Here is a 142,738-nt window from a genome sequence, read left to right as displayed (position 1 = left end):
CTCTCCACCAACCCAGGGGTCAGTTCGACAACCGTCCGGTGGCGGTGAAGAGGATCCTCCCGGAGTGCTTCAGTTTCGCCGACCGCGAGGTGGAGCTTCTGAGGGAGTCGGACGAGCATCCCAACGTCATCCGCTACTTCTGCACGGAGAAGGACCGGCAGTTCCAGTACATCGCCATCGAGCTGTGTGCCGCCTCGCTGCAGGAGGTACTGGACTGGACTGACCTTTTATTCAGTGTAGTTATGGTTTAGCCACTAAATGGGTATAATTAACCCATTTTGGGCGGGAACCCCTTTTGGTGTTTTAAGCGTTGCGTTATAATTTAGCTATTGAAAAATAGCAGATCCTGTCTGCTATTTTTTTTTAATCGTGAAAATGTGGCGCACATTTGGAATATATATTTTTTTCAGAACCAACGTTTTTAACTCAAATCTTTGCTTCTGGGGGGTCCCTCGAACAACATATTTTCAGATGGGTGTCGGAGGCCAATTGCATATCATTTTTGGGGTCCTTGACATGAAATATTGAGCATCACTAATATGGGGCCTTGTGTCTTTTTGCGTGGAACTAGCCCCTCCTGTGCCCAGCTTTCCGTGTTTGTTGTAAACACAAACATTGAAGACAGAAAAGTGAAGACGCAAATTGTGATTGGACGGAATGACATTTGTGATAATTTGATTGGCTGAGCACGGAATGTGATGTATGATGATAAGAGCGTATTCTTTCCCCAGTATGTGGAGAAGAAGGATTTTGTCCGTCACGGACTAGAGCCCGTGATGCTGCTTCAACAGGCCATGTCGGGACTAGCTCACCTGCACTCTCTAAACATTGGTAACTATTACTGACTACTGTACAATGTCACAGAATGTCATTATCGCTTATTGTTCTTAGATTAGATGCCACCCAGCGTAGGTGTTAATTAGCTTCCATCCTCCAGTCCACAGAGACCTGAAGCCCCACAACATCCTGGTGTCCATGCCCAACGCCCACGGCCGCGTGCGGGCCATGATCTCTGACTTCGGCCTGTGTAAGAAGCTGGCCGTGGGCCGCCACAGCTTCAGCAGGAGGTCCGGGGTGCCGGGCACTGAGGGCTGGATCGCACCCGAGGTCCTCAGCGAAGACTGCAAAGACAACCCAGTGAGTCTGTCGTACTGGATGACCCAGAGCGAGCACCATGAACCGTTGGTGCTTCTCCCTCTGCATAGAACCGACCTGGCTCGCATCACAATGCAGTTGGACAGTGCCTGAACACATACATTGATACATTATTTTACATTGATAACTGAATTTCCCCATTGTAGTATTGGCAGTAACATTCACAATGTCTAACTAGTGCTGGAAGTTGCTATTATGGCCAGCTAGGGCAGTCCTACATCGCCTTGCATAGCATTAGTATCACTGCGTGGATATTAGTCTCGTCCCTCTCAGCATTAGAATTTATTTTGCAATGTCCTGCCCCATATTTGCAATTCTGCATACTTGCATACCTGGTTGGTTATGGCCTGGTTCCAGATGAATCTGGTTGGCTAGGCACCATTTCGGCCGTGAAGTCCTCCCTCGCAAAGGCAGATGAAGGCTGGCTATGTGAGGCTAGGTCCGACTCCTACATGCAGTGGTTTTATGCTATGCATGCCATACGTGGAGTTGTGAATAAATTACTTCTGGGTTTCTGACAACAGCACTAGATCATGACCTTCCATTGTTGTTCTTCTCTGTGTGTAGACCTGCACCGTGGACATCTTCTCAGCGGGTTGTGTGTTCTATTACGTGGTGTCCCAGGGGGAACACCCCTTTGGCAAGGCATTACAAAGACAAGCCAACATTCTACTGGGGACATACAGTCTGGACAAGCTCCTGCCTGACAAACACGGTGAGACAGACAGACAGATGGAGGCTGCCTGCAATTTGTAATTGATTCGTTTGAGTCATTGATTTGTTGATTGATTGATCCCTAAGGGGATACACAGGAGTCTAGCATCGTGTCCTCCTACTCGTACTGGAAATGTATGGAAGAGGCTTTGTGAAGTTACTTGTATTGTGTAAACATAAATGAACGTCGACAGCAAGACTATTTAAAACAGGAAGGATTGTAAATTGAAAATGAAAGACCACTCTGTAATAAGGTTGACACAGCATACTGTACAGTAAGTGGGGTCTAGGGGCCCTCAGGGGACTTCCAAGGGGTCTTCAGCTAAATGAGTAACCACCTAAACACGTTTATTTTTCAGTTATTCGAAAATAACTGATCTACAGCCATCCCGATGCGGTGTGAACTTATCGATCTGCTATTTAAAAAAAAAGAAAATGTTGAAAGATCTTAACAAATCTATAAAAAAAGATCCCATATGAGGGTCCCCCAAATGCATATCAGTTTGGGGGTCCTTAATCGAGAACCACTGACTGCCATAGTAGATCTTTTAGTGATCCCCTCATGTGTGTTTGACCCGTGTTGTGTCGACTCCCCTCCAGACGACATCGTGGCCAGAGATCTGATAGAACAGATGCTGAGCATGGAGCCTCAGCGTAGGCCTTCGGCAGATAGCGTCCTCAAACACCCTTTCTTCTGGAGTCTGGAGAGAGAGCTGCACTTCTTCCAGGTCATTTTATTTACATTTAAATTATTTGTCATATCTGTACTGTGCCATTTCTGTTTACATAGCCAAAATTATTAAAGCCAAATATGTTTGGGTTAGGGTGTCCAATGCCATAAATACACAATTAAATCATCGACCACAATTTGTACGTGAATTAATTGTCAACTAAAATGGCATGATCGTGACGGCACCAACAGTAGTAGTCAGGTCCACAAGCTCGGAAGCTTTTGAGCTTGTGGATCTGTTACTTTAGCTTTTTTAAATTTTAATCGTGAAAAGTAACAGTTTTGACATGAGATTTCCAACCGAAAGAGACAAAATCTGACTTTGTGTGATTATATGGTTCAAATGATTTCATAACCACACACTAGATGGCGCCTGGCAGCTGACTGACTGTGGATTTTGATGCAAATTTTAGTTTTAGTCATAGTCTTGAATAGTTTTCATTTAGTTTTAGTCACACGCTGCTACGCTTTGTGAGTTTGTAGATCTGCTATTTTCAGCATGCAAGCAAGTGTAAAATGACTTATACTGGATCTCATGTCCTCCCTTCCTAACATTTTAGTCTAGTTTTTATTTGTTGACGAAATTGTCAATATTTTTAGTCTTAGTTTTAATCATAGCATAGTTTTCATTTAGTTTCCATTTATTTCTCGTCAGTGTAAGTTTTAGTCGACAAAATCAACACTGACGTCATCAATATTTTTTGTTTTTTTTAACTCAGGACGTGAGTGATCGGATCGAAAAGGAGCCGCTGGACGGACCAATCGTGAGACAGCTGGAAAGAGGGGGGCGGGCCGTTGTCAAGGGCGACTGGAGAGAGCATATCACAGTGCCTCTACAGACTGGTATGAGACATAACTAACCTATCACAGTGCCTCTACAGACTGGTATGAGGCATAACTAACCTATCACAGTGCCTCTACAGACTGGTATGAGACATAACTAACCTATCACAGTGCCTCTACAGACTGGTATGAGACATAACTAACCTATCACAGTGCCTCTACAGACTGGTATGAGACATAACTAACCTATCACAGTGCCTCTACAGACTGGTATGAGACATAACTAACCTATCACAGTGCCTCTACAGACTGGTATGAGGCATAACTAACCTATCACAGTGCCTCTACAGACTGGTATGAGACATAACTAACCTATCACAGTGCCTCTACAGACTGGTATGAGACATAACTAACCTATCACAGTGCCTCTACAGACTGGTATGAGACATAGCTAACCTATCACAGTGCCTCTACAGACTGGTATGAGACATAACTAACCTATCACAGTGCCTCTACAGACTGGTATGAGACATAGCTAACCTATCACAGTGCCTCTACAGACTGGTATGAGACATAACTAACCTATCACAGTGCCTCTACAGACTGGTATGAGACATAGCTAACCTATCACAGTGCCTCTAAAGACTGGTATGAGACATAACTAACCTAACCACAACTTGCTGCTGTTTTTACAGAGCTGTCTGTCTACAATTTTCAATTTAGGCATTTAGCAGACATTGTTAATCCAGAGTGATTTACATTTAAGCAAGAACAAAAGCATGACAATACATCACATACATAAAAAGTAGCTTTAAGCTAAGAACGTAACAGTGGGATATCTATATAATGAAACTATACATATAAACAATATATATATATATATATATATATATATATATACATATTTATACTATAACGTGCTATGACTACATAACATGCAATTCTAGTGCTTTCTACGACATAACATGCTATACGTCTGTATGAAATGTTATCTAAGTCTACATAAAGTGCTATGTAAGGTGCTAGGGCAAGTGCTATGGGCCATGATGGGAGTCTGAAGAGGGGTTTTTTTTCACACTATGGCGGAAGATTGGGAGTGAGGCTGCAGTTCTGATTGTAATGGGAAGTGCATTCCATAGTTTTGGAGCCAGCAGGGAGAAGAGTTTCCGTTGATACTTAAAAGAAGGCAGTCTACAATGTCAATTCATCTATGACATCATCAGTAGCTATGTCAGATTATATGGACTGACATCAATATTGTGATGTTTGTTATTGTGACATCGAACAACAGTTCTCCATATTTGAGCATTTTGAGACAGACAGACAGACATATTAACACTCTATATAAAGTTGTATTTGGCTTATATTCAGTGTTCACCTGTGGATTTGTAGATTTATTAATTAGACTTCAGCTTCAATCTTTTGTTAACCCATTCTGGACGAAAACCCCTTTTGGTGTTATCCATTATGATATAATTTAGCTATTGAAAAATAGCAGATCTAGAAGCTCATAGCACGCTACAAGCTTGTAGATCTGCTATTTTCTTTTTAAATTGTGAATATGTGATACAAATCTTATCATATATATATTATTTCACAGAGTTTTTAACTGAAATATTTGCTCCTGGGGTTGTCCCTGAAACAGATCTTTTCAGATGGGTGTCTGCAAACAAATGCAGATAATTCTGGGGGTCCTTGACATGAAAAAGGCTGAGCACCACTAAAATAGAAACATAGGTTTTTCAGAAAACTGTCAGCTTTTTTTTTAAATTGGCCTCAGTTCTAAATGGGTTAAAGCAAAAAAAAATAACATTATACAAGGAACAGCAATGTCCGTGTTCACCTATGTGTTGTTAATGAGCACCAGTATGACTATGAGTACCAGTAGGGGCACTGTTGTGCCAGATACAGAGAGAGTGATAGTGTTGCACTGTTGCCTGCTAATGAGAGAGAGAGAGACAGAGAGGGGGGAGTTGCACCATTCTGTTCACACTGGTGTGATTTTTATGTTATGGTTAAAGCTCTATATTCTGATAGTAATCAATGCTATACAGTAGAGTGTTTGCTCAGTAACGGGGTCTTCCTTCTCTCCAGCTGTTTAGTAAACAGCAAAAATGTTGAAGTATCCTGCATGAGTCATCTCGCCTGATTCCATAAACTTGATAGCCAGACCTGAATTTGTGTTTTCTAAAAAGAGATGCAGATACTAAACGAACACTATAGCAATAGTTCCTTTATTATGATATAGATTGCTATTTAACCCTTATTTTCACACAGAATGTTTAGGTGAAACAATGTCACTGATGGAAGAGAGTTCACTTTAAATCCTTTCGTAGAAAAGGAGGTAGGCTTGCGAACCCTGCACTTTGCTCTCAGACACGGGCTGCACATTTGTGTCGCTGACATGGAACCAGGATCCTTTATGTGCGTCTGTCTCCCCATGCGTTGCCGTCGCTCCGTTGGGTGATGGTTTAGGCCGTTGAGGTCGGACTTTGACGCTGGCCGTGTAATGACCCGCTTTCATCGTTCCTCTGTGGTCCACAACACCGTAGAGGCTGTACAAAACTCTACGGGCCCGTTCTGGGACGTTGTTGCATTTGGCAGCACAGAAAGGCGCTAGGTCAAGTGTCTGGGGGAACTCGACATGTTTGTTCACCTTGCAGAAACTGGAACTGACCTGCTGAGATCTCTTCAGGTGTAACGTAAGCACCGGGGGAGGGGCGGAGATGAGAATCTGCTTGGAGGATTCTGTGTACACCTTCTTCTCCTTGGACCCGTCAGAGGTTCTGTTTTTGTCCGTGTGACGCTTGGTGCACGTGGGGCACAGCAGGCGGTTCGTCTGGGTGAGGTTCTCCACTTCGGTGAAGCGAAACAGACAGGCCTGCACCGAGCTCTCCTGTTTCTCCGGAGTGGTTCTCGTAGCCAGTGTCTTGAAGGCCAGCGCTGGGTCCTGGTTCACGACGGTGCACTGCTCAATGGATCCGGCCGGCACGTCTCTCTCTGAGTCTTCATCCAGGGACAGTTTGTCCATTTCATCCGACAGTCGCACTAGGCCCTCATCTGTCTCTGGTATAGCTCCGTCTTGGTCCTCTGATAAGACCGCATACCTATTTTCCGAAGTAATCTTCTCTTCATTCTTTCGCTTTGGTCGCAGCTTTCTGTATTTCTTCTGCTTGTACTTGCTAACAGCACCAGTGGAAGTGTAACTGTCTCCGTCGGTGGTTAAAGCAGGGCTTTTCTGTAGTGTTTTCTTGGACACCTCGTCTGCAACGGGAAGGGAAAGATCAAGAAACGTCTCTGTGATCATCGTCGCCGTGTTGCATTCTCGACACATTATGGTACTGATCATCTCCCCGCCAAACACGTCATCAACAACGTTTCTAGGACATCCATTTTTCAAATACACTTTAAGCAATTTCGTGTTCCCTGTTTTTTTCAACGCCTCCAATATCCCAGAGCGTAATCTTTTATTCTCCTCGGCTCTCATCCCGTCCAGTAGGTAGCGCAGCAACTCTTGGCTGTCCTGTTGCTGGGAGCCTTTGAACTTGTCGGCCCTTTTACAAACCTCTGTGAACAGTCCCTGAGGAGTCACGACATTCCTCCGGCTTTCCTGGATCTCTTTGAGTAGCTGACACATCGACCGAGTCAGGGATCCGGGCTGATCCAACTGGACCTCTATGGGCTCCAGATCCGAGGACGCACCAGGTGTAATGTGGATCTTGGTCTTCTCTACTGTCACCTTCCTGAGAATTTGCCTCAGCATCAGCGTTTGGGAGAGGTTCTGAATAACCGCGTTAAAAAAACACGTGTTCCCAAGATTGCAGAGTCCCTTCACAGAAACCACACTGCTGCTGGTGTCGGCTGGGCCAGACCTCTGCAGTTGCACGTTAAGTTTCTTCTTTCCGTTAAATGGTAATCCAAAGGAATTGTCTTTCTTCGCATTGCTAGTTGCCCCCACCTTAACACTTTTATCGTTGTGGGGTGACGAGGCTTGTGCTTTTATATTGGTCACTAACTGAGCTAAACGGCCAGTCTCCGTGTACGGCGTGCGTGTATTGCAGATGTAACACCACACAGTGCTCCAGTCGTCCATTCTGACCACCAGGCAGTGTAGACCTGGCCGGGGTGTTTCGGAATGTGCGACCGCATGCTCGTTCTTCGAGTTCTGCCAACATCCCCGATGTCCACATTGTAAACACATCCATATTGTTGCCGTTTTTTCTCCGTCCTCGTTACAGTCCTGACAAGGGTTGTCATTACAATTCACAGAGAATTCCCAGCTAATCTTATCGTTGGTCCCCTTATTGACGTGGCTACACAAGGGATTAATGCTCTTACTCTCCTTACAACCTCCTGTTGTCATGTTTTGAGTGTGGAGCCTAAATTCTCACAAGATGACAGCTTGGTTTTCTCCGTGTAGATGAGCTGCTCTCCACTCCGGCCATATTCAAATATAAAGCTCTGCAATTAACAGACTGCATGTTTAAACAAATGTCTCTCTTGCTATGATGTCTGCAACGCATTAGATATGCTGACTCTCTGACATCACACCCAACACAAGGTGCTGACATAGCAACAGTTTGTCAACAGTAGGGCTGGTCAATTAGCTGAAAATGCATCAGACACAAACAAATCAGGCAGCTCCATATATGGGCACAAAAGTGGGCTAGCCCATGTGAGCGTATCCTGATGACATCATGGATCTCCATTTATGGTCATGAAAGGGACAATGACGGACGGATACAGACCTCTCCATATATGGACATATCAGTCCGATCGGTGGTACGCCCAGAACTCTAGTACTCTATAATAGAGAGTGACATTTTGTCAGGATTCCCGTGGGTCCCGCGGGAATCCCGTGGGATGGGATTAACATTTTTATTAATCCCAGGGACGGAACGGGACGGGAATGAAAGTCAACAGGAGCGTGCAGGAGCGGGAATGACATCTATCTAGAATCATAATGATCATTTTCAGCTAGTCGTGGCGCCACCCAAAAGAACAGAAGCACCCATATTTGTAGTCATCTTTCAGTGAGACAACGCTCTTTTGACTTGCGTTAGCACAATGCGGTATTTAAAAAAAAATGAAAAAAAGCGGGATGGGAGTGGGAGTCATCTCGAGTGGGAGCGGGATGGGATCAGGAGTCATTCTACAGGAGTGGGACAGGACAGGATTTTTTTTTTACCCTGGTCCAGGATTGGGACAGGACAGGATTTTTTCTGTGGGAGTGGGACAGGACAGGAGTGGAAATCCACTCCCGTGTCAGTCTCTACTCTATAACAATCACTTTTTTCATTAGTGGAAATGTATACAAATATTAAGTAATTTTTGATAATTAGTGTGGTGTTATCCCCTCACCCCTGACATAAAAAACATGGACTCTATCACCATATTCCAAAATCACCTCAAAACCCACCTGTTTAGGCAGGCTTTGTACTGTTTTTAACCTGTACGGCGACCTTGAGTGCTCTGAAAGGCACCCTATAAATAAAATGTATTATTTATTATTAATGAAGTGACGGCAGCTTGTGATTAACGCATTGGGTGTTACTTTTCTCATTGGCAGACCTGCGCAAATTCCGTTCCTACAAGGGAGGCTCCGTCAGAGATCTTCTCCGTGCCATGAGAAACAAGGTAACGGAGTGCTCCCACTCACTGGACATGACAATTTATCCTGATCCTGTTGATCCAAGTCTCCGTGTACATCGATGACACGTATCCTGATGTTGGTCAGACTAACAATCTGTTTCCCTGTCTGTCGCCCAACAGAAGCATCATTACAGGGAGCTACCTGCCGAAGTCCAGGAGACATTGGGTTCCATCCCAGATGACTTTGTCTGCTATTTCACCTCCCGCTTCCCACACCTGCTGACGCACACCTACCTGGCCATGCGCACCTGCGCGCACGAGAGACCCTTCCTGCCTTACTACCCGAGCGCAGACCAGCTCGCAAGGACAAAAGCCCCGTTGTGCTCGCACCCCGTGCCGCAAAGACAAGAGGAGCCGCAGGCCAGCTCGCCAACGCAACCGGAGGAACCGCCATCTCTTCAACCACTGTCCACCACAGAACACACACAGCCAGTGCCGGTCTCAGACACAATGCCCACACATCCAGTGCCGACCGCGTTATCGGAAGAACCGGCTTCAGTTCATACAGAACTGCCAACTGAACCGGTATCGCCCACAGAGACTAGAGAGGAGCCTGCGTTGGTTCACACAGCACTGACAACTGAACCGGCATCGCCCACAGAGACTAGAGAGGAGCCTGCGTTGGTTCATACAGCACTGACAACTGAACCGGTATCGACTACCGAGGAGCCTGCAACAGTTCATACAGCACTGCCAACTGAACCGGGATCGCCCACAGAGTCAGACCTGCCCGATCAGACGGCGGATCTCTGCCTCCCTGCAGATTCGGCGGACCTCGCCCGCCCTGCACGATCGCCCGCGACAACTCGTCCTCCTCCAGAGACGATAAATTACATTCTCTCTGAAACACACACACTGCCCGATCCTCCTACACTAGGCTGTGATCCTGTGTGAACTGGACCACCGTCGATGCAGCACAGGTACGACTTGTTGCCTTAACGAACGGACGGACAGACACCCATTGGAGCCCTGCTGTTTGTGTGTCCTGTGCTGGTGAGGACCAGGCCTGCAGTGCCTGGGATCCACCTCTAAGGGCACGGAAAGCAGAGGTATCTCCGAATCAAGTGCCTTTCTCCTGTACCTGCGTCAAAAATGGCTCCCACTAGAACCATCCTTGAAGAAGGCTGTTTCTTTTTCACCCAGGACTTCTAGGACAAAAGTGTGGAAGTGAAAGAGAGAATCTCTCTGTTTTATAATTATTGTCTTGTTCTCCAAAATACCTGGCTTGTATTGTGGAGGATATCTGTGATGATGATGATGATGATCATTTTGGTTATATTTACTTTTTTTTAAGAGCTGTATATTTTTGTATAGATTGATTCAGATTTGTATTGTGGATAATCAGTTGTGATGTGGCCACTGTGCCTTTTTCAATGACACTGTGCTGTGAAAGTGTGAACATGATCATGCTAAATGTGCTTGCTGTCCATTGATGCTGCTAATAGACTGATTCTCCTGCTTAGCTTTTGTCAAACAGACATTATTGTTGCTGATGTCCTCAGCATGTGGGCTTTATTCCAAAGGTCTTTCTCCAGGGTGTCATTATTGTTAGAATGATATTAAAGCTCACATAAATTCATGTTATTATTATTATTATTATTAAAGACTATTCTTGTACATTTTATATTAGATTTGCTTCCGTCATGTGCTTCCAAGTTGGGTTTACCCATACACCAGGTTTAGAATGACCATACGGAGGGAATACTTCATAAACCGAGTTCAGTTCATTCAACTTGTGACTGTGACAGCTCTCATGTTGAATACAAGAACAATGCTCTGCATCCCTTTTCGACAAATTACTGTACTCAATTTGAACAACACTTTAATTGAATTGCTATTATTAATACTAATTACTTACAAAACCAAGTGCAGTTTATTAAACTCGGCTGTGACAACTCTCATGTATAATACAGGAACAACAACTGGATTGCGCAAGTGCATTACTACAATAAGATGGACTGGCTGCTGAGGCACACAGAGCGAGTATCGGGTGAATGCTCTACAGTAGGTACAATCAGTTATATGTTCTGCAGAGCCACAACAACCTGAACAACGGTAATGATCAGGAATAAAGAGGCTTCCACCGAGACGTAGGAGTGGCCCGGACAGGAGTCAACCCACAGAGCCTAGTCCTTCCACGTGCCAGAATGGTACCTCCCAGTCCCAGCAGACGCCCCCCCGGGAACTCAGATTATGGCAGAGTAGTTCAGGAGGAACGGATTGTGTGGCCCTGGTTTCGAGGGTAGCTACTGGGACTTAAGCCGGGACTTGATCACCCCGGCTGGGTCACCTGAGTGAGGGGTATGATGTTGGGAGACTCGAAACCCCGATGACCTTGGGATATACATATACATCACTGAGGATACGTCCCATGTGCATCCATGAGATGTATTTTATTTATTGTTTTAATCTATAATAGACATTTCTATATTAGTCTAGGACCTAGCTAAGATATGTATGCACTTCATTTAGGAGAGAATATCGCATCTGAGGTGCTCAAAATATTAAGAATCCGTGCCCGAGCCAGCAACCCTCTGGGTCATCATAGTGGCCAAATCCAATATGGCCGCAAGTCCGTCACCTGAAAAAGGTTTTGTCTAGAACTTTTGAACCAGATGAGCTATGGATGCAAACTTTGTGTCTAAATCATGTTCTTTGACAATTATAAACATTTTGGAATGGTTATCTTTATGACTGGGTGTGTTTGAACCTCTATTTAGCTTACGAATACTGTATGGCCTATGTAAAAATGTTATGTAACATGAGGGTTTCATCCAGATTTGAGTGTAAATGTAACTGCCGGGATACTAGTTAATTGAGCTTCTATCATTTCCTAAGTTGAAGTTAATTTGTCATTTACTTTTCTTATTTTGTTCTTCTTATTTTGAAGTCTCCTGTATTTCGATTCACTTTTATTTTGAAGTGCCCTGTTACCGCACCGGCACACACCTAAAACCGCTCGCTTCACGCACGCCCCATTCATTCACACTCAGTCAGACAGTCTTTTGAGCTAATTTAGAACTTCCTGTCTGAGAGCTAGCTAATTTAAGACATCCGGTTGCCTTCAGAATAAAATAAGGTTATTTAATTAATAATTATTACATTACATTATTAGTATTATTATTACATTACAGTTATTGTAAAGACACACATTATGTTTCTGTGTACAAATAAGTAATTAAATAACATCAAAAAGTTATCTAAATGGATAAATGCTATTCACTGGAGTGAATATTCTATTATATTCTAAAAACGACTTATAAATCCTAAAGCCTTGTTTATACTTCACTGTGCAACGGTCCTATGCTGGACAATAGCAGATATGCAAACTCACAGCACATCTCATTCAAGACACTGAACTTGCAGATCTGCCATTTTTGAACACACTATAAAGTTAACCATTTATCATGCTGCTCTACGTGGCACTGCATTCTGTGACATTAAACCAAATGGCATTTTCCACTCTATGACACTACTGTTCTACATTTTTGTCTAATAAAATAGGCTATTAATTTAATCAATCAAACTGCATTAACTAACAGAGATACTACTAACCAAGCTATCCATGTCAACATGCTCTATAGGAGTCTCAATAACAGGTATAAGTAACGTTTAATGTTTAGTAATGTTTAATGTAGCAGAAGAGGCCATTCATTGAACAGAGTTTTGCACAATTTTAACATCCCAGATCGATTGAAATATGAATCTACTGTGCTGTGCTACACCATGATATATTAAGAGTACAATAACATTCCATTGTGAATAAAAACCTATTAACCACAGTGTAATGCTAAAGGTTTCATCACAGGGCTGTCTGCTTCATGTAATATCATTAAAAGTGTTGTTGGTGACAGTTATATGAGTTGGAAGCATTAAGACCCATTTTAACCCTCAATGGCTTCCTTTCTGACAAATAACGTTATTGTAAAAAAAAAAGAAGATTCACGCGTTCATATGTAGCTATTTTGCATTAGAAGCGGATGGGACCAAGGGACCCGGATGTAACGTAAGAGGACTACAATTTATGACTACAATAGATTCGCGGTTAAATCTCGCGGGCGTGGCCTCACACCGGAAGGAAGTGCCGCCGCCCTCAAATACGGAAGAGACGCGTGGAGGTAGGTTTGGTCAGTGTTTGTTTGGAACGTGCCACGTCACCATCGCGGGTCCGTCTTCGGAGCAAGTAAGTGATTAAATGTTATTTAATACTTAACGCTGTTGTTGTTTGTGTGTTCAAACGTCTATCACTTGAAGTTACTTGTTATGATGTTTATATATGATGTTTGTACGAAACTGTAAAACAGTGTTTCAGTAGCCGAATGGTTAGTGTCGAAGGTTTATAAACAACTATGCCCGGCCTCAATGTTTACTAACCGTCGACAGTACCCACTCGACTACCGAAACACGGCTTTAAAGAGTAGTATTTACATATCTAAACACAACAAGTAACTTCAAAAGTGATAACATGTTTGAGCCACGGACCACCATTTCACATTAATAGACTCTCACAATGGTGGTCAGTGGCTCAAATGGGTCTGAGAGACTAGATGGCCTCAAATGGTGGTCCGTGGCTCAAACGCTGAATAAATAATCGACTAGAGGTGAAAATAGTATTGTTTGGTAGGTAAAAGGACAAACGTTCTGTGAAAATTGGCACGAAGCAACAAACATTCTTTGAAATTGGTGGGAAACGATCCCGGGCACTCATGTTAACAAAGCTCAGTCACTAACCACTATGCTACAATCAGCATTATATAATCAAAGGATCAAAAGTAGCAATCTTCTACATTCTCTAATTGTGTAGTTTTTTTGGAAATTAAGCAGATGCTTAACAACAATTGAACTATTGAGAGTGTAAAGATCTACTATTGGGGTCAATTTGGTTACCTAAATTAAATTGCTCTGTATTGTGACAGTAATCATTGCTATAGTGTGTGTTCAGTAACAGTGTTAAATAGCTCTATAGTGTGACAGTAATCATTGCTATAGTGTGTGTTCAGTAACAGTGTTAAATAGCTCTATATTGTGACAGTAATCATTGCTATAGTGTGTGTGTTCAGTAACAGTGTTAAATAGCTCTATATTGTGACAGTAATCATTGCTATAGTGTGTGTGTTCAGTAACAGTGTTAAATAGCTCTATATTGTGACAGTAATCATTGCTATAGTGTGTGTTCAGTAACAGTGTTAAATAGCTCTATAGTGTGACAGTAATCATTGCTATAGTGTGTGTTCAGTAACTTGCAACACAGCAGCCAAGTATATGCAGAACACATATACACGCATTTGACATAACACAAACAACAAGACAATTTACATACATAAAGACATGAAGAAAAGAGCAATATCCACCGCTTAGATTATCCTGTGGCTACTACAACTCCTGATTAAACCCTTTTCTATTTATTAAAGAGCTGGAGAGACAGGAATATTCCTGTTACTGAACACACACTATAGCAATTATTACTGTCACAATAACTTTGTACTTTTGCTACTGATGTTTGTGTGCAACATTTGAGCTGGTGTCAAGTCACCTTAATTCAAGTGATAGATTATATACAGGGGCATGCCATATGGTCTACCTGCACAGCCTTTGTGATTACTGGTAGATCACGATGTACCTTTTGGGCACCCCTGCAATACAGGATTCCTGTCCAGAATTGTTTTTTATTAAATATAGAGGGTTTAAGTGTAGGGTTTGTCATGTTGGTGTTCTCTATAACTTTTCGTCCTGGGCATGACGTTAAACTGTCCAGTGTAACTCCAAGTTACATGGGGTGGGTATGGTTTGAGAGTTTGTGATGCTCAGTTCTTTTTTTGCGTCTCGGTTCCTCAGGTGGAAGCTGCATAGTTGGGTTTTTGATGGGTTGGGTTTCAAGTGGCTGGTCGTTTGTTTAGATATTGAAAAGGAGGGGGGCGAGCGCGCTACCTTGTGGGAGGCCGTTCTTTTCGGCTTTCCATTTACTCCTCTGGTCATTTAACTGAACATAGAAGCGCCTGTTGTTGAGGAGGCTTTTCCTGACCATTGTGCGGTGTTGGACAGTGTCGTAGGCAGCAGAGAGATCTCTGAATGCTGCTCCAGTTATTTGTTTCCCCTCAAACCCATCCTCAATGTGTTGGGTGAGGTTGAGCTCTGTCCAGCACAGGAGCGGCTGGGACGGAAACCAGCTTGGTCTTTAGTCAGCTTGGTATCTATGAGTGGCAACAAGGCGTTGGAGTAGCAGCTTCTCATATAGCCTTGTAGGTGATGCAGAGGGAAATGGGTCGGTAGCTCTTTGTGGATAATGGGTCTATGCCAGGTTTAGGGATTGCAACCACGTTGGCCTTTTCCCAGACAGAAGGGATGGTTTTCTGTGCTATGCATGTGTTCAGCATCCCCACAAGCCAGGTCTTTGCGTTGGGTCCCAGGTGCTGTAACATTTCTGCCAGTAGGTCATCAATCCCTGCTGCTTTTCCGGGTTTCAACTTTCCCATTGCAGTTTCAAGTTCTTCTAGGTCGAAGGGTTTGGTTTGAGGGCTGGCTGATTGTGGTTGGTCTGATACCACTGTGCGATGGTATTCTCCTGTGGGTCGGTGGCGGTCTTGGTCACAACTGGTGGCCAACAGTTGTAACCAACACCGCCACCGACCCACATAGAATACCATCGCACAGTGGTATCAGACCAACCACAATCAGCCAGCCCTCAAACCAAACCCTTCGACTTAGAAGAACGTGAAACTGCAATGGGAAAGTTGAAACCCGGAAAAGCAGCAGGGATTGATGGCATACTGGCAGAAATGATACAGCACCTGGGACCTATCGCAAGGACCTGGCTTGTGGGGATGCTGAACACATGCATAGCACAGAAAACCATCCCTTCTGTTTGGAAAAAGGCTGGAGTAGTTGCAATCCCTAAACCTGGCAAAGACCCATTATCCCCGAAGAGCTACCGACCCATTTCCCTCCTCTGCATCACCTACAAGCTCTATGAGAGGCACTACAATTTCTGAACAGACTATATTTACATCAATATGTCTGGGTCCCCACCTACTCACTCAGGGTTGACGTGTCACACCTGCAGTGATGGGAGGGGCACCAAAATGTGGTATTTTGATTGTTTAATGGGGGCACTCCCTTAGTATAAAAGTGTATGTTTTGTGTACACATGACCTGATGAAGATCAAATGGATCGAAACGCTGTCAGTATTTCAACAAAGAACGTCTTTCTTATACCTGTGGTGTGCGGGCTCCATCCAATACCTACACCAGTTGTGATGCAACAGAGTTTGCTGTGACCGTTGTGAATTATGGGTGGTGTGGTTTTTGCCAAGACGGTGGATTGTGGCCCATGCCTTCCTGCTGTTATTTGACATGTTGGTGTTCTCTATATCTTTTCGTCCTGGGCATGACGTTAAACTGTTCCGTTCGAGAGGACCAGCGACCCTCGAATGTAAACGGCCACGAAAGGAAATTATGTGTGTGTGAGGTGTTCTCTATAGGTTGGGTTTCAGGTGGTTGTATTGTAGTAGCTTGACATTTCTTGGAGGGCACTTTCAAGGACAGACTCAATCTTCTGGAAGTCTGCTTGTTGGGTCGTAATGCAGAGGTTGTCGGCGTAGATGAAACGCTGGCATTAGGCATTGGGTAGTGGCTGGTCGTTTGTGTAGATATTGAAAAGGAGGGGGGCGAGCACGCTACCTTGTTGGAGGCCGTTCTTTTGGGCTTTCCATTTACTCCTCTGGTCATTTAACTGGACATAGAAGCGCCTGTTGTTGAGGAGGCTTTTCCTGACCATTGTGCGGTGTTGGACAGTGTCGTAGGCAGCAGAGAGATCTCTGAATGCTGCTCCAGTTATTTGTTTCCCCTCAAACCCATCCTCAATGTGTTGGGTGAGGTTGAGCTCTGTCCAGCACAGGAGCGGCTGGGACGGAAACCAGCTTGGTCTTTAGTCAGCTTGGTATCTATGAGTGGCAACAAGGCGTTGGAGTAGCAGCTTCTCATATAGCCTTGTAGGTGATGCAGAGGGAAATGGGTCGGTAGCTCTTTGTGGATAATGGGTCTTTGCCAGGTTTAGGGATTGCAACCACTTTGGCCTTTTCCCAGACAGAAGGGATGGTTTTCTGTGCTATGCATGTGTTCAGCATCCCCACAAGCCAGGTCTTTGCGTTGGGTCCCAGGTGCTGTAACATTTCTGCCAGTAGGTCATCAATCCCTGCTGCTTTTCCGGGTTTCAACTTTCCCATTGCAGTTTCAAGTTCTTCTAGGTCGAAGGGTTTGGTTTGAGGGCTGGCTGATTGTGGTTGGTCTGATACCACTGTGCGATGGTATTCTCCTGTGGGTCGGTGGCGGTCTTGGTCACAACTGGTGGCCAACAGTTGTAACCAACACCGCCACCGACCCACATAGAATACCATCGCACAGTGGTATCAGACCAACCACAATCAGCCAGCCCTCAAACCAAACCCTTCGACTTAGAAGAACGTGAAACTGCAATGGGAAAGTTGAAACCCGGAAAAGCAGCAGGGATTGATGGCATACTGGCAGAAATGATACAGCACCTGGGACCTATCGCAAGGACCTGGCTTGTGGGGATGCTGAACACATGCATAGCACAGAAAACCATCCCTTCTGTTTGGAAAAAGGCTGGAGTAGTTGCAATCCCTAAACCTGGCAAAGACCCATTATCCCCGAAGAGCTACCGACCCATTTCCCTCCTCTGCATCACCTACAAGCTCTATGAGAGGCACTACAATTTCTGAACAGACTATATTTACATCAATATGTCTGGGTCCCCACCTACTCACTCAGGGTTGACGTGTCACACCTGCAGTGATGGGAGGGGCACCAAAATGTGGTATTTTGATTGTTTAATGGGGGCACTCCCTTAGTATAAAAGTGTATGTTTTGTGTACACATGACCTGATGAAGATCAAATGGATCGAAACGCTGTCAGTATTTCAACAAAGAACGTCTTTCTTATACCTGTGGTGTGCGGGCTCCATCCAATACCTACACCAGTTGTGATGCAACAGAGTTTGCTGTGACCGTTGTGAATTATGGGTGGTGTGGTTTTTGCCAAGACGGTGGATTGTGGCCCATGCCTTCCTGCTGTTATTTGACATGTTGGTGTTCTCTATATCTTTTCGTCCTGGGCATGACGTTAAACTGTTCCGTTCGAGAGGACCAGCGACCCTCGAATGTAAACGGCCACGAAAGGAAATTATGTGTGTGTGAGGTGTTCTCTATAGGTTGGGTTTCAGGTGGTTGTATTGTAGTAGCTTGACATTTCTTGGAGGGCACTTTCAAGGACAGACTCAATCTTCTGGAAGTCTGCTTGTTGGGTCGTAATGCAGAGGTTGTCGGCGTAGATGAAACGCTGGCATTAGGCATTGGGTAGTGGCTGGTCGTTTGTGTAGATATTGAAAAGGAGGGGGGCGAGCACGCTACCTTGTTGGAGGCCGTTCTTTTGGGCTTTCCATTTACTCCTCTGGTCATTTAACTGGACATAGAAGCGCCTGTTGTTGAGGAGGCTTTTCCTGACCATTGTGCGGTGTTGGACAGTGTCGTAGGCAGCAGAGAGATCTCTGAATGCTGCTCCAGTTATTTGTTTCCCCTCAAACCCATCCTCAATGTGTTGGGTGAGGTTGAGCTCTGTCCAGCACAGGAGCGGCTGGGACGGAAACCAGCTTGGTCTTTAGTCAGCTTAGTATCTATGAGTGGCAACAAGGCGTTGGAGTAGCAGCTTCTCATATAGCCTTGTAGGTGATGCAGAGGGAAATGGGTCGGTAGCTCTTTGTGGATAATGGGTCTTTGCCAGGTTTAGGGATTGCAACCACTTTGGCCTTTTCCCAGACAGAAGGGATGGTTTTCTGTGCTATGCATGTGTTCAGCATGCCCACAAGCCAGGTCTTTGCGTTGGGTCCCAGGTGCTGTAACATTTCTGCCAGTAGGTCATCAATCCCTGCTGCTTTTCCGGGTTTCAACTTTCCCATTGCAGTTTCAAGTTCTTCTAGGTCGAAGGGTTTGGTTTGAGGGCTGGCTGATTGTGGTTGGTCTGATACCACTGTGCGATGGTATTCTCCTGTGGGTCGGTGGCGGTCTTGGTCACAACTGGTGGCCAACAGTTGTAACCAACACCGCCACCGACCCACATAGAATACCATCGCACAGTGGTATCAGACCAACCACAATCAGCCAGCCCTCAAACCAAACCCTTCGACTTAGAAGAACGTGAAACTGCAATGGGAAAGTTGAAACCCGGAAAAGCAGCAGGGATTGATGGCATACTTGCAGAAATGATACAGCACCTGGGACCTATCGCAAGGACCTGGCTTGTGGGGATGCTGAACACATGCATAGCACAGAAAACCATCCCTTCTGTTTGGAAAAAGGCTGGAGTAGTTGCAATCCCTAAACCTGGCAAAGACCCATTATCCCCGAAGAGCTACCGACCCATTTCCCTCCTCTGCATCACGTCTTTCTTATACCTGTGGTGTGCGGGCTCCATCCAATACCTACACCAGTTGTGATGCAACAGAGTTTGCTGTGACCGTTGTGAATTATGGGTGGTGTGGTCTTTGCCAAGACGGTGGATTGTGGCCCATGCCTTCCTGCTGTTATTTGTCATTATGGTGTTCTCTATATCTTTTCGTCCTGGGCATGACGTTAAACTGTTCCGTTCGAGAGGACCGGCGACCCTCGAATGTAAACGGCCACGAAAGGAAACTGTGTGTGTGAGGTGTTCTCTATCATTTCATTCCAGACTTCACTGTCTATCTCCTGTGTTTTCCATTCATCTTGAGCGTTACACAGTCGTCTGATGTGCGGGGGGAGGTGCCGGCTAGCGCATAAAGGCACGGACGGGACAGGTGTTGTCTTGACCCATCCCGTGATGATGCGACAGGTGTCATTTAGGGCTGTGTCGACCAATTTGGTGTGACGTGATCGCCTCCAGCTTGAGCAGGCATACTCTGCTGTAGAGAAAGACAGGGCCATGGCAGTTGCACGGATTGTTTGTGGGTCTGCGCCCCACTTGGGAGTTCACTAGTTTTCACAGGATGTTATTGTGGGTGTTGACCGTGGCTTTTGTGTTCTCCAGGTGTTTTTTTGAAGAAGAGTGTCCTGTCCAGTGTAACTCCAAGATACATGGGGTGGGTATGGTTGGAGAGTTTGTGACCATCCCAAGTGACGCTCAGTTCTTTTCTCGCGTCTCGGTTCCTCAGGTGGAAGCTGCACAGTTGGGTTTGTGTGTCTTTCTTTTTCTGTCTTTCTTTCTTAGGACGGAGATCAAGGTAGACGCCATAGGAAGGCTCAACACTAGCCGATGCCCCTAGAGATCCATCCCAAAGCTTCCCTCAGGGAGCACAGCAAGCCAGCTAGCCAGCAAGCCTGCCCAGTCAGCCAACGCAGCCAGTCAGCTCCGCCAGTCAGCCAGTGTAGAAAGTCAGGCTGCCAAGCCAGAGCATATCAGCCCTTGCAGTCAGCCATTGCAGCCATACCAGCCTTGCTCAGTCAGCTCAGCCAGGCCTCTCTTGAGGCCTGGCTCTCTGTCTGCCTGGCCCGGTCTGCCCTGCCCTGCCTTGCAGCAACAGAACCAGCCTTTCTGGAAAGCCAGCCAGCTCAGAATGCGAGCTGAGCAAGCCAGTGCAGCAGCAAGCCCAGACTAGGTTACCGCAGCCTTACTGTGCAGCCACAGCCACTCAGTCTAGACCAGCAGGAGCTGGCCAGGCTCCAACCCTTGCAGCGCAGCCTTAGGCCGGACAGTCCCCCTGCCTGCACTTTGTTGCCTTCCTGGCCTGTCTGCCTGCCTAGGCGCCTCGGTCTTCCTGTCTGTCTGCCTTGGCCTGCCAGTCTGAAACTGGTTTAGACTAACTGCGTGCTTGCCAGCTGCGCTGGCTTGCTGAGCTCGTATTCTGAGCTGGCTGGCTTGCCAGCAAGGCTGGTTCTGTTGCTGCAAGGCAGGGCGGGGCAGACCGGGCCAGGCAGACAGAGAGCCAGGCCTCGAGAGAGGCCTGGCTGAGCTGACTGAGCAAGGCTGGTATGGCTACAATGGTTGACTGCAAGGGCTGATGTGCGCTGGCTTGGCAGCCTGACTTTCTACACTGGCTGACTGGCGGAGCTGGCTGGCTGCGTTGGCTGACTGGGCGGGCTTGCTGGCTAGCTGGCTTGCTGGACTCCCTGAGGGAAGCTTTGGGATGGATCTCTAGGGGCATCGGCTTGTGTTGAGCCTTCCAACGGCGTCTACCTTGATCTTCGTCCTAAGAAAGAAAGACAGAAAAAGAAACACACACACAAACTCAACTATGCAGCTTCCACATGAGGAAGGCAGGCAGGCACGCAGGCAGGCACAAGCTGCCTGCGTGCTTGCTTCGCCCTCCAGTTGCTGCTCCAGTTATTTGTTTTCCCTCAAACCCATCCTCAATGTGTTGGGTGAGGTTGAGCTCTGTCCAGCACAGGACGGGACGGAAACCAGCTTGGTCTTTAGTCAGCTTGGTGTCTATGAGTGGTATGAGGCGTTGGAGTAGCAGCCTCTCTTGTAGGTGATGCAGAGGAGGGAAATGGGTCGGTAGCTCTTTGAGGATGATGGGTCTTTGCCAGGTTTGGGGATTGCAACCACTTTGGCTTTTCTCCAGACAGAAGGGATGGTTTTCTGTGCCATGCATGTGTTCAGCATCCCCACGAGCCAGGTCTTTGCGTTAGGTTCCAGGTGCTGTATAAGTTCTGCCAGTATGTCATCAATCCCTGCTGCTTTTCCGGGTTTCAACTTTCCCATTGCAGTTTTGAGTTCTTCTAGGTCGAAGGGTTTGGTTTGAGGGCTGGCTGATTGTGGTTGGTCTGATACCACTGTGCGATGGTATTCTCCTGTGGGTCGTGGCGGTGTTGGTTACAACTGTTGGCCACCAGTTGTGATGCAACAGAGTTCGCTGTGACCGTTGTGAATTATGGGTGGCTCCCTGAGGTCCTTGATCGCCATTGGGTCCAACAGTGGTCATTGAAGCGTGCACACACATGCACACATGCACCTACACACACAGGGGCACATGCGTATGCACACCTGGACCTTTAAATGAACAACAACACAAAAACTAAGGCACTGGTGTCGGACTTCTGGTTTACCGGAACGGGGTTCAACTCCCTGCAGTGCCCTGCTCAATGTGTTGTATTTCATTCATTGGTCCATGGTCTCAGGTCATTGAGCGGCGCGCTATAGTGTGCGATTCTTCATCATTGTTGAGGATTTTTTAAAGGTGAAAATCAAGGAAAAGCAAAAGGCTATAGTCCATGGTCACGGACCGCATACTGGTCAAGGTAATTTATACTGGTGAAGATCATTTACTAGTCTTCTAAAGGTCATTTATACTGGTGAAGATCATTTACTAGTCTTCTAAAGGTCATTTATACTGGTCAAGGTCATTTACTAGTCTCATGAAGGTAATTTATACTGGTCAGTCATATACTGGTCACGGTCATTTATACTGGTCAAGGTCATTTGTACTTGTCAAGGTCATTTATACTGGTCAAGGTCATTTACTAGTCTTATTGAAGGTCATTTATACTGCTCAAGGTTATTGATCAATATCAATGACCTTGATACACTCACTCAGAGTGCAAAACATACTCTATCCCCATGGCTTTGGCCTGGTGCCATACCGTTATTAATTATTGCCTACAATGTCAATTGTGAAATTACTTTACCGTTGCAATGCAAAATTTACATTTCAACGAATGGACCTCGTAAAACAAAACAAAAACCAAGGCACTGGTTGTGGTACTTCTGGTTTACCGGAATGGGGTTCAACTCCCTGCAGTGCTCTGCTCAATTTGTTGTATTTACATGGTTCATTTTTATTTTCTGCTCATTGTGTTGCCTTTTCATAGATGATAACCCCCAGGTTCTTTAATGTGTTTGCACTCCCTACAGTTAGGTTACCAAGTCTATTTATTTATTATTTCTGTTCACTAGAACTAGAACCAATTACCAAAGTAGGCTTTCTAATGACACAACTCGCCTTTGTTTTTATGTGTAGCAAAAACTTTCTTTCTTTTTATTTACGCCAAAGAGTAGAGGTTGGTCTGCATTCATGCGAGCGGGGAAGTTTAGAGTAACATAGCTCTAAATGAAACGCATTAGAGCTATGGACCAGAGCTAGTAGTCATAGCACTTCATGGTATATGCATAGTTGTCTCCACCAGGCCGAAGGCATGTGGGGAGAGTATGTTTTGCACTCCGTCCGTCCGCGTGTCCGTCCGTCCGTCCGTGTGTCCGTCCGTGTGTCCGTGAGCAGCTAATCTCAGCCACCGTTAACCCGGTCGATGCCACATTTTGCACACACACTCCCTGGATGCCAACGATGAACCTCTGCCCCCAACTTTCCAGAAGGGCCTGTTATAGCGCCACCAAGAGGCCGCTTTGTGCAAAACAAGTTTTTGCACAGTACACCTACAGATTTTGTCCAAACATCACGCAAATTGGTACACAGTCTCTCCAGAGCCATTCAACGAAACCGGTCTTTCAGATTTCTCAGACTCCATCCTCATTGGTTAAGATTGGCTTCCAAAGTTCACAGGAGTGCTCAGTTTCAAACAAAATGCTGCAAATCATGAACACATTGCATGATTTCCGTGAAATTGTGCACCCACATTCCCACTAGGCCAAGGACGAAATGCCACATGAACAATTTCAACTCAGCCTCAAGGTGGCGCTATAACTGGCCGAAAAGTGCTTTTACCTCTAACTGCACGGATCTGTGGATAACTTTGTATGCCAACTCCCTAGAGGCCAAGGAAAAACCTTTGCCTGGAAATTCTTCACATCTGCTCATCCTGGTGGAGACCTGTGCCCAGAAGGGCACTTTTTCTAGTTATTTATGTTATTATTTAGCCTTATTGTCCTAGAATATTCTGTAGATACTTGGCTAATTGGGTTATTGGTTTGGGCACAGACGGGCACGCCTCCCAGGCCTAGGGGTTAATTATGGACAGCCTGTGGGGGGAATTCATGCACCTTGTGGATACATGGTTTTTACCAGTAACATGGAAGATGTTTGTACCATGCACTTTATTTGAATTAAACGCAAAGCAAAATGAATGTACCAAGTGGACAATGAAGTTCTTCCTAACTTCCTAAACCCAAAGAATGGGTGCATCAGTGGGTTTGTTATGGAAAAGGTTGAAAGCTGACAAACTAGCACTTACAGGCCTAGACATTTAATTACATACAACTTCACTGACACAACTGTGCTGCCGTTTATTTGTTTATTAGGACTGCAATTTGTTCAAGGAACAAGAATAAAAATAACTAAGGCCTGGGCCGTGGCTCAGCGGTCCAGGCACCTTGGCTGGTAATCCAGTCTGGCAGTGTGCCGGGGGTTCGACTCCAGATCCCGATGGCCATTACTGCATGTCTTCCCCCCGTCTCTCTCCCCATTTCCTGTCAGCCTACTGTCTGTCCCTCCATAAAAAAATATAAAATAAAGGTGAAAGCCACAAAAATAAACAAATTTGATAACCAACTCTTTATTCACCATTTGATGCGATTTAGCCTCTCAGACTCAAGACAGAATATTTTGTTGACGGATAGGATTTTGTCCACAATTCCATGCAGAGGCAAAGTGCTTACAACTGTTGTACACTGGTAATTGGTAATATGTGACGTGTCGTGCAGTCATAGGCAGAATAGATATGATACGATAACACTTATTCCACACTGCAGAACATTTAAACAAACATGTGAGAAATAAAAATCACACCTGTGTGAAGTGAAGGTTGCTCTTTGATGTTGTGGACAACATCCTGCATAACTAAATTAAGGACATGTGTGCGGTGCAGTGTTAATAGACAGACACTAGGTGTGTGTGTGTGTGTGTGTGTGTGTGTGTGTGTGTGTGTGTGTGTGTGTGTGTGTGTGTGTGTGTGTGTGTGTGTGTGTGTGTGTGTGTGTGTGTGTGTGTGTAGGAAATAATGCAAATCAAGTATTTCGGATTTTATTTGTTACCATGCAGATTTAATATTTTCATATAGGCTATAAACAGAAGTTTACTTGAAATTAATGCAAGTTATATCATACGATTTAACATAATTTCTGCAATTGTATGGTTGGTGAATCGAAATGTATGTTTTTATTTTTTGGGGAGTCACAGCCTTTAAAGGTTTAGAACCACTGTGTATAGCCTACTGGTAGCCTAATCAAACTTAACTGAGTCTACACATTTACACCAGAACTTCAATTCAATGTACAGTGTAAGCTAAATATTCACTGAATCATTACTGAGTATGTTAATTACTTACTGACAGACCCAACAGACAAAACAAACCAAGGACTCAGAGACCGTTTCATTTTTTGTACCAATGTTGTTACTCAAAGGCAAAGGAAAACTGTGCTGTTGAAGGTAGCATGTAGCTCTGTGAGTTAACTCAGCGACGTAGAGTCTGTGGGGGCCACGGGGCCATGGCCCCCATGAAGAATCCTAGGGCCCCTTTCGGCCCCCATGAAGATTTTCGTGGACATTTTACATTTACATTACATATTTTCTGGGAATTCCGAACATTTTGGACCTCTCCGCCGGCAATCTGAGAATCCCATCGTCAAATATTCGGGAAAACAGCGCCTCCCCTGTTGTTCCTCAGGCAACAGTCTGTCTTGAGAGACACCGGCCGTCCAAGAGGTGTTAAAAAGTGCTAATCGGGTTTCTTTTGTAGTTGTTCTTGAGGCGTGACATAATAACACTGATCAAGAATTCACCAAAGAGACCTAACCACAGACTAGTGAGACTACACACTGACTCGAGAAAAGACCCATATACCAGCGAAACCAGTACCAGCGAAAACAACTTATTTTTTTCCGCGCTGCGGCGGGGGGGGGGGGGGGGGGGGGCACGGGCCCCCTTGAGGATTGATCAAACTCTCCGGCTCTGAGTTAACTCATCGCTTACATGATCTGGAGGTTGTGAGTTCAAAACCCACTCAAGTCTTTATTTTCAAGACTGATTTCTAAAAGAACAACTTAAAAACTAAAAAAGCAGCATGGATTGAGTGGTACCAATGCCACAGTGTACTAGTCAAACGGGACACCACAGGATAACTTGACGGATCAAACAACGTGTTTTAAATAAAAAATTAAATAAACCATCGATGTGTGATTATTTGATGTGTCATAATCTGCCATTGACACTATATATCTAAAACTATGAAACATTTCAAAGATTCCTTTTCAGGCAAACATGTCCACCGTAAGATGAACCTAAGTAGGCTAGAATGGGGTTGCTAGGTGTAAGTATGTAGGACTAGTAGCATGCCAAAGTTTGTGCTATTGCCATAGAGAATGCATTGTGTTGCGGAGGATGAGAGGAATGCTCTCATCCTCCGCAACACCCATTCTCATACACCGGCACCGCTATACACCACGAGGATATGAGTTATAGCCCATATCATATGGCATACTATACTGTAGCACGCTGTTTTTCATCATTTTTGAGGATTTGAAAAAAATGAAAAAATGAAGAAAAAATACAATGGGTTATAGCCCATCGTTTTTTGATTATTATTTTTTTTAATCCTTGTTTTTCATCATTTTGGACCATGGGCTATAGAGCACCGAAGTCCTGACGTAACTCGCTCATCCCGACCATTCCCCTGGTTCGCGGAAGTAATTTCTCTATGGAGAATAACATGGGGTGATCTTAATATCGTCTACTATAAGCGTTGTGGTCAAAAAATAAACAAGCTGTCTCGGCGTTATTGTCAGGGAGGTGTCTCTGTATCGTTTGCAACAGTCAGTCACTCATATATGATACAGTCTGCTTCTAGCGAAAATCTAACTAATTCAGTAGCAGTAACATTAGCGTTTTCTCTCAGTCAGTTGATTCTTCATATCCATATGAGTGAAGCGGCCGGGGTGACATGTTTATTTTTCAAACACAGTTGTTATATGAGGCGATCTAAAATCGCCTCAATGGGGATTTCAATGCAACTAAACAAATACATGAACCTGGGGACTGACGCCCTCTACTGAAAGTGATGTCAGACTTCGGTGCTCTTTAGCCCATATCGTACGGCATACTATAGCACGCCGTTTTTCATCATTTTTGAGGATTTGAAAAAAAAAAAAAATGAAAAAAACGATGGGTTATAGCCCATAGTTTTTTTTATTTTGTTTTTAATCCTCGTTTTTCATCATTTTGGACCATATCGTACGGCATACTATAGCACGCCGTTTTTCATCATTTTTGCTATTGAGCCCCATTGTAAATTTGAAAGCACTATATTTCTAAAACTATGAAACATTTCAAAGATTCCTTTTCAGGCAAACATGTCCACCGTAAGATGAACCTAAGTAGGCTAGAATGGGGTTGCTAGGTGTAAGTATGTAGGACTAGTAGCATGCCAACGTTTGTGCTATTGCCATGGAGAACGCACTGGGCGTTTAAGTTAAATAACTCATAAACTACAAACCATAAAAATAAAGTTCCAGCATGTGTCTCCACAGTAAGCTGAATAATAAAAAGTGTGAATGGAGTTTCTAGGTGAAAGTGACTTTTGACGTGCCTATAGAGCTGCCATTGAGCCCCATGTTAAATGTCTCAAATTTGAAAGCACTATATTTCTAAAACTATGAAACATTTCAAAGATTCCTTTTCAGGCAAACATGTCGACCGTAAGATGAACCTAAGTAGGCTAGAATGGGGTTGCTAGGTGTAAGTATGTAGGACTAGTAGCATGCCAAAGTTTGTGCTATTGCCATAGACTAGAGAATGCATTGTGTTGCGGAGGATGAGAGGAATGCTCTCATCCTCCGCAACACCCATTCTCATACACCGCTATACACCACGAGGATATGAGCTATAGCCTATATCGTACGGCATACTATACTGTAGCACGCTGTTTTTCATCATTTTTGAGGATTTGAAAAAAATGAAAAAATGAAAAAAACGATGGGTTATAGCCCATCGTTTTTTTCATTTCTTTTTTTTTTTTTTTTTAATCCTCGTTTTTCATCATTTTGGACCATGGGCCATAGCCCATATCGTACGGCATACTATAGCACGCCGTTTTTCATCATTTTTGAGGATTTGAAAAAAAATAAAAAAACGATGGGTTATAGCCCATAGTTTTTTTAATTTTCTTTTTATCCTCGTTTTTCATCATTTTGGACCATATCGTACGGCATACTATAGCACGCCGTTTTTCATCATTTTTGCTATTGAGCCCCATTGTAAATTTGAAAGCACTATATTTCTAAAACTATGAAACATTTCAAAGATTCCTTTTCAGGCAAACATGTCCACCGTAAGATGAACCTAAGTAGGCTAGAATGGGGTTGCTAGGTGTAAGTATGTAGGACTAGTAGCATGCCAAAGTTTGTGCTATTGCCATAGAGAATGCATTGTGTTGCGGAGGATGAGAAGAATGCTCTCATCCTCCGCAACACCCATTCTCATACACCGCTATACACCACGAGGATATGAGCTATAGCCCATATCGTACGGCATACTATACTGTAGCACGCTGTTTTTCATCATTTTTGAGGTTTTGAAAAAAATGAAAAAAAAAAAAAAACGAATTTTTGATTATTTGTTTTAATCCTCGTTTTTCATCATTTTGGACCATGGGCCATAGCCCATATCGTACGGCATACTATAGCACGCCGTTTTTCATCATTTTTGAGGATTTGAAAATAAATAAATAAACGATGGGTTATAGCCCATAGTTTTTTGAATTTCTTTTTTATCTTCGTTTTTCATCATTTTGGACCATATCGTACGCCGTACGGCATACTATAGCACGCCGTTTTTCATCATTTTTGCTATTGAGCCCCATTGTAAATTTGAAAGCACTATATTTCTAAAACTATGAAACATTTCAAAGATTCCTTTTCAGGCAAACATGTCCACCGTAAGATGAACCTAAGTAGGCTAGAATGGGGTTGCTAGGTGTAAGTATGTAGGACTAGTAGCATGCCAACGTTTGTGCTATTGCCATAGAGAACGCATTTAAGGGCGTTTAAGTTAAATAACTCATAAACTACAAACCATAAAAATAAAAATAAAGTTCCAGCATGTGTCTCCACAGTAAGCTGAATATTAAAAAGTGTGAATGGAGTTTCTAGGTGAAAGTGACTTTTGACGTGCCTATAGAGCTGCCATTGAGCCCATGTTAAATGTCTCAAATTTGAAAGCACTATATTTCTAAAACTATGAAACATTTCAAAGATTCCTTTTCAGGCAAACATGTCGACCGTAAGATGAACCTAAGTAGGCTAGAATGGGGTTGCTAGGTGTAAGTATGTAGGACTAGCATGCCAAAGTTTGTGCTATTGCCATAGAGAATGCATTGGGCGTTTAAGCTAAATAACTCATAAACTACAAACCATAAAAAACAAAACAAAAAAGTTCCAGCATGTGTCTCCACAGTAAGCTGAATAATAAAAAGGGTGAATGGAGTGTCTAGGTGAAAGTGACTTTTGACGTGCCTATAGAGCTGCCATTGAGCCCCATGTTAAATGTCTCAAATTTGAAAGCACTATATTTCTAAAACTATGAAACATTTCAAAGATTCCTTTTCAGACAAACATGTCCACCGTAAGATGAACCTAAGTAGGCTAGAATGGGGTTGCTAGGTGTAAGTATGTAGGACTAGTAGCATGCCAAAGTTTGTGCTATTGCCATAGAGAATGCATTGGTTAAACTAGAAAGCAGTTCCTGTAGAAACTGCGTGGGCTCGCGTAAAATGCATTGTATAAAGTTTGAAACTCGGGGACCGGAGTAATAGTGTTACCATTGGTGGTCTAAATCCATAATCAAAATTTCGGGACCGTAGCATATTGTAAACAAAAGTAGAAAATGCATTAAAGCTGAAGTAAAAGTTAAAAAAAGTATGAAAATTTGTAAAAACTATAGTTTAATCATAAATAACTGCATAAAGTGGAATAAAGTATGTGGAAGTTGTAGAAGTGTTTTTAAAAGTTTTCCTTTAAATTTAAAAATTTAATTTAATTTTAAATTTAATTTTTTTAAGTTTTATTTATTTTTAACTTTTTTAATTTCTTTCAATTTTTTAATTTTTTTCAAAAAAAATTTAATTGAAAAATAAATAAAAAATAAACGTGCGTGCGCTTGCGAGAGCTGTGTAAAGGCCAGCCAATAGGAAGACAGGGTGTGTGTGTGCGTGTGTGTGTGTGCGTGCGTGCGTGCTCTTGCGAGAGCTGTGTAAAGGCCAGCCAATTGCACAAATAGCAGACCTACAAGCTCACAAGGTATCGCAGAGCAACTCATTGAGATCTTGTAACTTTAATTTCAGCCCTGATTAAGCCCTTATATGTCTCAGCTGTGGAAGTGTAAAAGACTGCCAGCACTGGGAGATTTCATTGATCCTGAATGGGGGGAAACTATGCCCGAACAAATTGCTCTATCGCAAAAAGTAAAAGTCGAATGCAAATATCTTTTTCGCTGTGAGTGGCCTGAGATATTGAGGTACACCATGTGCGATTGTGGTGTTGGTACGATCGAAAATGTGGTTATAAGAGCGAGTTAAGAATTGTCATCGCGATCATTTCCTCGTAAGAATTATACAATGGAGGTCAATGAGCAGCTTGACTGTATTTGTGTCACTTAAAAGGCTGTAGTTCACATTTTGTATGTCTCTGTGCTTTGGTGGTCACATTGTGTGAAAGAGGACATTTGTGGCTACAAAATGACCAAAGAACATGTGTGTAAAATGAATGTTTTGGCCAGGACGACAATTTGTTTGGTAAATTTTCAAGGAAAGATTTTCTGTTTCTACACTCTAGTCAAAGAAGCCCCGCACTCTAAATTGGCACTAATTAGGCGAAACGGCCTGCGATTGAACTGCAATTTCGGAAAAGCCGTTTAACGTATTCGAATACGGTTTGAACCACGAAAAGGTACAGAGTCGTGTGAGCTTTCTAAAGTTTAAATCACGTTTCTACGACAAAGTATGCCAGAGTAATGAGTAGTGAGGTTGATTTAGAGATAAATCCCATACATTGTCGATGGGAGGAAAAAACTATAAATAAAGTTAAATATTTTAAAAAGTATAAACTTTTTCAAAACAACTTTTTCACCAATGAAAGTTCAAAGATAGATGAACATTATAAAGTTTGAATTAAGTTTCAAAGTGAAAGTATGACGGAGTAATAAGAGCTCAAAAAAGTTAACTGTGAAAAATGGGACCTTTCTTCCATCGACTCTCATTATGAAGAATGTAAAAAAAAGTTAAAAAGTATAAAAAGTATAAAACTTTGTAAAAATTCTAATTGAAGCAATAATAACTGCAAAGAGCTGAACAGTTAGAATTTTGAACCAAATTTCTAGCATAAAGAAGGGCGGAAATTGGAATAAAGAAGAAGCGGAATAATAAATATAAACTGGCAATAACTAGTGTGTGCTCACAATAGCCCACAATAACTCTGAAAGTACAAAGCATTTCAAAGTAAAAAGTTCCAGCGTGTGTGCCCACAATAAGCTGAATTATAAAATGTATGAATGGATAGGTGAAGTGACCTTTTGACGTGCCATAGAGCTGCCATTGAGCCCCATTATAAATATCTCAAATTTGAAAGCACTAAAACTATGAAACATTTCAAAGATTCCTTTTCAGGCAAACATGTCCACGGCATTATCCCATAGAGAATCCTATCAAATACATTGAAATGTTTTGGATCTGGCAAAGGTTAATGGCCTTTTTTCTGAATTTACACCTGAGCACTTTGGCAGCGGTGGGCTGGAAGGCATGGTGACGTAAGGTTATGAGATTGGTTGATATTTATTTGTGAGCTAGATTATATAGCTCGCACATATATTGATACATAGCCAATGCAAATTAAGTGTGTGACTCCCCGTATATGATTGGCTATTCCTGCCACCACGAGGTGTCCTCTGTTCCATGGGTGTCCCCCCTTACGTCCTCAGAACACCTTCATATTAAGCTTCATAAACACAACCACCCATATCTTCAGATCTTTACCTGGCTGCAGAGATGTTCGCTCCCGCGCCCCTGACCGTGAAGCAGAATGCCACACAACTGCAGTTTCTGATCGCCAATCAGACCGCCATTATAAATGCTGATATATATTTTTTTTTTCATGCAATAAATAAATAATAGCAATAGCCCAGGATTTCATGAGCATAAGAGAAGAGAAGAAAGTCATAAGAAGTATAAAAAAGAGAGAAGAATAAACTAAAGTGAATGGTGAGATAAGGACTCTATGGTGTTGTAGTCAATGGCCTTTAATGGCATCTAATGACTCCTTTCATTGTCAATGGCAAATATTTAGATGTGTGGGGACAAAAGCTGTATATAGTATAGGGCAGCCATGTCAAACATACGGTGAGATGATTTAATCTCCCCACCTGTAGAGCATAAAAAAGTAAGTATCTAGCACATTCCTGTCAAAAGTTATGATTTTTTTAAAGAAATATCCCAGTTCTGAGCTGCCCTCCCAAACTAGTCTTATTGCTGTCAGCTGTGCTCAATTGAATGGACTGTTAAGGAGACGCATGTCCCCCCCTAGTCTGATTGGCTGAGCTTTGCATAATGTTTGTGCCACATAAGCCTATATACGTGTATATAGATTAGAAGGAACAGTCATACGGGAGATAGAGGGGGTGAGAGAGTTTACTATATGTGAGCAAGCCCCCATAATGGCTGGCCAACATTGAAGCCGTCGGCCCTACTGGTCAAAGCTGGAACTGCATGTTGGCCCATGCATTTGGCTTTAGTAAACCCTGTGCATCTGGGGTTTAACATTGAGCACTCCTTAGACATGACTTCCACATATCTGCATTGAAGAATAACAAGTGGAATGAGGACATTCCCTGTGATAATGACGTCATCGTATATCTATAAATGCACCAAGTATCTGTACGTGTACGTACGTAATCCACGTAACTCGGAAACCGTTCCACACCACCACAAGGAGTGCAGTGTCTGGTGTCCAGTCTGTCGGATCGCCAGTTGTCCGGAACCAGCACTAAAGCCTCTGCCCAGGCTCCGGACAGGGCTCAAATCCAGAACACCCCTAGATCTCCATATATGGAGCTAGCCTGTTCTGATCATAATGATGCACAACCAATAGCCAATATTGATCACACCTGATCATCCCCCAACGGGAACTGATCAACTCTAGATCTCCATATATGGAGCTTGCCTGATCTGACATCACAAACAAAATGCTTGACGGTGAGAGGTTGGTGTAGTTGTAGGTCACTGAGAGCATGTTCCAACAATCCTGACCCTAATTCTTACTTTGATTCTGTACATTTCTTCCAATGTCTTTGTCTTTTGTTTCTTTCTTTTTTTATTTCTTTTGTTTTTCTTTGATGTTGAAACCATTAGTCCACTATTGTTGATAATTTTAGTCCTTTCTCCAGCATCTGGGACGGAGTTTCCTACCTGAACACGTTGAAACTTTTATTCCTTTGCTCAGGAAGAACGCTTCCTGATTGGTTTCACGACCCAAGAAGTTCTTCAGCATCTCTTTGGCATCCTTAGAAGCACCAGGCTTCAGGATGCAGTTCCTGTAGTCCAAACCCACCTTAGGGTTCATGATTCCTTCCTCTTTGAAACGACTGAACATGTCCATAGACAACACCTTACTCCACAGGTCGCGATAGAACATGTTACATTGGCTGAATAGATGTTGGAAATAGATAGACAATATGATAGGGCCTTGAAAAGCAGGGAAACCCAGAATGTCCTTGCTGAGCCTCCTGCATTCATTAGCCGGGTCCAAAATAGTCTGAGCGTGAAGAGCCTGGTATAATCTATGTTGGACTATCTTCTCCAGGTAGAAAATTCCAGTGTTTGCGAGACGAGACTTAAGGAGTTTGTCCAGCAGGTCATCAGGAATCGCAGCTCCTGTCTTGTAGTGTTTAGATATTCTCTGGAGTGTTTCCTTCTCCCAAACCCAGTTCTCCAACATCATGGCCGGAGCCTCAATAAAATCTGTTTCCACCTCGTGTGCATTGAATGCAGCGTAGTCAACCTGAGCACAGAGGTAGTGCACCATGTGACCAAACTCATGGAAGTATGTCACGACATCGTCGTGCGTTAGGAGCAAGGGGGCGTCGGCCGTGGGTTTGCTGAAATTGAACAATATAGCACCAATAGCCATCTGTCTGCTCCCATCAGACCACAGACAGCCTGGCTGCAGCACAAAGAATTGTGCATTGCGGCTGTAATTTACCATGAACAGGTCAAGGTAGAACTGTCCGATTGTCTGCCCAGAGGAGAGGTCGGTAACACAGTACAGAGTGACATCCGGATGCCACACGGAGGCGCCGTGCACCGGGCTGAATGACAGACCCAGCAGGTCCTGGCAGATGTCCAGCAGACCCTGGGCCACAACCTCCAATGGAAAATACTCCTTCAACTGGCTGTGATCCACTCCATACTGCTTCATCACCTGTGCCTTGTAGTATGGCAGGTCCCATTCATACAGCTTCCCATCGTATGGCAGAGATCTCTGCTGACACTCATCCTCCTTTAGTTGGAGGAGGTTCATTCTCTCTTTGTCTGCAAGTGGTTTGAGCTTGTGGGCCAGCTCCTCCAGGAAGATGGAGAGCTTATTGGCAGACTTTTCCATGTGTTTACTCAGGTCAGAGTCAATGTGGGTTATGAAACCCCTTAAACCGTCCTTCAACAACGTCATGCTATATTGGTTGTATGCTTTCCCAAGTTTCTTGCGTGTTTCAGGGACAAAGCATTTATCCATAAAATACAGATATTTGTCACATTTGATCTTTAGCTTGTCCCCATCTGCTTCCAGGTAGCTCAGGTCGTCCTCAGGAACACCTCCCAGTTCATCCCTGCTGAAGGTCAAACTAGGGCACTTGACCTGGTCCTGGATTTGCACATGTAAGGAATCTTGTGTCACTTCGATACTTTTCCCAGCCAGCAGTCTCTCCATGTATCTCTTATCTTCCACGGCAGGATTGACATCCACCTTCAACCCCAGAGCTAAAATCCTCTGGTAGACGTCATTTCTACTTCTCACAACCTCGACAAACTTACCAGGTACCAGGCCAGGCAGCTTCTCAATTGCATGGAACAAGGCGTGCGCGTGCCCTACCTCCTCACTGGGAGACACATAATGATAGAGGAAGGAGGCTATGTTCCACTGGACCATGTGCTCAGCTTCAAGGTCAGCCAGGGCCTTCAGGGTGTTGTTGACGGTGACACTGTCCAGGTCCAGGGAACCCACGGCATCAAACACCTTATTGGATTTGGTAATGAGCTCGTCAAACATCTGCTGGATCTGTTCAGGGCTCAGATCCCAGCGCAGGAGGTTGTCGGTGGAAGCCCAAGAAGGGCTGCTGAAATACACCTCTCCTGTAGCTCCCATGTTCGTGGAAATCAATCACAACACTTTTGGTCTGGAGTAGACTGTAAAGTGAAAGGATCTCCCTGCACAACTGGCTTTATATGTGCCTCTGTGACATCACTCATATGCCATGTCATAGGGCTCAAATCCAGAACACCCCTAGATCTCCATATATGGAGCTAGCCTGTTCTGATCATAACGATGCACAATCTTGTCCTTTTTTAGCCAATATTGATCACACCTGATCATCCCCTAACGGGAACTGATCAACTCTAGATCTCCATATATGGAGCTTGCCTGATCTGACATCACAAACAAAATGCTTGACGGTGAGAGGTTGGTGTAGTTGTAGGTCACTGAGAGCATGTTCCAACAATCCTGACCCTAATTCTTACTTTGATTCTGTACATTTCTTTCAATGTCATTGTCTTTTGTTTCTTTCTTTGTTTCTTTTTTTCTTTCTTTTGTTTTTCTTTGATGTTGAAACCATTAGTCCACTATTGTTGATAATTTTAGTCCTTTCTCCAGCATCTGGGACGGAGTTTCCTACCTGAACACGTTGAAACTTTTATTCCTTTGCTCAGGAGGAACGCTTCCTGATTGGTTTCACGACCCGAGAAGTTCTTCAGCATCTCTTTGGCATCCTTAGAAGCACCAGGCTTCAGGATGCAGTTCCTGTAGTCAAAACCCACCTTAGGGTTCATGATTCCTTCCTCTTTGAAACGACTGAACATGTCCATAGACAACACCTCACTCCACAGGTAGCGATAGAACATGGGACATTGGCTGGATTCTTTTTTTTTATCCTCGTTTTTCATCATTTTGGACCATGGGCTATAGCCCATATCATACGGCATACTATAGCACGCCGTTTTTCATCATTTTTGAGGATTTGAAAAAAATGAAAAAATGAAAAAAACGATGGGTTATATCCCATGTTTTTTTAATTTTTGATTAAAAAAAATAAACTTGTTTTTCATAATTTTGGACCATGGGCTATAGCCCATATCGTACTGCATACTATAGCACGCCGTTTTTCATCATTTTTGAGGATTTGAAAAAAATGAAAAAATGATGGGTTATAGCACATGTTTTTTTAATTTTTGATATTTTTTTTTAATCCTCGTTTTTCATCATTTTTGAACATGGGCTATAGCCCCTAACGTACGGCATACTATAGCACGCCGTTTTTCATCATTTTTGAGGATTTGAAAAAAATTCTAAATTTCAAAAAACATGGGTTATAGCCCATCGTTTTTTGAAATTTGGATTTTTTTTTAAACCTCGTTTTTCATCATTTTTGAACATGGGCTATAGCCCCTACCGTACGGCATACTATAGCACGCCGTTTTTCATCATTTTTGAGGATTTGAAAAAAATTCAAAATTTCAAAAAACATGGGTTATAGCCCATCGTTTTTTGAATTTTTGGAGAAAAAAAAATAACCTCGTTTTTCATCATTTTTGAACATGGGCTATAGCCCCTACCGTACGGCATACTATAGCAGGCCGTTTTTCATCATTTTTGAGGATTTGAAAAAAAATCAAAATTTCAAAAAACATGGGTTATAGCCCATCGTTTTTTGAATTTTTGAAAAAAAGAATTAACCTCGTTTTTCATCATTTTTGAACATGGGCTATAGCCCTTACCGTATGGCATACTATAGCACGCCGTTTTTCATCATTTTTGAGGATTTTAAAAAAATGGAAAAAAAAACAAAAAACATGGGTTATAGCCCATCGTTTTTTGAAATTTTGAAAAAAAATGTTACCCTCGTTTTTCATCATTTTCGACCATGGGCTATAGCCCCTACCGTATGGCATACTATAGCACGCAGTGTTTCATCATTTTTGAGGATTTGAAAAAAAATGAAAAAAAAAAAACATGGGTTATAGCCCATCATTTTTTGAAATTTTGGAAAAAAAAAGTTAACCTTGTTTTTCATCATTTTCGACCATGGGCTATAGCCCCTACCGTATGGCATACTATAGCACGCCGCTTTTCATCATTTTTGAGGATTTGAAAAAAAAAACAAAAAAAAAACATGGGTTATAGCCCATCGTTTTTTGAAATTTTGAAAAAAAATGTTAACCTCGTTTTTCATCATTTTCGACCATGGGCTATAGCCCCTACCGTATGGCATACTATAGCACGCCGTTTTTCATCATTTTTGAGGATTTGAAAAAAATGAAGAAAAAAACAAAAACATGGGTTATAGCCCATCGTTTTTTGAAATTTTGAAAAAAAATGTTAACCTCGTTTTTCATCATTTTCGACCATGGGCTATAGCCCCTACCATATGGCATACTATAGCACGCCGTTTTTCATCATTTTTGAGGATTTGAAAAAAATTCAAAATTTCAAAAAACATGGGTTATAGCCCATCGTTTTTTTAATTTTTGGAGAAAAAAAAAAAACCTCGTTTTTCATCATTTTTGAACATGGGCTATAGCCCCTACCGTACGGCATACTATAGCACGCCGTTTTTCATCATTTTTGAGGATTTAAAAAAAATGAAAAAAAAACAAAAACATGGGTTATAGCCCATCGTTTTTTGAAATTTTGAAAAAAAATGTTACCCTCGTTTTTCATCATTTTCGACCATGGGCTATAGCCCCTACCGTATGGCATACTATAGCACGCAGTTTTTCATCATTTTAGAGGATTTGAAAAAACAAAACACAAAATAAATGTTAACCTCGTTTTTCATCATTTCCGACCATGGGCTATAGCCCCTACCGTATGGCATACTATAGCACGCCGTTTTTCATCATTTTTGAGGATTTGAAAAAAATGAAGAAAAAAACAAAAACATGGGTTATAGCCCATCGTTTTTTGAAATTTTGAAAAAAAATGTTACCCTCGTTTTTCATCATTTTCGACCATGGGCTATAGCCCCTACCGTATGGCATACTATAGCACGCAGTTTTTCATCATTTTTGAGGATTTGAAAAAACAAAACAAAAAAAAAATGTTAACCTCGTTTTTCATCATTTTCGACCATGGGCTATAGCCCCTACCGTATGGCATACTATAGCACGCCGTTTTTCATCATTTTTGAGGATTTGAAAAAAATGAAAAAATGAAAATGAAAAACATGGGTTATAGCCCATCGTTTTTTGAAATTTTGAAAAAAAATGTTAACCTCGTTTTTCATCATTTTCGACCATGGGCTATAGCCCCTACCATATGGCATACTATAGCACGCCGTTTTTCATCATTTTTAAGGATTTGAAAAAATTTCAAAATTTCAAAAAACATGGGTTATAGCCCATCGTTTTTTGAATTTTTGGAGAAAAAAAAATAACCTCGTTTTTCATCATTTTTGAACATGGGCTATAGCCCCTACCGTACGGCATACTATAGCACGCCGTTTTTCATCATTTTTGAGGATTTGAAAAAAAATCTAAATTTCAAAAAACATGGGTTATAGCCCATCGTTTTTTGAATTTTTGAAAAAAGAATTAACCTCGTTTTTCATCATTTTTGAACATGGGCTATAGCCCCTACCGTATGGAATACTATAGCACGCCGTTTTTCATCATTTTTGAGGATTTTAAAAAAATGAAAAAAAAAAAAAAAAACATGGGTTATAGCCCATGGTTTTTTGAAATTTTGAAAAAAAATGTTACCCTCGTTTTTCATCATTTTCGACCATGGGCTATAGCCCCTACCGTATGGCATACTATAGCACACAGTTTTTCATCATTTTTGAGGATTTGAAAAAACAAAACAAAAAACAAATGTTAACCTCGTTTTTCATCATTTTCGACCATGGGCTATAGCCCCTACCGTATGGCATACTATAGCACGCAGTTTTTCATCATTTTTGAGGATTTGGAAAAAAAAAGAAAAAAAAAATGTTAACCTCGTTTTTCATCATTTTCGACCATGGGCTATAGCCCCTACCGTATGGCATACTATAGCACGCAGTTTTTCATCATTTTTGAGGATTTGAAAAAACAAAACAAAAAACATATGTTAACCTCGTTTTTCATCATTTTCGACCATGGGCTATAGCCCCTACCGTATGGCATACTATGGCACGCAGTTTTTCATCATTTTTGAGGATTTGAAAAAAAAAAAAAAAAAAAATGTTAACCTCGTTTTTCATCATTTTCGACCATGGGCGATAGCCCCTACCGTATGGCATACTATAGCACGCCGTTTTTCATCATTTTTGAGGATTTGAAAAAAATGAAAAAAAAAAAAAAAACATGGGTTATAGCCCATCGTTTTTTGAAATTTTGAAAAAAAAAATTACCCTCGTTTTTCATCATTTTCGACCATGGGCTATAGCCCCTACCGTATGGCATACTATAGCACGCAGTTTTTCATCATTTTAGAGGATTTGAAAAAACAAAACAAAAAATAAATGTTAACCTCGTTTTTCATCATTTTCGACCATGGGCTATAGCCCCTACCGTATGGCATACTATAGCACGCCGTTTTTCATCATTTTTGAGGATTTGAAAAAAATGAAAAAAAGAAAAAAACATGGGTTATAGCCCATCGTTTTTTGAATTTTTGATTTGTTTTTTTAACCTCGTTTTTCATCATTTTTGAACATGGGCTATAGCCCCTACCGTATGGCATACTATAGCACGCCGTTTTTCATCATTTTTGAGGATTTGAAAAAAATGAAGAAAAAAACAAAAACATGGGTTATAGCCCATCGTTTTTTGAAATTTTGAAAAAAAATGTTACCCTCGTTTTTCATCATTTTCGACCATGGGCTATAGCCCCTACCGTATGGCATACTATAGCACGCAGTTTTTCATCATTTTTGAGGATTTGAAAAAACAAAACAAAACAAAAATGTTAAGATGAGATCTCTTCATAAAGTGCCAAGTGCTCATGAATAATGTCACATTCATTCTTATTTTTAATTATGAGATGTATTTTCCTCTTCCAGTGATGTTCATGTTTTAAGACTCATTTTCTCTTTCTTAATATTCATCTCAATAAAAGGCTCTTTTAAGAGCCAACCACATTTCTTTATAAGACTATCTTCACTTTGTCTACATCTACACCATGGACACATGTGCTGTGAGAATCAGTTTATGACTACATAATAGTAAAATAATATAAATGAGGCCCTTGTTCAAATATAATAGTGTCGTTATTTTGTAAGTTACATGCAGTTTGCCTATGTTCTAAGGCCAGGGCATTTCTCCCCGAAAGTTTCTCTCAATTTCTTGAGTCACTGTTTGATTTGCTGATGTGATTTATTTGGTTCAAACTTGACACCAATTGACAATGAATAGTGGATATGATATAGTTAAAAATCATATTAATTCATTCAAACCTTTTATTCTCCAGAGACATTGAGGTTTCCCATATTCCCTCATTTGCAGTGTCGTCGAGATACAGTTAAACATAATACATTTCCAAGCATTAAACAAAAAAAAGGAAAAAAATATATAAACAGTAACCACTCAACTACTACATAATTACAACTAGACTAAATGGGGAAGTTATATAATGGACATTTCTTAAGGGTTAAGGGTGTACACATACGTATTTGGTAACAGCAATTGTATATACATTATTGTATCAGTCTCTTGGATTGACAAAAAATAATAATAGGGGTAATTATTAACAGCATGATAGAGGAGTTGACTATACTAGCAATATTACTGTAAACTATCCGAAGGTGATGTGACAACAAAGAACGAGGACTCAGGAGGGGCATGTTACATAGTCTACTACTGTACATAGGCTACGCAATATCATATTTATTACATTAAAATAGAGTTAAAATAGAGTCACCCAATGGGTGATGAACCACAGGGGGAGGAGTGTGTGTGTGTGTGTGAGAGAGAGAGAGAGAGAGAGAGAGAGAGAGAGAGAGAGAGAGAGAGAGAGAGAGAGAGAGAAAGAGAGAGAGAGCAGGGCGGGGGTTAGTAACGCCCACGCAGCTCGATACACTTTACACATGAGGGGCAAGAAGAAGCAACATGTAAAACTTTATTAAGGAGTTAAAAAGAAGAAAAATAATGCCAATGAATAAAACCAATAAACAAAAAAAAACAGCAATTATATGATTATAGAGTTGAATAGCAATTACTGTAAAAACAAATGGGTGATGTGACCACGGGGGAGGAGTATGTGTGTGTGTGTGTGTGTGTGGGGGGGGGGTGCAACGCCCACGCAGCTCTCTCTGTGCCTGTCCTCCCTTACGTCCTCAGAACACACATAAAAAGGCAAGGCTCTGAGCTTTCTACTCACTCACATTTCTAACTGCAACTACAGCTGAACTCAAAAAATGTCAGGCCGAGGAAAAGGAGGCAAGGGACTTGGAAAGGGAGGCGCCAAGCGTCATCGCAAGGTGCTTCGTGATAACATCCAGGGAATCACCAAGCCCGCTATCCGCCGTCTGGCTCGCCGTGGCGGTGTGAAGCGTATCTCCGGTCTGATCTACGAGGAGACCCGCGGTGTCCTCAAGGTGTTCCTGGAGAACGTGATCCGTGACGCCGTCACCTACACCGAGCACGCCAAGAGAAAGACCGTGACCGCCATGGATGTTGTCTATGCTCTGAAGAGACAGGGACGCACTCTGTACGGATTCGGAGGTTAATAATGCTGACTTGATCTACCAACAACCCAAAGGCTCTTTTAAGAGCCACCCACACCTTCTTTAAAGAGTATTACCTAATTTTATACTTTATTGAGCTACCGTTAACTTGGTAGTGTATTTATTACTGTTCAATCATGTGGTAGTGCTGGATCCAGTGGTGAGACACTTTGTTGTGTTTGGAACAAGATTGAAAGTTGAAACTGACACATCCTCTGGCCTTTAATGACTGGTTTTGCGTGCTGTTACACACACACACACACACACACACACACACACACACACACACACACACACACACACACACACCCCACCCCCCAATTGCCCCTGGAGAGGTAACGAATACAATAGTGCAATAGGAAGCATAATAGCAGATCTACAAGCTGACAGTGCAACACATTGAAGCAGATATAGGCTTACATGGCATTAAGAGCAGACAGGGTGGAGTAGTACAGAGTCAACTCAGTTCAACCTTCCAAATATAGAGGTTAAGAATACAGTAGCCTGAATGTAATAGTTGGAGCCACAAACTGGCAATCAAATGTTCAAGTTTATTTGTAAACATCATTGCATAACTATGAATTTGGATGTTTCTTATAATTCCAGACAAGGGCCGCATTTTTAAAACAGACATTGAACTAAAAACAATTAATTATCCCTTCATTATCAATGCATGGCGTTTTTAAAACAAACATTATAGGTAGGGATAAAAACAACTATCAAAACAAGTTTCTATTACTTCTGGTAAAGCTTGTACTCTCTGGATGAATGACATTTTGTGCCAATAAAGAACATAATTAATGTAGTAGTTAATCCGGTTCCTGGTTTCAGCAGGCCGGTTTCTGTCAGGTGGGACCTGAGGCCTGGACATGACACCCACTCAGTGTTATCATTATCTTACTTTGCAATATTCAGAATACAGTGTTTCCCTTTATAGTTTAATGTAAAGTTAGCTTAAGTTGTGGCAAATTAATGTGCAGATATAGATATACCTTTATAATGGGGAAATGTGGGTGTCATAGCAGCAAAACACATTATGATAAAAAGGGGCTTTAAATGATACATTTACCACACATATTAATAATGTATAAAGGGGCTAGTATATTTAGCCCCTTACAAGCACACGAGCGGGAAAACATAATACAGAAAACAAAGTCTCTTTGTGGCAGGATCAGCCAATTATATGCTAGGAGTCCCACGCTTCATTTGCATTGGCTCTGTATAAATAGTGGTACGAGAGCGTCCTCTTACACATTCTTCACTGCAACTGAACTATTCTATTGAATACAAGCACGATCATCGTCATACGATGCCTGAAGTAGCAAAGCCAGCGCCCAAGAAGGGCTCCAAGAAGGGAGCCGTCACCAAGACCGCCACGAAGGGCGGCAAGAAGCGCAGAAAGGGCAGGAAGGAGAGCTACGCCATCTACATTTACAAGGTCCTGAAGCAGGTCCACCCTGACACCGGTGTCTCTTCCAAGGCCATGGGCATCATGAACTCCTTCGTCAACGACATCTTTGAGCGCATCGCCGGTGAAGCCTCCAAACTGGCTAACTACAACAAGCGCCGCACCATCTCATCCAGGGAGATTCAGACCGCCGTCCGCCTGCTGCTCCCCGGTGAGCTGGCCAAGCACGCCGTGTCTGAAGGCACCAAGGCTGTGACCAAGTACACCAGCTCCAAGTAAACTGTTCTGTCTGCTCTAAACACAACGGTCCTTTTAAGGACCACCCATATTTTCCAAGAAGAGTTTAACCAAATATGTATATAATGAACATGGCCGTTTCAATGCATGAATACATTGTGGTTACACGCTGAAAGAAAATTACTAGATATCATTAAATAATTACACGAGCATAAGGAGCACAAATGTACATTAGACATTATGTAGAATAGACGGGGAAATAATGCATTAAATACAATTTAACTACATTTCACTTTTTTTCCATTCTAACTGAAGCAATTCACCAATAAGTGCTTCATTTATGAGATGTATCTCATCAATTATTGTGGCTACATGCTGAAATAATAGATATGGAAGCATTACACTAATGACATTTGGAGCATAATGTACATTTTTAGACATTTAGGACCCAATGTAGATAGAGCGGGAAAATAAAACTACCACGAAGCAGCGTGGATTCATTTCACTTTTTCCCATGCCAACTGGAGAAATTAAGCAATAACCCGCTGTGCCGTTATGATTGCAGACATGTGGACAGACTGGATAAATAGAAAGTTAAGCTATAAAAGTGGGCATTTAGAATATTGGAAATGGCTCTTATGCAGAAACAGTGGGTGGCTCTTAAAAGAGCCTTTGTGGGGGTTTGTTAAGTCGACTTATTTCTTGGCGGCTTTCTCGGTCTTCTTGGGGAGCAGAACAGCCTGGATGTTGGGCAGCACACCGCCCTGAGCGATGGTCACTCCACCCAGCAGTTTGTTGAGCTCCTCGTCGTTGCGGACGGCCAGCTGGAGGTGACGGGGGATGATACGACTCTTCTTGTTGTCGCGGGCAGCATTTCCAGCCAACTCCAGGATCTCAGCGGTCAGATACTCGAGGACAGCCGCCAGATAGACCGGGGCGCCGGCACCGACTCTCTGGGCATAGTTGCCTTTACGCAGCAGCCTGTGAACACGACCCACGGGGAACTGGAGCCCGGCACGGGATGAGCGGGTCTTGGCCTTCTGCCTGACCTTTCCTCCAGTTTTTCCTCGTCCACTCATTTTGTAGTAGTTTTATTTCTAGAATAATAAGCACTCGAAGAAATATGCTGGAGTAGTGGCGTACGAGACCTTTTATATATTCAACGTAGTACATTCTGTGTGTGCGGCTGTGCGCCCCACCAATCATAGAGACGGATGAGAGCGCGGGCTGAGTGTGTATGATTTTCCCACCAATCACTGCTAGTGGTGTGAATCGTGTGAACGGTTCCTCCCAGTCTAAACTCTGACTCTTCCCAAAGACGGAGGTTCTTGACCACACGTCTCTCAGAGCAAGTGGGATAAAATATTATCCATGCAATATGACACTGAATGTAGTGTAGGCTAAATTTACATAAAGTATGTACATACAATTGGCGTTTAATTATGCTAATAAGATAGTCAGTTTAGGGCGGCAGCCGGCAGTCAGTCAGCTTTAGGTGGGGTGGGGTCTGCTTGGTTCTTGCCATTTTTTCTCTCTTTAAACAATTTGTATTGTTGCAAAAAGGGAGCAAACTGCTGCATTCAAGTGCAAGGCACATTTTAGTTCATCATCATCATCATCATCACTTCTGTGTGTCAAAAGCACACAAGTGTCCAAAGTTTGACCACATTAATATGTTGTGAGTGTTAATTATGTATTAAGACAAGATATGTCTTTTTATTTTGTCACAAGTAGAATTTTTTAATTATTTGTGCCGTGTCATACAAGATAGAGCAATGCATTTTTTTCCCCGATATGCAGTGGAAACTACCATTTCATAGTATTTATTAGCTATTAAAGCAGCAACGTTTTGTAAAAGTTCCCCTCCAATCGGTGCCAGTGATGCATGGTACCTCCCCAAACAAGGAGGTTCCTGACCACTGACTAATCAGAGGACGACGGCGTCTCCGAGGCGCTAATAAAAGGCAGCCGTTTGCTCTGAGAAAAATATTCTACTACTCAGAGCTTTGATAGAAGAAGCTATGGCAAGAACTAAGCAGACAGCTCGTAAGTCCACTGGCGGCAAAGCGCCCAGGAAACAGCTCGCCACCAAGGCAGCTCGTAAGAGCGCGCCGGCAACCGGTGGAGTGAAGAAGCCTCACCGTTACCGTCCCGGTACAGTGGCTCTGAGGGAGATCCGTCGTTACCAGAAATCTACCGAGCTGCTGATCCGCAAGCTGCCGTTCCAGCGCCTGGTGAGGGAGATCGCACAGGACTTCAAGACCGACCTGCGCTTCCAGAGCTCCGCCGTCATGGCACTCCAGGAGTCTGCTGAAGCTTATCTGGTCGGTCTGTTTGAAGACACCAACCTGTGCGCCATTCACGCCAAGAGGGTGACCATCATGCCCAAAGACATCCAGCTGGCCCGTCGTATCCGCGGTGAACGTGCTTAGACTAATCTCTTACTGTCACAACCCCAAAACGGCTCTTTTAAGAGCCACCAAATGTTTACTTTGAAGATAAATTGTTCCTTTGATATATTATAACCTAGACTGGCGTCATGCACTTTCAACTAACGTGACAATAAGCCAAAAACTACTGAAATGTATTTCGTAAGACTATTTTATCGGCTACAATAGCTAATGCTGTTTCCCAGCCATGTAGGGACAGTGCTTGCATAATATGTTATTTGCTTAACTTTTCCCCCCCACTTTTCTTCTCAGAAGAGTATTTAATTTATGGACGTAGTCTGGTCTTTAATCAGAAAAAAACCCTAATATGCATCTTCTCTAACTAAAATAAACCCAGGACTAAATGTGATCAACATGCAGACATTCAGCTCCACCCTGTGGGGGAGGGGAGGCATAATTGTTTCATTGTATTGAACTCAACACGATACCAAAACCAGCAGCTATTCATAGTCCTGGAATGAGACTCTTCTGTACAAAGCAAGTGTATAGTGTTGGTGTAAATCTAATCTACATGTTCAGTGTTGGCTTCTCAAAGTGGAGGTGGGGCTTGAGCACATTTCTAGTATTTGGGGGTCCAAATTTATTTTAATTGGTATGTGTTTAATGTATTGTCACATGTGCACAGTCAAATCCTCAGTGTTACTGTTACTGTGGAAAAGCAATATACAAAGTGAGTTTAACATTGTTTAATGTTGTTTAATGCAATCCGATATGACTTTTCTGTTCGGATGCATGGGTTGTCACGGCCAGAAAGTAGTTTTTTTGCCACTCAGTACGCGCATATCCTCTATACTATACGTCTATGTTTTTGTCCCAGTGTTTTTCATTTTTCATTACTCTCTTTTTTTATCTAAATAACACAATGAGGAGGGCATGCTATTATGAAAGGCAAAGCCATTTTATTTCAACAAGACGATTCCATGTGCTTCTTTGGGAAATGACAGTAGGGAAGAATGAAGAAAATATGCCTATATATTTGTATTTCATACAGAGTGCAAAGATGAGTTAATCATAACATGATGTTTTGCAGCATGACACATTGCACCATGTATAGGCCTGGCAGGCCTACATGAGAAGTGTGTTGGGTACATTGTGTCTCCATAATCAAATAAGTAGATCTAAATACTGCAATAACAATGTATAAGGCACACAATCACCTGCTCCCGAGCTGTATCCAAGAGCTGTTCTGGCCTAGAGAGAGCCGCTACAACCTAAGAGGCACTTCCATATTCAAACAAACAAATGCTAGAATAAACATCAAAGAGAGGTGCATATCGGTCAGAGGGGTCAAGCTGTGGAATGGATTGGATGACAAACTAAAAAACTGTAGTACAATAAAAACAATGGTATAGATCAAAAATAGTAGATACATATAGAACATTGATGTGATGTTTTGTTTTCTCGTTTTGTGTTTTGTTTTTGTTCTTTTTTGTCTTGTTCCTGTTAACTGTCTGTCTGTATGTTATGTTTGTTTTTTTGGGGGGGTTTTTTCCCCTTCTGTTTGCTTTGTTGTATTATTTCACCTATGAAAGCCATTTATTTGATAGAAGGCTAGGCACTATATATAAGCTAAGGCTTCAGCCTACACCTTTTTGGTCTGTTTCTGTTGCAAAAAAAAAAGCAGGCACTGTATTGATTTGTTATAATGACCAAAATAAATAAACTCTACTATAAGCTCCACTAAATATACAGATACAGTTGATTAAGATTTAAACAATTAAAAATTATTTTTTTGTCCAAAATTTGCCACGTTTTCCAACAGCTGGCTTTCTATCATTGGAGGTTGAGATCAACTCCACCACCATGCTTCCTTGAACTGGAGTGTGTTTACTGTTGTCAGAAAACATTATATTTATAGCAAAACTGAAGGCAAAACAAAAGTATAGTTTATGATATCGTGTCGCCAAGAATGTCTACTAAATTGATTGTGAGTATTGTTGTTAATGCAACATAGTTTACAATATTTTAGAATAAAAATGACAGAGGCAACACTGTGCTTTGACTATAGACAGGTGATGTTTTGAGGACGGTTATTACTAAAAAGGAGTGAACTGCTTTCATCTTAGATATATTCGTGACAGAAAGGCACATGTGTGTTAACTGGTCAGCTCTTTGTCTCATTAAATAATATACACAGTAGTTTGTTATAACTTGTTTTAATCGAGGAGAAAACACAAGTGGCACAAGAGAGAAGAGGGCCTGTGTGTGTTGACTCTAAAGGGTTCTCATGTGGTGTTTAAAGGAGAATTCCATGCTAGAAGGCTTTCTTACCTTTCTTTGTAGTTGTTACGTCCCCATCAAAGAGGTCCAGGTGTTATTTTGTGCAAATGCTCCTTATTGGCTATTTCCCCTACCATAAGCCCTAAATGAATTGCATTGAATTGAATGGGAATTGAATGGGGCTATGGGGTGTTGTGCTAATTCGCTTATTTCCATCGCTCAAAATTATAATTGTTTTGTATATATCCTCTCTCAGCAGGAAACCGGTGGATTGTGCAGTCCGGGTAGGGAATGAGGCACTACCCCAGGTGAAGGAGTTCAAGTATCTCGGGGTCTTGTTCACGAGTGAGGGGAGAACGGAGAAGGAGATCAGCCGGAGAATCGGAGCGGCAGGGGCGGTATTGCAGTCGCTGTACCGCACTGTTGTGACGAAAAGAGAGTTGAGCCAGAAGGCAAAGCTCTCTGTCTACCGAGCAATCTTCGTTCCTACTCTCATCTATGGTCATGAAGTGTGGGTCATGACCGAAAGAATAAGGTCACGAATACAAGCGGCTGAAATGAGTTTTCTTCGACGGGTGGCTGGCATCTCCCTTAGAGATAGGGTGAGAAGTTCAGTCACACGAGAGAGACTCGGAGTAGAACCGCTGCTCCTTCGCCTGGAAAGGAGCCAGCTGAGGTGGTTTGGGCATCTGGTTAGGATGCCACTCGGGCGCCTCCCTAGGGAGGTCCTCGACGCATGTCCCACTGGGAGGAGACCCCGGGGCAGACCAAGGCGCAGTTGGAGGAAATACATCGACTCTCTGGCCTTGGAACGTCTCGGAATCCCCCAGGAGGAAGTCACTAATGTTGCTCGGGAGAGGGAAGTCTGGAGCTCTCTGGTGGAGCTGTTGCCCCCGCGACCCGACTACGGATAAGCGGTTGAAGATGGATGGATGGATGGATGGATATCCTCTCTTCATAATGTAAATAATAACCCAAGGGGCACACTTTACTACTTATTTCGATGGAAATAGGCGAATTAGCACAACACCCCATAGCCCCATTCAATTCCCATTCAATTCAATGCAATTAATTGAGGGCTTATGGTAGGGGAAATAGCCAATAAGGAGTTTTTGCACAAAAAAAACACCTGGACCTCTTTGGTGGGGACGTAACGACTACAAAGAAAGGTAAGAAATGTAAGAAAGCCTTCTAGCATGGAATTCTCCTTTAAGTCCAGCCCCTTCAGAGCTTTCAGCATCAGTCTGTGAGAGTTTACTTGAGAGAAGGAAGAGCAACCTACTATCCGAGACAATAATGGCAGTCGCACCCGCACCAGCACCGTCACCGGCCAAGGCCGCCAAGAAGAAGGCAGCAGCCCGACCCAAGAAGACCGGCCCCAGCGTCGCTGACCTGGTCGTCAAGGCCGTGTCCGCCTCCAAGGAGCGGAGCGGTGTATCTCTCGCTGCGGTCAAGAAGGCTCTGGCTGCCGGCGGCTACGATGTGGAGAAGAACAAGGCCCGCGTTAAGATCGCTGTCAAGAGCCTGGTCGCTAAAGGCACCCTGGTCCAGCTCAAAGGTAACGGTGCGTCTGGCTCTTTCAAGATGAACAAGGCAGAAGCGGTGAAGGAAAGAAACCCGCTGCTAAGAAAGCAGTCAAAGCAAAGAAGCCTGCTGCAGCCAAGAAACCTGCAGCGGCTAAGAAGCCCAAGAAGGTGGTAGCAAAGAAGCCCGCAGCCGCAAAGAAATCGCCCAAGGAAGCCAAGAAGCCTGCCGCCAAGAAAGTAGTGGCCAAAAGCCCCAAGAAGGCTACCAAGAGCCCCAAAAAAGTGGTTAAGAAGCCTGCAGCAGCCAAGAAAGCTCCAGCCAAGAAGGTTGCCAAACCCAAGGCAGCAAAGAAGGCCGCTCCCAAAAAGAAGTAAATAGCATCATATTTAAACCCACAAAAGGCTCTTTTAAGAGCCAACCACATTATTTTATAAGAGTATCCTATCTTTACTTTATTTAGAAATTACGTAATTGTCACTGGAATGATAATCAGTTTGCCTTTATATTACAGGCATAAGAGCACACCCTTGCTAAAATATAATTATTGCATAGTGATTTGTTGCTAAAACAATTCTGCTGCTGCCCTATCTATGCTGATGTTCTCATCAAAAAAGATCCCCTGGCTTTTTGCTATTGCCTTTGGCCAGTGGTTCTGTTCAATGTTTTGTTCTAAATGTAAAACACGGTAACCTAGTAACCCGTCAACCTTTACATCATCAGAATTATCTCATTGTGCAATAAATAAATAAAAAGTGGATCTATGCCTAGATTATATTAAGGATAAATGAGATAAATAATTCAGATTATACAAGGAAATGAGTGGAATCAGAAATTTGGCAACGATTGGAGTCCGATTGGACTCTTGCTAAAGTCATAGCGTACTGCACTTGGGCTGCTATAATAGCTAAGTAATAAATACTATGGACTGAACAAAGAAAATACTTTGCTGTATGTGTATGATAATGGCACAAATAAATAAGCATTTCTACTTGTGACAAAATAGCACATGACACAGGCATGTATGTACAGTTCAAATTAAATCAAACTGTATTTATAGTGGTAAAATTTGGGATCTTAATGAAATAATTAACATCAAATTCACATTTTATTGTCACAGCATATTCATGTGGTTAAACGTCCAATATTTGTCGGTGCATTGCTGGCTGCACAGAAGTGTTGATTGTGGTGCATTGTGCAACTAAAATGTGCATTGATATATAGGCACTGGAATGCAATGTGACACTAGTTAGTTGGTTAGTTAGTTGCGAGAGTGAGGTCTAGCCAACTCGAATCCCGGCTCCTCCTGTCTACACATAGAAGTGTCCTTGGGCAAGACACTGAACCCCAAATTGCTCCTGATGTGCTGGTTGGTACCTTGCATGGCCTCCGCCGCAATCGGTGTATGAATGTGTGAATGTAATGCACAATCTATGTATAGCACCTTGGATAAAGGCGCTACTCAGGGTTTTTTTTTTTTAATTAGCTAAAATTTAGACTAATAAGTAAGGCTGCATGATATATCGAACATGTACCTTCATCAGAGTGGAGAATATAAGTATAAATCAAGTTGAGCAAAGCCACTCTTCTCTGCCAATCTCTCTAACAGACACAGTTAACGATCGCTTGTTAAGTGCCTGCCAGACAGACAATCAGATGAAATGAAGGCAGGTGTAGAGTGTAGAGTAGACTAGTGAACTGAACATGTTCTCTTTATATCAAGTACTTCATACCAGCCCCTTATGAAACTACTTCTCCCCAAATCCAGATGGATTTAATTTTCCATCCTGAATGGCAGTAACTAGCATACAATGAGAACTGAGAAGATCTCCACAAAGGTTTACTCATCAAAACTGATTATAAAACTCTAACCATCAAAGCATGCACTCAACATATAATGGTTATGTGACCATGGCATGTGCATAATATAAAATCTTATATGTTTTATCTGATATTGATTAATATGGTGGGTGGGTTCAATTAATCAATTATTAATCGGCAGAGCTGTCGACTATTGTCACCATGAATGGATGTGGCCAGACCCATCTTCTCTTTCTGTCATAGTGACATTGTCCTGCATCAGATCATGTCCAAATCAGGTTCTCCAATCTCCAGTAGCCTCTTCAGTTTTTTGAAGATTTTTTGAGTTACGGAGCTATGTGTGTGGCTGGCTGGGTCTGAGCACTGTGTGTGTGGCTTGCTGGCTGGGTCTGAGCACTATGTGTGTGGCTGGCTGGCTGGCTGGGTCTGAGCACTGTGTGTGTGGCTTGCTGGCTGGCTGGGTCTGAGCACTGTGTGTGTGGCTTGCTGGCTGGCTGGGTCTGAGCACTATGTGTGTGGCTGGCTGGCTGGGTCTGAGCACTGTGTGTGTGGCTGGCTGGCTGGCTGGGTCTGAGCACTATGTGTGTGGCTGGCTGGCTGGGTCTGAGCACTGTGTGTGTGGCTTGCTGGGTCTGAGCACTAAGTGTGTGGCTGGCTGGCTGGGTCTGAGCACTATGTGTGTGGCTGGCTGGCTGGGTCTGAGCACTATGTGTGTGGCTTGCTGGCTGGCTGGGTCTGCATGCATAGATAGATAGATAGATATTATAGCAGTGACTGACTGAGACATCGAGCATGTGTCCGCAACTGGTTGTGGCCCCCATCAAGTGACCTTTTGACCAAGTTGAGTTTGACACCCCTGCCTATATAAATGCACCATTTACTATTTACCACACTTCTGAGCGAGATATCCACGCTTTGGGGCGAGATATCCACACTTTGAGGGCGAGCCCTCCATGGCTTTGGGGCGACCGTACTTCACTTTTCGAAATTCCGGGGCGACTGTCCTTCACTTTTCGCGGGGGCGAGTTAAAAAGGGGCGACCGGTCCGTACCTCCTGCCAATTTTCTCTCTCCGAAGTTAAGGTCACGTTCATACCAGAGAGCTTTGCTGCGATTAAAACGAATCCTGCTGCGCATTGTCAGAAAGTGCTCTTCGTTTGGCAGGTGTGAAGGCTCATTCGAATCCTAATGCGCAGCAAATAACCGCATTTTACTCCGCCCAAAAACGTGGGTTTCGCTTCGCTTCGAATCGCACTTGACTACGATTCGGTGCAGGTGTGAATGCAATCCGCAGTAAATAAAGGAAATGAAGCAAACATAATGTGGCGGGTGAGGAGCTGAACACAGTTGGAGACGGAGAAGGCATATTTTACGCAGCGCAAAGATGTCCCGTTACTGTGGATAGACGTGGTCGAATAAGGAGACTGAAGCCCTGATTGATTGATTGATTGATTGAAATATTTATTAACAGTTTGTAGAATTTACAGTACATTTTAAGCACAAACTCAATACAAAGACTGTCAACTGTGAGTGGACGACCCAATTAAGCATTACACTTGTTTACAACAGGGTCCACATTGTTCAATTCATCAAAACATTTAAAGACATACAAACATTTAGAGACATTTCTATGTAGCTAAAGAACAGAACAGGAATTCATCATATGGGAAGCAAAAAAGGGAAAAGATACAATATACAGTGAGGGAAAATGGGGGGGGGGGATCGAAATGAGGACGTGTACATTAATCAATTGCTTAAGAAAACACATAAAAACACTGCAGTGTATTATAGCCTACATAATATTCTGTCTGTCTGTCTGTGCGTGCCGTAAACATGGAGTGCTGTCACTGTGTGGGACTGGGGAGTTATATCAGTGCGCTCATGCAGCGCTGTGCCTCCATGCCCAAAAGAACAGTGTGTGGCGGCTGCTAGAGAGAGAGAGGGGGGGGGGGGGGGGGGGGGGGAGGGTCCCAGACGGCACGACACATGCACGTTATGAGTGTAATTTTATCACCATAGATTTCACTGTGTAGGCTATAGTTTATGAATGGAACACATTGATAAAGGTCCCCCCTGCTGCGTTTCCAATTGCTGCGAATGACAGTTTGAAGGCAAACCGCAGCCATTTAAATATGCAAGAATCCCAAATCCCCGCCCATACGGATTTGAGTCTACCGAAGTATTAGGTGAGAATCTGACCTAAGATAGGAGTTGTAGTAAAAAGGGCGCAAACTGCTGCTTTTAAGCTCATTGGCTCTGAGCGGTCTCTGGTCAGGAGAACCTCCTTCTTTGGCTAGTACAGTACTACTACTGATTGGTTGGAATCCCTTACACACTCAGCCCGCGCTCTCATCCGTTTCTATGATTGGTGGGGCGCACACCCGCACATACAGAAAGTAGGCCTACTATTCTCTGTGTTGTTGATATGAAAGGTCTCGCGCGCCTCTCCTCAAACACATTTCTTCGTGATTCAACTCCAGAACTAAACGTACATCAAAATGAGCGGCAGAGGCAAGACCATAGCGTGACAATTTTTAAGATTTGGAAGACTCGGTGCAAAATGTCAATGGACAACGTGGTAATTGACGCAAACACTGTTTTTAAACATATTAAAACCGAACTTAAAAGGAAAAAACAATGGACCTGAAGAGACTGCACACGCACCTAAACTGGCCCACCTTGGCACTGTAGTAATTCTAGAACAGCCCAGACAAATAGTAATATCCTGATGTGACTCCCGGTTGCGTCTACATGTTTTATACTTTTAAATGTTCATGCTGAGTGTGTGGCTCTGGGGGTCTTGTTGCATGCCAGCGGATAGACACACATGGCACCAAAGCATGGTGCTATTTGTTGGCGGGTGGCGAGACCCTCAGAACAGCACATGCAGGTGCAGGCATTTGGGCGTTAGGGGGTGCTGCGGATAGTACACATGGCACCAAAGCATGGTGCTGTTCGCTCGCGCTCTCTGGCGCCTAGCAGCCTAGGTGTCTGTGCTTTTTGATGTATGTATTATGTATTATGATGTATGTATTTGATGTGATGTATTTATATGATGACAAGCAGCATAATTATTTTCTGTATGGATCTCTAAACGTTGATATATGAAATGTGATGACTTGTCATTTTGTGGAAATTTAATAAAATACAAGCGGAGGAAAGGCCAGGGCGAAGGCTAAGACCCGCTCATCCCGTGCCGGGCTCCAGTTCCCCGTGGGTCGTGTCCACAGGTTGCTGCGTAAAGGCAACTATGCCCAGAGAGTTGGCGCCGTAGCTCCAGTGTACCTCGCCGCGGTGCTCGAGTATCTGACCGCTGAGATCCTGGAGTTGGCTGGAAACGCTTAACCTGACGCTGCCAGATGGGGGCGGTATTGGGTAACCATGTTCCCCAACACAGCACTCATCTGGGATCTCTCAGGGAGTTGAGCTGACACAAATCCGTACCGAACCAATCAGCGTGAGCTAAGGGCGGGATATGTGCGAAACCGGATGTGAAGCTATATAGACACGTCAATATGATTGGTTGTGTTTGCACGCCCACACAGTGATAGACAGACGGTCCCATCCAATCATCTACCAAGTATCTTGAAAAAAGGAACAGCCCCGTCATCGAATTTGCTTCCGCGATCCCAGATCCAAATAAGCTGTGAAAAAAAATTGTGTAGCAAGCTTCTTGGATCTGGCAGCGTCAGGTTAGGAAACGCTGCCCGTGACAACAAGAAGACTCGTATCATCCCCCGTCACCTCCAGCTGGCCGTCCGCAACGACGAGGAGCTCAATAAACTCCTGGGTGGAGTGACCATCGCTCAGGGCGGTGTGCTGCCCAACATCCAGGCTGTTCTGCTGCCCAAGAAGACTGAGAAAGCCGCCAAGAAATAAATCTGTTTCCAAGTTACAAACCCCCAAAAGGCTCTTTTAAGAGCCACCCACAATTTCTATATAAAGAGTCACTTATATGTATATAAGCAATACTTTCGTGATCTAAAGCAATTTTCCTCTAGGCCTAGTTTTCAAATCTTTAGCCTAATCTAATCACAGGCTTTGGGATTACAAAGTAGACATGCTCTCACACAGTCTAGTTGCTCAGTCAGTCATTGCGTTGATTTATTTTACATTATATGTAAATTTATATTACATTATACATTTAATGCTGCCTTACTTCCAAGTAATGAGGACTCGAGGCATTTGTCTTATGTTCACAAATTGCTCGTTATGTTTTATGTTGCACGAATCCCCATTATCGTGGTTGGTTTTATGCGCTCTGGATACGGTTTGATTATGCTGTTGGGATTCATGCTATTATGGTAGGTAGGCTATATAATATGTTGTTTAAGCAACGGCTGATTTCTGTATAAAGTGATTTAATAAACCCAGACAGCCCTGAGCGGCTTTCTTCGTCGTAAAATGGTAAGATTACCGGTATTCTTCTATATTCAACTATATTCATTTGACGTATGCAGAGTACTGCAGAATCATTGATTTCGGCTGGATGGTGTTGAATAATGTTTCCAAGTAAGTAATTATTGTTTTTTCCTTAACATATCATTAATTGACATGACAACTAGATTAAATAAAGGAACATTCTTTAAATGAAGTTGTGGGGGGCTCTTAAAAGAGCCTTTGTGGGGTTAACAGACTGTGTTGTTTACTTCTTCTTAGCGGCAGCCTTCTTGGGTTTCGCCGCCTTGGGCTTCGCTACCTTCTTAGCTGGGGCTTTCTTAACGGCAGCGGGCTTCTTCACCTTCTTGGGACTCTTGGTCACCTTTTTCGGGCTCTTCTTGGCTGCTGGTTTCTTTGCAGCGACAGGCTTCTTTGCCTTCTTGGGAGATTTCTTAGCGGCTGTAGGCTTCTTGGCTACTGCCTTCTTCGGGGACTTCTTTGCCGCGGCGGGTTTTTTGGCTGCCGGCTTCTTGGCTTTGACTGCTTTCTTGACGGGTTTCTTTGCCTTCGGTGCTTCCTTGTTCATCTTGAAAGAGCCAGACGCGCCGGCACCTTTGGTCTGAACCAGAGTGCCTTTAGCGACCAGGCTCTTGACGGCGACCTTGACGCGGGCCTTGTTCTTCTCGACATCGTAGCCGCCGGCAGCCAGAGCTTTCTTGACCGCAGCCAGGGAGACACCTTTCCGTTCCTTGGAGGCGGACACGGCCTTGACGACCAACTCGGCGACGCTGGGACCGGTCTTCTTGGGTCGGGGTGCTGCCTTCTTCTTGGCGGCTTTAGCCGGGGCGGCTGCGGGAGCTGGAGCTACTTCTGCCATTCTGTAGAGGTTCGAGTTTCAGATGCACCGAACTAAACTCTGAGTAGAGAATGTTGTAAGAGGAGGAGGGGGTGTAACTTAAAGGATATGTGAGAACGATGTAGACTCAACCCACTAGGTTAGTACTCTGTGCTGCAGAATACTGGCACAGTTGTGTTTTCTCTACAACTAAAACTAAATAAAATACATACAACTACATTGATTAAAGTCATACAAAAAACTCGAGCAGATGGCAGACGAGTTCAGCGTCATAATCAAACCATGTGGAGCGTTGAGGAGTGCCGTGTTTTGTTTAGGGACGTTTAAAACCTCACTTGTACACCCTTACATGTACAGTTGTTTGTCAACTTTCCTCTGTCATTTGTCTTTTAAAATAGTTTTAACATAAGATACCCTGTTCCATATTTGCTGCAGAGCAAGCAGAGATGTCTGGGTTTGGAATGAAAGTAAAACTAGTCGTTTGTGGTGAAGATTTTTGTTTTTAATTTACAACTTTCCAGTGTCTGCAAACACAGCTCTTGGCCCTGGCATGGAGACTTATCAGAGGGCACTTTATCTCACTCTGCTAAGCTCTTGCTTTGTGATGAGAAATCTGACATGTTTCAGTTAATTTCACATGACTCAAATGTATCATTTTAATAAACATGACATACCTCAATTAAATGGAAAATAGATGAAACACCACACATTTGCAACTTTTATAGCGTATAGCACAGTTATACCCTGTATGTGTTTATTGTTTATAGGGATCCCCATTAGCTTTTGCCTTGACAAAAGCTAGTCTTCCTACATTAACATTTAACAAAGGCAATACTTACAATTGTTTGCAAACACTAACTTAAAATAAAACATAGTACAATAAAATACTAAATAAGAAATAAAAAACATAGGAGAAATAAATAAAAAAACATAGCAAAAACCACTTTCAACAAATTATACATTTGAATTATTATTTCCCCAGGGTTACTGCAGTATGGTTTACATAGGTGTTCTTTTAACTTGATTTTAAAGATGAATTTTGTATTTGTATTGGTTATACACTTTGGATGTGCATTCCAACCTATTACTGCTCTATAGATAATAGAAGATTTAAGAATATTTGTTCTTGGTTTAAGTGCCACCAAAACACCTGAACTGGCTTGTCTAGTCATATGGTTATGTTCGTCTCTTACATGTGCTACCTTTTCAAAGAAATACTGTGGTTTTTTGTCCATTAATACATTTCTGAAAAACGTAAGAATACGTGAATGTAATCTATTCTCAACAGTAAGCCATGATAGATTTCTGTGCATTTCTGCAATGTGTGTCCTGTTGGAACACTGGAGAGCTGATCTGGCAGCTTTGTTTTGAGCTATTTGTAATTTATGTATGTCTGTTTTTGTAGCCGATGACCAAATGACTGGGCAATACTCAAGATGTGACAAATCTAGAGCTTGCATTACTGCTTTCCTAGTGTTTAGTGTTATGTAGCTAGAACATTTCCTGGTTACGGCAATACTTTTCCCCATTTTAGTTACTATATTGTCAATTTGTTTAGTCCAATTAAGTTTAGGATCTAGTACCACTCCAAGTAGTTTAGCCTCTGTTACCTGTTCTACTGGCTTCCCGGCAAGTGACAGGCTCAGTTGAGGATCACCCTCTAGCTTATGTCTAGATCCAAACACCATGCACTTGGTGTTAGCAATGTTCAATACTAATTTATTCTCATCAACCCACATCATATACATATACATGTGTGTGTGTGTGTGTGTGTGTGTGTGTGTGTGTGTGTGTGTGTGTGTGTGTGTGTGTGTGTGTGTGTGTGTGTGTGTGTGTGTGTGTGTGTGTATGTATATGTATATATATATATATATATATATATATATATATATATATATATATATATATATATAATTTATTATTATTACATACACAATATGTTCTATTTTTTGAGTGTCTGTGGCTGGCTGCCTGGCTGGCTGCCTGGGTCTGAGCACGGAAATAACATGGTTGTTATTCACCACCTGTGAGCAACCTAACACACACACATAGTAACTGTATATGATGTGCCAGTACAGTACAGAACGGGGACACACGGTAACTGTCATTTCTCAACCATTTTGTACCCGGCCACCTGTTCCTGTGGGTCTGGATGTTCTGGGACCCCCGGGAACCCCCACAGGCTAAAGGCCTATTCATAGTCTGGATTTTCGGTGGTAAGGTGACCACCGCTCCGGTGGTGAGCTGACCACCGGAGCTGAAATAACGTTGAGCGGTGGTGAGTAAAAACAGAGAGAAGGGCTGGAGCGGTGGCGGTGGTTTGCTCTTCACCGCGGCTCGTCATGTTGTAGTTCGGTGGTCACCCCACCACCGTAAAACCAGACTATGTATGAGCCTTTACTCTCTAATTTCTCTACTGTTTCAGAAGTGGGGCGGCTCACCAGAACCGGGCCGGTTACCGGAACCCTAGCCGTGGTCCGGTGTGTCTGGAACTTCCGGGGACCCCCACATGGAGTTGCACCACTCACTTCACACAGGTGTGATTTATTTCCCCTCAAGAAACATTGTGCCAGTATATGTATGTGTATACAATCATGTAAAATTTAGTGTGGAATAGATCTATTAATTCGAATTGAAATATAGATTTACCCTAAATGCTTATCATATATCCCTAGTCCCTAGTGAGACAATAGACCAGGCAGACCGGAGAACATTATGCAGACAGTGAGACACTATTATAGGCAGGACAATAGATCATGCATGTTTGAGTAACAAAGCTTGAATGTTCTGCATCTCTACAAATATGTAATAAATACAAGTGTGTGCCAAATAACACTACAACTCAAGTAAATCAAGTCACATTAACACTGAAACCCAAATAGATCACATTTCCATAAACTATACAGGGCTTAAAGCCCAAAAAAATCCCAAGACTGAAAAATGTTTTTTACAAATCTGCACTGATGCCATTGAATGACCCCTATGACATCCTCAGGACTGAAATCAGTGCTCAGGACTGAAAACTTTAAGCCCTGAATATATTAGCCCATGCACACACACACAGAAGTTTAAACTGACTGATGAGGCATGAGTTCTAGCTATATGTAGCGCTTAATGTACATTAACTGGAAACGCTGACACCTAAATACTGGTACGATAGAGCACATTGAAACCATGTACTAGCCTATACATTACACTCGCAAGTAAACAGACGAAACAGAAGCCAAGAGGAAATCTCATAACATTTTATATACCGGTATACACACGATTAGGTTATGATTGCTTTGCTCTGGATTAAGAGCACAAATTGCATCACTTATAATCTTAGACATTAGGCTACAGAATTAAAAAGCAACTTTTCCATAATGTTCAAATGCATGGCTGTTTAACACATTTGTAATCATTCATTTGTGGATAAACGCTTTCTTGAAAAGATGGGTGGTCCTTAAAAGGACCGTTGTGTTTAGAGCAGACAGAACAGTTTACTTGGAGCTGGTGTACTTGGTCACAGCCTTGGTGCCTTCAGACACGGCGTGCTTGGCCAGCTCACCGGGGAGCAGCAGGCGGACGGCGGTCTGAATCTCCCTGGATGAGATGGTGGAGCGCTTGTTGTAGTGAGCCAGTTTGGAGGCTTCACCGGCGATGCGCTCAAAGATGTCGTTGACGAAGGAGTTCATGATGCCCATGGCCTTGGAAGAGACACCGGTGTCAGGGTGAACCTGCTTCAGGACCTTGTAAATGTAGATGGCGTAGCTCTCCTTCCTGGACTTTCTGCGCTTCTTGCCGCCCTTTGCTGCGGTCTTGGTGACGGCTTTCTTGGAGCCCTTCTTGGGCGCTGGTTTCGCTACTTCAGGCATTATTCTTTCTCAGTGTGATGAAGAAAATAAGTGTTCTGTTCATGGCGTTGCACCAGTATTTATAGCAAGGCAAAGCAAATGAAGTATGCGACTCCCAGCATATGATTGGCATCTGCTGCCACTGCTCATGTGACCCACAGAGGGAGGTGTCTCACACTGTCTTTGTTTCTGCATAATGTTCTCCCGCCTGCCTGATTTATTGCCCCGCTATAGACTAGTTTAGGGATATTATTATGATAATAAGCATTTTAATTAATAGCGCTCGCCGCTATTTAAAACCAGTTGGAAGACACTTTATATAGTCTACTTACTGCAGTCATAGTGTATTTGCTATACTAACCCAAGATGATATTTCTATGACCCATGTCCCTGACCAGTCTGTACACCTCAAATCAATCAAATGTCATCATGTTCGTGATTCAAGATGGGGTGAGTGGGTCGCTGATTTCAAGTTAAGCACAAACTCTAAGTCATTTTATACAGTCATATATGGATTCCTGGTTTTCACCCAGGCGGCCCGGGTTCGACTCCGAGTCCCGGTATGAGAACTCAATTTATCCCAAACCATAGCCCCAAATTGAATCAATTGATTTGATGGCAAGTGGGTGTGAATTTAATTTGCATTAAGCTTTTACAGTCCAAAACACAACCATTTATAAGCATCGTAGTTCTCTAATTCGACTAGACGATATATTAAATGTTGTGCCAATGGACACTGGTTTCTCTATCTTAATCTTAATTATAAAGTGACAAAGCGTGTTATAACAAGGGCAGGAGCCTATCTCCTGTTTCTGTAGCGTGAGGCAGCTTGATGTACATGTACACCCCCTGGACTTGACGATAGTATGTCGCAGGGACTTACCCCCAATCCAAACCTTGATGCTGAGTGTCAAGCAGGGAGGCACTGGGTCTTTGGTATGACCCGGCCCGGGGATTGAACCCCGACCTCCCAGTCTCAGGGCGGACACTCTAACCACAAGGCCACTGAGCTGGCTTTTGGCAGCATGGCCTACTCCAAATCTGCCATCCACCGGGGACTGGATTTCAGACATGTCTTGGCCGTTTAGGACACGCTATACAGACTTTCAATGGAGGACTATGATACAGTTCATTGTTTCTCAACCTATGTACCGCGGCACTTTACTGTACCGTTTGATCTGTCCAGGTGTGCCACGAAAGTAACACTAGCCCTCCCCCGAAAGCGATAGCTAGGCGTCCTATTGTTGCGTCGTTGTTGTTGTCACACGTCTTATTAGACGTGCGATAACAACATGACGACGGAACAATAGACTCTAACGACCATTGGCCATAGAAATGTTAATCGCCTGGCAACTTTACTGTATAAATGGGGCACAGACATGGCATTCACATTGTACAGCTACTACAAGATGGAACCAGCAGCAAAAAAGAGATGCATCCAGAAGACGCTACATTTCGTTCCCTCCAGAAAGACACCACCAGAACCCGACAGCACAGACAGCGCCGCCGTGTCACCTGCATCTGATGACGGCACAGCAAGCGGTCCCTCGCCGCCGGGGGAAACAACAACGGCGACTACTACCAACGCAATGCCTACAAAAAAAGCCCCTGCCAGACTGTACCGTGACGATGACATGAAGTTTGGCTTCACGTTTACTGGGGATACAACGTACCCGATTCCGCTGTGTATAGTTTGTGGATTCAAGCTTGCAAACAGCGGCATGGTTCCGAGTAAACTGAAGCGTCACCTTGATACCAATCATGATGAACTCGCTACAAAGGACAAACACTTTTTCGTGAGTTTGAAAGAAAAAAAGGAGAAAGACACAACGAAGCAGGCAAGTCTCTTGATACGCAGTACCACTAAGACTTCTGAAAAAGGTCTGGAATTAAGCTACCAAATCGCAGAGATGTTGGCACAGTTAAAAATGCCACATTCATTGGCAGAAACAGTAATAGCCAGATCATTCAAACTCGCGGGGGGTGTGGGCTTGGTGCCACCAGATCTAGCAAAGGAATTAGCAAAGGTGCCGCTCTCAGATAGCACAATTGGCCGACGCATTGAAGAAATGTCTGCAGACATCGAGAGTGTTGTCATACACAAAATTATGGTAAATTTGCACTGCAAGTGGATGAATCAACAGATATAAGTGGACATGCACAGCTGTTGGCAAACGTGAGATTCATTGATTGTGACGCGGATGGTGACTTCATCAGAGATAATTACCTGTTTTGCAAACAACTACCTGGAAATAACAGGAGAGGAAGTTTTCCGGGTGAATATTTGGAGAAATGGAATTTAAGCTGGGAAGACTGTGTCAGTGTGTGCACTGATGGAGCAGCAGCTATGACCGGGCGATACAAGGGATTTGTTAGCCGAGTGAAAGAGATGAATCCTGACATCATGGCTACACACTGTTTTTTACGCAGCGAGGCGCTGGTTGCAAAGACTTTACCAAAAGACCTGAAAAGCAGGCTGTTCGCCACACTGTGCGAGGAAATGGAGGCGGAACATCAAACTCTGCTGTTGCACACCGAGGTTCGATGGCTTTCCAGAGGAAAAGTTTTGTTGCGTGTATATGAACTGAGGGAGGAATTAAAGTGCTTTCTGTCCGCTGAGCAATCCAAATATGCCGAACTGTTTGCAAATGAGTACTGGTGTGCAAGACTAGCATACATGGCGGATATTTTTAAGATTTTTTTTTTGCGGCTTACGCCTTTTATTGATTTTTGAAGGGACAGACAGTAGGCTGACAGGAAACGGGAGAGAGATGGGGGGATGACATGCAGTAAAGGCCGTGTCGGGTCCGGGAGTCGAACCCGCGGCACACTGCGACTGGATTACCAGTCCGGTGCCCAGACCGTTACGCTACGGCCTGGGCCCATGGCGGATATTTTTATCCATCTGAATGAACTGAACAGGAAAATGCAAGGGCGAAATGAGAACATTCTTACAAGCACGGCAAAACTGAACACATTTCGGAACTGTGGGCAAGGGCAAGCTAGAAATGTTTCCTTGCGGCAACGCTGGATACAAAAACAATCGTGAATTGTGTGGGGTCATTTCTGAGCATCTGGAAACTCTCAAGGACAAATTTGCAATGTATTTCCCACCTAAGACTGGGTCCGTGACCCATTGAACGCGGAAAACGTGAACAGCCCAATGCTGTTTACATGTAACTACATTGTAGTTACATGTAAAGAGATTGCATTCAGACGTCTAAATTACCTTCTAAAACTGGGGTGAAAATATTCTAAAATGATTTAGATTAGATGTTGAAACAACCAACGTTAAGGTGCAAATGTAGTCTATAGACATTGAAACGACGTTTATAGACAAAAAATTATTAGAATACAAAAATGCTCAGTGGGTAACCACTGTCAGTCCATGAATCATGGTTCATATGCAAATATTGACTACTTGAATGGAATAAACTCTGTAAAGTGCATGTGGTTGGCTCTTAAAAGAGCCTTTGGGTTGTTTGTAGATCAAGTCAGCGTTATTAACCTCCGAATCCGTACAGAGTGCGTCCCTGTCTCTTCAGAGCATAGACAACATCCATGGCGGTCACGGTCTTTCTCTTGGCGTGCTCGGTGTAGGTGACGGCGTCACGGATCACGTTCTCCAGGAATACCTTGAGGACACCGCGGGTCTCCTCGTAGATCAGACCGGAGATACGCTTCACTCCGCCACGGCGAGCCAGACGGCGGATAGCGGGCTTGGTGATTCCCTGGATGTTATCACGAAGCACCTTGCGATGACGCTTAGCGCCTCCTTTTCCAAGTCCCTTTCCTCCTTTTCCTCGGCCTGACATTTTGAGTTCAGCTGTAGTTGCAGTTAGAAAACTGAGTGAACTGAGAGCTCAGAGCTTTGCCTTTTTATGTGTGTTCTGAGGACGTAAGGGGGGACAGGCAGACTGCTCTGCAGTGCACTGGGCGGTGCCAAAGCTGCAGACCCCCATTCACACAATAGCAGACATGTTCTGCTGTCTTTGTTCTCACCAACGGTCTGAAATCTGCATGGATTAATTAGCACATTGAGCCTTTACTTTAAAGGACAACTTTATTTTTTTTAACCAAGGTTCAAGTTTTAGGTTGTTATTAGAGAAAGTAAAAGATGAGTGTTCTTTTTTTTTTGTATGTGCTGCTTCCTTTCGTTTTAGGGATTTTAGCTGTTTTTGACAGGGGGCGGGGGCATTCGAGCATGGGGCTAAATATGTAATTTTTTACAAAATATTATGGCTAATATTATTTACTATAGTCATATAGACCTCGGGAAATTGCATCTGGCCACAGAAGATCACAGGATCTACTGAATATGAAGGTAGCCTACTGGGGGGAAGCCACATGTCATAGGCTCAATATGTCAGTTTGACACATTGAGTAGATCCTGTGATCTTTTGTGGCCAGATGCAATTTCTTGGGGTCTAGTAGAACTATAGTAAATAATAAAAAATAAATCGCTATAAAATGTCTTCCCGCCCCCCCCCCCTGACAAAAACTGCTAAAATCCCTAAAACGAAAGGAAGCAGCAAATGAAAAATAATTAACTCATCTTCTAATAACCTAAAACATGAACCTTGGTTGAAAAAAACTAAAGTTGTCCTTTAATCATAGGTACTTTCAACCACATATAATGTAATCATGTCAACAGCAGTCCCGGGGATCTCTTTTATTCTATAGTCCTATTGCACATTTCTATTTATGTATGGGTGCTGGTATTCAGACAATAGGCCTGTCCTACGTACTACAAAATGTAGTCATTAGTGCATATGCTTGCTATTAAAACACAACGGTCATATGACCACAACTTGAAAAAAAAGAGGCAAATATTAGCCCATTTAGGACTGAAATGTCATGTTGCTATACCGGTATATACTGTTGTAAATGGCAACAAGAAGAGAACCCCAAATGGGGTTCCCACCCTAAATGGAAATTACAGAGCCTGCCACCTAAACCAGTTTGTCCAGATGAACTTATTCAGACATGTATGTGATATGTGGTAAAATGGATAGAATGTGCCATTACACAAGTAGATTACTAAATTCTTTATTGTATCAAAACCTAATGTCATGCTAAATCCAGTTAGTTTAACACAAAATATTGTAAACCTGTTGAAATGTAAGGTGTCCTATTCTATAATCTCATAACACTTCAATACAGAGCAGTGTAGGGCCGGTTTAGTTCAGTAGTGCCTATGCAATTAAGTATTGCAGCTTAACGTCAACTGTAATGGACCTGCTGTTGCTGGTCAGTTACAGTGGACTGGAGATAACTGCAAGGCTTGAGAACTAGAGGAGTCTTGTAAATATCAGTGTAATTAAATCGTGGTTCTTTAGGCCACAAAACAAACATCTTAATTTAAGGGATGCTTCATTGGAAGTGACTCTTATGTGGAAACAGTGGGTGGCTCTTAAAAGAGCCTTTGTGGAGTTTGTTCAGTCGAAATGAAGCGGATCTATTTCTTGGAGGCTTTCTCGGTCTTCTTGGGCAGCAGAACAGCCTGGATGTTGGGCAGCACACCGCCCTGAGCGATGGTCACTCCACCCAGCAGTTTGTTGAGCTCCTCGTCGTTGCGGACGGCCAGCTGGAGGTGACGGGGAATGATACGAGTCTTCTTGTTGTCACGGGCAGCGTTTCCAGCCAACTCCAGGATCTCAGCGGTCAGATACTCGAGCACCGCAGCGAGATACACTGGAGCTCCGGCGCCAACTCTCTGGCCATAGTTGCCTTTACGCAGGAGCCTGTGGACACGACCCACGGGGAACTGGAGCCCGGCACGGGATGAGCGGGTCTTAGCCTTCGCCCTGGCCTTTCCTCCGGTCTTTCCTCTGCCGCTCATTTTAATGTAGGTTTAGTTAAATCTCAAAAGAATGTGCTGGAAGAGAGGCGCGCTAGACTTTTTATACCTTCAACAAACCTTGCTGTCTATGTGCGGCTGTGCGCCCCACCAATCAAACAAACGGATGAAGAGCGCGGGCTGAGTGTGTATGAGCTCCCCTCCAATCAGACCTAGTGGCTGAACGGCTCCTCCCAAAGAAGGAGGTTCCTGACCAGAGACAGTGCCTCAGAGAGCAGTTTGCGCCCTTGTATCTTAGTTCAGCAGACACAATTTGAAGCTGAACATTCAATTCCTGGGATTTTATTTTTGTATAGGATTAGTTTATTCCAATTTCCATGTAACATGTAACAATAATAATGCATGTAACTGAAATTAAAATTAGCCGACGGTGTGATCAACATACATGCACAAGATTTAAATCACCTCGCCCAACTGCACTTTAATACGAATACAGATTATAATATATACAATTAAAATAAGATAAAGGAGCTATGATTTTAACAAATACTCCCACCTTTGATTAAAAGTCCAGGCAATACCTAGAAATAGAAAACACGCATGAGGATTCATATAAAGATGAACAGTGATTTGCTTGTAGAGTTTGTAACAAAAGCTTTAACCGTGATTATGATCTGAAAACACACATGAGGATTCATACAGGCCAAAAGTCCCTTTCTTGTACAGTTTGTAACAAAAGCTATGAGGGAAACATCATTTGAAGATGCACATGGCAAGCTTGCGCATAGATTGATGCAATGAAAAATGAATAACCTTGCTATCAAGTCTGGGAATTGACATAAACCTATGTGTTTTCTTTGTACAGAATGTGTCTGTTGATCGTCTGTGTCATGGAACGTTCAAGCCTGATGGTCCCTCATTGTATTTGTATGTTTTTTTCCTTCTTCTTCTTCCACCAAATATTGCTATCTGGCTTAACTATGTGCAGTTGGTTTTCGTGAAATGTGGCAGTACGGTAGACTAGAGGGCTATGCCAAACGGTGAATATGTGAAGCCCACAACCATTGACCAAAGGGTGGTGCTATAGCACTCAATTGAAAATGCAAACTTTGAACAAGCATAACTAATAACCTTCAGCAATGAAAGATCAATACAGATATGCATCTCATACTGTTCTGTTTCTTGTCTGTTTGCTTACATTTTTATCACACAAATTGTGTAGCCCATTGTTTCACCCAGTGTCAATACTGTTATCCTGGGTGCAATAGTCCCTCTGCCAACCTGGGGAGAGCAAAGGACTGACCTCATGCTTCCTCCAGTGCATGAGTGTTCAAGCCGCTTATTTTCACTTGACGGAAGAGTTTCCCCAGTTGGACGTAGCTTGTGGATACCAACCAGTTCCTTTCCCCTCCATCAGGTGCCCCGGCTGGTCACGGGGAGGCATAACAGCACTACTGCATGTTTTTTTGTCAGTGTAACTACCCTAGGGTAGCCTGGCACGGGATGACCTTTTACTCAGAGCCTGGTAGTCGATGGTCACTGAGGGGGTGCTTGGTTTTCAGGTGACCGGATTAAGGTTGGTGAGGAATCCGTTAAAACGACCAGATTGAGATTGGTGAGGTGTCTGTTAAAATGACCGGATTAAGGTTGATGAGGGTTCTGTTAAAACAACCGGATTAAGGTTGATGAGGGTTCCATTAAAACTACCGGATTAAGGTTGGTGAGGGGTGCGCTTCGTTAGGTTATGGTTAGGTTAGGGTTTGACGCGGTTGTCGTTCGGACCAATGGTATGTTGGAAAGCATGAAGCCATATAACACCGCCCTACCCTACTAGTAGTAACCAACGGTGTAAAACAAGTATCCCATCAGCGCCCATCGAAACCGAGGCTCTGCGTAAAAGGTATAGTCCCAGCCTGGCACAGCAGCCATGCTAATCTCTAGGGCGGGTGCCGCTGGGAATGGACCCCGGCGGTGGATCCTGTCGGTTCACCGATCTGAGCGCTGTTGCTATGCATTTCAGATACAATTCACTCATGTCACATGAGTGAATTGTCACGTAAATACCCCCCCACAATTAAAAATAGTGTAACATTGTTAATGTAATGCAGTGGTTTTCAATAATTTTCACATCAATAAAGGTCCATCATTTATTTGGCATTTGAGCCACGCAGACCACCATTTGATGACATTTAGATTCTGTTGTCGTGGATAAGATGATATTCTGTCCACAATTATATATGTTGTAGGTCTATTGATATATATATTTTCTTTGTTTTCCTCTTTTTCTTTACCAAGACAACAGGCGAATGCTGAACAGAATAATAATTCTACATTCTGTAGCGTTTATGTTTGACGTCCCTATATAGAACACTGAGGTAGGTAAGTCTTTCAGTCCCTTCATGATGCTCAGTGCCATCATAGGTAGGCCTATAGGTTTGTTTCTCTGCCCACATCCTTGGTTTTTCTACAGGCGTGGTCTTGCAGATCTCCTCTTTATTCCTTTCTTAGCCATTCTCACATGTCCCAGGAATGCATGGGTGGACCTATAAGGAGAAGTTCCCAGCTCCATTTATTTTCTAAGGAATATTTTAATATATAAATATGAACGTTTTTCACCAATTTTACCGAATTTTATTTAATTGTAGCATGTGCACTACGACTATATACAGCACATTAACATTAGGCCTAAACTTAATCTCGGAAGACAGTGATTTAATATTTGGGATTTTATTTTGTACCTATCATTGGTAATGTAATAGCTAATTATGCAAATTGCTCAACATGCAACTTTTAGCAACCAAGCTGGATTGTATCAATGAATTAGGCCTATAGATAACATTTCAATGGGCTTATAACTCTATGGCTTCAACGCTGTCTCGTTTGTGAGCGCCTGTGCGTCTCTATGGCAACAGTCTGGCCTGACGCGAGCCAGTCCTGATTTTGATTAGTCAGCCTGAGCTTGAAATCAGTGTTGCCAAGTCTGCTTATTATAAGCGAACTTATTTTTATAATATTTTGCTGATTTCTGAACACTGAACACTAACTGAACACTAACCAAGTACAAACTTCACAGCGGGACGCTGCTCATGCATAGACTGTGCTCATGTTGTGGAGTGGCTTATTTTGTGCTTGTTTTCTTTCGTGGACCTGGTCGCTTACTTCTGTCGCATAAACCCAAACCTGGCAACACTGACCCAGCAGCTCATTCATCTGCTTTCGATGAGTCAGCCTGAGCTGAGCTGAAACTGCGCCTGCGCGACGCTCTGAGGAGGAGAATAGAATAAATAAACACACACAAATCCAAGAAGTTCCACAACAACGCGTGATAGAAAGGTACAGTTACATTATCGGTTATTAGCAGTTGCTATCAGTTAATATTAGTGTGGTTTTCAACATATCTTTTTCCATATCTAGAACCATTATTTATTCTGCACGGACCACCATATGACATTTAGGCTCGCAGACCCAAAACTAGAATATTTAGTTGTCGTTGAATAAGATTTTGTCCACAATTCCATGATTCTGTATTGAATGATGGTACCATTATATTAGGAGTGATAACCGGCAAACGTTGATCAAAAGTTGTAACAATTATTCTACCTTTTATATTATGTAGACTGCTTGCAAATTAAAATATTATATATATATATATATATATATATATATATATATATATATATATAAGGAAGAAATTTGTCTTGGACCCCAAGGACCCGCTCTGCAGCAACAAAGACAACAAAGGCACATAGTTACCCGTACAACATTAAAAAAACACACACCAACATACCTAGTGCAAAAAAACAAAGAAGAACATCACCTCATCACCTTCGACCCCTACCCTGTCTGCCCTCTGCAAGGACACTGTTTAGGAGTGTGATTGACAGAGGGACAAAGGAATGCTTGTACCTATTGTATTTGCACGCATGGACCTCGTATCTCCTACCTGATGGCATTAGCCGATACTCAGGGTATAGAACATGGGAGGGGTCAAACACAATTTTCTTAACCTGTCCAATGGTGGCCTGCTCAAAGATGACCTGGGGGGTGATCGGAGGTGTAGACTTACCCATGATCTTCCCTGACATTTTGGCTAATCTAAGGATCTCAGATTTGTATTTTACAGTTAGGTTTCCAAACCAACTGGTGATACCATACATTTTAGAATTGACTCTATACTAGCTAATACACCGTGGCATGCCCCCGGGGTGGGGTAATGCAGCCTCTCTTGACTTCACCACTTTTCAAACCATCTTATAATTGGTCCTCACTAATGTTCATGATAAAATACCACAATGTTTGTACTCGATCTATATCTCATTGTTTTTGACCTCCTTACATGATTTCCTGTTTTTGAGGGGCGCCAGCCCCTCCTATAAACAGGTTTAATTTTTGTCTTTAGTTCAATGTTTGTTTTGTAAACGCCATTGACAATGCAGGGAAAATGTACGTCATAATGTGGCACATTAAGTCATATTGTCTCTTTATTGTTAATGGCGTTTAATGTTTCTGTTTGCACCGTTTGTTTTACATCACCATCACCTAATCAACATGAATTAGAATTGAATATATTAGCACCCCTCACTTCACACAGGTTTGATGTTTTTATATAGAAGTGTATATTTGTACGTTTCTAAATGTTCTGATGAATTGAAGATTTTTTAAAAATATATTGTATTATCGCGAGAACGATGGCTTCCATTATCACATTGAAACTTTTCAGCAATGGAAAGCCTGCAATTTCTATTGGCTTGGATTCCCCTTTTGTTGATGACTGGTGGACGGGTTTCTGAAATACCCACAGCCCTCCTAGGAGACACGGACAGAGTAGGAAAATAATGTGGTATTTTATCATGAACATTTGTGGGGAGACAAACACCCGTCTAAAATAAAAAAAAACAAAAAACACATCTTTTCAAATCTCACAGGATTTGGAGCAGAGCAGCAGAAGATTTGGCACCACCGACAGTACCAGAGAGGCCTCACGTTGCCTCTTTGGACCTGCAGCTGGTCCAGGTTGAAGCTATAAGGCCCAGCAACGACATGCAGCAACAGCAGTCAGCGTGATCACGGTCTCCTCCTCGCTATCCAGACGGAGACATCTCGGTACAACCGACGGCGCGCGCTGAGAAGTGTAAGTGTCGCGACGACGTGATGTATCACCACCACAGCCAGCAACAGGGTCCGCCACAGCCACGCTACTACAGCTCCAGCCAACTAGGCCACCAGCAGCAACAAGGGATGATGGAATGGTCAAACAACGCTCCACACCCAAGCCCTTCCTCTGCGGTCACCCAGCGGCCACAGAGCAGCCACTCTGCGATGGGTGACCAGGCCTGGGTGCAAGGCCTCGTCTGTGGCCCAGCCTCCCCTCAGACCAGGGGCTCCATGGGTGACCAGGCCTGGGTCTGTGGCCCAGCCTCCCCTCAGACCAGGGGCTCCCATGGTTGTGGTGGTAGGGGTGCGGATGATAAGCAAGGTTTATACACCCCGGAAAGTGCAGAGAACATCTTGGCCGGCCTGGGGTTATCCAACGAAGATCTCCAGTTTCTGAGCCAGTTTCCCGAAGATCGGTTGAACGCTGAAAGTTTACCCTTCATCATTCGGCTTTTGCAGGCAAATAAATCAAATAAAGGCCGGAACGGAGCGGCCTCCTCCTCTTCATATTATCCGAGTGCTTCTTCGTCTTCAGGCGCCGTCCACAACATACCGCTGTCTCCTGGCCGCTCCTTGCCAAGTACGGGACGTTCACGAACCCCAGAAGTGCCCGCTGGCTTCCACGGCTTTCCGCAGACTGCAGGGAAATGCATCGACTACGGCCACGCTAGTCGAGCCACCGATGAGCCTGCAGCGAAATGCATCGACTACGGCCACGCTAGTCGAGCCACCGATGAGCCTGCAGCGAAATGCATCGACTACGGCCACGCTAGTCGAGCCACCGATAAATATGGCGATAGGGAGAGCATGCCTGAAAGGCGACATGCTCGTCTGCAACACTTCGGACCGAACGAGCGCGCCGCAGAAGACCCGGATCGCTGCAGGTCAGGCTTCGAGGTTCACGAGTCGTCGCATTCTGCAAGAGAACCTCCCCCACGGATCTACGGATCTCGTCATCCAGGTAGGTCTGTCACAATTACACGTTTAAGCTGACAATTCATTGTCACACGAATAAAATAATTGCGATTAACGATTCAATGTGTTTTGGAATGTGTTGGAATGTGTTTTGGAACATGCATTGGATGCATTGGAATGTGTTGGAATGTGTTTTGCATTGGAATGTGTTGGAATGTGTTTTGGAACATGCATTGGATGCATTAATATGAATAGAAATTACATTTATGTTAGGCTTCGTAATAAAAAAAGTGCACAGGGCAGATATGATAAATAACTAAAAAATACCAAGACATTACTGCAATTTTTATAAATGTTTATTTTTTAAATATAACATAGCTGATCTACAAGCTTACAACGCGTCTGCTTTTTTTTTTTTTTGTCTGAACATTTCTCAACATGGACACGATAACGACAATTATGACAAAAGTAATTGCGATTGTCTCAAATAATAATTATTTATCTTGTACAATGGTCGACGACCCTACCTCCAGGCCGAGAGCACGGTGGGGACGGCCCCGAACCCAGCCCTTCGTCCGGGACGTGGGGCGACTCCTCGCCGTCGACACACAGGCGGCGTCCCGTCTTGGAATCACGCGGGACTGCTGAGAGGTCGCCCTGCCCTCCCTCCACGGCGTGTGATCCGTCAGCCCAGGTCAGTGCCAACGTGTGACACCCTCACACCTGCTCCAGTGTTAATTTCGTCGACTAAAACTATGACGAAAAATGTTCGTCGACTTTACCTTTTTTCACTGACAAACTAAATGGAAACTAAATGGAAACTAAGATATTATAATGACTAATAAACTCCCCTCTTCTGTTAAGCCTAGAACTTGGGGTCATGTGATCAATGGCATCACAAAGGTGTTCTCTGCAGGTCAAAGAGTCACAGAAACACTACTTTAGTTTAATATGCTTTCTTTCTTTGTCTCCAGGATTGGATTGAGCATCATGAGCCAATCAGTGAGCATCATGGCCAAAGCGTGAGATACACTGACTCCTGGCATGACCCACGCAACAAGTGAGCCATTTAACCCATTCTGACCTGAGATCAGATTCATACGAGGTTTCCACTGGACACACACTGGTCTGATTAACCCATTCTGACCTGAGATCAGATTCTAAAAATGTCAGTTGATCTTCGATTTTTCAAAAATAGCAGACCTACAAGCTCGTAGCGCGCCACTCGGTGGCGCGCTATGAGCTTGTAGATCTGCTATTTTTCAATAGCTAAAGCATAACACGATGCTAACACCAAAATGGTTTCCCGTTCAGAACACCACGTCTTGCAGAAGCCATACATTGCCCTCTGATCGATCTGTCTGTCTGTCTGTCTGTCTGTCTGTCTGGTCTGGTCTGGTCTGGTCTGGTCTGGTCTGGTCTGGTCTGGTCTGGTCTGGTCTGGTCTGGTCTGGTCTGGTCTGGTCTGGTCTGGTCTGGTCTGGTCTGGTCTGGTCTGGTCTGGTCTGGTCTGGTCTGGTCTGGTCTGGTCTGGTCTGGTCTGGTCTGGTCTGGTCTGGTCTGGTCTGGTCTGGTCTGGTCTGGTCTGGTCTGGTCTGGTCTGGTCTGGTCTGGTCTGGTCTGGTCTGGTCTGGTCTGGTCTGGTCTGGTCTGGTCTGGTCTGGTCTGGTCTGGTCTGGTCTGGTCTGGTCTGGTCTGGTCTGGTCTGGTCTGGTCTGGTCTGGTCTGGTCTGGTCTGGTCTGGTCTGGTCTGGTCTGGTCTGGTCTGGTCTGGTCTGGTCTGGTCTGGTCTGGTCTGGTCTGGTCTGGTCTGGTCTGGTCTGGTCTGGTCTGGTCTGGTCTGGTCTGGTCTGGTCTGGTCTGGTCTGGTCTGGTCTGGTCTGGTCTGGTCTGGTCTGGTCTGGTCTGGTCTGGTCTGGTCTGGTCTGGTCTGGTCTGGTCTGGTCTGGTCTGGTCTGGTCTGGTCTGGTCTGGTCTGGTCTGGTCTGGTCTGGTCTGGTCTGGTCTGGTCTGGTCTGGTCTGGTCTGGTCTGGTCTGGTCTGGTCTGGTCTGGTCTGGTCTGGTCTGGTCTGGTCTGGTCTGGTCTGGTCTGGTCTGGTCTGGTCTGGTCTGGTCTGGTCTGGTCTGGTCTGGTCTGGTCTGGTCTGGTCTGGTCTGGTCTGGTCTGGTCTGGTCTGGTCTGGTCTGGTCTGGTCTGGTCTGGTCTGGTCTGGTCTGGTCTGGTCTGGTCTGGTCTGGTCTGGTCTGGTCTGGTCTGGTCTGGTCTGGTCTGGTCTGGTCTGGTCTGGTCTGGTCTGGTCTGGTCTGGTCTGGTCTGTGTGACAACTAATCATTTTCTGTCATGTTCTAATCATGACAGCTCTCCTGGAGTGGCCACCACCAAGAGGGAAACGTCCCCGGTCCAAGATTGCGGCCAAAAAAATGCCCGTTACGCCCAGGAGCGTCCTGGCTCCACGTCCCACTCCCGTTCCTGGTCTCCAGTGCCCCCTAGTCCCCCGTCTGGCAAACATTCCTGGTCTCCAGCGCCCCCTAGTCCCCCGTCTGGCAAACGTTCCTGGTCTCCAGCGCCCCCTAGTCCTCCGCCTGGCAAACGCAGGAAGGCGGTTGCCTTCTCGTCTCCGTCTGACGGCCACCCAGAGCGGAGCAGAGAACGCTCCCCGGTCCGGGGTCTCGATGACCGCCGCCGCCACACCGCCGCCAAGAAGGAGCGCTCCGACCGGACCCCCCGTCACTCCTACCACCACCAAGGTAAATGACCCCCCGTCACTCCTACCACCACCAAGGTAAATGACCCCCCGTCACTCCTACCACCACCAAGGTAAATGACCCCCCGTCACTCCTACCACCACCAAGGTAAATGACCCCCCGTCACTCCTACCACCACCAAGGTAAATGACCCCCCGTCACTCCTACCACCACCAAGGTAAATGACCCCCCGTCACTCCTGTCACCACCAAGGTAAATGACCCCCCGTCACTCCTACCACCACCAAGGTAAATGACCCCCCGTCACTCCTACCACCACCAAGGTAAATGACCCCCCGTCACTCCTACCACCACCAAGGTAAATGACCCCCCGTCACTCCTACCACCACCAAGGTAAATGACCCCCCGTCACTCCTACCACCACCAAGGTAAATGACCCCCCGTCACTCCTACCACCACCAAGGTAAATGACCCCCCGTCACTCCTACCACCACCAAGGTAAATGACCCCCTGTCACTCCTACCACCACCAAGGTAAATGACCCCCCCGTCACTCCTGTCACCACCAAGGTAAATGACCCCCCGTCACTCCTGTCACCACCAAGGTAAATGACCCCCCGTCACTCCTACCATCACCAAGGTAAATGACCCCCCGTCACTCCTACCACCACCAAGGTAAATGACCCCCTGTCACTCCTACCACCACCAAGGTAAATGACCCCCCGTCACTCCTGTCACCACCAAGGTAAATGACCCCCCCGTCACTCCTACCACCACCAAGGTAAATGACCCCCCGTCACTCCTACCACCACCAAGGTAAATGACCCCCCGTCACTCCTACCACCACCAAGGTAAATGACCCCCCGTCACTCCTGTCACCACCAAGGTAAATGACCCCCCCATCACTCCTGTCACCACCAAGGTAAATGACCCCCCCATCACTCCTGTCACCACCAAGGTAAATGACCCCCCCATCACTCCTGTCACCACCAAGGTAAATGACCCCCCCATCACTCCTGTCACCACCAAGGTAAATGACCCCCCCATCACTCCTGTCACCACCAAGGTAAATTACCTGAGGATCATTTAGACTAGAAGTGAGACACAAATCTAGCTTTTTTTCCTTTTTTTTTCCATTACACCGCAACTGGAGTGTTATGAGGGCGTACAAAAAAGTTTATTGATTAAAATATAATAAAAGAAAGGAATTGTATTCAGTAATTCCATGAATTCCGTGTTTAACCCATTTTGGGCGGGAACCCCTTTTGGTGATTTAAGCATTATGTTATGCTGCGGTGCGACAGCTTGGCTGACAACACTGCAGAGCTCAAGAACCTGGATAGATAGGAATCTGTGGAGGGCAGTGATCCAGGAATACCGAGTTGGTGTTGGCTAGACCTCACTCTCGCAGCAACTAACTACTAACTAATGCTTTAGCTATTGCAAAATAGAAGATTACACACCGCAGTGTGTACAAAAAAAAGTCCATTTATGGGCATTCCCAGACATGGTGTTTCAGTGAGTGCTTCTCGCTTTTTAGTCCGAGGTCACTTATCGCCCTCTTATACTGGTAACCCTTTCATGCCCGTATATGGAGATCCCTGATGTCACTGATATAAGACTGATGTCACAGGCCGGCCTCCGTGTTCCATGGCAACGTTTAACCGCACTACAAGTACTCTGACAGCCAGTACCGCAAATCACTCGACGTCGATCGTTTATAAGAGAGTAACCATGGTGAGATTCTTGAGTCCCGGCATCAGGAACTTCGTCAGCACACAGCTGCAGAGAAGGGAGATGGGCGATCTGGGCTCGGGCGCGGGGAAGGGCGGAGGAGGCGGCGGCTCCATCAGAGACGCGGGCGGGGCCTTCGGGAAGAGACAGGCGGCCCAGGAGGAGATGTACTTCAAGCGCAAGGAGCAGGAGAAGCTGGCCGCGCTGCGGACGCACCACCATGAGGAGATCGCCCAACACAAGGCGGAGATCGAACGTCTGCAGCGCGAGATCGAGCGCCACGAGGGGAAGATCAAGAAACTGAAGCATGATGACTGAGACCAATAAAAAACACACGTGACAAGGGAGGGCACAACGCATAAAGGCCGAACCACACCCATGGGTCGAGACGCAACAACGGTTTTAGTGTTCGTCCCAGCGGTGTGGTAATAAGTGACCAGATGTGACTGAGAGCCTGCCATCGCGCAAATTCCATCTTTTCACCAGAGGAGAAAAACGGAACAACCAATATTATATATCAATTTGAAGCTATGATTCCCTGCTTTCATATGACATGAAAAAAACGGAAATTAAAAAAAAAAGATCCAGGGAGGAAAAAAAGAGTCTGGGGCCGAGTTCACTTAAATTTGGCATACAGTAACGCAAACGTCACTGTCTCTGCTGATTTATGATCGTCTGCACCTTTGTTAATGATTGATGCACACACACACACACACACACACACACACACTCCTCTCTCTGTCGCTCTAATTAATTAGTCTTATGTAGTGCAGCTGTGTCTAGTTTTGGCGGATCCTGCCTATGCCATAGAAAGCATAGGTGTCTTCTAAATCGTAAAAGTTTTCTGAAAAAGTTATGTTTCCATGTCAGTGGTGCTCAACCTTTTTCATGTAAAGGACCCCCAGAATTATATGTATTTGGCTGCGGACCCCCATCTGAAAATATGTTGTTCCAGAGCCCCCCCCCCCCCCTTCCCAGAAGAAAGGATTTGAGTTAAAAATGTTTGCACTGAAAGAATATATACACAAAGATTTGCACCACATTTTCACAAAAAAAAAGATCTACAATCTCGTAGCACGGCACTCTTAAAGTTGTACTGCTCGATTCCAAAGGTGTAAATTGCAGACTTGAAAAGAAAAAAGGAATCCAAGGCACTCCGTCTTTGGTGAAAAAGGTTCATATAATGTATTGTTTGATGAGGAAGGGGACCTCCGCGTTTTGACCAAAAGGTCTTCGTCAGGGTCTATAGATCTACCATCTTGGCTAATTAGTCACCCTTTTTTTCTAAAAGAAAAACAGTTTTCTGGAAAAACCCTATGTTTCTGTCAGTGGTGCTCAACCTTTTTCATGTCAAGGATGGTCGGACCCCCTGAATTATTAGGCCGTGGATCCCCATCTGAAAATATGTTGTTCCAGGGGAAGCAAAGATTTGAGTTAAAAACGTTTGCACTGAAAGAATATATTCAAAGATTAAAGATTATTTTCATAATCTTTAAAAAAATCTACAAGCTCATAGCACGTCACTTGGTGCCGCGCTATGAGCTTGTAGATATGCTATTTTTCAATAGCTAAGCATACTGCTTAAAACACAAAGGGGTTCCCGCCCAGAATGGATTAAATACAGCCAGGTGGTGGGTGTGATTGTCATTAAATAATTATTATTTCATTGGCATATAAATTATTGTCTCCACCAGGCCGAAGGCATGGGGAGAGAGTATGTTTTGCAGTCCGTCCGTCCGTCCGTCCACATGTCCGTCTGTGAACAGCTAATCTCCAAAACAATTCCAATAACGGCCTGTTATAGCGCCACCAGGAGGCCACTTTGTGCAAAACAAGTTTTTTGGACAGTACACCTACAGATTTTGTCCAAACAACACGCAAATGTGTACACAGTCTCTCTAGAGCTATTCAACGAAACGGGTCTTTCAGATTTCTGTTATAGAGGGCAAGTATAATTTGTGCGATGGCAGGCTCTCAGTCATATCTGGTCACTTATTATCACACCGCCAGGGTTCCATTTTAAATGTGCCATATAAATCAAGTGGATTGGAGTGGATCATCATATTCAAACATGTGATCCTGGATTCCTGGTAAACCACATCGCCCCGGGGTGTTCCTCTCTATGTAAATACATCCTGTATGTTTTACCTAGGGGTGCACTGTAAATCATCCAGTCAGTATACATACAGTAGCCAGCCTTTGGGCAGAGACTTATGGCACCAACTGTACAGTATATATAGACGAATCCATGAGTGCTTTGAGCACTTGGAAAAGCACTATAAAAATGCAATTCATCTGTCAGCGCTGCTAGTCTCACATTGCCCGTCGGGGCACACTGCACACGATATGCACATTCTCAGTGCAAAAAAACTCCTAGTCCCGAATGAGATTAATTTAAGTCCCAAATACATGTTTTATAGAGCGCCAAAGCCCTGACATCACTCGCTCATCCCCTGGTTCTGCCTGGTTCACGGAAGTAATTTTGTTTCATATAAGCATTGTGGTCCAAAAATAAACTAGCTCTCTGCGTTATTTTCAGAGAGGTTTCTCTGTATCGTTTGTGACAGTCAGTCACTCATATATGATACAGTCTGTTTCTTGTGAAAATGTAACTAATTCAGTAGCAGTGACAATAGCGTTATCTCTCAGTCAGTTGATTCTTCATATCCATATGAGTGAAGCGGCCGGGATGACATGTTTATTTCATCAGCTCTTATATGAGTCGATCTAAAATCCCCTTATGGAGATTACAATGCAAATAAAAATTGCATGAGCCCGTGCATTTGCGCCCTCTACCGATATTGACGTCAGACTTCGGTGCTCTATAAGCAATGTAGGCAACGTTGTTTGGTTGTGTCGAGGCCTTTGATGTCGCCTTTCTTTAATTATCCCCCCCCCCCCCCCCCCCCCCCTGCAATCTGCAGCTGCAGGGAGTTCTTCTCATGATGGTTCCAAACGTCGCCGCGACGACTCTGCCGGACGTGACGAGTCTGCCCGACGCAGACCACCGCCGTCAGCCACGTCTCCTGTGAGGACCGACCTCAGGAGAACGACTGAACCAGGGAGCTCCGACGCTGATGAAACAGTGGGTCTGATTAGGCTGTTATTTGAAGTTACAAAATATCGTTTATTTTAACCCATTCTGGGTCGGGTACCCCTTTTTGGTGTTTTAAGCATTATGTTATACTTTAGCTGTTGAAAATGCCTTTTTTTTATCGTGAAAATGAGGCTAAAATCTTTGAATATATATATTCTTTCAGAGCGAACGTTTTTAACTCAAATATCAAAGGGGTTCCCGACCTGAGTGGGTTAAATGCCATTGGCGCCATATGTGTCTGAGCAAATTGGTATTTGTGTCCTAACACAAACATTAAATAAACAATAAACTTGCACTGCACCATCTAGGCCTTTTGAGTAAAATGATCATGGCATCATTATACGCTACTTAATAATAATAATAATAATAATAAAACTTTATTTGTATAGCACCTTTCATGACATGAAATGCAGCTCAAAGTGCTTTACAGAGCAATGGAGAGAAAAAAAGAAAAGCAAGTCAACGACATTAAAAAACAAGCAGTAATGCAATTCAGTGAGGACACGAATAACAAAAAATAAAAGATCAATTAAAAGCAATGTTGTAGAAGTGGGTCTTGAGCTGTGCTTTAAAAATGTCTACAGAGGCTGCCTTAGTTTCTGAATACTTGCTTTTCTGTAGCTTGACCACAAGTGGGCAGTGTAGAGTGGTGTACAATAAGCTCTAAATGGAGTGATCTAACCCATTTGGACCTGAGGACGATTCTACAAATGTCTTCTAAATCTTGACAGTTTTCAGAAAAACCCCATGTTTGTCAATTCTCAAACATTTTCATGTATATGTATTTGGCCGCCGACCCCCATCTGAAAATATGTTGTTCCAGGGACCTCACCAGAAGCAAAGATTTGAGTTAAAAAACGTTTGCTCTGAAAGAATATTCAAAGATTTTCATTTTCCCCCCCAAAAATAGCAGACCTACAAGTGCCGCGCCATGAGCTTGTAGATCTGCTATTTTTCAATAGCTAAAGTATAACACAATGCTTAAAACACCAAAAGGGGTTCCCGCCCAGAATGGTTAAATGCTTCTGAACACAAAGTGAACTTACGTGCGAGGGTGTTCGCCTGTGCATACATCCCACGGTACTGTCTACCATCTGACATCATCAATGTCCAAGATATTTGACTTCGCCACAGACACCAAGAGTGTTAAAAGATAGTTTAAAATCAGGACATTTTTTACTTTTGTCCTCTTTTGTTCTACAGATAAGAACAACACTCTTACTGGCATTATATCATTTTCAGTGTCATATACTCATATGTGGAGCAGCTGCTGCTGTAGTCCAGCGCTACTTGGGCTCAGCAGTATGACTAGATCATCTGCATACATCAAATGATTGACAAGGTCAATAGTTACCCAGCATACAACCAGTGCTACAAGCATTCAACTGTGGTGTCATATCAGATCATCCATATATAAATTAAAAAGATTAGGCAACAAAAAATTGGCAGCAAAAAATATGTGGTGCAAATACAGTTACAATTGTAGTGTTTTGCCAATTATTTTGAATTGTGTTGCCACTTGGCAATAACCTCACTCGTCTCTCGAGGTTGAGGGATCCACTGTATTTATTGTCATGTCACTTATTGGTGTTGGTGAATCACCTGCCCATGCAGTCGTCATCAGTCACATGATGTGACGACTGGGTTAAAAGGGAGTTGTCACATATACTGCCGATTATCACCTGATGAAGGCCGTTCACGGCCGAGACGTTGTGTCTTATTTATGGTGTATTGAATAAAAAGCAAACACCTTGGAGCAAACCTGTGTGCGGACTCTCCTCTCTTCACTGTACTTACCTTAGTCCAGCACCAGATAGGAACTGGATGTGCGCTAGCCACCTACCTTTTATCCACTGTATTTGCTCTTATACGGTCGAAAAGAGCCATTAAACGTCTCTTATTTTTCAGTCTGGCAAAGGTCCGCCGGCCAAGAAAATGAAGAAAGCATCCACCACCACCCAGAGCCACCCGCCCCGGACTGGCTCCACCACCCAGAGCCACCCGCCCCGGACTGGCTCGGCGGCTTGTCTGCTGTACCTGACAGGCATCCCCGCAGCGGCCACGGAGCAGGACGTGAAAGCGCGGGTCAGGGACTTCGGGAAGTACGACAGCGTGGTTCTGTTGTCCGGCAGCAAGGCGGACCCGCGGCAGAAGGTATAGCGCTACTCGCTCTCCTCGGTGCTGGAAGCTGTGTCATCACTCCAGAATGGCCGGAGGCACTGGCCGCTGGTTATTACCCCCCCTAGGTGTCAGTGTGCAACAGTGACTGTCTTCCCCCCCTATGTGTCAGTGTGTAACAGTGATTGTCTTCCCCCTTAGGTGTCAGTGTGTAACAGTGATTGTCTTCCCCCCCTAGGTGTCAGTGTGTATGTGTAACAGTGATTGTCCCCCCCCCCCAGGTGTCGGTGTGTAACAGTGATTGTCTTTCCCCCCTAGGTGTCATTGTGTAACAGTGATTGTCTTCCCCCCTAAGTGTCGGTGTGTAACAGTGATTGTCTCCCCCACCTAGGTGTCAGTGTGTAACAGTGATTGTCTTCCCCCCCTAGGTGTCAGTGTGTAACAGTGATTGTCCTACCCCCATAGGCGTCGGTGTGTAACAGTGACTGTCTTCCCCCCATAGGTGTCAGTGTGTAACAGTGACTGTCTTCCCCCCATAGGCGTCAGTGTGCAACAGTGACTGTCTTCCCCCCATAGGCATCAGTGTGTAACAGTGATTGTCTTCCCCCCCAGGCGTCGGTGTGTATGGAGAGGGAAGAGGATGCTCTGGTTCTGGCCCGGTGTAGCAGCCTCTCCATCGGAGGCCGGCCCGTCACTGCCACTGTAGCAAAGGTTTTTATGCATTATAAATTATTAATTTTAATTTAGTTATGTATGAGGGATAATAATATATAATATAATAATATAATATAATAATAATGTATGACGTGTACGGATGTTCTGTATTAGGGATAATGTATGACGAGTACAGATTAGTTCTGTATGAGGGATAATGTATGACGTGTACAGATGTTCTGTATGAGGGATAATGTATGACGTGTACGGATGTTCTGTATGAGGGATAATGTATGACGTGTACGGATGCATGACTTAAACAACTACCGCCGCGTCATACACTATCCCGCTTATTACATGGCATACATTTATAAATTGACCCAGACATAACAAAACAAGGTATTTCCCTGCTTACAGTAATGTTTTGAAAGTAGTGATGTACCGATACTGTATCGGGAAAAGTATCGGATCGGCCCTTATTTGTCATATTTGTACGTGTGCAAAATGGTCTTCTTTTTATGTATAGCCTCGTTTCCTTTCTTCTAGACACCAGAAGCCGACCATTCAACAACAGTCAGTAACGGTAACGGGTGAGTTAGACCTTCTTTTACGAGCCAGCTGTACATGCTGTACTCTCTCACTACACCCTTCTCTAACTAAATGCTAAATGGTGCATTTATGCTAGTGATGCACCGAATATTCGGAAAATGGCAAAAAAGTCATTTTCGGCCTATTCGGTTTCGGCCCGAATAGGCAATTAATGCATTCAAAAGAGCTGAATAAATGTTTTATGGACCCATAATAGTGATTAATATTTAAGTTAAGTTTTGCCATAACCGTTTATTTTGCCATAAATCAGGTAGCTTTAAGGTACGGCCATGACAGCAATGGTAGGAAAAAAGATATAATAATAATCATATTCGGTTTCGGCCAACTGTTTCCTATATTCGGTATTCGGTTTCGGCCAATAATTTCCCTTTCGGTGCATCCCTAATTTATATAGCGCTTTTATCCAAATTGCTTCCACATTGTGCATTACATTCACACACACACAAGCACACATATGCGTGCACGTGCACACACACACAGACACACACACACACACACACCCCATGTGGAAGGACCTGATCTCTGGGGGGGAGCCCGGGATCGAACTGGGAACGTCCACGGTCCACTACCGCTGATCCACTGCCGCCCGCATCGTGTGTGTGTGTGTGTGTGTGTGTGTGTGTGTGTGTGTGTGTGTGTGTGTGTGTGTGTGTGTGTGTGTGTGTGTGTGTGTGTGTGTGTGTGTGTGTGTGTGTGTGTGTGTGTGTGTGTGTGTGTGTGTGTGTGTGTGTGTGTCTGTGTCTGTGTCTGTGTGTGTGTGTGTGTGTGTGTGTGTGTGTGTGTGCGCGTGTACAGGACGTCGTCGTCGACACAGGAAGCGGCCGCCACTGTTCTGATCAGCGGGCTGCCGCAGTGCGGCTGCACTGAGAGTGATGTCATCAAACTGTTTGGAGCTCCTCCCACTGACATCATCCTGGCTAGGAAGCTAGGAAAGGTGAAGGTCACGCACACGCACACTCACACACACACACACAAATCGTTAGGAATCTGTGTGAAGGTGTCACACATGCATTGCAGGGAAGGCATGTAAGACCTGGAACACATCTGTGTCACCTTATCTTTAAACCACTTTAACCATTATGTTTAAACACATCAGGAGCAATTAGGGGTTCAGAGTCCAGGACACTTCGACACCAACTCTGGGGGAGCCCACAGGGATCGAACTGGCAACCTTGCGGTTACCATCCGGCCACTCTACCCTGGGCCCTGAACCACCGCCGCCACATATCTGGGGGGTCCTTGACATGAAGAAGTTTGAGAACCACTGACATGATAGACCCGTTTTTCCCCCACAAAACTGTCAGGATTTAGAAGACATGTGTAGCATCGCGTCCACAGGTCTTAGCAGTGTAAATCCATATGACCGGTGGTTGTTTGTCCGTCAGGCGCTGGTGGTGATGCCAGACGTGGAGATGGCGATGAAGATCAGTCGCTCTGGAGTGAAGACAAAGATCAACGACTCTGAAGTGAAGATCAGGGTCATAGAGAGGGCCGTCAGTCTCAACACACCAGTACGTACAATTCTAGAACCCTATAGGCTGCAACCCTGGCTATATATATAGCTCGATACCCGAAAAAACCCCATAACAAGCGTATTGAGTACCCGTTATCAATACACTTTGTGTTTATCAAGCCTGCTATCTATCGAGCCCATGACGTTATGTTTAAAGAAAAATCAAGACAAGAGGTGATCAAGAAATAAATGTAATCATCCATGCTGGCACAAACATGTTGGTCTAGAAGTGTATTGATACCTGCCAACCAGCACTGTCTGGGTAAACACAATTAGATTACGCTTTTAAAATGACAGTACACATATTAACCAGTTATCAGTTTCTTCAATATTATTGTCCAAAAGTAAAAAGTTCAATTGCCTGCCTGTCTGTTAGAAAAGTACTCGATTTCAGGCCCTCGATAAGCCTGATCGATAAGGTGCTCGTTATCAATACAAATGAACGAGGTCCATCCCTAGTGATGAAGTTAAATTTGAGAACAGCTGTGTTCCGCTAGCTAGCAGATAACAGCTGTGTTCCGCTAGCTAGCAGATAAGAGCTGTGTTCCGCTAGCTAGCAGATAAGAGCTGTGTTCCGCTAGCTAGCAGATAAGAGCTGTGTTCTGCTAGCTAGCAGATAAGAGCTGTGTTCTGCTAGCTAGCAGATAAGAGCTGTGTTCCGCTAGCTAGCAGATAAGAGCTGTGTTCTGCTAGCTAGCAGATAAGAGCTGTGTTCTGCTAGCTATAGCAGATAAGAGCTGTGTTCTGCCTATTCATGGTCCAAGTTCAAGTCATAAGGTGAAAGGGTGGTAACCTCATAGGCTGACCACCATTTTGGTGGTCACCTTATCACCTAAAGCTGGACTATGATGAATATCTCTTCAGAATAAGAGTACCCTGGCCTGTACCCGCCCCTCTAGACCAGAAAGCACGCTGGCTGGGCCAGGCTACCCGCCCCTTTAGACCAGAAAGCATTAGCATCTCCTCAGTAATATATGCCCAACGCTGATTATAACAGTCCTGGTTTCCTTCAATGTTGAAATATTAACAAATTAACTAAATATTAATAATCTATCTGCCCCGCAGGTGGCGCTGTACAGACTTCTGAATGAAAACGTAAGTCTTTTTTTGTCTTCAGTGTTGATTTTGACAGCAATGTTTGATTTGGTTTCAGTCGTAGTCTTTTGAATTCCATTCCATTTAGTTGTAGTCATCTTTTTAATGCTTGAGTGTTGGTCTAGTTTTAGTTGGTTTAGTCGACTGAAATGTATTTTGGCGGTGCCTTGATGGAGTCGTAATGGCTTATTGTGCACTTGGTTGCATGCTGAAAATAACCGATCTACAAGCTCACAACCTCACGAACCTTTGCATACGCCTGTAAGGTCATCGACCACAAGTCCACAACACTCTCCTAACCCTATTATGCCAGAATAGTGACGCTGGGGTCCATGTGGTTAACACCCCGAATGCCCAGGGTTATTTAATCCATTAAATCAGAGCGCCCAGCGATTTATAGCAGCGGAGCACTTTTACCGACGGACCGATGTACAGCCAAAACACTCTAGAGGTGATCGACAACAACGGGAGGACCGCTGTTGCTTAGAATTAGACGTTATGATTTAGATCAAGAGTTATTAACGTTTTAAGATTTTCTGTCTCGTCGGCTAAACGGGGGCAACATTTTCGATGACGTCCCACTGTTGCGCAACATTGAATGTTGCCCAACAGACGCTTCCAGGCTGTGGAGTGATTTTTTTATATCAATAATCTCTGTCCTTTTGATCAATCTTCGTCCTGGGCGCATGGTGGTGAACTTCGTTGATGGTGAACTTCGTCCTGTGCGTTCAGGGTGTTAACTGACGAGGTGGATGTGTGTTTATAGTGACCCCGGGGTCCTTGTGGTTAACTGACGAGGTGGATGTTTGTTCTCGCATACAGCAGGCGCACTGGAACCGCCTGCTGGTTGTCCACAACGTTCCCGACACGCCCACCGCGGCCTCGGACGTCCGCCAGCTGGTGGAGAGATTCGGGAAGGTCCTCGACACCCTGGTCCTCAACCACAACACGGTGAGAAGGAGGAACACCTCGCAGTTGCACACGTTAGAGCTAGTGTTTCACCCTGGTCCTCACCTCAACCACCACATCATGGTGAGAAGAAAAACCTTGCGGTTGTACACGTTTAGAGCTAGTGTTTCACCCTGGTCCTCACCTCAACCACAACACGGTGAGAAGAAACACCTTGCGGTTGTACACGTTTAGAGCTAGTGTTTCACCCTGGTCCTCAACTCAACCATAATATCAAACTCAACTCAAACATCCAACTCAAACACCAGCCGAAACTGAATACTAGTAATCAGGATACATCACTGAGGATACGTCCCAGTGTGTGTGTGTGTGTGTGTGTGTGTGTGTGTGTGTGTGTGTGTGTGTGTGTGTGTGTGTGTGTGTGTGTGTGTGTGTGTGTGTGTGTGTGTGTGTGTGTGTGTGTGTGTGTGTGTGTGTGTGTGTGTGTGTGTGTGTGTGTGTGTGTGTGTGTGTGTGTGTGTGTGTGTGTGTTTCTGGCCTACCGATCAGTGCAGAGAAAACATGATCAGGAGGATCAGCGCCAGCTATTGGCCGTGGAATAAACCTTTGTTTTGACCAGAAATGCCATCTGGGACAAGGAATTAGAGATAAAAGCCATTTAAAGAATAATAATAAACTTTATTTGTATAGCACCTTTCATACATAAATGCAGCTCAAAGTGCTTCACAGGGCAGGACACTAAAATACAATAAATAAAAACAAATAAAAACACCACATGCAGCAATCAGTCAGGGCAGGGTAGGAACGTGCATAGTAAAACTCAACTAAAAGCAAGAGTGAAAAGGTGAGTCTTGAGTTGAGATTAAAAAATGTCTACAGAGGGTGCGTGTCTGAGCTTGAATGGAAGTTTATTCCAGGCTGTTGGGCCGTAGAAGCAAAAAGCTGCCTCACCATATTTTTTTGTGCACATTCTTTTAGGCACTTCAAGTAGGCCAGCATTGGAGGACCTGAGGGGGCGGTTAGGGACATATCTAGGTAGGCAGTCACGGAGGTACGGAGGTGCGAGACCATTGAGAGCTTTATAGACAAGTAAAATAATTTTAAAATCAATCCTAAAAACAACTGGAAGCCAGTGCAGTGATGCCAAAACTGGAGTAATATGTTCTCTCATCTTAGTTCTAGTTAAAAAACTCTAGCTGCTGCATTTTGGACAAGTTGTAATCTGTCAGTCGTTTTCTTAGAAGAAGCGGATAGAGTGGGTGCTGGTGAACGAGAAATTCAAGATGGCGTGCTCCAGTCATGTCGACAACTCCAGCTAGCAACCCAGTGCTAAATAATGAGTGTAGAATCTAGACTCGGCCGATCAAAAGCTCAATAAAAGACCAATTCACGTAGATCGCCGTGATTTTATCAAGGTTAATCAAAAATACGTACATTTTCGAGTCAAGTAAAGTAATCCCTCCCTCGTTCCGTGTGCTGTCAGATCATCTGTGAGATGGCGATACGACTCGAGCATCAATTCTACAGCTTCCGGTGTGTCCTTCAGGGAAATCCGCTGCACTTCACGTCAAACGAAGACCCCGCGCTCAAGAGCCAGGTGTACGGGCCTCTCTGGCCGGCCGTCTCCCGGAACACATTCAAGGTGAGGTCAAACCCCGGTTCTGGTATGCATCTAGGCCAGTGGTTCTTCTTCTCAAATGTGGGTACGTGTCGTGTACCCCTAGGTTGTTACGCAGAGGTACTACATTGGGGCACATGACAGAAAGTGGAAAAAGGCAAAACTGGACACTGTTTAAAGTTAAATGTGCTCCTAATTGCAAGGCTTTAACTTGTATTCTTATTCTTTTTAACTCATATATTCTTCGATATGTTCCTTAAATGGTGCGTTATCGTTGTTTCATAGCATCGGCTGGATGTGTCCAGAATGGCTACGTTTTAGGATTCAAATACGAAAGTAGCAAAAATAGCAGATCTACTGTTGCGTGCTGAGCTTGTTTGCTACTACGCTCAAGCTAACTACCATACAGTATGTGGCCACACGGGGGCAGTCGAAAACAAATGTGACGTGTCCTTGTTTTTTTCCTGTTCCCCAGAAGGAGGAGTCACCCGGCGACAACGCCACGGACGGTGACGGCGCGTCGCTCACCGCCCGCCAAGTGGACTTCATCCTCGGGAAGTCGGTCTATCTGGAGGCGCTCCGCGAACTCCGCCAGGGCAAGGTCTTCGGCTTCCGATGTAAACTCTGCGACATCCCCATCGCGCAGCGCGGAGGCGTTCTGTCCACGTTTGTGGAGACCCACCTGAATGGGATGAGGCACAAGATGCTGGCACTCTGGCCACATGATGGCGACGGCGGGTGCGAGGCGGCGGTCAATAACGTCGCCGCCAGCCGGCAAGAAGAAGAACAAGTGCAATACGTCGAAGAGCTCAGCATCGGCGTGAGCCACAGGCGTTTCTACTGTCACCTCTGTAAGTGCTACACCAAGACCAACGGCAACAATGGCAGAGACAAACACCTGAAGTCGAGGGAACATGTTTTACTGCTGGACAACCAGTCGGTATTGGTCAGTAAGGCGGCCGTTAGCCAGCAAGAGGAAGACTCAAAATATGTTGAAGAGGTTAATAAAGGCGTTAACCACAGACGCTACTACTGTCACCTCTGCGAGTGCTACATGAACGACCCCAACGCTAGAGACCAACACCTGAAGGGGAAAACACACGCCGAAAGCACACGCCGCCGTCGGTGGGAGAAAGACCGGGGGGGGATTTGGGTTGGACATAGTATTGTTAAAGAGCGTCAGTCCATCCATTCGTCTTCAACCGCTTATCCGGAGTCGAGTCGCGGGGGCAACGGTTCCAGCAGAGATGGTGAGGTCAGAGAGCGAAAGGGTAAAGACTGGTACGATGTTAGGGTTGGGGAGGATCTTTCCGAAGCCGCTCCCACGCGAGTCTGCGACCCGGAAGCGGTCGCGAAGGCCTGCGCGATGAAAGCGTCCCTCTCCAAACGAAGCCAAGAGAGCGGCAAACCCGCCGTTGACGCGTCGCGGGACGACGCGGACAAGATCAAAGCGGCAGTTCAACGCTGGAAGAAAATGCAGGGTTCGCTCAATGTTGATAGTTTTAGTAGATAACGGTGGCGTATGTGTGTTTGACTAGGGATTGACTGGCCTGCTGAATTATACTACAATGACCACAATGCTTTGGTGCACTGCCCCACCTTGTGAGCCGGGGGGAGGCTGCGTGAGGGTGTGATCTACATTCTCACAAACATACCAGCACGGTGCGACCTTGGGCGTGTTTCAAAGATGTAGGCTAGTTGATATTTGGGCTTGCATCCAAGTTCCAGCTGTTTTAGTTGTTGTTTAAACAAGTGGTTCTCAACCACTTTCATGTCAAGGACCCCCAAATGAATGTTCCACGGAACCCCATCCGAAATTATAATTTGTGCCAAATATATTATGTGCTATTAAATGTTTAAAAAATAATCCACATTGTGCACTTTATTTCCCTCCGAGATATTTTGGGGGAAGTAGCCGATCTACAAGCTCACAACGCGCCGCAAGCTTGTAGATCGGCAATTTTCAGCATGCAACCAAGTGTAAAATGACTTGTACTGGATCTCTTGTACACTAGTCCCTTCCTAGCCTGAGCTAACGCTAGACATTTCTGGCTTAGATGGGAGGGTTGCGGCTCAGAAAAACGCGCACCCTGATTGGATCTCATCGATCTGTCCGTCACCCCCGGCCCCTCCTCTCCCCCCTAGTGCAGCGCTACGTCACATAATTTGGAGCGACCCCCACCCGGAAGGGTTGACTCCCACTTTTAGACCAGAGCGGCCAATGCGTTCCTCCAGGCTTTCAATTTTTGCACCAACAAAGTGAAAGCCTGGTACCGAGGCTAGTCCCTTCCTAACATTTTTGTCTAGTTTTTATTTGTTGTCAATATATTTAGTCTTAGTTTTAGTCATCATATCTCAGTTTTTATTTAGTTTCCATTTAGTTTTCCTCAGTGAAAAAATGTAGTCTTAGTTTTAGTCGACGAAATCAACACTGATGTCTATGCTGTCCACCAGCAGCCACCAGCGTCATATTATGTCCAGAATGTGGTTGCATGTTTACATCCATCCATCCATCCGTCCATCTTCAACCGCTTATCCGTAGTCGGGTCGCGGGGGAAACAGTTCCAGCAGAGAGCTCCAGAGTAGACCTCCCTCTCCAGAGATGCATTAGTAACTTCCTCCTTCCTTCCAGGGCATTCTTCGTCTCCAACGCAGTTCTCCAGAGCCACGGCGTCGAACGTTTCAAGGTGAATAAGAATTCTGTGTTTTCTCTGCTGTGTCGTAATTAAGCAATATTACACGAGAAATAAATGCTTAAACATGTAGGCCAGCTAGGTGTATAATGTTGGAGACCACAGAAGTGAACCTTTCAAGCCTGTTTTCTTTAGTTGACTTTACTCTATAAGCCATATCTCCAAAACTGGTGGGTCAAACTGAACAACCAATATGCCAATTTGAAGCTATGATTCCCTGCTTTCATATGACTTGAAAAAACGAGGGGGAAAAAAAAGAAAGAAATTGATGACTTATCCTCACACAATGGTCACGGATGTGTACTAGCCTTTGCATATGCCCATATATTGTTTTTTGGTTCCCATCTATAAATGTACTTACTGTATAGCGTTGAATGTGTGTGTGTGTGTGTGTGTGTGTGTGTGTGTGTGTGTGTGTGTGTGTGTGTGTGTGTGTGTGTGTGTGTGTGTGTGTGTGTGTGTGTGTGTGTGTGTGTGTGTGTGTGTGTGTGTGTGCGTGTGTGTGTGTGTGTGTGTGCGTGTGTGCGTGTGTGCGTGCGTGCGTGCGTGCGCGCGCGCGTCTGGTTGTGTGCGACAGTTCTGGCAGCTGTGTGCTGTGATGCTAATGCCAAACCCAAAAGTAAGTAGCATACACAATACACATCAGATTGAATAATTAATAGTGACGTAATTAAATTACATTTCATTTAGCCTTCATACAGGCTCAATTTTATGTTCAATTCACTTTTGCAACCATCTTATTTTAAGCTTGGGAGACAAACACTTCCCTCAGTTCCCTGGGGTTTGTATGTGTTTTTAGATATTTCAGTAGGAAGGGAAGTGGTCATGTGACTGGGCTGCGCCATGACACTTTCATGGGAAAAACAAACTCACACCGGAAGTGCAATGAATACATGGCAGTGAATAGAAAGTAATCACTTCTAGAAAATAACAGAAGACATATCACAGGTTGTTTTCTAATCACTTACTTTACGATGTGCACAGAGTGCACAGTATATAATTTCATAGTAATAATATATAATAATAATAGTTTTCTGACAAACCTATGTTTCTATGTCAGTTGTGCTCAACCTTTTTCATGTCAAGGACCCCCAGAATTATCTCTATTGGGCCATGGACCCCCGACTCAAAAATATGTAGTTCCAGGGATCCCCCAGAAGCCAATATTTTAGTTAAAAATATATATTCAAAGATGTGCGCCACATTTCCTCGACTTTTCGCGCTATGAGCTTGTAGATCTGCTATTTTTCAATAGCTATTAACGGAGGCGGCTGTTTTGATGCCAGACGGTGTGTGCTTGGCTTTATGTCACTCATATTTGATTCAGTCTGTTTCTAGCGGAAATGTAAGTGATTGCATTTTGTCGCCTTCACTTGACACTTTTTGTGATGCGATATAAAGAAAGTCTATGAGAATTCAGAATATAAAAAATGAATAAATGCGAAGCAGATATAGAATGTGTGAATTACGTCAGTTAAACCTTTTTCCACACACAAGTAAAGTGTCACTGCGTTATGTGATAATGTCCTTAAAGGGGCATTCCACTCATTTTCAACATTCTACTATGTAATTAATATACCTTAGAGCTGTTCTTGATGATGTCATCAAGGTGTGATTCACCATGTTCTAGGAAACACAGATTGGGGGAACCTTCTTTTATTATTACCTCTAAAGTATATTAATGACATTGTAAAATGTTGAAAATAAGTTGTATTCCCCTTTAAGCCGTGTCACTTTTGAAATTAGTATTTTCTTTCGTGAAAAAAACAAGACAAGCTACACGTAGCATGGCATGACTTTTATTAAATATCATATAGTGATAATAACTAATAAAAAAGACAATGCATTTTCCCCCCAACGGAGATTTTCGATTATTTTTAAGCTTTAATCTCTATAGGGCTTTTTTTTTAAATGGCCGCCACCGCTATGCCCTGTTATTAATGATGATAATGATCCTCAGACTCCTCCTCCAGAGTCTTCATCACCAGGTCTTCATCACCAAGCTGTGGATGAATTGATTGATTGATTGAAATATTTATTAACAGTTTGCAGAATTACAGTACATGTCAAGCACAACTCAATACAAAGACTGTTAAAGGTATATTCAGTGATTTCACTTAATTCAAATATCACTTATTTTTTTGTTTTGTTGTGATAATCCTCTCTACTATAGAGTGTGCTGGCCATATAAGGAGTTCCTCCCTGTCCCCAGTTAACCCCTGGGGGTCAAAAAACCTTAGGTTTCGTTTTTGACTCTCTATCCTGATTGGACGAAAGGCTGGGTCCCACAGCCAAAAACAAAACCTACGGTTTTTTGAGTGAAATCACTGAATATACCTTTAACTGAGTGAGTAAGTGGAAGACCCAATTAAGCATTAAACTTGTTTACAAGAGGGTCCACCCTTGTTCAATTAATCAAAACATTTAGAGACGTAGGCTTCAAATAGACACTTCTATAGAATCAAAGACAGGGCCGGATTAACACCTCTGAGGGCCCCTGGGCACTGAAGCTAGAAGGGCCCCCCTTCACGCGCATGCAAATTCTTTTCTGTTTTGTAGCCGTTTTGGGGCAGTTTTATGCCTTTATATTGGCAGCCAATCTAGCGCATTGTTGCTGCTTTAGACACAATTGCACTTTACAGATGCCCTTCTCACCAACAATAAAACACTAATCTTTTTAGACACCATTTATTTAATATGGATTAGCAGGGAAATTATCTGTGGAACTAAAAAAAAAAACTTTGGGGCACGTGCCCATATGGTAGATCCGGCCCTGATCAAAGAACAGAACAGGAATGCATCATAAAGGAGGTAAAAAGGGAAACATTTAGGGGGAAAAGGGGTGGGCGGTGTGGTGGCATTCAGATTTTACGGGGGCTACGAATACCATTGGACACATTCATAGTAGGGATTCACAGATATCTCTCTACTGGACTGTATACAGCATGAAATAGCCTTTAATAGAAGTGATACTTACAAATACTAAATAAAATAAGTGCTCACTTACTCACTTAGGCCTACAGTCATCAGCCGATCACTTCCCTGAAATGTAGAAGTGGATTTTACAACCAATTTTATGTTGACGTTCAGTACATTTTTGTCCCTGCACTCGGCACAATATACAGCAAGGAGATAGATAGGGGAGAGCCGCCATGGTTGTAACACTTTGCACGTTTCTTTTTTTTACTCAGAGATCCGTTTTTAAATTGATAAAACAGGTAGGGAGTTATTAAACCGAACGTGTACGCTGTTCCAGTGTCACATTTGCTGTGCATATCGGATTAATTGTAATGGCATGCGTGATAAATGTAACAACGCTAAAGAAACACCATTAAACATCGTTTTCAGCTTAAAGCAATTATATTTAATTGAAGCAACTCCTTAACATTGGTTTCATACCATGGATGTGATAAGAAAATGTATCAAACATAAGGGAAATATTAAATATTACCGGGTGTACCAGTTTGGGCGTTTGAGTCAGTTCAATGGGGAAATACATTGATTAAACAAACGTTTGATTGATTGAGTATGAGTTGTACAATGTTATGGAACGCTAAACTAATTTAGAATGCACTCTGTAATGAAAGACGGCTGACTGAACATATAATATTGGCCAATATGTCAAATATGTAAATATGACATACAGTATAATGGTATTGAATGGTATGGCGTGTGTTACAATTGACCCACTTTTGCAAGTTGTTCTTTGGCATTGCTTACAGACAAGAATGAACGTGCATTCTGTCTAAACACGATGCAAACTAATGAAGAACATAAGCATGAAGACATCCATGTGGATTTGTATTTACCAACATCAAATAAAAAAATTGTAGCCCACATATACTCAATTTTACGCATTTTGAGAAAAGTCAGTTTTCCGCCAATAACTCCCCGTAGGATGAAGGTAAACACTTAAAAATTCCTGGGCATGTAGAGTACGTTGCTCTACACATATTGACACGATGGCGTCATGATGGCGTTGACCAATCAAGAGATAACGTGCATGTTACAACCATGACGCGTTACAACCGTGGCGGCTCTCCCCTACTGTATACAACAACAACACATGGGGAACAGAAATAGCAGAGCCCACCGGTGGCGCTGGGGTGGCGGTGCATGGGAGCAAACAGAACTACCGGTAATAGCAGAACCCACCGGTGGTGCTGGGGTTGGTGGTGCATGGGAGCAAACAGAACTAATAGCAGAGCCCACCGGTGGTGCTGGGGTTGGCGGTGCATGGGAGCAAACAGCGCATAACAACAAACCATGAACCCATGCACGGAAGGAACACAGAGAGCAACGAAGACTTAAGGCTCATACATAGTCTTGATTTTCGGTGGTGAGGTGACCACCGAACTACAACAATAGCAAAGCATCCTTATGCACCCACATCAGCATCCATATGCACACACATAAGCATCCGTTTGTACCCACATAATATGCGCATTGTGTAACCTCTCGAGTGTACCTGCCTGAACTAACCTTGCGTGTGTGTGTGTGTGTGTGTGTGTGTGTGTGTGTGTGCATGTGCGTGTGTGCGTGCGAGCGTGAGTGCGTGCGTGCGGTGCAAACACCTACATCTGCCCTGGCATCGCAGATGGATCTTCAGACAGAACGCTTTGTTATCCTTGCATCTGCTGGAACGAGCCAGGCTCCTGGCATTGATCCGACAGACACGTTTCCCCCCACACCTGATGGGAAGCAGAGCAAAGTTTTTGAAACAAGAATTGACTCATAGCCATATATCGTGTGTTCGTGCCTGCGTGTGTGCGTGCGTGCGCGCGTGCGTTCTTACTTCTTGTGTACTTTGAACTTCAGTATGCGGACACATGGACTCCAGTTGCTGTAGTTGTGGGGACCTCTTTTTCTTTCATATTCAAGTCCGAGAACCTTGAAGACTTGATGTCTCGCTGCAGAGGAGAACAACCAGCCAGTTGAACACATCAACATCAAACATCAAACGCCTTAACACACTTTTGGGCGGGAACCCCTTTTGTTGTTTCAAGCATTATGTTATACTTTAGCTATTGAAAAATAGCAGATCTACAAGCTCATAGCATGGCACACGAGCTTGTAGGTATGCTATTTTTGAAAAATACTGAAAATGCGGCACAAATCTTTGAATATATTCTTTCAGAGCAAACGTTTTTAACTCGGCCAATTACATATAATTGTTGGGGTCCTTGACATGAAATATTGAGCACCACTGAAACATGAGGTATTTCAGAAAACTGTCAGGATTTAGAAGACATTTTTTAAACTTTGACGTAAGGCCGAAATGGGTTAACACACTTTTTAGACTCGGAGTATAGGCCTACCTTTACAATGACCAGCTCAACAACTGACTGTCAAGACTGTCAAGTCTTATTCTGTCACATCAAATTTAACGCTTGGCCAAGCACACAATATCTACGTGAGTAGAGATCAGGTTTTAGACTATAACGTCATGTGGACAGGATCCATTTTTCTAATTGAGCTCAATCTTGTTTAGTTTAAAGAAATATATTATTATAGTCACTTAGATTCAACATGATAAATGTGGAGTTCCAACTTACGACATCTTAAGGTCTCTGGATGGTCACGGCATACCTCCCTATACCCTGGAAGAGCACGCACACACACACGCACACAAAAATGCACACACTCGCAGATGCTTATCCAAATTCCACAAAGTCAGTGAAATTCAATATTTAAATTATGTAGGCTTTCTAATAAAGGTGATAATGATAATATAATTTAAATCCATAAATTAAACTACTTATTAAATGCATAGGCGACAATAATTTCTAATTAATGAATGTGTGTACTCACCCTGCCAGACGCAGTTAGCCTCCCAGCACACAGTAGACAACACTGACACACACACACACATTTTAATAATTTATATATGTCCAGATAAGAGATATAATACAAGTACACACATATTTACAAGGTGCTGTACAGAATGCCGTCAGCATAACCCGGACAAATACCCACACACCCTTCAGAGGATACAACTTACAAGTAACCGCATCTTCACAATGATGTGTACTAATGATGCATATTAACAACACATTGATGTGTACTATTGATGCATATAATAACAACACAAAACCTTAAATGCAGATTTTGTAATTGATCCGCAGGCAGATCATGAGCTTCAGGAAAATTACACTTAATAAATGAAAATCTAATTATACTGCAGTAGTAGTAGTAGTAGTATGCTAGCACTAGTAGCACTACTAGTAGTTGAATTTAATCCAAAAAAGGAATTGTCTGATAGCAAAAAAGGGAGTTAACAAAACTTTAAATATATTGTGCTATAATTTTTAGATTATTTTAGTATAGGATAGATTAGATTAGTTTACTTCTACTCCACTTCATCTCAAAGGCAAATATTGTACTTTTACTTATTTGGAAACGTTAGTTCCTACTTACTTTGTAGATTTGTTATTACAAACCATACATTTACCTACATACATTTTGGCCATTTGAAAATAGCCAAACTACAACTTCAAGTTGTTATTAACCCATTCTGAACGGGCACCTATTTTGGTGTTAGCATCATGTTATGCTTTAGCTATTGAAAAATAGCAGATCTACAAGCTCATATCTCGGTGGCCACTCGGTGGCGCGCTACGAGCTTGTAGGTCTGCTATTTTTGAATAATCGAAGAACGACTGACATTTTTAGAATCTGATCTCAGGTCAGAATGGGTTAATCAGACCAGTGTGTGTCCAGTGGAAACCTCGTATGAATCTGATCTCAGGTCAGAATGGGTTAAGGACTGAAAGATATGGTCCAGCATGTCTATATTCTATAACTAATGTTATTTTAATTACAATGAAATGTATAGCGTATAGTCCGGTCCTATGTGTGTGTTATCTTAAATAGTGTTTGAAGAGTCTCTACTCACCGATGAGAACGCACAGGAGTCGCAGGTTGGTCATCTTGTCAGATCAAAGCTGATCCACTGATGTGTTCGTCCTGCTTCAAACCATGCTCTTTATATAGACTGTAGTCCTGCTTATGATGAATATACTTTACGTTCACTTATACAAGTCTGTTATCTTGTGACAAACACACTTTACATCCACCTATACAACACTGTTTGAGCTCAAACTGTCAGAGCCTAACTCAATATTTAAGTAGGTTTCTTTTTTTGTGTGTGACGACGACCACCGTAGGGTATATCTGCATTTTCCGGATGACATTTTATTCAAACTCTGCAGTGGAACTGCTATTCATTGTTTCTTAAATCATTAAATAATCTTTATTTATTTCTTTGTCCACAAGACTTGAATACACAATCTTCTCCATGTCACCACATTATTAAAACAAAAAATAGTAGGCCTATGAATAAAAACTTCTATGGGTCTTGTCATGGAGCTGTACTGCATGTCATGAAATGTGAAATGTAATGCATTGCTTATCGCTTCAGAAATATATATATATATTTTTTAATTTTACAATTTTTATCCCACCATTTTGTAACCCAAACTTGCAAACTTTGCTTGCAAACTCAAGTGAAGGAAAACAGAAAGCTCTTCAGTTGTGTTTTGAAAGAAATAAGAGTGGCAGCACACCTGCAGTTTCCTGGGAGTTTGTTCCAGACATGTGGCGCATAAAAACTAAAACTAGGCTCCTGTTCTGCTAAACCTGACACAAAACATACACAATGTGGGTCATCCAAAACACCACTATGGTGAGGCCAGTGGCCTTCTAAATGCATGGGCTTCTTGAAAATTCCTAGTTTCGTTGTTAGTTTAATTAAACTGACTTTTCAGTTTCAGGTGTGTGTCTGTTTATATGTCAAGGAGCTCCACCTTGTGCTGTCAAGCATGTTGTATAGTGTATACACTTCTCTGTAGCATCAGTATATTATTGACTCTTCATGTTACCTCAGGACATCATGAAGTCTTTCTGTCGCATCGCGTCAGTGCGATTATTGACTCTCTTCATGTTCCCTCAGGACCATCATGACAGAATCAACATACGAGCCCCGTGAGCCAGAGATAGCCTACGCCCAATCAGATTGTCTGAGCGGAGAAGGCGGACGACTGATTGCCTTTCTGTCGGACGAGCTGATTAATTGACTTGTACTCATGCTTGGTGTTTAACCACTGTTTATTCGAACGTGTGTGTGCAAACATGTGTGCATGTGAGAGAGCAAGAGTGTGCATTTAACATTGCTACATTTTACTTATAATTAAGTAAACACATAAATGTGAGTAGGCTACTTTTCCCACCATTGGTCAAATTAATTTACATTTTGTATGTAAGATGTAACAACCACCACGATAGCCTTGGAAACGCACTCTTTAACCCATTTAAACCTGAGGTCGATTCTACAAATGCCTTCTAAATCAACCAAAGGTATGGCTCCCCCATATCTTGCAAGTATGATCGAACCCTACAAACCCTCCCGCGCACTCAGATCAGCCAACGCAGGGAAGCTGGAAGTACCCTCACTAAAAATGCCGGGACAATGCTCCACACGTCCCAAACTCTTCTCCCTTCTGGCTCCAAAACTGTGGAATGCACTTCCCATTGCAGTCAGAACTGCAGCATCACTCCCAATCTTCCGCCGTAGTCTGAAAACCCACCTTTTCAGACTCCATCATGGCCCATAGCACTTATCCCACCCCCTTAGATAGCATTTCTGTAGACTTAGATAGCATTTGATACAGACTTATAGCATGTTATGTAGACAGCACTATAATTGCATTGTATGTAGTCATAGCACGTCATAGTACATATGTATAGCATAGTAGTATAGATGTATATAGTTTATATGTATAGTTTCATTATATAGATATTCCACTTGTTGGAGCTATTCACTATCTTGTATGTACATTTATTTGTTGGATTTGTTTGGTAGCATTATTGTATGCATTATTATTTCAGTTTATTTGTGTTCCAGTTAAAGGCTTTTATTTTGAAGGTATTGGGCAATTGGGTGTACACAGGTGAATTTATTTAACTGTCATCAGACAGGCACTCAGTCAGATTTCAGTTTGGCACTGGGAAGGTGCACAAGTTTTTACCAGGGTGACAGGGTCAAAGCAGTTATTTCCATCATGTTTGCCATACTCGTCTATGAAGGAAAAACAATAAAATATCACCAACCTGCAAGAGCTGTTTCGACATCAACTCATTTATCCCTGCGTAAGATCCACTATACCCGGTGCCTCAGTGGCCTTTTGAGTTTTATTATTGTTGACAAATAGCCACTACATAAAGTAAAAACTTGCCCTTATTGAAGTGGACATTTTATTGTTTGGATTTTGCACTGGATTTTAAAGACACGTCAGAGAATGGAGGAGCAGCGACTTAATGGACATTGTCGCACAAAACTACCCAGAAACATTGGTATGTGAAAATAATATACGCTCAGTCGGCTTTATTGGAAAAAGGCTTAACTATTGGAGTGGCTGAGTTTGTTGTTTCACTACCGCAGAGCAGATCGTGAGTTGGATTTTGAAGCATGTTTGATTGTGCAATTAGAGACATTAATTCATAAATCTCCGATCTTAAAGGTTGTGTGAAGTTCAGACTACAGTAAACCAGACAATATAGTGTGTTGAGAAAAAGACACAATGTCACAGATACATTTAAAAGACAATGTTGAGACTGAGAATGAGGCTTGAAGTGTGGTTTCTGATGATATCAGGCCAGAGGACAGTGTTTCAAACATTTCATGTCTAAAGGAGGAGAATCAAACCAGAACACACTCTTGTGTATCCAAAGCATCATCCACCTCATATGCAAGGATAAAGGCAGAGGCTGATAAAGCAGCACTCTTAGAGCGCATTCATGCGTTAAAAAGGAAACATCAGTTGGAAGCAAAGGAGGAGGAATTAAGAAAGGAAAAGGAACAGTTTGCTCTAGAGACTGAGCTAGCTGCAACCAATGCTAAAATCAATGTTCTGGAACTCAATGCAAGATGTGGATCCAAAAAAGCGGATGTAATGAACTCATATCTGGAAAGGAACCAGGGCCAGGCTCAGAGGATAAACCAACTTAATCCTCAAGCTGGTCAATTTGTCCTACAGGGAAATGACAAAAACAACAAGTTGAGTGAATCTACACGTGAGGCCCTGTCTGTGTCTGCCAGGCCTAAAGAAACGTCACAGAACGTCAGACCTAAACAGGTGACTGTAACACAGACTGACCTCAGACCAGCAACAGCTGGAGCACAAACACAAGTGGTTCTACAGACTGGAGGTGATTCCTCTCTGAATATGTCATGCAACAATAGCACAGAGAATAATATTGTGAAGATCATGCAAAGGCAGAATGAAATCACTGCATTATTGGTTCAGCAAACTTTAGCATCCTCTCTGCCAAGGAGAGAGATAACTGTGTTTGAGGGTGACCCTCTTGAATTTCATTCCTTTATTAGAGCCTTTGAAAGTTGTGTCGAGGCAAAAACTGACAACTCCAGTGATCGACTGCGTTATTTGGAGCAGTACACCATGGGTGAGCCAAAGGAATTGGTAAAGAGTTGTCAGCAGCTACCACCTGCACAAGGATACCAAATGGCCAAAACGCTTCTTGATGAACATTTTGGCAATGAGTACAAAATTACTTGTGCATACATGGACAAAATTCACAACTGGCCTCTCATTAAAGCAGAGGATGTCAAAGCTCTGCAATCATATTCTCTTTTCCTCCGAGAATGTTGTCATTTAACATATCAAATCATGCGCATGGAGTTAGACACACCATTCAATCTCAGAAACATTGTGATGAAACTTCCTTACAAGTTAAGAGAAAAATGGAGAGAGGTTGCATGTGATTGGCAGGAGAAAAGAGGTTGCGGAGCAGTGTTCAGTGACCTTGTGAACTTTGCTGAGAGAGAAGTCAAAATAGCCTCTGATCCAATTTTTGGAAATATCCAAGATTTGCAACCTACCAGATGTAGTAAAACCTCCACTGTAAGTGACTCAAGACAAAGGAAACGGGAAAGCACTTTTGCCACTAGTGTCACAACAGTGAAGGAAGCAAATATTTACATGGATAAAAAGTTCCCTTCTGTTGAAAGCAACCTCAAATGTTGTTTATTTTGCCAGCAAAACACTCATTCATTGAATACATGCTCACAGTTTAAGTCAAAGATGCATCGGGACAAGATAAGTTTCATAAAGGAAAATGGAATTTGTTTTGGTTGCTTAAAAGTTGGGCACACAAGCTCCACATGTTGGAGTCGTTTGGATTGCAGCGTGTGTCACCAGAAGCATCCCTCTGTCCTGCACATTGAGCAGAAGGGTATAGGTACATCCTTCAATGAAACTGTGAGCCCTCCACTGAGTGTAACACCTGAACAGCCTGAGACATGTGGTCACATTGGGGCCGGTGATGAGGACAGTTCAGTTTTCTCCATTGTAGCAGTTCAGGTGAAAAGTCAGACGAATAACAAAGTTGTGCACACACATGCACTTTTAGATCCTGGGAGTTCCAGTACCTTTTGCACTGTTCACCTGGCAGAGAAACTCGGCCTAAGTGGCAGGCCGGCCAGCATTTTATTACAGACAATGGGTCAAAAGAAGATTGTGAGCACCACCTTATTGTCTGACTTGAAAGTGTCTGGCATGGACACAAATTATTTCATTGAACTGCCTAACGTTTTAACTCAACAGACTATACCAGTGTCGAGGGTGAACATTCCACGGCAAGAGGATGTTGAAAAATGGTCCTACTTGAGGAAAATAAAACTTGGAAAAACGTGGATGCAGATGTTGATTTGCTCATTGGATCAAATGCAGCAAAAGTGATTGAACCTGTGGAGCTGATCAACAGTCAAGGTCAAGGACCCTATGCAGTCCGAACAAGAGTCGGCTGGGTAATTAATGGACCTCTTCGTAGTGGAGACAACGCAGTGAAGACTGGCTGCTCTGTTGTCACAAATAATAGGGTTTCTGCGGAACATCTGGAAGACAAGTGCATTGCGCCCTTCATAGAACCTGTACAGCATCCCCAAGGCCAGAAGAGGAAAGTGAAGTTTAAGGAATACAACTCTAAAAGGCACTCCACTGTGTGCACACATCCTAAATAGACCTGCAGCAAAGATCCCTCTGATGTTGGAGGCCACAGTGTAGACTGTAGAGCCATGGACAATTATTCTTTGTTCTTTCTATGCTGTCTTTGTCTGTTTCTCTTTCAGTGGCCACAGAGTACAAGATGGAGAGATTGAATAGCTCCTTTATGAAATTAGTGTAATTGTGACGTGTAGCCTACACTTTTCCCAATTAGGGGCCGGAATGTTGGAGCTATTCACTATCTTGTATGTACATTTATTTGTTGGATTTGTTTGGTAGCATTATTGTATGCATTATTATTTCAGTTTATTTGTGTTCCAGTTAAAGACTTTTATTTTGAAGGTATTGGGCAATTGGGTGTACACAGGTGAATTTATTTAACTGTCATCAGACAGGCACTCAGTCAGTTTGGCACTGGGAAGGTGCACAAGTTTTTACCAGGGTGACAGGGTCAAAGCAGTTATTTCCATCATGTTTGCCATACTCGTCTATGAAGGAAAAACAATAAAATATCACCAACCTGCAAGAGCTGTTTCGACATCAACTCATTTATCCCTGCGTAAGATCCACATCATCCACTATACCCGGTGCCTCAGTGGCCTTTTGAGTTTTATTGTTGTTGACAAATAGCCACTACACCACTGTTACTTTCTTAGCTTACGCATGTTTCATGATGTCTTTATGTGATGTATTCCCATGCTTTTTTGGTCTTGCTTAATGTAAGTCGCTCTGGATTAAGAGCGTCTGCTAAATGCCTAAATTGTAAATTGTAAATCCTGACAAGTTTTCTGAAAAACCCTATGTTTCTATGTCAGTGGTTCTCAAACATTCTCAAAAATATATGTATTTGGCCGCCGACCCCCATCTGAAAATATGTCGTTCCAGGGAGGGACTCTCCCAGAAGCAAAGTTTTGAGTTAACTCAAAACGCTCGTAGCGCGGCACTCTGTGCCGCACTATGAGCTTGTAGATCTGCTATTTTTCAACAGCTAAAGCACAACATAATGCTTAAAACACCAAAACGGGTTCCCGCACTTAATATAAAAAAGGAAAATAACAGAAACAAAACATATATAGAATGGATTTACTAGTGCAGAGATTCCCAAACTTGTTCACGTCAAGGACCCCCAATTAGCCTGCGGACCCCCATGTGAAAAGCTAGCTATTTATATTTCTGGGACCCCCAATTTATATTGTATGGTAATGGTAATTTATTTAACTCATTACAACATTTGTAAACTCTCAGAGTTACAGACCCATAACCATAAGGGTCCATTTGGTTCCAAATAATTTAGCTGGACCCCCTGGAACTCCCTCAAGGACCTCTGGGGGCCCCCCGGACCCCACTTTGGGAACCACTGACTGTACTAGACAACCAAACACCAATTTAGGTTCTATTAACTATTATTTTTTCCCATCAGTTGCTGTGTACAAACTGGCCACATGGTGGCGGTGGATGACTGCTGATACCTAATGGCTCGCCCAAAATGTCTGTGTACTTTTCTGCCCTCCTTTTTGAAAAAGTCAGACCAGGATAACTTTTAAACTTTTCCGTCCGTTTTAAAACAGTAGGCCTATATAAAACACTTATGAACATTATACCACACTACTTTGCTACACATTATAAATATCTATGATTTTTTATGTTTATTATTGTAGGCTATATGTAGGCCTATTGTATTTCATAATAATTGAATACTTAGAACTGATGACTGTTTAGTAGGCCTATATTCAATCACTCAATCAATCCATCAATCTGTCTTTAAATGTCTTAATTAATTGAATACACAGGATCACAATTGAAACATTTGAGCCCCCGTGTTTGTTATAATTTTAACAATCATTGTGCCTCTGTAATATCTGAACACACTTCATAAAGTATTCAATCAATCAATAAAAACAAGTGTTGCCCATTGATTGGTGCTTAAAGTTGCCTAATTTTTACCTCAATTAATGTCTGTAGATATAATTAAGATCTGCTAAAAAAAGTAAAAGTAAAAAAGTTAATCTGCATTTTATGTTTCGCTTGGGGGATTTCTTTGGATGTGTCGGTCACATGGTGGATTGTGCGGCGTTCGGGGCAAAAAGTTCCCCATGCGGAACAAATCATGTTTGGAGAGGCTCAACTTGTTTCCTGGAACTACTAGAACGAATGCACCAAGGTTGCATAGGTGACGTCAAAGAAGACCCGGAAGAACCGTGGGATTTTCCTTAGAGTATTGTTCTTTCATACTATGGTTATGGTGTGTGTGTGTATATATATATATATATATATATATATATATATATATATATATATATATATATATATATATATATATATATATATATATATATGGACCATGTGTAATGTACGTAACAAGTGTAACGCTTTATCATGGTGTCGTTCGTCCACAGTAACAGTTTATTTATTAACAAGGCATAAAAAGAGCCTACTGGTTGGTCAGTCAGCGACCAATCAGAAGGCTGACAAATGGGTACAGCCGTGACGTCGCGTTACTCATCCTTCCTCAGACAGACCTAGGAAGAGGAACGTCCAAAAAAACGAACACCTCTCTCTCTCTCTCTCCCTCTCTCTGTCCTCACAGAACAACAACAACAACAACAGCATTTATTCTCTCTAAAAAAACCTCTCTAAATATTCCACACGACTCTCCAACGAACACCGTCACCCTTGCAGCGTCCATTTGGTTCTACACAGCAGCCGCTAACCGTGTTAATTTCAACGCTGTGTTTTTAGGAGGGCCGTTGCCAGTAGTTTGGTAGTTTTTTTTGGTAGCAGCAGCACCGTCATGTTGCTGTGGGTGGAGGAGGAGGTGGAGGAGGCAGGGGGACTAGTAGTGGCCTTCTTATCCGCTCTGTGCCGCGTCCTCCCCGGCTGCCACCAGCTGCTCTGAGCCGCAAAAAAAAACAACAACCGACCAACCAGACAACCTGCTGCTGCTATCAACACATCAGTTTAATCTTATTATTAAAACAAAAAAAATCGTTTACAAATGGCGGACAGCTTCGGAGGAGAAGAGTCCAGCACCACCAGCAACGGCGTGTCCAGCCTACTGGGCAACGGGGCCCCGATGCCTCTGACCGGGGCACCACCGGGACACGGACAGCCTCTCCCCCAGGCCTCCTCCCTTCCCCCGGCCGGTGGCGGTGGCCTCCTCCTCGGCCTCACCCCTCCTCCGACCATGGTGTCCTCATCCACGGGCTTCACGCCACTAGTCATCGGCTCTGGCTCACAGCCACCACCTCCACCTCCTCCCCAGCAGCCGCCCGTCGCGGCCGTGGCGCCGACTCTCCTCCATCACCACCACCACCACGCCGCCGCGGCCGCCGCCGCAGCAGCCTCGCCTCTCCCCGCCGGGGTCGGCGGAGGGGTGGCGGGGGTCGCAGGGGCCGGGGGTCTGCTGTCCCAGATCCACGCCACGTCCTGGGACCCCACGCTCAGCACCGACTGGGACAACGAGAGGGCGTCCCAGCAGTGCATCCTCAGGATCAAGAGGTAAAAAAAGACAACAACATGATTATTGACATGTTCTTTCAAGTGTGTGTGTGTGTGTGTGTGTGTGTGTGTGTGTGTGTGTGTTAGCCAAAATTTGCATCACATATTTTTTTAATGGGTTGAATCTAGAATTGCAACACCAATAATGTCACCAATTTCTTGACAGAAAGTATGTAGCTCATAAACATGTCTACGGTGGATTTTTATGAAACAAACACTTTTCAGAGGATAATTGTGCGTTTAATGTAGTTTAATACAATCAGATTGGACTTTCTGTTTGGATGTAGGCCTATGTGCTGTCAATGGCTGGTGTTGCTACTCTATATTCAACACATTATATATATATATATATTTTTTAAAGAAGGAAATCTAGTGTTGCAAATTGCGGCTATGATCTGCAACGTTTTTTAAATGAAGTGCCATGTTTCTGTTTTCTATAATTACTCAGTGTGCCATGTCGACAGTCATTTTAATGACACCACATTTAGATTAGGGCAGATACCGATAGTATCGGTTACTCATGCCGATACCACCCTCAAGTACTCTGAACCGGCCCGATACTTTGACCCGAGTACCAAAACATCCAATTAACACTAGGCTGAACAATCAATGCAACGGGAGCAAGTCTGACCCAACACTGCAGCAGATCGCCCAAAACAGCCGATCTACAAGCATGAATGACAACTGACAAGTGTAGATCAGAGATCCATCTGCATCGATGAGGAAAAGGGGGTATAATAAGTCTTTACGCAACAAAAATAAAGTAATCGTATCGGTACTATCGGCGAGTACTAAAAATGAAGTACTTGTACTTGTACTCGGTCTGAAAGAAATGGAATCGAGACAACTCTTAACCACATCAACAAAACACATTTTGATGTCCACGCATATAACCTTTTCTACTTATTTTTTAACATCATCCTTCTTGGTTAGAGGCTAATTAGGGAAGTTACACCATAAGGGACAGTTTAGTCCATTAGCAGCAGTGCATTTTACACAGGCTGTCACCAGCATCACTTAAACTATCTTGTACATTAATTAATTACATTTTATTAAGGAGTTGTCATGTATAAACGTTTGAACTCTTCCTCCCATGAATGTAGTTCTAATCTAATCAAAGTACATGACCCTTGGCTACGATAGAAACTAAAGCCACTGGAGTCTACTTGATTTAGTGTCTGGGTGTGTAGCCGCAATGTGCAACGCTAGATTATTATTTTGAATTTAGAGTTGCAACACCAGCAGAGACAAAATGTTTTTTATAATTGTCATGGGGACGAACCGAGGCGAATATATATATAATATATTCAGGTCCAATTCCTCATGGGGGCCGAGGTCACTGAACACCAGCCATTGACAGCCCGATACATCCAAACAGAAAAGTCCTATCTGATTGTATTTAACAACAACAACGTCAAACTCACCAACATTGCAGCTGTATGAAAAGCTTGAATTACCACCGTAGACACGTTATGAGCTATAGGCCTACTTTCTATCAAGGGGGGGGAAAAATAGTTTGGTTTTGCAACAACTCTAGATTCAACATAAAAATAATCTAGTGTTACAAAATGCGTTCCTTGGGCAAGACACTTGACCCCAACTGTCGTGTGTGTGGCCTGTGTGGTTGTGTATTCAATTGACATGCATATTATCACACATTCTCTCTCGCTCTCTCTCGCTCTCTCTCTCTCTCTCTCTCTCTCTCTCTCTCTCTCTCTCTCTGTGTAGAGACATCATGTCCATCTATAAAGAACCTCCTCCAGGGATGTTCGTGGTTCCTGACCCTCAGGACATGACCAAGGTAAGCGTTGACCCCTGACCTCTCCTATGACCCATTTAGACCCGAGGACGATTCGAGAAATGCCTTCTTCTAAATCCTGAGAGTTTTCAGAAAAACACTTTTGTTTTTACGTCAGTCATTCACAAACATTTTCATGTCAACGGCCACCAAAAATATATGTAATTGGCCGCCGACCCCCATCTGAACATATGTTGTTTCAGAAGAAGCAAAGATTTGAGTTAAAAACGTTCGCTGTGACAGAATATATTCAAACATGTGGGCCACGATTAAAAAAAAATAGCAGACCTACAAGCTCGCGAGTGCCGCGCTGCGAGCTTGTAGGTGTGCTATTTTTTAAAAGAGCTTGTAGATCTGCTATTTTTCAATAGTTAAAGTATAACACATTTGGTGCTACAGTATAACACCAAAAGGGGTTCCCGCCCAAAATGGGATAAGGAGGACACGACCGCGTTCTGAACTCTATGACCGCCAGAGTCAATGGAAGCTCTTTGAGACTCGGCCGAAGTCCCATTCTTTTGGGGTGAACTATATCCCTTTTTAATCGATGAGTCCGATCGACTGTTGCACCCTTAATTAATCCTGGCTCCAGGTGCCATCAATATGTCCGTACGTGGACAAAATAGTGTGGCCGTGGCCGTCCGTGAATGTCTGAATGTCAGTCTCCAGGTTTTCGTCAGAATATGTATGACACTTATTTACTACGAGTCTACGACACTAAGGCATATCAGGAGTCCAAGTAGTAGGGGTGCACGATATTCATTTTTGGTCGATAACTTACGGCTCCTCAAGACGGATACCAATAACCGATAATATATGTATTTTTATAAATTATGAATGTTTTTTTAAATGCATATTCACCTGTAGTTTTGACGTGAACATTACTACTATGAACAAACAAAGCCAAGAACAGTTTTGACTCTTCAAATAAAGTGACTATTTATTTTTCCAAATAAATAATTGAGTCAATCAATCAATCTCAATCACAATTCACAATGGCATGCGTTTCCCTGAAAAAATGACTGGACTAAATCCAAAAGGTCTTTGTGCTTTGTTGTGGTCTTGGTCCATAAATAAATGGAAACAAAGTGACAAACAAGTATTACTTGGCATAGAGCACCAAAGTCCTGACGTAACTCGCCCAGGGTGACATGTTTATTTTTCAAACACAATTCGTATATGAGGCGATCTAAATTCCCCCTTTAAAGGATTATAATGCAAATAAAAAGTACACGTACCTGCGGATTTGCGCCCTCTACCGATATTGATGTCAGACTTCGGTGCTCTATTAGGACAGCAAGACTATCTAACATTTGCCAAAATAAATAAAGTATGTAAAGTTTAGTATTTGACAACCTGTCAACAACTAACCTGTAAACATAGTATATGTATATATATATATATTCGTATGTTTAAAAACTGTACATTGGTGACTATAACTATAATCTACCTGATCTTGAGGCCTACACAACGGGGGGATTTTTATTTTAGTACCAACAAGGTCGATTAGTGGATTTACTAGTCGAGTATAGTTGAATTGTTGAATAGTCGACTAGTTGCTTAATGCCCTAACACCTGCATGCTTGACGATGACCCTTGACCCCGTGCTGACCCCCGACCCCGTGGTTCCTTCTCCCCAGATCCACGCTCTGATCACGGGGCCGTTCGACACGCCCTATGAGGGGGGCTTCTTCCTGTTCCTGTTCCGCTGCCCCCCCGACTACCCCATCCACCCGCCCCGCGTCAAGCTGATCACCACCGGACACAACACGGTCCGCTTCAACCCCAACTTCTACCGCAACGGAAAGGTCTGCCTCAGCATCCTGGGGTGAGTCAGAGAGAGAGACACTACGTTACTATAGAGAGAGAGAGGTCTGCCTCAGCATCCTGGGGTGAGTCAGAGAGAGAGAGAGAGAGAGAGAGAGGTCTGCCTCAGCATCCTGGGGTGAGTCAGAGAGAGAGACACTACGTTACTATAGAGAGAGAGAGGTCTGCCTCAGCATCCTGGGGTGAGTCAGAGAGAGAGAGAGAGAGGTCTGCCTCAGCATCCTGGGGTGAGTCAGAGAGAGAGACACTACGTTACTATAGAGAGAGAGAGGTCTGCCTCAGCATCCTGGGGTGAGTCAGAGAGAGAGACATTACGTTACTATAGAGAGAGAGAGGTCTGCCTCAGCATCCTGGGGTGAGTCAGAGAGAGAGACACTACGTTACTATAGAGAGAGAGAGAGGTCTGCCTCAGCATCCTGGGGTGAGTCAGAGAGAGAGAGAGAGAGAGGTCTGCCTCAGCATCCTGGGATGAGTCAGAGAGAGAGAGAGAGGTCTGCCTCAGCATCCTGGGGTGAGTCAGAGAGAGAGAGAGAGAGAGGTCTGCCTCAGCATCCTGGGATGAGTCAGAGAGAGAGAGAGAGGTCTGCCTCAGCATCCTGGGGTGAGTCAGAGAGAGAGACACTACGTTACTATAGAGAGAGAGAGGTCTGCCTCAGCATCCTGGGGTGAGTCGGAGAGAGAGAGAGAGAGGTCTGGGGTGAGAGAGAGAGAGAGAGAGAGAGAGGTCTGGGGTGAGTGAGAGAGAGAGGTCTGGGGTGAGAGAGAGAGAGAGAGGTCTGGGGTGAGAGGAGAGAGAGAGGGCTGGGGTGAGAGAGAGAGGTCTGGAGTGAGTGAGAGAGAGAGAGAGAGAGAGGTTGAGAGAGAGAGAGAGAGGTTGAGAGAGAGAGAGAGAGGTCGAGAGAGAGAGAGAGAGAGAGAGAGGTCGAGAGAGAGAGAGAGAGAGAGAGAGGTCGAGAGAGAGAGAGAGAGAGAGAGAGAGAGGTCGAGAGAGAGAGAGGTCGAGAGAGAGAGAGGTCGAGAGAGAGAGAGGTCGAGAGAGGTCGAGAGAGGTCGAGAGAGGTAGAGAGGTAGAGAGAGAGAGAGAGAGAGAGAGAGAGAGAGAGAGAGAGAGAGAGGTTTGGGGTGAGTGAGTGAGAGAGGTTTGGGGTGAGTGAGTGAGAGAGGTTTGGGGTGAGTGAGTGAGAGAGGTTTGGGGTGAGTGAGAGAGAGAGAGAGAGGGGTCTGGGTGAGAGAGAGATAGGTTTGGGGTGAGTGAGAGAGATAGAGAGAGGTCTGGGGTGAGTGAGAGAGAAGAGATCTTGATTGTGTTGTCATTGTAAACACCTACAAAAACTTAAATCCGAATGAAAATGCTCGATGCGATCTAAAAACCATTCCGATGTCACTGGCCGGATTAACTTACATCCGAAGCAGCGTATATATGAGTCAAAATTTCTTTCATTCTGGTCTTTCTGATCATGCTCCAAGGCGCGCCGAGGAGTTTGCACATAGAGCGCGTTATTTTGTGCATTTTGCAGATCCGAAATCCACAAAAAAATGTGTGTGTGTGTTTGTGTGTGTTCAACGCTGTCTCTCTCTCTCTCTCTCTCTCTCTCTCTCTCCCTCTCTCTCTCTCTCAAAAATAACTAGCGACCTGTTACAATAATAATCAGTGTTGCGTGCCCTGGCCGTGCTGTAGATAATAAAGTACAAATAAAAACGAGATGATCACCTTCCCAGCGGAGAAGCGGAGCCGCAGCGGGTGGGGAAAAAAAGACGGTAAACATATATGCCCGCCCCTATCCAACCAGCAGCCTCAAAGCTACTGCGGAATGAAATGATGGGATTTCAAAGTATCGTCTTTCGTTATGTTTGTATTGTGGAGACGGTCACAATGAATGAACTGCCTATATTGTATGTGTCCAACAGATGGCGTAGTTTCACGTGAATTAACATGTATCATGTCTTCTAAACACTAATTCAGAATGACCAATTCCCATGGAAACTCGCAGAAAAAAAGCATTACTTCCGATTCCGAAGTATTTTATTCAGAAGTATTTATTCAGAATGATCACCCTTCATATAAACGCGGCCATTGTAAACGTATGTTTTCTCATGCCAATAAAGCTCCTTTGTATTGAGAGTGAGGTTGCATAGTGATCGTCTGGTACAGTGGTTTTCAACCTGTTTCACACAGAGGCCCATTATTCTTTTGGCATTTGAGCCACGGACCACCATTTGATGACATTTAGCCTCTCAGACCCAAAACTAAAGGATGTTCGTATCATTAGGAGAGATAACAGGCAAACGTTCTTTTCAAAATGTACACTTCTTGTAAATTAAGTAATGCAAATGTTTAACAATAATGCAACTCCTTAGAGCGTAAAAGTGAAACCAAAAGGACCCGTGACCATTTCGTTAAATTTTATGCTCTCGAGTTAAAGTTCTAATAAGGGTCAATTTGGTTACCAACCAACTCTCCATCATTTAGCTGGGAACCACCTGGAACCCCCTCAAGGACCACTGGCTAAAATCCACTGGCTCATAATGTAAAGCCTATTATTGTGTGTGTGTGTGTGTGTGTGTGTGTGTGTGTGTGTGTGTGTGTGTGTGTGTGTGTGTGTAGGACGTGGACAGGTCCAGCATGGAGTCCAGCTCAGAGCATCTCTTCAGTTCTCATCTCCATTCAGTCTCTGATGACAGAGAACCCTTACCACAACGAGCCTGGGTTCGAACAGGTGCGCACACACACACACACACACACACACTGAGAACGGGAGGCATACTATGGTTTGACGGAGAATTGTCCGAGGTGCGTTGGGGGTCGGGAGAGGGTTGGGGTTAGGTTTAGGTGTGCTGCCCCGGGGGAGGTGAGGGTTCGAGGTAGGTGCTCCGTCGGAGCAAACACATGAACCCACTGAGAACCTTCACCACAACAAACCTTCGAACAGGTGCGTGTGCACACACACATGTGCACACACACAGTTTGTCGGAAATCGTAGGTCAGGGTTTCGACAGCGTTTTTAGAATGGGCCTCACGTCTAAAAGTCTACTCTAAAGTATTCAACCAATGACTCAACGATATGTAAACGACAAGAATCACCTCGAAGCCAGGCAGTGTTTGCACCCCTCATGCTTCCGTCTGGGTCTGTGGCATCAAATGTCAATCATTAGCTTTCCACTCGCTAACCAGTATATTCTCTCAATTTTTCACATTTGCACACACAGAGACAACAACAAACATCCCAACAATAATGAACAACAAGCAATGAAAATAAATTAACAAACTGAAACATAACGGCAACTTAATGACCCTGTTCAGACAGATATACCTGTCTCTTCTGTCCACTGGCTGTCCCTCAGTTGATGACAACTCCACACGTATTTTGCTGCCAAAACTGTGCATTTGGACTGTTCTCCCAGAACAAATTGAAGTGATGAGTTATTAATGGTGGATTCAGATTCTTTATATTTTTCTTTACATTTAGGGCAGAATGATTATCTGATTTCTTTATATTTGTCGCATTGTAACAGAAAGTGTAGTTCCGTCTCCACCTCCCCTTGAGAGCAGAGTGAACACAGTCTGTCTTCTCTAGGCAGCCACTTCTGTCTGTGTCTGCCTGTTTCTATTGCCAGGCGGTGGTCACTGAGTCTGTACATAGTCAACATCTTCCTCAGTTTTGGATCAGTGACAGTGGTCAGGTAATTTGTGTTTTTCCAATATGTGATATACCGGTAATGTTCTTGTTGCATTTTGATAATTTGGTTAGTGGAGGTTGTTTTAGTCAGGGGAGGGGTGGTGAGGTAAGACTCAGGACCATCTGACTGAGGGGACTCCTGCTCATGTTCTCCTCTAGGCCTGGTGATGGTAGGAGGTGGGGTCACTATTTTGAAGGTGCTTATGGAATTTGATTAGGAGAGTGAATTGGCCAAGTTCCGCTCTGCATGCATTATTTTGAGTTTTTCTTTGAGTTTTTAATATATATTTACAAAATTCTGCGTGAATAGTCTCAATTGGATCTTTGGCCCAATTAGAAAATTCCTGATTTCACTACCACACACTTCACTAACATACAAGGCAATTGGCTCAATAATTGATTTGAAAATCTTCAGACAAATTCGAATTGGAATATTAATTTTGACAGGTTTTCTAATTATATAGAAAGCCCTTATATTCTCTTTCTCTGTCTCCGTGTGACTCAGGAGCGCCACCCAGGGGACAGTAAGAACTACAACGAGTGTATCCGCCATGAGACCATGAGGGTGGCGGTGTGTGACATGCTGGAGGGGAAGGTGGCCTGTCCTGACGCTCTGGGGTAAACAAACGGTTAAACCCTCTCTCTATGTCTCTCTACCTCAATACACTGTCTTTGTAGTGGTTTTTGTATTGGCTTTTGTTTGAAATGTACCTGTTCTTTATACTGTGAATAAAAGTGTCCTGATGCTCTGTGGTAAACCAGGGGTTCTCAACGTTTTGGGCCCCCGGAAATGCTTTCCAATGTTTGGAACTATAGCCCATATAGCACCCCACTTCGTCTCAATGGGACAGTTCCAATGTTTGGAACTATAGCCCATATAGCACCCCACTTCGTCTCAATGGGACAGTTCCAATGTTTGGAACTATAGCCCATATAGCGCCCCACTTCGTCTCAATGGGATAGTTCCAATGTTTGGAACTATAGCCCATATAGCGCCTAAGGCTGCAACTAACGATTAATTTCATAATCGATTCATCGGCCGATTATTTAAACGATGAATCGATGAATCGGATTATGGCACCTTTTTGCAATTACTTAAACAAATTAGCTTCAAATTATTTTAGGCATGTTGTAACTAACAATAAAAATGAATACTCATTCAAAATTAATATTTTACCACCTTTTTTATCCAATTTGATTTCATTGCCATTCCTACTTGTAATGATACTGTAATCTGTAATGTTGACCGTGTATAGCTGACTGTCTCTTTCCATTTCTATCTCTGGGACCCCAATTTTTATTTTTTAATTTCTATGGTAAAATCAATTTTGAGAGTCCATTTGGTTCCATTTTTGCACTCTCTGTTACAGACCCTTTGGGGTCCACTACTCCACTTGGTTTACTTCCTAACTATCTATAATGTAGCTGGAACTCCCACTATGAGAACCACTGTCCTACAGTCTGTGTGGACACGCACACACAGTCACACACACACACACACACACACACACACACACACACACACACACACACACACACACACACACACACACACACACAGTGTGCAGTATGCACACAAGTTACAAGTAGCATGCTAGCTGATAGGGGAAACCGTTCTTATTTAGCAGCCATATTGGCATGTTCTCTAGGGTCTAGGCTCTAGTATCACATATTGCCAAAGTTAAACAGCACTGAATAAACCATTGTTAAGCAAAAACACCCTGTGCCCACTTCAATGCGCTGCTGTGATTACACAGGTGGAACAAATGAGGAGCTAACGATCGTTAGCAAGCTACACTGCTAGTGCTCGTCGTAGCCAGCCTGCAACTAAGCTCACAGATTCAGACATTGTGGTGCATTTTTTGTCATAAGACAAACAAATATGGACAGTGGCCGTGCTCACAAATGCCATGTTTTGGGACCTGTTTGGGGCATTTTGCAACCGGTTGATGAGTTTGCAGATCAGCAGATCATCGCAGCCACAAAGCCACTTGGCTCAGTTGGCTGACGCTCTCCCTCTGTGTGTGTGTGTGTGTGTGTGGGGGGGAGACTGAAGTTGGGAGAGAGAGGGGTAGATGCGGAGCGCTCTGGTCACGTTCTGGTCACGTTCAAGACAATCTTGTGTTGTGTTTATACCGACCCGTTGCATATTGTTCGTTCAGCCTAGTGCCGTTACTGAACGTTTCATTTTAATGTTGGAAAACACCCGCGATAAAAATCGATAAGATAATTCGTTGGCAACGAATTTAATTATCGATTTTTATCGATTTAATCGATTCGTTGTTGCAGCCTTAATAGCGCCCCACTTCGTCTCAATGGGATAGTTCCAATATTTGGAACTATAGCCCATATAGCGCCCCACTTCGTCTCAATGGGATAGTTCCAATGTTTGGAACTATAGCCCATATAGCGCCCCACTTTGTGGCGAGTTCAACGCGTATTGCAACTCTCTTCTTCTACGCATCTGCCTTGTACTTACCACCTGGACCAATGAACGATCTGCCCTGACTGACACTGCCCAATCACATCCCTCCATTCGCCGACACAAACTGTGATTTCATGTTGTTTTCAGGAGCGTGATGGAGAAGTCCTTCCTGGAGTATTATGACTTCTACGAGACGGTCTGCAAGGAGAGAGTCTACCTGCAAGGACAGAGCATGCAGGTACCTGCCTGCCTGCTTAGAAGTCCTACGCTGCTGGCTAACTGGGGATAGTCATTTCAGAGTCGCTTCTCTTTGGAAAAGACTTAATTCACCTTTTCAGCTTTATTCAATGGCAAACGGGCAGATTATTTATCTTTTTGCAGAAACTGTAAAGAAAACAATCACACCCGGGTGAATTGAGGGGCGCTCTTATCTATTTATGTGATTGGTTAGCCGATTTCCTCGTCTACATATGATGTAAATGTTCCCTTCATTGGCAACGGCATTTAATGTTTGTGTTGCCACAAAGTTTCTTTTTTCCATATTTGAGGGTCAAATGCGTGAAAAGCTGAGTTAACGGGCAATTATGGGCACTAGATTTGCCCGTAAACCTCAAGTTTAGCAGGCATATACAGTAATATACTGTATATATACAGTAGTGGTGGGGGAAATTTTACACAAATGTCAAAAATTGATTATATAATTTAAAAAAATTACCGGAGCAAAAGGGCGGAACTAATCTGCGACTGCGCTGCGGCATCGTACCAGACTGTTTAGAGTGACGCACACAGTGCTCGCACACGCTTTCAACAATCAAAACAGAACGAGTTACCAACGCGGAGGGGAAGAGAAAAAAGATGACAGAAAGGGAACATTTTGGATTGTATGAGGTTGAGGGGACACGAGAACTCGATAAAACTCACACCATCGACAGTCTGTGAAATGTGGCCGATGTAGTGTGGCTCCAAAGTGCGTAGCATGGCCCGGAATCAGTCGCTCTCCACGACCGAATATGAACGTAAATCCTTTGCAATGGACTTTGTAATTCTAGTCGCCTTTTCTGAGTGCATGGGCAGCTGTGTTCGGGATCGGGATGGTTGTCTTGACTACATCTCTGGATGTCAGTGGGCAATATGGTCTTGTACATGTGAGTTGTATCGAGTTCCTGTGTCCCCTCAACATCATAGAATCCAAAATGTTGCCATACACTTGTAAAATACTTTAAACCAAATGCTCCTTAATGTGTGCAAACAAACAGAAAAGTGCAACATTTAGTCTCAAGAACTGACCCCAAGCTTCCTTAATGACACTTCAGTAACTGAAAATTAAATCCCCGAATAAGGAAACAAAGAAAAGCACCTTTTTTGTCCTAACAAAGAATAAAGACAATTTGACAGTTGAGTGCTGCTGACCTCAACTGAAATCCTGCCCATGTATTTCTATGACATGACATCTTATGCCATTATTAATATATATTTATTGTATGCTTGTACAATTTTTTTTTTTTTTTTTTTTTAAGAAAGCTGCTTAATGTTTCTAAGAGTTTGATAGGGAGAAGCTGGCCTGAGTGTTCGATTAATCTGTTTATTGCTGTTCTGTATTTGGCCACGGACCCCCATCTGAAAATATTTTGTTCTATGGACCCCCCAGAAGCAAAGATTTGAGTTAAAAACGTGCACTGTGAAAGAATATATATATTCATAATCATTAGAAAGCACTTTGTTTATTAGTCACACAGTGACTGAGTGAATAATCATCATTAATCGGGATTAAATCGAATCGTAACGTAGCCCAATTATTCGGGGTTTAATCGAATCATGACCCTCGGAATCGATATGTAATCACATCGCCAGGTACCTGGTGATATCCGCCCCTAGTGTGATGGTACAATTCGGGAGTTTGTTGGAAAGTTTAACGGGAGTTTCCTGTAATATACACATCCGTATTCCATGCTTTTTGCGCAGTGTGACCTAATTTCTCCTTTCATCGTCAATGGCAAATATGACATGTGTGGGGACAAAAGCTGTATATAGGAGGGCCTAGCGCCCTTCAAAAATGAAGTAAAAGTATACGTCGTAGGACTATAGTTCTGTCAGAGTGGCGATCAAGCTGGAGAAATGATGTTAACTAACGTTATGTCTCCAACCCCCTCCCTCCTCCCCCTCCTCCAGGACCCGTTCGGGGAGAAGCGCGGGCGGTTCGACTACCAGGGCGTGCTGGCGCGGCTGGCCGCCACCCACCGGCGGATACGAGAGAAGTGCCCCACCGCGGCGGGGGGGGCGGGGGGCGGGGCCAACGACAACGGGGACGACGACGACGAACACTCCGACTCGGACTCCAGCACGTCGGGAACGGACCCGGACAGCCAGGGCAGCACCCAGCCCTGACCTCTGACCCACCCGCCCCCAAAACCCCCCCGAAAACTGACCCCTGAACAGCCAGGGCAGCACCCAGCCCTGACCTCTCACCCCCCCACCCCCAAACCCCCCCTGAAAACTGACCCCTGAACAGCCAGGGTAGCACCCAGCCCTGACCTCTCACCTCTGACGTCGTCCCGCCCCCAAAACCCCCTGAAAACTGATCCCTGAACAGCCACCCAGCTCTGACCTCTGACGTCTCCCCCCAAAACCCCCCGAAAACTGACCCCGATAGCCAGGGCAGCACCCAGCCCTGACCTCCCCAAACCCGCCCAAAACCCCCCAGAACAGCCAGGGAAGCACGCAGCCCTGACAACACCCCAAAAACCACCACAAAATGGACACCAAATCCTCCCCCACCCCCAAAACAAATTTACACCGACAGCCAGGGTAGCACCTAGCCCTGACCCCCTCCCCCCAAACCCCCAAAAACCTCCTCAAACCCCCTCCCAATACCTACCCAAAAAAGCCCGAAAACGGACCCCTGACAGCCAGGGCATCACCCACCTCTGACCTCCCACTCCAAAAGCCCCAACACGGACCCCTGACAGCCAGGGCAGACCCAGCCCTGAACCTCCCCTCACCCTAAACCCCTCCGCCTCACCTAACCACACCGCGACCGACCGGGATTTTCCTCCCCGATCTCTCACACAATGCCCGTAATCCTCCGTGGTGGATGCACGATATTGCAATTATGACCGATGTCGGATTATTTGCAGGGTCATATCGGCCGATTCCAAGTTCCGCTGTATTACATTATATTATATTTATAATTTTGAACTCATTGCTGACAGCTTAAAGAGACAGGCAGACCGGCTGCTCTGACAGTAGAAAGCCATATATTATCGGTGAAAATAACGGGCATTATTTTGAGACCGATTTGATGCCGCTATGGCGTTTGTATGGTCGATTGCGATACGCTACCGATTATATGGTGCATCTCTAGATGTTTGTTTTGTTCTGTTTGCCTAACTAACTACTGCTGTAGTCTTTTCTTACCGAGTGGCATATAAAAAAAGACATGAAACTATTATGCCTAAACACCTGACCTTAAAATAAACACTGCGACGAGAAGGATTGGAGAAGGCTGACGCGTGTGTGAGATCGGGGAGGAAAGGCCTGTTCGCCCCCACACCCCATCGGGTAAGAGACTGGACGAGGGGGGAGGGTGGGGTTATTTAGAGGGTGGAGAAACGGACTCGGAACTAAAGCCGGGCCGATGTCGTTATGAAAAGATTTAATCTTGGGTGGTCCGATCCAGCCGGACCGAGACTTCTTTTCTTCTTTTTTTTTACATAAAGGGACACTTTTGTGTGTGACAACAAGAGACTGGAGGAAAGGACGAAATACTGAAGAACATTTTGGGAGGGGAGGATGCACTCTGAACTCCTGAGGTGCTTTGTTTAATCGAGGAACTTGTTCATGTCCGATAACTAATGGAGTCCTGGCTGGGACTCCGACGTGTGGAACTTTATTTGTTTATTTTTCTTTTGGGAGGGAGGGAGGTAGTGGAGGGGGGGGGGGGTGGGGGCAAAGGGACGCCTTGCGCGTGACAGAGGGAGATTAAAAGAACGACGGCATGTTTGAAGAGACCGTTTGTACTTTTTGTTAGTTTTTTTTTTGTTTTGTTGTCGAGGCAAAAACATAGTCTGCTTGTTAAGAACCCAGAACGGGGAAGAAAGCCTTTTTGTGTTTTTTTCTTTATTTTTCATCATTTTAGGAGGGCGTGGTCTCCCAATTCTAAATATCCCCATTGGCTGATAAGCTGTACTTTGGTCCTCTCACAGAACTGGTGTTAAACCAGTTTAAACCAGAGCCATAGAGTAAGACAAAGTTACGACAACTCTGTTCACTTCATGGGGCTTCAGTCTAATGGCGGCTCTCCTACATAGACTTCTATTGGCTTCAGTCTAATGGCGGCCTCTCCTACATAGACTTCTATTGGCGAATATAGTGACAATGTGGCCTGAACCGGAGGTTTACGGAATGCATTGGAGTCTAATGGGCTTTACAGTGACAAACACGTTAACCCATTTAGGCCTGACGTTGAATAAATGTCTTCTAAAAAAGAATGTCGAGGACCCCAAAAAAAATGTAATTGGCCGCTGACCCCCATCTGAAAATATGTAGTTCCAGGGACCTCCCCAGAAGCAAAGATTTGAGTTAAAACGTTGGCTCTGAAAGAATAATAATATATATTCAAAGATTTGTGCCACATTTTCACGTTTTTTCAAAAAGAATGGCAGACCTACAAGCTTGTAGCGTGGCACTCGGTGTACTTTAGCTATTTTTCAATAGCTAAAGTATAACTTAATGCTAAAAACACCAAAAGGGTTTCCCGCCCAAAATGGGTTTAAAATGAACCAGGTGACCAGGCTGTTTTCTGCCCCCTCAATGTCGCAACTCTGTCGTACTCTATGGCTCTGGTTTAAACCCAGCATCTTTTTGGGGAAGTTTCGGTGAATAGTAATAATAAAAATCTGGCTTTTTTTGTTTCCAGTAACCCGTAACGTTTTTGTTTCAATGCAGTGAAGATCAAAGATCTGAAAGCATTTATTAAAGTTTTTCCTTTGAACCCTGAACGTTTTAGAAGTCCTTTTAACACATTTAGACCTGAGGTCAGATTCTAAAAAACAATGTCTTCTAAATCTTGACAGTTTTCTGAAAAAAACTCTTTTTCTATGTGTCAGTGGTGCTCAAACTTTTTAGTACCCCCAGAATTATCTGTATTTGGCCGCCGACCCCCATCAGAAAATATGTTTTTCCAGGTACCCCCCAGAAGCAAAGATTTTAGTTCAAATGTTCCCTCTGAAAGAATTCAATGATTTGCACCATATTTTCAAGATTTTTCAAAAAATAGCAGATCTACAAGCTCGTAGTGCTGCACTCTGTACCGCACTACGAGCTTGTAGATCTGCTATTTTTCAATACCCCCCCCCCCCCCGAAAGAATATAATATTCAAAGATTTGCACCACATATTCACGTTTTTCAGAATGGCTAAAGCATAACATGCTTAAAACACCAAAAGGTTGTCCATGGGTCCATGCTGTATTGATGGCTCTACCAGTATGGGTATCGATAACAGGCAAACGTTGATCAAAATAACAATTCTTCTACATTCTATATATATATTTGTGTGGCGTCTCCATCGTCTAGCAGGGGGATCACCTGGAACCTCCTCGAGGTCCACTGGTGGTCCACGGACCACTGGTTGAGAACCACTGATCTACACGTTGACGCAACGCTTGAAGACCGGTTTGTTTTGTGGCACCGCAAATCTGGCTTGTTTATTATCCCTTTTAGACCTGAGGACAATCCTATGAATGTCTTCTATCCTGACAGTTTTCTGAGAAAACCCTGTGTTTCTGTGTCAGTGGTTCTCAAATATGTCAAGTACCCCCAAATAAATAAATGTGTAGTTGACCGCCTACGTTTCGTTCTGAAAGAATATATATTCAAAGGTTTGCGCCACATTTTCAAGATTTTCAGAAATTGTAGCAGACCTACAAGCTCGTAGATCTGCTATTTTTCAATAGCTAAAGTGTGACATAATGTTAAAACACCAAAAGGGGTACCCGCCGAAAATGGGTTATTTTTTTATTTTTTTCAGTCATAGAAATTTAGTCAGATTTCAAAGAAAGCAGCGGATTGGACGAACCCATTTACAGGCAGCCCCATAGATAAGACTGTGCTCATTGGACGTCGTTATTCCCTTATTCCCCCTTTCTCCTCCAATCACTGCCCTCGGAATACACCCCCCCCCCTAGCGTTTTCTTTGGACGTTTTCAGAAGCGTGGGCTTCAACTGTGATTGGCTGAAAAGGGACATTGTTTAAAACATATATGGAGTGGAAAAGAAAGAGGAAAATAATAATAATTTACTTTTCTGCCTTTTGTTGTTGGATGTTGCTGTTCTCGTTGTCTGCTGTCAGAGGTACACGTGCATTTATCTGGAGGTTTCATTTGACGTCCGGGCTACACCGGGCGATTTTGCGTGCACGTTTGTGCGTGCAGTGCGTATGTGTTTACTGCACGCGTACAGTGCGTTTGGATAGGACCAATATATGTCAATGATACCAGCTACACCAGACGCACGGATCTCGCGGGCCACGGATACGCGTGCTCTAAAAATAGGATCTGTTCAAAAAACAAAATCTGCGCGTATTCCCCCATGCGCACGTATCTATATATCTTCCCGGATTGTCCCACACAAATCTGCCGCGTGCCACAGATCAGGTGTAGCCGGGGGCATTTTGCACGCGTACTTTGTGCGCGAAGTGCATGCGCCTACGACGTCAAACAGTCCCGGTGTAGCTTGGCCGTCAGTCATTGTGTAACCCAAAAGAAAAGAAATACATTTTACTGCCGAATATAATTTAATTTTGAGAAATGTGCATAATTCTTCTGAGAATGTTCTTCTTTTTGATTTTTGACTCAACGATCTGTATGGCGGTCACTGTTTTATTTTTATGTTCATTGTTGTCGGGACTCGCCATTAGAAACCTGTATCTCCATATTTCACCGTTTTGGTGTTTTTTTTCTGTAAGCACGGTCGCGAAGGAGAAGTAGCAAAGAAATGGCCGATCTGCAAGCTCACGACGCGCGCTTTGAGCTTTAGGGCTGTGTCACCATTACAGATTTAAGTTGGCGATTAAGTGTTGCACAAATAATTGCGTTTTAATTGTGTTATTTCTTTTTCTTTTTGCATTGAACATTTTGAACATTACAATCTGTCTTTCGGTTTGCCTTTTAGGCTTCGTAATCACAAATAACACATGCTGATACGGCAAATAACACATGATACGGCAAATAACAAATACAAAGAAATCACTAACACATCTAATTGTTTTTTTAATAATCATTTACACAAAAAATAAATCAAAATAGGGGAAATGTCTGATCTAGACCTATACATGCTTATATACGCCACTGGTTTTGAAAAATGTCTGGAACTCTAGACATTTATCAATGTGGGAACAATTGACGATTATCTGAAATAATTGCAATTATGTAATAATTGTGACGGGCCTACTTTGAGCTTGTAGATCGCCTACATTTCTTGAACGTCATTCGTTTTCTTTTCATATATATATTTTTTAAGTGCAAGTAAAAGTTGGTTTTGGACATGACAAGGTTTCTTGCCTGACTGCTGTGACGTTTTGTGTACGATGATACTTGTTTAAATGGATACTTCAATGCTGGTATTGGTTTAAATGGATACATCGATGCTGGTCTTGGTTTAAATGGTTCAGTTTGTGGCTATAGGTGGTAATGAGGTAGAGAGCCAGCGCTGTGAGGAGAGGGGTGACCAACGGGATGCCAAGGTTAATTAAATAAGGTTAGGGAGCGAAGACCGTACATACGGTGGACTCATACCTGGAAGGAAAGAAGACTGTACGGTGGACTCCATGTTGCTCCCTAGAAGGAAAGAAGACCGTACGCTGGACTTCATGTTGCTCCCTAGAAGGAAACAAGACCGTAGGCTACGCTGGACTCCATGTTGCTCCCTGGAAGGAAACAAGACCGTACGCTGGACTCCATGTTGCTCCCTGGAAGGAAACAAGACCGTACGCTGGACTCCATGTTGCTCCCTAGAAGGAAACAAGACCGTACGCTGGACTCCATGTTGCTCCCTAGAAGGAAACAAGACCGTACACTGGACTCCATGTTGCTCCCTAGAAGGAAACAAGACCGTACGCTGGACTCCATGTTGCTCCCTAGAAGGAAACAAGACCGTACGCTGGACTCCATGTTGCGCCCTAGAAGGAAACAAGACCGTACGCTGGACTTCATGTTGCTCCCTGGAAGATGTGTAATGGGCTATATTCAGCCAACATTTCCGCGTTCAGCTTCAACCTTCAATAGGATTTTGCTGGATGATCTCAAGCAGCGGCCAGGCTTGTAGGGGGTTAAAGGATTACAGATGTAAGCAGGTGCCTGACCATTTAGAGCAGGGGTCCTCAACTAAAAATGATGAAGGTCCACAAATATTTTTTTGAATAAGACCGAGGTCCGGTCCCATGTGCGGCGTCCATCGGAGAGCGGGGCTCTATGCCTGTTTAGTATGGTCAAGCCAAGCTTATACAAATCAGATCCCCTTCCAACCAACCAATAATGGGGTGCAGAGTGCAGGCCCGGAGTGGAACTCCGAATCCAAATCACACTGCGCGCGCCAGAATTTTGGGGGATATTTTGGGTGCCTTTGCAGCAATTTCACATGAGAAATGTACCATCGGATGTTATTTATATTATTAACTTCTTCCCTCCATTAACATAAGACACACAATGTAGTTGTGCTGCAGCAACACTGCCTGAATTGAATTGAAATTGACTGTGGCTGGCCTGGCCTGAGCTTAGGAGAGATTTTTTTTTGCTGGCCTGACCTGATGCAAAAAAAAAATCACACACGTGTGAACTGAGTGGTGCAATTCCCCCCCCCCCCCCTCTCTCTCTCTCTCATTAGAGGCACTACCCCTCTCACTGTTTCTGGCGCCCCCTACTGCTATTATTAAGTCACATACTCATGCTCACACAGACACACACACAAACAAACAGGTACGAGGACATTGCAAGCTGGTTGTAGGAGTGGTTGCACCACTCAAAAAAAAAAAAAATATATATATATATATATATTTTTTTTTTTTTTTTTTTTTGCCTAGGGTCCGCAGAGAGGTGATCCGCGGTCCGGTCGTGGACTGCGGTCCGCCAGTTGAGTACCCCTGATTTAGAGCTTTAAAAACAAGTAATAAAATCTTAAAATCTATTCTAAAATTTACAGTGTTCGATTCGATAATTCGATAATAATTAGTATACTGGAATAATATTGCCATTTGAAAATGGCTTATCTTCAGTGGTTCCTAAAGTAAGTGGGGTCCTTGAGGGAGTTCCAGGGGGGCCCCATGCAACTGAATGACAGTTTGGAACCAAATGGACCCTCAGGGTCTGTAACTGACACTGTATACAAATGGATTAAATTGACATTGATTATACAATATACATCGGGGTCGCAGAGATAGAAATGCCATTAAATGCCAGGCCAAACTGGGGGTCCTTAAACGGGTTGAAAATCACTGCCAGAGCCGTAGAAATCTTCTCTCATGGGGGTCCCTGGCATATCTCTTCAAATGGGGGTCCGCGGGGCTAATGAGTGTCCATTCGGGGTTCCCTGAAATGAAAAAGGTTGGGGCACAATGATCTAGCAGCTTTCAACGCTTTGCAGTTTAACCCATTTTGACCTGAGATCAGATTCTAAAAATGTCTTCTAAATCCTGACAGTTTTCTGAAAAAGCTATGTTTCTGTCAGTCGTTCTTCGATTAAAAAAAAATAGCAGACCTACAAGCTCGTAGCGCTATGAGCTTGTAGATCTACTATTTTTCAATAGCTAAAGCATAATATAATGCTAACACCAAAAGGGGTTCCCGCCCAAAATGGGTATAATGTGAGCATGTATTTTTGCTACTTTTCAAAATCTTGACATAATGTGGAATAGATTTGAAACATTTTTACAAAACAAATCTTGCATTTGGTTGGTGGGGGGGGGGGATCCCTTGGTGTTTTAAGCATTACGTTATGCTTTAGCTGTTGAAAAATAGCAGATCTACAAGCTCATAGTGCGGGCGCTATGAACTTGTAGGTCTGCTATTTTTGACAATGTGGCGCAAATCTTTGAATAAATATTCTTTCAGGGCGAACGTTTTTAACTCAAATCTTTGCTTCTGAGGGCAGTGAGGGGGACCCTGGAACTACACATTTTCAGATGGGGTCTGCGGCCAAATGCAGATAATCCTGGGGCTCCTTGACATGAAATAGTTTGAGAACGTTACTGACACAAAAACTTTTTTTTCAGAAAACTGTCAGGATTTAGAAGACCGTTGTAGAATCGTCCTCAGGTCTATTAAATTACATTAATGTATGTAGGGTTCTTGACCTGAAGCAACGTGTTTTGGGTTTGTTTCTGGGAGAGAAGACAAATACCCTATTTATTACAATGCAGTGTCACTGGAGATGCAATGCTGGTGGAATACAGCAGATGGTGATATTGTACTCTTATATGCTTTGGCATATTTGTGGGTCAGGGCTAGAGTGGGCCGTTTTCTTTCGATCGCCTGTTAATCTATTTGAACCATGATAGATTAGTCAAAAGCACCCAACCTTTCTTCTGGTGACTGATAGTGTCCTTCCAATACACTAGGGGGGCCGTGCTTTTTCATTTGCTGTTCTCATTTATTTTTAATAATACAATTTAATAATAATTTTATTTCTGAAGTTACAATGCGTTTGTTTAAGGAGGGGACGGGGCAGCTAAAAATTTATATCAAATATCTAAATTCTGAATCGAGCAACTTAAAAACTGTCTGGGGTGTTCACATGAGCCTGAGTATAGACGATCAAATTAACGTTTCTTTTAAAGAGAAATATCCCTTTAACCTCCCGATTTGATAGGATCTTGATACCTATAGCCGTGCAGTCAGACAATAACAACAATAACACGCACAAAGAGGTCCATGCAAGGCCACAGAGCACCTCCTGCCCTTTTCCCTCTGGACAAATGTGCCCTTTTGTGTACAGTGTACACTATATGTGGTGGACCATGGTGACATTGATCAATTCTTGCTAAAAAAGCTTCTAATATATTATTTAGGCCCCAAAATCTATAAATCTCACACTATTAAGGCAACCGGCCGGTTCCACTCGCTGCACAAGGTGCCCTTTTTCACTTGAGTACCTGCCCCTCTAAATGGCTGTGCATGCCACTGCATAAGATAAGAACACAAACACACATGTTGGGACGAGTCATTTGTGGCAAGGAAAGCAGAGTGGGACAATGAACTGATCCCTTGCTAAGATAATAGTCTAAACTGTCTCTCTCACCCAGATGCAGATGGAGTGTCCATGAGGGAGGCTGCGTGCGAGATAACAGAGAGGAGGAGTCTGTTAACCCATTTAGAGTCTGAGGACGATTGTACAAATGCCTTCTAAATCCTGACAGGTTTCTAAAAAACTAACATTTTCATGTCATGGAACCCCAAAGAAATATATGTAAATATGTTGAAAATATGTTGTTCCAGGGACACCTTGGAACAACATATATAAAGGCCTTTATAACAGGGCTGGATCTTTATCCCAGTTCCAGCCTTGGTCGTGAACTTGACAATGTATGAATCTTTGTCCCAGTCCAGCCCCACTTCTGCTGATGCGTTTTGTTCAGTTTTGTTCACAGTGAGAACACGCTGCACCTCCGCATCTCCAGCCGATAGGTGTGAACGATTTTACCCACGTGAATGGGGGACCATGTAAAACAAAGGCTGCTTGCATACTGTAATTTGCTACTAAACAGACTACATTTGCATGCACAAGGGCTGCCAAAGGGTAACAAGACAACTCACCCTTTTTGCCCCTCCGAGTGAGTTGTCTGGACAACTCACCACCCCGAAAGTGAAGACACCTCACCAGGGGTGAGATGTCTTCACTTTCAGCCACTTCCGGGGTGAGTTGTCTTCACTTTCGGGGTGAGTTGTCTGACTGAATATGTATACCCTTTGAGCTCTTTTATATACTTTACTGAATATTTCCCATGTATCCCATTTATCCTTAATATAATCTAGATTAATTCAACCTTATCTTCCTGAATTACGGCATAGATCCACTGTTCTTTTTTTTTTAATATATTTTTTATCCCACGATTTTGTAACCCATTTTTCACCCCTGTGTCAATCATCTAATGTGATCCTGGGCTCTACACATCCTCCGCCAACCTGGGGAGAGCAACGGACTTAACTCATGCTTCCTTCATGCTTGAGTGTCCAAGTTGCTCCTTTACACCTGACAGGGGGGAGTTTCCCTGGTTGGACGTAGCGCGTGGAAGGAACACGTTATTCCAACCAGTTCCTTTCCCCTCCATCAGGCGCCCCGGCTGGCCAGGGGGAGGCAGTTTAGAGACCAGGATTACTGCATGTTTTTGTGAGGGTATCTACCCTAGGGGACACGGGGAGAACATGCAAACTCCACACAGAAAGGCCCTTTCGCCAACCCCGCCTTCGGGTATGGGCACTGATGACGCGGAGGAGGAAACACGCCGCCAGCACCCACAGCGCCCCGAGCGGGAATCGAACCCAGGACCTTCTAGCTGTGAGGCGACAGCACTACCAACTGTGCCACCGTGCCCCTAGATCCACTGTTCTTGATTTATCTGTGTGTGTGTGTGTGTGTGTGTGTGTGTGTGTGTGTGTGTGTGTGTGTGTGTGTGTGTGTGTGTGTGTGTGTGTGTGTGTGTGTGTGTGTGTGTGTGTGTGTGTGTGTGTGTGTGTGTGTGTGTGTGTGTGTGTGTGTGTGTGTGTGTGTGTGTGTGTGTGTGTGTGTGTGTGTGTGTGTGTGTGTGTGTGTGGCGCGCGCGCGCGCCGGCACTGTTGGCCCAATTAATTAAGTGTGTGTGTGAAACTTCTGAAGAAATGTGTACAACTGTGTTGGCAATTTGGCCATAGATGTTAATATTACCTGGACCCCTCCTAGACCCCTCCTAATTTGTTTACTCAGGATGGCTGAATGGTTATATAAGGTCACTTGTAATTTATCACATGCTTATACGTAGTAGCCATCATCATCATCATCGTTGGGGGGGGGGGGGGGGGGGGGGGGTGTCAATAGCTTTGCTATTCAGATGTATTCAGTTAATAAGTAGGCCTTTTAGAACTGTGTTCGTTGGGAGTGCAGTCTAATTTTGCAACTTTGTACAGCTGTGAGACTTTGCCTTTGAAGCGCAAACATTATCCCCAAACGACCCCCCCACGTCCCCCTCAATGCTGCATAGAGAGAGTGAGAGAGAGACGCTCTACTCCTTACTTACAACAGTGTTTCACCGGATTTTACTGTTAAAAAAATAATTAGCGCGTGACTGCGCACATCTGTATGAACCAAATATATATATATAAAATAAATAAATATATTTTTCAAATATAAAGTACTCACAAAGTGTCCCACGGGTGTTAGTTAGTAGCAGCGCCAGCGATTAGAATTGCTGCGTACAGCAATTTTTAATAAAAAGCATTTTTGTCCGAGCTCCCCGGCTACTTTTTTCAAACGGGGTTCGTTTGGGAAATCCACAGTTGCACACCGGGAGCGCACTCGCCTATTAGTCTGTATTGGCAGGGCGGTCAGCCTACCTATATCGAACACACCGAGTGCCACCCTCCTCCCGACCGATAGGGGCGCGTAGTTGAAAGCCAATGGCAAAATAACACCTCGGATAAAAATGCTTTTTATTAAACAACGCGGGATGCAGAAATTCTAATCGCTGGCGCTGCTACTAACTAACACCCGTGGGACACTTTGTGAGTACTTTATATTTGAAATGCGAATGTTTATATATTTTAATTATTTGTAAATGTAGCGTTCGCAAAAACCAGGGTGAAGTTGCGTCAAGACTCTCGTATGAATACGAGAGTCATGAATCATGGCTAGTATTCTGCCAAAGTAGGCTATCTTTTGTTGTTTTTCTTGTTTTTCCGCCCCCTCTCTTTAAAGTTAGACTGGGCCAGCTCTAAACGTACTGGTCCACGGCCCGCGTGGCCCAATGGACCCAATGCCGTGCGCTGCAGTGCTGCACACACACACACCGTGGAAAGGTGTGTCAGAGGGAGATCGAGAGAGGGAGGAGACGCCTAAAGCAAGCAGTAGGCTAGTAACTAGTTGTTACATGTTCTACTTTGATTGGTGTTATGCACTTTGTGACTGTGATTGTCGGTGAAAGGTGCTCTGCCAATAAACCTTATACGTATACTTACTAGAAAAAGTGCTGGTATTGTACGTGGGACAGCAATGTTCGGCAATGTTCGGAATTCGCCAATCAGGGTTGATGAAAATTTGTACAGATTCGTCTTGATCACTTGACTCTAGAGATAATGTGTACCGATCAGTGATGTTTTTGGAAGCAAATTTAGATTTTAGTTTTAGTCGTAGTCTCTTGAATAGTTTTAATTTACTTTTAGTCACATTTTAGTCCCCCGGATTGTTTTAGTGTTAGTCTAGTTTTAGTCGACTAAATATCATAAGATTTTTAGTCGACTAAATCTAAAATTTTGTTCGACTAAATGTTCATTTAGTCGAACAAAATGTATTTTGGCGGCCCTTGATGAAGTCGTAATGCCTGTTTTTTTTTTCACTTGCTGAAAATGGCAAGTGAAATATCTAAATATCAGCTATTTTCAGCATGCAAGTGTAAAATGACTTATACTGGATCTCTTGACCACTAGTCCCTTCCTAACATTTTAGTCTAGTTTTTATTTGTTGACGGAATCGTCAGTATATTTAGTCTTAGTTTTAGTCGTCATTTTCATTTAGTTTCCGTCAGTGAAAAAAGGTAGTCGACGAACATTTTTCGTCTTAGTTGTAGTCGACGAAATCAACACTGGTACCGATTTGCGTGATGTTTGGACAAAATCTGCACAAGTATAATTTGCTTAGCAAAAACCGGCCTCCTCCTATATATAGGCCAACGTGAAAAGGGTGGCATTTCTTTTTCTTCCTCAACCCAGTGGGAATGTGCATGCAAAGCTTCACGCCAAGCAAACGCTGATGTTCATGGTTTGAGGCATTTTCTTCTGATTTGCGTGATATTTGGACAACATTTGTAGCCTGTAGGAGTTTAATACTCGGCTCTGCTCTGGCTTTAAAAGTGTGTGAGTGTGCACAGTTTCTCTTTGATTAATTGGGTCAACAGTGCCGGCGCGCGCGCACACACACACTCACTCACTCACTCACTCACTTACTCACTCACTCACTCACTCACTCACTCACTCACTCACTCACTCACTCACTCACACATACGCACATACGCACATACGCACGCACAGACACAGACTCACTCACTCACTCACTCACTCACACACACACACACGGCGGCGGCGGTGGCTCAGGGGTAGAGTGCCTGGATGGCAACCGTAAGGTTGCCAGTTCGAACCCGGACTCCCCCAGAGTTAGTGTCGAAGTGTCCTTGAGCAAGACACTGAACCCCAAATTGCTCCCGATGTGCTAGTTGGTGCCTTGCATGGTTTCCGCTGCCATCGGTGTATGAATGTGTGTGTGAATGGGTGAATGTAATGCACAATCTATATGTAAAGCGCCTTGGATAAAGGCGCTATATAAATGCACCATTTACCATTTACCACACACACACACACACACAGACGGACATGGTGAAACACAGTATGCCATGGCTTCGGCCTTGGCGGAGACTATCATCAGTATTAAATAAGTAGCAGCAAGGTGTGTGTGTGTGTGTGTGTGTGTGTGTGTGTGTGTGTGTGTGTGTGTGCGTGCGCGCGCGCATGCGCATGTAATGCACAATCTGTGCAAAGTGCTTTGCATGAAAGCGCTACATAATTGCAGGTCTCTGCACTAATATAGGCAAAATGCCTTTATTTCATCTAAGGTTACCCTTCAGACTACATCTTGCTGTACTTGCCCTAGCCTCGTCCTCCTACAGGCGTATAGGCTTTATTTAACTTAAATAGCACTTTATGTAGCCATATAGCACTCTAGTGTAATGTATACACATATAGTTTCCTTATACCGGTATAGATATTCCACTGTTAGGTTCTTAAGCTTACGTATGATTCATGATGATGTTTTTTTGTTTGTTGTATATATGTTTATTTTATGTTTTTTGTTCTTGCTTACTGTGAATCGCTCTGGATTAAGAGCGTCTGCTAAATGCCTAAATGGTGAATCGTTAATCTAAGGTGGGAAAGTGGAAATTTTGTTTCTCTACACGAGAAAGAATGCCCTGTCCTGAAGTAGCTGATCGCTATCATGGAGATGTAAAACGTCCTACCCACATGGTGCTGTGGGTATAGGAAATGCCCTTAATGCCATGCCCTTATTTGCTGTAAAGCACGTGATTTATCTCTCTCTCTCACACACACACACACACACACACACACACACACACACACAAAAACAGGAGACAAAAACAACCCCCTCGCTCTCCCCCACCCTCAGTCATACAGTCAACTTAATAGTCAAGACACACGCGAGAGAGCTGCTTCTTTGAGGACCATCATTTTGGGGAGCATCTCTCTTTGAATCAGAGTCGTATTTCTGTGAATGCAGCTGTTGCTTCACGGTACTCCAGAGAGACCACCAGCGTGAGTTTTCATTCTATCTTGTAGTGTATATACGATTATTAGGTAACTGATCGCAATTATTATTATTAAGGGAGTCCCTCCTTCTTCTTCTTCTTCTTCTTCTTCTTCTTCTTCCCCATGACGATTGGCCAAATGGTGGCGCTATAGCACTCAATTGAAAATGAAAACTTTGAATGTGAATATCTCATGAACCATTTGACTATTAGCAATGACACTTTGATACACATATGTGTCTCCTCATGCCAAACAACTTTCGTGTTCTGACTTTTGACCTGTAGATCACCCGCCATTCTTAATTATATGAAAAACAGTTAAAATGTATCTCCTCCCAGGATCTTTGATGAAAATGCACAAAAACGTCTACACGTGAACTTTGGACCTATACGGACAAATAATCGTAATCGTAGGTTTTATGAGCCAATGAAAATAGCTGGTTTGTGAACATTCTTCTTTTGTCCCTAATACATACAGCGTCATATGCTTTTGCAACTGTACAGTATGGTAGAGGGGCATGCCAAATATCACTGAAAGCGTACAAAGAGAAGTTTGTACGTGAAAACGCACTGTAGTAATGGATACAGTTGTTACCAAAAATACTGGATGATGTTACTGTATAGAATGAGTCAACTGACTATGTCTGCATACAGTAGCTCAGTCGGTAGATCTCTCACCTTTGGACCACAGGGTCACTGGTTCAAATCCAGGTAGCATCAACTCAGCCTGTGATTCTTATTTGTGCATATTGTTCTTATTGTGTATTGTCTTCTTTCTTGGTCCCGCCTTATCGCTGCTTGCAGCTATATATTTTTATTTTTATAGCAGATCTACAAGCTCGTAGCGCCTATATCTGCTATCTTGCAATAGTTATGCACAACACAGTTCTTAAAACACCAAAAGGGGTTCCCGTCCTTTAAGTAAATGCACTTTACTCTCTCTCTCTCTCTCTCTCTCTCTCTCTCTCTCTCTCTCTCTCTCTCTCTCTCTCTCTCTCTCTTCCCTCCCAGGTCTTTTCCTTCCACTCGTCATGATGTCTATCATCTACACATGCCTGTGCATGTTAGCTCTAAGTGCCGCCGTAGGGGATGCAAGCGGAGTAGGAGTGGTCACGGCAATCGGAGGAGCCAATGCATTTATTAACCTGCTCACCAACGCCGGAGGCTTCCTCCCGACCGACCGCCAGTGCACCATTCGGATTCAGAACAAGTGCACTTCCCACACTCTCACCAACCCCAAGTACTATTATAAAAAAAACAGATACAACAACAACAGATTTTATTCTCCTCGTGGAGTCGTGTGCTGCATGCTTGAGTTCTATACCTTTACGCTCGACTTTGTGCTCAGAAGAGACCGCTTTTCTATTTAGTTTGTTTATTTATTTTTATAAGATTTTTAATCACTGGCTGATTGATTAATTGATTGATTGACATTGACCCTTTTTTACGGGGGACAGTTTCAAATTTCCACCACCCTATAGGTGCTTTTTGATAGTCTAGGGATTCACATTCCTTAATGGCTGTTGGTAGGGTGTTCCACATTCTAGTGTCATAGGAGCGAAATTAATTGAATGTCTTGTTTGAGCCGAATTAATCTGGGTTGCAGTGATAAAGTTGAACTGAACTCCCTCTGGTGTTGTGATTAACGACTAGGCTCTAACCCAGTGGTTCCCAAACCTTTTTCATGTCAAGGACCCCCACATTGACACTAATTAGCCCGCGGACCCCCATTAGAAAAGATATCCCAGGGACCCCCATAAGAGAAGATTTGTACGGCTCTAGCAGTGATTCTCAACCAATGACCCTCAGTTTGACATTCATATTAGTCTACAGACTCCCATTTAATGGGTTTTCTATACCCCAATTCATATTGTAAAATCAATATTAGTTTAACTCTTGAGAGTGTACAAATTCCCGCTTTGGGAATCAACTCTAACCTTTTCCTTCTCCTCCTCCTGTATCAAGCATGTACATCCAGAGCGGCTCCAGCTCTGTGGCGTTGCCTCACGACATCGGCCCCGACCAGGAGACCGTCGTGCAGTTCGTCAAGACCCCGCACGCCGCCAAGGGCGCCGTGGGCGTGTTCACCTACGACATGCAGGACGCCAGCAGCGGGCGCAGGGCCAGGACATTCGCCCTCATGTTCGCCGTGCCCTACGACTTCACCTTTCACGGCAGCTGGTACGCGGTGGGACTTTGGTACGACGCGATCCCGTGCACTTATGACCTCTATTATAGGATGTATTACCAGAACGAGCAGGGTTGGTTCCACAGGCGCAGCGCTGACTCGTACATCACGTACAGAGACGCCAGGTACACCGTCAAGGCCTCCATGACCAACACCTTCAAGCCCACTATAGTGGTGAAGTTTTCTGACTGAATAGGTGTTGGTTTCGTCGACTGAAACTGAGACACAAATGTTCGTCGACTACCTTTTTTCCACTGACAAAAACTAAATACAAAACTAAGCCATGATGACTGAAACTAAGACTAAATATATTGACAATTCCATCAACAAAACATTTTAGACTAAAATGTTAGGAAGGGACTAGTGGACAAGAGGTCCAGTGTAAGTCATTTTACAATCGGTTGCATGAAAAGAGCCGATCTACAATTTCACAATGACTCATAGCGTGGAATCACTGACACTTCCTCCGCGGGGAGGAAGTGTCAGTGAATTGGAGATTGTCCTAAAGTAAATACATCTCATCATTTCTGAAATGGGACTCGATCTGAACCCAACCACACCAGATCAATTCATTTCCCCAAATCCAAGGTACCAAAGGTTAACTCTGAACTTGGTAGATCTGCTTTCGGCTTCTGTGGCCCTACATGGAATGACCTGCAAACTACATTAAAATTTACCACATTGGTAGCCTACCCCTGAGTCATTTTAAACCTTGGTGAGCAATACATGTAGACCCCCACAACATGTAACTGTTTTTAGGTCGTTTTGAAATTAGCTTATATTTGTAACACATGTAATTCATACCTTTTTGTATTGTGATGTTTTCTATATGATATTGTATTACTCGACGACGCTGAAAATCAGTTTATTTACTCAGTATAATTTCGAGAATGAATAAAACTTGAATTAATCCACGCTATGAGTCTGGCCCCGCCCGGCTATGACATCACTGCATATCCACATTCCATTCAGGCTATAATTGTATAAGTGCCACATTTATAAATGTATACCATAGCCTACTGTGTTAATAAAGTATTAAATCATTCAATCTATTCAATTAAAGGACACCTTTAGTTATTATTCAACCAAGGTTCATGTTTTAGGTTGTTATATTTAGAGAAAGTGAAAGATGAGGCTGAGGCTTAAACCTCTCTCATTTGCTGCTTTCTTTCGTTTTAGCGTTTGTATAGATGCGGGGGCATTCGAACATGGGGCTATTTAATACGTATTTTCGTATTACGCTGGCGACTGTTCGCCGCTTCACTTCCCAATGTATGTATGAATGAATGAACCATTGTAAAACGCTTTGAGCACTTGGAAAAGCACTATAAAAATGCAATTCATTATAAAAATGCAATTCATTCATTACACATGCACCATTATAATGTTCCAATAACTGAATGTCTCCAGGTTATAGTCCTATAAGGCCATGCAACTCTTTATGTGTTTCTGCTAGTATTATTTTCCGTTCATTTAAAAGTTACATTTTGACAAACATTTCCATCACAAGCCACGGCTGGCGATGATGACCCCTGGACTGAACACATCATGTATTATAAAGGAGATCTCGCCATCTACTGGTGAAAGTGTTTACAATGCATGCATTTAAGAGAGGATTTGTGTTCTTTCACTGTCATGGTTTTAAACTGTGTTGATTTTGGCAAACTATGACAAAAAATGTTCGTCAACTAGCTTTTTGGGATCCCCCAGGAGGCGGTTCAGAAACCCGTCTGGGTTTGATATCAAAAGACATGGCTTCCATTTCCAGGTCCTCCATCATGCTGTGTGAAGCCAAGCATGTTTAAAAACTGGCAGGAATCTGGAACTCCAGACGGGAGTCAGAAGAACTGTGAAATGTGAATAGGAGCAGTCCACACAATCATGTTATTTATTTATTGAATAACTTGATGGATGGACGGGCGGTTACATACATACAGTAGGCCTACTGTATAGGGCGGTAACAAGAAGACTCGCCACTTTTACCCGGGGCGACGCTACTTCACATTCTGGCGAGTTATCTTCACTTCATTGAGAGAGTGTATAGGCAAGCGCACCACAGCTCAGTGGACATTAAATATAGGCTACCATGTTTGATAAGTCATATAAAAACATTACTTAAACCCAAATGAAAATATAAAATTCACAGATTATAGATCACTTGGAATTATAACAATCTGTTGAGTATTGCCTGAATAATGCCACTAGTGAAATCCCAACTTCTTCTTTTTCTGCGCCGATGGTGATGCTCGATCCACTTGTAGGCCTACAGCACTTTGGTCAGCTTCTATTGTTTTAAATGTGCTATATAAATAAAGTTTGATTTAGGCCTATATTGGAGCAGGTGCTGGCAAATAACTAATTACTGTAATGCCATGCAGTGAAGTTGCGCAAATGTCAACTCAATTAGCAAGCGGAGCTGCTCTCATGCACTCTTCACTGTCTGCAGCACAATGACTGCAGATCTCTTCTTAAAGTTTACTTATTATGGTTTACTTTCAACCATAAACCATAATATGATTGACAAACCTTGGATTATAATTCTTCATCGACCAACAGCGCATGCAGCATGAATATGAGGTAATTTAACTATGTGGGATTTCTCCATCGGCATCGAATCGCTCGGAATCGAGTCGACTTCACTTTCGGGGCGAGATTCCTTCCCCTTTTGGTGAGTCTTCTTCACTTTCCGGGGCGAGTTCTCAGAGAACTCGCCCCGGGTCGAGTCTTCCGGTATTCTGTAGGGCAGCTGGTTTCTTGCAGACTGGTATTAAATCTGTGTGTACTTTCTGTGGGAAACGATTGTAGTTCCTATCAGTGAACTAAAGTCACCCAAAAAAAAGGACACTAGTGTCCACTGAGACTGAGAAAAACATCACGAAAACATTATTACATTTTATTTACAAACAAAAAACAAAACAAAAGTGCAATCTAATGCAAACATCAGGCACACAGCCATCATAAAGCAGAACAGATATAATATTTAGTCATTTGTTTTTTTATTCAACACTCGTGTTAAAATCCTCATTAAGTTCCAGGGACACCCCCGCCCCCCTGGACCACCACTATTTTTCAATAGCTAAATTATAACATGATGATGCTTAAAACACCAAAATGGGTTAAAACAGGAGCAGATTGTGAAAATAGCAGATCTACAAGCACAACTCCGTCCTCACGTTCTCCAGATCTAATATAATAATATACACACACTATTATACACACGAGTTGATTTTGTTGACTAAAACTATGACGAAAAAGTTTGTCGACTATATCTTCTCAAAAGATAAAAACTAGACAAAAATGTTAGGAAGAGACTAGTGGAGATTGAGAAGAGATCCAGTAGAACGGAAATATATAAGTTATGCTTGGTTGGATACTGAAAATAGCAGATCGACAAGCTCATAGTGCGTCACCGAGTGCTGCGTTATGAGCTTGTAGATCTGCATTCTTTTTAATTGAATCGTGAAAATGTGTTGCAAATCTTTGAATAATATTCTTTATTTTTTTCAGTAAACTGTTAGGATTTAGAAGATAATTTGTAGAATCTAGTCTCAGGTCTTAATGGGTTGATTATTAACCCCTTTAAGCCCCTATATACTTCATCATACGACACATATAGCTGAAAAATAGCTGATCTACAAGCTGACAGAGCAGGCTGAGAGAAAAACTATACAATAATGAATAAACAACACTACCATTTATTCTAGTATCATCATCATGTTGGTTAATTTTCATGAATTATAAATTAATTACAATATGATTATTAATTCCATTTCATCTGTAATGTTGGAAATATGGAAAAAATAAAAACCAATAGGTCTATTTCACAAAAATAATGATTACATCATAACAAGACAAATGGTGCTAGGAAGGTGTATGAATACAAGAGGACACAATATTAACCATTATATATTTACACATCTGTGTCACTTTATAGCTTTTAACATTATTTAACCATTATTTACACATCTGTGTCACCTTGTAGCTTTGAACCATTTAACCATTATTTACACATCTGTGTCACCTTGTAGCTTTTGACCCTTTAACCATTATTTACACATCTGTGTCACCTTGTAGCTTTTAACCCTTTAAACATTATTTACACATCTGTGTCACCTTGTAGCTTTTAACCCTTTAACCATTATTTACACATCTGTGTTACCTTATAGCTTTTAACCCTTTAAACATTATTTACACATCTGTGTCACCTTGTAGCTTTTAAATTAGATAGATTATTAACCCCTTTAAGCCCCTATATACTTCACCATACGACACATAGCAAAAATAGCTGATTTATACAAGCTCACAGAGCAGGCTGAGAGAAAAACTATACAATAATGAAGCAACGATTCTGATCTGATGACACGAGAGACAAAACAACAGTGTGATCTAGTTGAGCTCACACAACTCAGCAGTGGATCCATGTGAATAAAGATCAAATCCAACATGGAGGTTGTGTGTGAACTTGGTGTGGACTGTGTGAAGGACAGTCATGGTGTCGTCAGAAACACTGTAGAAGGACAGAGTACCTCCACTGTGGTCCAGGTACACTCCTACTCTGGAGGACACACGGCCTGGGATGGGAGTTACAATGTTTCTGTGTCTGAAAGTATAACCTTGTTCTGTACACTCTAAAGACCACGATTTATCATTGTATCCAAATCTACATTCACCACCACCTGTTCTGCTGATATCTTTATGTGAGACTGCTATACCACAGCGTCCACTCCTCTCTACCTCAGAGTACCAGCGTCCACTCAGAGCCTCTCTACTCAGAACCTGATGACATCTAGTGAATCTCTCTGGGTGATCAGGATGTGATTGATGTGTGTCCATCCCTGTTACTTTTCTGTTCCCTTCAGACAGAGACAGGAGTTGTTGAGCTGTGTTTGGATCCAGTGTGATCGGACGTGAATACTGTAAGAACTCAGCTCTGGTCTTGGGTTCTGCTGGTGTTGACAGTGAAACCAGTGGCGGATTTACCAATCTGGGGGCTCCCAGCAAAGCTGAGGCGGGGGGGCAGAGGATGGGCCGCGGGCGGACGGTGCGCGGGCGGACGGCGGGCGGGCGGCGGGGGCCCCCCGCCTCAGAGCTCTGCGCAACTGCGTGGTCTGCGTGGTCTGCGTGGTGCAATAAACTGTCCGTGAGTGAAACATCCACTCTGTTCACTGTCTCTGAGACATTTGTCCCTTCCTCTGTGAGAATGTCCTCCAGTCTGTCCCTCATCTTGGACACGGCCACAGTCACATCTTCAAAGTATCTCAGAGGACAGACATTGCTGCTGACTGGGTGTGTAGATTCAACGATTGTTGAGAGGGAGGAGGTGTAACGCTGTAGAAAACGGATGTGATCCTCTGTGAGTGAGAGCTGCTCCAGCTCAGCATGTCTCCTCCTCAGTTCAGTGACCTCCTGCTCCACACGCCTCCTCAGTTCTTCAGCACGACTCACTTGACGTTCCTGCTGGTCTCGGATCAGCTCCCTCACCTCAGATCGTCTTCTCTCCATGGAAGAGATGAGCTCAGTAAAGATGGTGTCGCTGTCCTCCACTGCTCTGTCAGCACGGCGCTTGATGGACTCCACCTCCTGGTGAAGCACTTTCACATCTTTCTCTCTCTCCTGGATTCTCTGCTGGATGTTCTGCTGACTCGTATTGACCACTTTCTGTCTCTCTGCCCGTTCTGCTGCGGCCGAGGTCGTATCGTGACCTTTGTGTTCTTCCATGAAGCACAGATAACAGATACTCTGCTGATCGGTGCGGCAGAAAAGCTTCCTCACCTCGTTGTGACGAGAGCAGATGTTCTCCTGAAGCTCGCCAGAGGCTTGGACCAGCTTGTGTCTGTTGAAGGCAGGAGACTGATAGTGAGGCTGGAGGTGAGTGTCACAGTAAGAGACCAGACACTGAAGACAAGTCTTCACAGCTTTCAGTCTCCTCCCAGTGCAGACATCACAGGCCACATCTCCAGGTCCAGCGTAGCAGTGAGCAGGAGGAGCAGCTTGGAGTCCTGTTGATAGATTGATACAGCATGTATTTATCAATATGAAAATAATATAGGCTATATATATTTAATGTGTGTGCCTGTACCCTCAAATTAATACAAACAACTACATTATTACTTTGTAGCCATCATAAAGCACGGAGCAAGTAATGCAAAAAACAACAATAATTAAATCCTTAATTATTACTGCAATTATTTGTGTGACAATTAACCATCAACTTAAATTAGTAATGGTGACAGCCGTACACTTGGTGTGTTTATTGTTTAGTTCTGGGTAAAGAGAGAGAGAGAGAGAGAGAGAGAGAGAGAGAGAGAGAGCAGCCAATGAGGGAGCAGAAAACAGCACTGGTCATATAGACTGATTCACAGAGGGTTTCCTGGGTGCGGCCATTACTGAGGTGTACCATTAGGTGCAACAGCACTGATTAGCTGCACCTGGCCTACGGAGCACCGGTGGTATACACCTCAGTAATGGCCGCACCCAGGGCACCCCTCTGTGAATCGGTCTATACCATGCAGCGCTCGAGACAAGCTGCAGATTTACTTCAGTAAATGTACTTAGTTACTTTCCACCGCTGTTTTTGTACTTACATTTATTATGTATTGTATGTATTGTATTTATCGGTTCAGAAAATCTTACAGACAGGGAGCTGTTTTTACAAGAGAACTTAAAGGTCTCACCTGTCTTCTTCAGGCTCTCCACCACCTCAGCCAACATGGTGTTTTTCTTCAGAACAGGTCTTGGGATGAAGGGTTGTCTGCATTGTGGACAGCTGAACCTCCCTCTCTGATCGTCCTGGTTCCAGAATCCCTCGATACACGTCCTGCAGTAGCTGTGTCCACAGGGAACAGTCACTGGATCATTCAGTAGATCCAGACAGATAGAACAGCACAACTGTTCATGATCCAGTTGAACTCCCTGCTGCGCCATTTTAGTACGACTGACTGACTGACTGACAGACGAGTTTAGTTTGGTTGCATTTTCTCAGAAATCACATGACTTGGGAGGTTCATCCCGGTTGTGTGTGTGTGTGTGTGTGTGTGTGTGTGTGTGTGTGTGTGTGTGTGTGTGTGTGTGTGTGTGTGTGTGTGTGTGTGTGTGTGTGTGTGTGTGTGTGTTGGTGCTGGTTGATGGGGCTGATAACAAAGGGCATGGCAGGAATCTGCTGCAGGCACTCTGCTGAGGTTTCAGGTTCCACTTAATCTCCTTGTGTACAGCGCAAACATGAGATACAAACAAATAGTTCAACTTTATATTGAGCTTGTGTTCAGGTAATTATTATAAAAATACTATTATATTATACACTCAGGCGAGGTTCAAGGACATGAGCAGAACATCTGAGATCTAAACACAAAGACGTTCAGAGAAAAGATTAGATTTAGAGTCGATAGATTTCTCTCTGTCTTCATTTAGACCAGTAGCACTGTGCGCTACCTACTGGTTCTACCAGTATGTCTGCATGTTTGGTGTGTGTGTGTGTGTGTGTGT

At 43.6% G+C, this 142,738-nt stretch overlaps 17 protein-coding genes, 1 long non-coding RNA gene and 1 pseudogene across 19 annotated transcripts in view; 10 read left to right on the top strand and 9 right to left on the bottom strand.

Moving 5' to 3' along the window:
• ern1 (endoplasmic reticulum to nucleus signaling 1) overlaps positions 1-10,656 on the top strand; it is a 39,308-nt gene extending 28,652 nt beyond the window's left edge. The window contains exons 15-22 of the mRNA XM_083779264.1: positions 17-206; positions 732-831; positions 938-1,137; positions 1,723-1,870; positions 2,470-2,597; positions 3,319-3,442; positions 8,952-9,019; positions 9,155-10,656. Of these exons, the coding sequence (XP_083635390.1) occupies positions 17-206; positions 732-831; positions 938-1,137; positions 1,723-1,870; positions 2,470-2,597; positions 3,319-3,442; positions 8,952-9,019; positions 9,155-9,928 (1,732 nt within the window). The 3' untranslated portion in view covers positions 9,929-10,656. The remainder of the gene's footprint in view (positions 1-16; positions 207-731; positions 832-937; positions 1,138-1,722; positions 1,871-2,469; positions 2,598-3,318; positions 3,443-8,951; positions 9,020-9,154) is intronic.
• On the bottom strand, positions 5,703-7,475 carry LOC310869574 (ubiquitin carboxyl-terminal hydrolase 16-like; the record flags this gene model as incomplete). Its single annotated transcript, XM_083780386.1, has 1 exon — positions 5,703-7,475. One exon carries the CDS (start codon positions 7,473-7,475, stop codon positions 5,703-5,705), a length of 1,773 nt encoding a protein of 590 aa, XP_083636512.1.
• A 22,727-nt stretch (positions 10,657-33,383) lies between the features above and the next one.
• LOC310868679 (thimet oligopeptidase-like) lies at positions 33,384-35,372 on the bottom strand (the record flags this gene model as incomplete). Its single annotated transcript, XM_083779135.1, has 1 exon — positions 33,384-35,372. The coding sequence occupies one exon, from the start codon at positions 35,370-35,372 to the stop codon at positions 33,384-33,386; it is 1,989 nt and encodes a 662-aa protein (XP_083635261.1).
• Positions 35,373-41,619: 6,247 nt separating this feature from the next.
• On the top strand, positions 41,620-41,931 carry LOC310868838 (histone H4; the record flags this gene model as incomplete). Its single annotated transcript, XM_083779307.1, has 1 exon — positions 41,620-41,931. One exon carries the CDS (start codon positions 41,620-41,622, stop codon positions 41,929-41,931), a length of 312 nt encoding a protein of 103 aa, XP_083635433.1.
• Positions 41,932-43,237: 1,306 nt separating this feature from the next.
• Positions 43,238-43,615, top strand: LOC310868828 (histone H2B 1/2-like; the record flags this gene model as incomplete). The annotated part of the gene is made up of 1 exon (XM_083779297.1): positions 43,238-43,615. One exon carries the CDS (start codon positions 43,238-43,240, stop codon positions 43,613-43,615), a length of 378 nt encoding a protein of 125 aa, XP_083635423.1.
• A 653-nt stretch (positions 43,616-44,268) lies between these two features.
• LOC310868824 (histone H2A-like) lies at positions 44,269-44,652 on the bottom strand (the record flags this gene model as incomplete). Its single annotated transcript, XM_083779293.1, has 1 exon — positions 44,269-44,652. One exon carries the CDS (start codon positions 44,650-44,652, stop codon positions 44,269-44,271), a length of 384 nt encoding a protein of 127 aa, XP_083635419.1.
• Positions 44,653-45,594: 942 nt separating this feature from the next.
• On the top strand, positions 45,595-46,005 carry LOC310868822 (histone H3.2; the record flags this gene model as incomplete). Its single annotated transcript, XM_083779292.1, has 1 exon — positions 45,595-46,005. One exon carries the CDS (start codon positions 45,595-45,597, stop codon positions 46,003-46,005), a length of 411 nt encoding a protein of 136 aa, XP_083635418.1.
• A 3,534-nt stretch (positions 46,006-49,539) lies between these two features.
• LOC310868818 (histone H1-like) lies at positions 49,540-50,144 on the top strand (annotated as a pseudogene). Its single transcript has one exon. The product of its transcript is annotated as a histone H1-like (transcript).
• Positions 50,145-54,085: 3,941 nt separating this feature from the next.
• On the top strand, positions 54,086-55,466 carry LOC310868678 (histone H2A-like; the record flags this gene model as incomplete). Its single annotated transcript, XM_083779134.1, has 3 exons — positions 54,086-54,111; positions 54,740-54,913; positions 55,280-55,466. 3 exons carry the CDS (start codon positions 54,086-54,088, stop codon positions 55,464-55,466), a joined length of 387 nt encoding a protein of 128 aa, XP_083635260.1.
• A 766-nt stretch (positions 55,467-56,232) lies between these two features.
• Positions 56,233-56,844, bottom strand: LOC310868816 (histone H1-like; the record flags this gene model as incomplete). The annotated part of the gene is made up of 1 exon (XM_083779287.1): positions 56,233-56,844. One exon carries the CDS (start codon positions 56,842-56,844, stop codon positions 56,233-56,235), a length of 612 nt encoding a protein of 203 aa, XP_083635413.1.
• A 3,209-nt stretch (positions 56,845-60,053) lies between these two features.
• Positions 60,054-60,697, bottom strand: LOC310868829 (histone H2B-like). Its single transcript, XM_083779298.1, has one exon. The coding sequence runs from the start codon at positions 60,678-60,680 to the stop codon at positions 60,306-60,308; it is 375 nt and encodes a 124-aa protein (XP_083635424.1). The 5' UTR covers positions 60,681-60,697; the 3' UTR covers positions 60,054-60,305.
• A 3,448-nt stretch (positions 60,698-64,145) lies between these two features.
• On the bottom strand, positions 64,146-64,480 carry LOC310868836 (histone H4). The gene has a single exon (XM_083779305.1). It carries the CDS (start codon positions 64,472-64,474, stop codon positions 64,163-64,165), a length of 312 nt encoding a protein of 103 aa, XP_083635431.1. The 5' UTR covers positions 64,475-64,480; the 3' UTR covers positions 64,146-64,162.
• A 1,637-nt stretch (positions 64,481-66,117) lies between these two features.
• LOC310868826 (histone H2A-like) lies at positions 66,118-66,501 on the bottom strand (the record flags this gene model as incomplete). The annotated part of the gene is made up of 1 exon (XM_083779295.1): positions 66,118-66,501. One exon carries the CDS (start codon positions 66,499-66,501, stop codon positions 66,118-66,120), a length of 384 nt encoding a protein of 127 aa, XP_083635421.1.
• Positions 66,502-69,742: 3,241 nt separating this feature from the next.
• On the top strand, positions 69,743-75,285 carry LOC310868677 (uncharacterized protein; the record flags this gene model as incomplete). The annotated part of the gene is made up of 5 exons (XM_083779133.1): positions 69,743-69,792; positions 71,385-72,574; positions 73,062-73,222; positions 73,503-73,588; positions 74,889-75,285. Exons 2-5 carry the CDS (start codon positions 71,611-71,613, stop codon positions 75,283-75,285), a joined length of 1,608 nt encoding a protein of 535 aa, XP_083635259.1. The 5' UTR covers positions 69,743-69,792; positions 71,385-71,610.
• A 1,682-nt stretch (positions 75,286-76,967) lies between these two features.
• On the top strand, positions 76,968-77,285 carry LOC310868676 (uncharacterized protein; the record flags this gene model as incomplete). Its single annotated transcript, XM_083779132.1, has 1 exon — positions 76,968-77,285. The coding sequence occupies one exon, from the start codon at positions 76,968-76,970 to the stop codon at positions 77,283-77,285; it is 318 nt and encodes a 105-aa protein (XP_083635258.1).
• A 28,530-nt stretch (positions 77,286-105,815) lies between these two features.
• Positions 105,816-119,082, top strand: ube2z (ubiquitin-conjugating enzyme E2Z). Its single transcript, XM_083779274.1, has 7 exons — positions 105,816-106,791; positions 108,520-108,592; positions 110,230-110,417; positions 113,022-113,133; positions 114,599-114,711; positions 116,666-116,756; positions 118,688-119,082. Exons 1-7 carry the CDS (start codon positions 106,289-106,291, stop codon positions 118,901-118,903), a joined length of 1,296 nt encoding a protein of 431 aa, XP_083635400.1. The 5' UTR covers positions 105,816-106,288; the 3' UTR covers positions 118,904-119,082.
• On the bottom strand, positions 118,835-121,733 carry LOC310868841. The gene is made up of 3 exons (XR_014570105.1): positions 119,161-121,733; positions 119,051-119,100; positions 118,835-118,977 (listed from the first exon to the last, which is right to left on the bottom strand). It is a non-coding gene; the product is annotated as an uncharacterized lncRNA (long non-coding RNA).
• Positions 121,734-132,965: 11,232 nt separating this feature from the next.
• On the top strand, positions 132,966-135,562 carry LOC310868814 (uncharacterized protein). Its single transcript, XM_083779285.1, has 3 exons — positions 132,966-133,079; positions 134,080-134,308; positions 135,034-135,562. Exons 2-3 carry the CDS (start codon positions 134,100-134,102, stop codon positions 135,446-135,448), a joined length of 624 nt encoding a protein of 207 aa, XP_083635411.1. The 5' UTR covers positions 132,966-133,079; positions 134,080-134,099; the 3' UTR covers positions 135,449-135,562.
• A 4,080-nt stretch (positions 135,563-139,642) lies between these two features.
• LOC310868675 (E3 ubiquitin/ISG15 ligase TRIM25-like) lies at positions 139,643-142,180 on the bottom strand (the record flags this gene model as incomplete). The annotated part of the gene is made up of 3 exons (XM_083779131.1): positions 139,643-140,202; positions 140,392-141,255; positions 141,931-142,180. 3 exons carry the CDS (start codon positions 142,178-142,180, stop codon positions 139,643-139,645), a joined length of 1,674 nt encoding a protein of 557 aa, XP_083635257.1.
• Positions 142,181-142,738: the final 558 nt, after the last annotated feature.

The sequence above is a fragment of the Protomyctophum parallelum genome (genome assembly GCF_964188405.1).
Source record: "Protomyctophum parallelum genome assembly, chromosome: 13".
Taxonomy (NCBI): domain Eukaryota; kingdom Metazoa; phylum Chordata; class Actinopteri; order Myctophiformes; family Myctophidae; genus Protomyctophum; species Protomyctophum parallelum.
This window is presented reverse-complemented; position numbering and strand designations above follow the sequence as displayed.

Coding starts and splice junctions, on each gene's coding strand:
- LOC310868829 (XM_083779298.1), bottom strand. CDS start 60,680: ATGCCTGAAGTAGCGAAACCAGCGCCCAAGAAGGGCTCCAAGAAAGCC.
- LOC310868836 (XM_083779305.1), bottom strand. CDS start 64,474: ATGTCAGGCCGAGGAAAAGGAGGAAAGGGACTTGGAAAAGGAGGCGCT.
- ube2z (XM_083779274.1), top strand. CDS start 106,289: ATGGCGGACAGCTTCGGAGGAGAAGAGTCCAGCACCACCAGCAACGGC. Junction 106,792..108,519: donor TGCATCCTCAGGATCAAGAG/GTAAAAAAAGAC, acceptor CTCTCTGTGTAG/AGACATCATGTCCATCTATA. Junction 116,757..118,687: donor TGCAAGGACAGAGCATGCAG/GTACCTGCCTGC, acceptor CCCCTCCTCCAG/GACCCGTTCGGGGAGAAGCG.
- LOC310868814 (XM_083779285.1), top strand. CDS start 134,100: ATGATGTCTATCATCTACACATGCCTGTGCATGTTAGCTCTAAGTGCC. Junction 134,309..135,033: donor CACACTCTCACCAACCCCAA/GTACTATTATAA, acceptor TCCTGTATCAAG/CATGTACATCCAGAGCGGCT.